Source organism: Leguminivora glycinivorella, chromosome 19 (genome assembly GCF_023078275.1).
Source record: "Leguminivora glycinivorella isolate SPB_JAAS2020 chromosome 19, LegGlyc_1.1, whole genome shotgun sequence".
Taxonomy (NCBI): domain Eukaryota; kingdom Metazoa; phylum Arthropoda; class Insecta; order Lepidoptera; family Tortricidae; genus Leguminivora; species Leguminivora glycinivorella.
The window spans coordinates 22,472-166,650 of record NC_062989.1 but is presented as its reverse complement, the minus strand read 5'-3'; the positions used below and the strand labels follow the sequence as shown (position 1 = coordinate 166,650).

General features: G+C 34.9%; 2 protein-coding genes across 2 annotated transcripts; both read left to right on the top strand.

Annotated features, from left to right (window-relative positions):
- Positions 1–9,289: 9,289 nt before the first annotated feature.
- On the top strand, positions 9,290–30,119 carry LOC125236715. Its single transcript, XM_048143633.1, has 3 exons — positions 9,290–9,439; positions 12,044–12,152; positions 29,353–30,119. The coding sequence occupies exons 1-3, from the start codon at positions 9,290–9,292 to the stop codon at positions 30,117–30,119; spliced, it is 1,026 nt and encodes a 341-aa protein (XP_047999590.1).
- Positions 30,120–33,406: 3,287 nt separating this feature from the next.
- On the top strand, positions 33,407–139,417 carry LOC125236403 (homeobox protein cut-like). The gene is made up of 4 exons (XM_048143193.1): positions 33,407–33,785; positions 55,671–55,856; positions 139,058–139,264; positions 139,364–139,417. The coding sequence occupies exons 2-4, from the start codon at positions 55,743–55,745 to the stop codon at positions 139,415–139,417; spliced, it is 375 nt and encodes a 124-aa protein (XP_047999150.1). The 5' UTR covers positions 33,407–33,785; positions 55,671–55,742.
- The last annotated feature ends 4,762 nt before the right edge of the window (positions 139,418–144,179 follow it).

Here is a 144,179-nt window from a genome sequence, read left to right as displayed (position 1 = left end):
TTCCGCACCCTTATACAATATAAATCCACACCTCAGTTATACCACACCTCGGACACTGGCGATCAAATATATGGAAGAGGCGCGTTCCTAGCACACAGTCTAAGCTCGTGTAGGTGAACGCGTACTATGCGTGTATGAATGAGATGATAGGTCGACTGTTCGCGTTTTTGACAGGCGGTAACTGTGAGGTAACCGAGAGGGGGTGGGCGGCACTTTCAGCGGGGAGCGGGAGTGGCCATACTGTACGATAGTACTGTTATACTTTGCTTATACTGTAGGTAGTGAGCTGCGAAATTGATAAATTGGCCATGCACTTTTGCAGGTCACTGCACGTCGTTTAAAAAACAGTTTTTTTTATAATCTCCTTCATGACCTATCAGAATATATTCAAAAGATTTTTTGCAGACAGTATTTATTAAGCTTTATCATCCAGATATTTAATAATACAATAATACAATAATAATACAATACATTTATTTTCCAAGTCTGCATTACATAAAGCCTAAGTTAATAATAGAAAAACAAACAATAGAAATATACAAGAGCTTCTTAGAACAAACAGTAGCCCTCACACTAGGTCTAGCCTGTATTGTGAGGACTGCAGCTTTGATCCTACGATTTACCAATTGTATTAGAAAATAAGAAAATATTTAATCGATTTGATGACAAATTCAGACAGACAGACATGATGAAATTACAGGGGTTCATGCAGAACTCTAAAAATACCAATAAATAGTAAAAACCGATCATTAAATCATTATAATGAGTATTGAGCAACAATAGACACCTAGTAGCAACCAAATGGTCCGTGAACAGAACAAAGAGGTCTGGGCTCTAGCCAAGATTACAATCCTTGACGCTAATGTACAAGTTTCTAATGGGGTGGCAACGCGCATGTGACACTCTTTGAGTTGCAGGCGTCCATAGGTTACGGTGACCGCTTTCCATCAGGCGGGCCGTACGCTTGTTTGCCACCGACGTAGTAGGTATAAAAAAAAACATCATCATGTTTCTTGCGTAAAAAAAAATTGAACTGTTTATTTCTTTATAAAAATTAATCAGTACATGCTTATATTTTAGCCTAATCTATATTTATTCTAGATTGTTATCCTAGCATTTGCCACGTCTCGTGTCAAGTCGTCGATACATTATTTATTCAAATGGGCTTACAATAAGACCTTAATATTAATAAGCATGGGAGCAACCCAGCCCGGGTTCCGCTTTGGCAGACAACTAATCCCAAGATTGGGCGTAGGCACAAATTTTACGAATGCAACTGCCATCTGACCTTCCAACCCGAAGGGTAACTAGGCCTCATTGGGATTCGTCCGGTTTCCTCACGATGTTTTCCTTCATCGAAAAGCGACTAGCAATATCAAATGACATTTCGCACAAAATTCCGAAAATCTCATTGGTACGAGCCGTGGTTGAAATTACGTGGCGAACGAAATGCAGTCTGACTCTGTCGCGAAACTAGAAAAGCGTGAGAGCTATAGATCTACAACTACAGTGGCGTAAGAGAATGCACTGTTGGCTAGAGGTCTGATATATTGATGGCTACTGTTTTTGCTGTTGTAAAGGAATAATTACATACTTAACTAGACATGGTATAATTACCTATATTTTACAAATAAAGCATATCTAGTTTTATATTAAAATACGGGCAAACAAATAACGTATTTTGTATTTTTTTTGTATGAATATTTATAAAGTAAACAATGATTATAATATCTAAGCAAGTAATTTAATAAAAAGATTATGTAAACAGAAGATTAAAATACATTATAATCTTATATCCTAGATGATCAGAACAATAAATAAGTTACTTTTTCCAATCGGAATTGTTAATAACTAAATAAGACCAATTATGTGTTTTCTCGTAGTTAAAACTGTAATGTATCATTTACGATTTTAAACATCTTTAAAAGTTATTAAAAACAACAACGAAATCAAAAAATAACCAGAAAAAAACGGTTAAAAAAAAGAAAGAAACTTGTTTTAAGCGACACCCGGGACATTCAATGGTCAAAATTGTTAAAAAAAAACACGTTTCGAATCACGATTCCAATTTCACTCCGTAAGTATACCTACATATTAAACTAAATTTTATTAAAACGTTTTTTTGTTTAGCTCGTTGGTTCAGTAGTCCAAAGATAAGGGGCCAGTTGCATCAACCACATTTGACAGACAAATCATCGTCACGCAGCAGACGACTATGGAACTTCCCATATAATAAAATTTAACGAACGCTTTAACGGTGACGTCGGTGACAGACGGTTTGATGCAACCGGCCCTAAGTCCGTCATTTTTAATTTTGTACATTTTTTGTTGTATTTTGTGCAATAAACTTTAGATAGGTAAGCAATTATTCTATTCTATTCTATTCTATTCAATTATCTGACTGTTTATAGTATTACAGGAGGCTAGCCAAGATGACAATTTAAAAAAAAGTCGGACTTTTGTTTTACGATTTTCCATAATACATATTATACTATACAATTTTATTGTTACGTTACGTCGACTAGGCCCCAAGGTTCTTAAAATAATAAAATCGTCAAAAACCGTTACCGCAATTAAAAAGCAATCCAACATCGATACATCGACCGCAATCGATAACAATCGATTCGTTAAAAAACCGACTTTCCTAATTAAACACATGTCATTCCAAACAAAAGTTATACATGAGTAACTAATTACTACGAGGGACAAGGATAGAAGATATGGTAAATGCTTGGGTGAGAAAGAGAGGGAGAAGGCAGATCGGAAGCAGATTGGCATGCACCACTGCGTACTGGCCGAATGTGTTTTTTTTTTTAATTAAAAATGCAGGCGGTAACATTAGTTACTTCGACAAAATCCTATCTCATTTCATACCTTCTTTTGGATTTCAGTCTTGTTTTATTCAAAATAAGGTTGTTTTTCATTTGTTTTAAAACGGTTAGATAAGAAGTTTAGAACATTGAGTAGGTAGTGTTTGTTACTTTAAAAATCTCTTAACGACGTCAGAACTTTATTCAAATGTAAACTTTGTATTTTTATATTTTAGATTGTTTTTATATGAACTTTATAATAGATATCTGTAGAATTTTGATATAGTTATTAATTATTATAGTATCTTGGTCGATAGTTTAAAACTGTGGAGGTCAGTGGGCACATATTATGTGGTGACGTCATCATGATTAACTTAGAGTTATTTTGATTAAAACTTGAGTTTGGTTGATTTTATTACTTAGTAGGATTTTTACTAACAAGAAGCTTCGTTATATTTAAATTATTGTCCTATAAAAGGATAGGTAGGTAATTTGTATTTATTTTTCAAAAACAATATACCCTAATTGTATTAAGGAAATGAAAAGGCAGACTTAATGCCAAATAAATTAGCAGATTATTAAGTATAACCAGTTTCATTCTCCCATTCCATTTTTGCTTCAAAAATACTATCTATGTCAAATTTAGTTATTTTTAATGAATAAAAAAATGTAACATTTAAGAACGATAATAATCAAGTACCTATAGGTATAGTGTAGTAAATCAACCGACCCCAAATAAGCTTAAACCGTGTGAAAAGCACTTAAAATTCGCCTCATCCAATACAGGCACAATAATCTCCAAACCATAAAATCCAAAACAAATCCAAATATAACCTCTAAATCACAATCATGCAAATAACCCTTCAAACGTCACGACTCAAATGGGACCCATAAAATAGATCTACTATATCTTAAATGTATTCTATACAACAAAACCTATGGCACTCTGGCTTGCCCATAATGAGCTATTGAAAAATGATACGAAAAATTATTCCGGAAAAAAATTTGCATAACGCATTTTAAGGGTTATCTGTCACAATATCCAAACCCCCAAGCAAAAGTACACTTCATTGATTTAAAAATAGAACTCATTTTAGAACGCGAGCGTTTTCAATCGAAAATCAAATGAGCATCGCGAAATTGGAATCATCTTTTCTCGAATCATTCTTCTCATTCAAAATTAAACCTTAAGTTTTTACACTAAAGTCGAAATTCCTTTATTATGAAATTGAAAGTAATCGTATGATAATATTTTTTAACCCCTTAAATGGCGTATGCAAATTTTGTCAAAGCGCGTGTAAGGATTTGGCTGATATCTAAAGGGATATTGAATATGCGATGACAGATGCACGGTTCAAACATCGTATCGGGTTACTTTACTCGTATAGAGTAAAGTCAGACAGGCGGAAACCTTTATTAATAGATTTTTCCCACATTTGCTTGAAATAACGTGATGATAAATCAAGGCACTATATTCTGAAATACTCCTTTCTGATGGCTCAATTCTATACATTTTGTAATCTTTGTATATCGAGATAAACTAGTGGACTTAGAATATGCATGTTTCATATTCTGTTTATTTATTTTAACTCTTAGCCTAGACTTATTATAATATGATTATAAAAGTAAAATACAAAACCACTTAGAAAACAATACAAAATATGTAAACACGTCTCATATATTATTAATTACCTTATTGTGGTTTGTTTACATTTTGTTACTGAGATAATAAAAATTATTCAAAATTATTACTTCCTAATAATATTATTATTTATTTCGACATGTTCCATCAGATACTTGACACTGACTTTAATGTTGTCCTTATGGTTATCTTACACTTACTCGAATTTAAAAAAAATGTATATCTAGTAGCTTCTATTAATTAACCTCAATAATTGTCGAAATTAACGAAAACAAAAAAGACTACGTAGTCATTTTTAAACATCGATTTGATATGTAGCCATAACTTTAAATTTAAGCAATTCGAAAAAGTTTAATTTTAAACCGCTTTAAAAAACCTGAATCCTGTCTCGGTCGAGTGCCCAAGAAAGCACAATATAAGTCAAAATAGTCTGTCCATGCAAATTTGGCCCCTCAGGCGATCGGATCGATCGACTAATGATCGGGTGTGATGTAATTGTTAACGGACTACTTTCTTTGACGGGCGTCCGTTAGTATGGATACCACTTTTTTTAAGCGAATACTTTTAGGAAACAAACGAGCAAATGAATTTCCTGGTGACATGGTGGTTAAGGTTATGTCCGTCATTTGTATGGTTCTGTTTTATATAAATAAATAAAACAAGTTTTTTTTAAGCTTCGCCTATGGACATCTACAACACTAAGTACTTATATTGTTTTGCAAATACGCTGCCAGCCTATGATAAAGCATTTTTCTTAAAGTTTTGACGATTGGGGTTCCAAAAATACGGCACTGACTTGAAAATTGTTTGCAATTCAGTTATTACACGCCAAAACCGTAGGCGCTCATGGCGTTCAGCTGACTTGGTATCGCCAAGGACAGTTCGCTGTCAAAATATCCTTCAAATAAAATTTGATCTTGATAATACTTTTTCAAAATTGATTTCAAAATATTAGTTTAAAAATACTAAATGTTACGACATCTTCACGTTTCTAAATTATCACATCCTGTCACGAATAACAGGACCATAAAGACACATAATTATTTAGAAAAGCCCTTTCCACACCGTTTGAACTATCGCCTCAAGATCGCAGGTGCCGTTCCTCTCCATCGACTCCATTGTCCCGCGACCACATGTTTGTGTGGCCGAGCCCTTACTAGCTTACCTCATAATTATACACATTAGTTAAAGACGTTGGTAGACCATTTCATTTAAACTTTGGTTATTTTTACCGAATTTTTTGAGGAAGATAATGTCTGAAAATTGTCCTCCTTTTTAGACCCGTAAAAAAAGTGCATAAAAATGTCGAATTATTTTAAAAAATGATACAAAAGTTATTCGATGACAAATTAATCTTTGACACATACGCTTTGCGTGTCAAAATTCGTTACAATTCAAATATCGAATTCTTCTGTCGCCAATTCAATAAAATCTAACTCTTTCGATTTCAAATTTCGAACGCTTGTTCCAAATTCAACTTAAAATATTACGAATTACATTCTAAATTTAATATTACTGTGATGTGAGCTTTCGAAAGTTACTGGCGATTCGTAACAGTTTTTTTTTTTTAGTCCACTAATGATGTTGCCAGTGCGAAACAAATCGATAGATTCATCAATACGAATTACATGGCACAGTTGGCGTCATTGTATGGACATTAAGGATGTGAAATATGGAAGTTTAACCAGGTGTTAGTGTAGTAGAAATCGTGTCTGTGAAAATGTGTCTTTCAAGGTCACTACTTATTGTGTATTGTCTTAGAGTGTATTTTTAATATTACCTCATATTTAAAGGTTTATTAGTATTAAGCCCTACGGAACATGTTTTCATATGATTTAATAAAACCTACTTTTATTTTTTCTTACAAAATAATTCAGCACTCAATGAACGCTATTTTTACTACGAACTGTCAATTAGTTCCGCGTCTTCGAAATGTCAATTACTTCGATGCACGAAATACATTGCTGCTCAATTTTTTTTTATTAATTACGCTCTGGCAGTTAGGACCAAACTTATAATAAAATTACTAGTTGTAGGTATGTATTCTTAGCACTAAAACCTTGGTCGGGTTAAAGTTTGAGGTAATATCGAAAATACACCTCTACCATACTAAAATAATAGTATTTCCAAGAAGTAAGAAGACGTGAAGTAAATAAGCAATTGAAGCAATATTAGTGGAACTAAAATTTCGATGAATTGTTGTCAATGAAGTTATAATTAATGAAAAATTTGTCGGCAAAACAAGGAGATACCCTTTTTTATCCATAAAAGTGGAACACTGGCGATCAAATATATGAAAGAGACGCGTTCCTAGCACACATTCTAAGCTCGTGTAGCTGAACGCGTACCATGCTTGTATGAGTGAGACAGGTCGACTGTTCGCGTTTTTGACAGGCGGAAACTGTGAGGTAACTGAAAGCGGGTGGGTGTCACTTTCAGCGTTAAGCGGAAGTGGCCATACTGTACGATAGTACTCTTTATTATAAGGTACAGCGGGGCAAATCCTGATTGGGGGACAAATGTAACTGATCCATTTTTTTCCATGTTTTACAATGTTTGCATTATTAAATATAGTGTCCACCGGTAATACATGGTAGGCATACATGTAGAACTCAACATCGTAGTGTAATAATGAAAAAAAAATGGATTAGTTACAATTACCCCCCCAGTCGAGATTTGCCCGCTGTACCATACTGCTCCCGAACTCCCTAGTCTTTAGTATTTAGTCTTTCAAGGCCAAAAACCTGTGATACCTCCCGACAGTGATCGGACAGCGGGTATTACGGAAGGCTTTCAAGCCGGAGATTCGATTAGGTCCCCTTTGTCTCTTTGTGAGTCTGTGAAAGTTGGTGGTCGACTCTGACTTCACGATTTGGAACGATTTTGAGCTAGTTTTGATATTAACTTGATTTTCTTGGTGATGGCTCGTATGTTTTGTCTGGCCTTCACATTTGGCTTGTTTAAACAATCAGTGTTTATTGAGAGTTCATACGTTTAACACTAAATGGCAGATGAGGCAATGCCTTTGTGCATGCTGAATGTATGAAATTAGAAAAAAAAGCGATCATATGTCAGTGTCACTGAGGTGTCATTGGTGATTTTATGAAAATATATTATTTACCTATCTGGACTTCCGGTTCGAGCGCCATCTTAGCGGTCTATCGTGAATAATTTATTTTTTCTTTTGCTCATTATTTTTGTTTAAAGTGTAATATCGATAGCTTATTATGCAGTAAACTAATGTTGTAGTGAGAAGCTGATAGATAATTAATCTTGAAACGCGTTAAGCCTCTTTTTTGTCGTCAACGACCGGTAGTCCACGTGCCAACAAGAGTACAATCTAGCTATCAATTTACAAGTGCTATCGCACCGTACATACTTACCGTGCCAAAATCACTAAATAATATTAGCAAAATAGTCTCAATAATGGACTGAAGCCATTTAATTAAAAAAAAAAAACTAACTATTTACCTATCTTCAAAAAACTCTACTTACCCAGTTGACTTAACTCGACTACTTTCGTCAATGAGATATCCTTACATTATAACTAGATACTCATTCCGCCGTTCCTCATAAATATCAAAGTGACTGGCAATATTCTCCCAATTTAAAAATAAAACATTCGAATTTCGAAATTGTAACCGTCCGAACGCCGCATCCGACCGATGCTTCCGATCCATTCGAATATTTGAATTTCAAATTTGGAACCCATTAGTGCTCGTCATTTTAATGTGACACCGTATTGAGTTACTCTAATTGATGGGTGCTCGATTTGATGGATTCTGTATTGTTGGTATTTCAATTGTGTTTTTTAAATAAATCACGCGTATTTAGATAGTGATGGTATGTGTCATGGCACTACGTGTCAGCTTTGTTTTTATAATTCGTAAAATTGTTGATATACTTACATAGAAAATTTTGTAAATAAGCATGCCAAGATTCAGGTAGTCAACTACCTACTCATTTAGTTTCAAAACGAGTGCCTATTTGCCTAAGTGTGACTATTAACAAGAGTCTTTCTAAACAGAACATAAACGTCAAATTTTTGCCACATTTGGAATACTTAGACTCGTCTATATCCCAAATTTATCAATCTACTCTGACCTAGGCTAGCGACGATAGACACCGCACGCTTTGACCAAGTCGCGTGACGACACCCGCTAGTAATTGCCGACTACGTAATCACTAGTTATTAGTGCTACTACACCCATTAGTGTTTTTGCGCAGCGAGAGGGTTAAGATTTCTAAACATGGTGGGATTTACATAAACATGTGTTTTTCTAATTAATGGTGATAGTGGTAAATGATTTCATTAAAATATACGTGCTTGGATTATGTAAGTTTCAATTTAAAAAGGTAAAAGGGAAAATATACAAAATTAGTAATATTTTATTTTATGACTCTGGAGGCCTGTCCAAACCATAGTGAGTCAGCTAAACTGCCAAAGGTTTCTGAATATACTTATTTAATAATCAAAAATAAAATGTGTCTTTATTTTATCATTAATCATCTCAATTATCATCTCAGCGGGGTCCCCTTAAAGCGTGTCCACCGATTTAAGTACCTAGGTCATGTGCTAACTGACGACCTAAAAGACGATGATGATATAGAACGGGAGCGGAGAGCGTTGTCAGTTCGAGCCAACATGATAGCCCGCAGGTTTGCTCGTTGCTCTTTCAATGTAAAAATAACACTGTTCCGTGCATACTGTACTACTTTTTACACGAGCAGCCTGTGGGTTAAATACACACAGAAGGCATACAACGCTCTCCGTGTTCAATATAATAATGCTCTAAGGGCGCTGCTGCACTTGCCCCGGTTTTGTAGCGCCTCTGGTATGTTCGCGGAGGCGCGTGTGGATTGTTTTTACGCCACCATGCGCAAGAGAGCGACCTCCGCAGTGCGCCGCGTGCGCGCCAGCAGCAACGCCCTGCTGGCAGTCATCGCTGAGAGGATTGACGGTCCATTTATGGGACACTGGTTGTCAGTACATGCACCGGTCTCCCATATATGGGCCAAATAGCATAAAGTTTTCATTTTTCTACTGATTTAATTTAATTTCAAATCTAATTTAATTTAATTTTAGTAGTTTAATTTGTGTTATGTGTTGTATTTTAATATGGGCTCAAGGTCTGAAATAAATGATATTTTATTATTATTTTATTATTTATTATTAAGTACCTAAATAATGAATTAAGAGGATTATTTTGTGACAACTCTTTTTTTTTTATTTTAGGTGTCGTTTTTTAGAGAACCATACCAGGCACAATGACCTTCCTCTCAACAGAAAATTACGTACAGTATCTAATACACATTTTTGTCTCAAATTAGAAATTCTATCCAAAGAAACTATCTAAGCCAACCAGATTTCACCAAAAATAACCAAAAATATCGCCAAAAAATCTCACAATCGAGTTAACTACTTTTATAATAAATGTGCTTTGTATTTGTTTCCAGTATTAACCTCATTACCATACTTTATTCCCGTAAGCCGAGTGTCAAGTCAATCCTTTACCATTAGAGTGACCAATGATGCGCGGACGGCGGTCGGTAATGATCGGAGCTAATCGGGTGATATCGCTATTTATCGCGAATTACTATCTGTGATACGTAAATCTACGTATTTAAATCTCATTGCCAACAGAATTAAAATTTTGAAAAAACCCCATAGCTAGAGACCTCTAAGTGAATTAGACCTCATTAAGTGAGTTTTCTTTTCGCCGGCACTCTTTGTGACAAAGCGGAAAACACAGCAGTTACAGTAGTTACTACAGTATGAGGGTTCTTCAAAAAAGGAGTGTACATGTACAAGTTTCTAATGGGTCAGCAACGCGAATGTGACATACCCTTGAGTTGCAGGAGACCATAGGTTACGGTGACCGCTTTCCATCAGGCGGGCCGTATACCCGTTTGCAACCGACGTGGTATAAAAAAGTTACTCTCACAGCTTCAATCCTAAAGGATTAAATCATTAGAGTGACAAATGATGCACAGACGGCGGTCGGTAATGATCGGCGCTAATCGGGTGATATCGCTATCTATCGCTAGACATCGCTATCGTGAACAGAAATACAACTGAACAATAGACATCAAGTAAAACTATGGAAACAGATTATATCGCGTATAATGAATTTACAACCACCCGTTGACCACGAACGCTGTAAAGTGTTCGAAACGTCGGGATGAATTGTAAATTTGTAAGCGATTTAATTCGCTTCCATAGTTTTATTTCATGAGTAACTATCGCGGTAACCGAAGACTATATTAATAGACATCAAAATTAAATTTTCAATAATTAAGAGTTGCATTACATTGAGAATTGCATTACATTATTTATATTTAAATAGTACATTATGATACAAGTGCGTAAGAAAGGAAGTTCGAAACGAGTGGCGTTAAATTAAAACACGACCGAAGGGAGTATTTTAAGTCGACACGAGTTACGAAGTTCCTTTTCACACGTGTATCGTACGACGTTTTTCAGTACATATGGCCCTTCGGTTGTGTTCTAATTTATCGCCACTCGTTTCGAACTTCTTTTTTTCGCACTTTTATCGTACTTTTAATTGTTGATGACATTTCGCTGGCTGAAAGAAATACTTTACGAAACAAAAATGGCAATGGAAACGAAACAGGCATGTAATATATTCTGTCAAACAAGTCTGTCAGTAAATAAGAACTAAGAAAACTATAGGTAACCTTTTCTCTAGCACCCTAAAGAAAAGGATGCATATAGTTTTCTTTGTTCTTATTTACTGACAGACTTGGTTGACAGAGTATAGTTTCAGATATCTGACCTTAAATGATAAAATAATAACCTGCCCTACGTAATTTCTGATTACGAGTAGTATTTTACAGTTCATTCATTAGCACAAATTAATAGAATTTAAATATTGCTTTAAAAATACTAAATCAAGCTTTACTATCAGAAATTAAAATAATAACATACCTATTTTATCCCAATAATTTATTAACAAATTTATAAAATTTGATATAATGTAACCATTCACATCAAAATCTATAAAGTGTAGCAACAAATCTGTATCACCTGGTAATGATCTTGATGTGTGTGAAAGAGACAGGTATATGCGCGTGCGCAGGATGAGGGGGACAAACGACGTGTGTTCGCCGGAAACCAAAGACTAGGAGATGATATAAACGTATTCCATCCTACTTGCGTTATCCCGGCATTTGCCACGGCTCATGAGAGCCTGGGGTCCGCCTTGACAATCAATCCTAAGATTTGGCGTAGAAACTAGTTTTTATGAAAGCGACTGCCATCTGACCTTTCAATCCGAAGGCCTAGTTAAGGCCTTATTGGAATTAGTCCGGTTTTCTCACAATGTTTTCCTTCAATGTTAAAAATTTAAAATCAAGTCATTGTTTATTTGTTATAGGTTTTCTAGTACAATTTTCATGTTAGGGCTCCGTATCAAAAACGTACAAAATGAACCCTTAGGTACAACTCTATCCGTCTGTCTGTCACATTGCTAATACATATCTCGAAAACGTCATGCTGTCGATTTGAAATTTGGGATAGTTATGAACAAAACTAACTTAAGTTTCAGATTGAAAGTTTTATTTCTTTCAGCTGTTATGGAACATGAAGACTTCAGAGGAAACATGTTCATGGACTGACATTAAGAGCGCATACTTTGGGAATGTATATTCACAACTCACATATGGTCTCACCGTGTGGGGTAAGTCTGTTGTAATTTTGGCTACAAAAAAGTTGCTTATTAATTAGATTGACCGTCATTGGTAAACTGTTGATTCTTAATTGTACTATTGTCAACATCTTTATAAAAAGATGATTAAAAAAAATGCGTGGAGTCTGTCCGAACGGAAGAAGTGAAACTTCGTAATGTGGACATGTAAATATAAATAAATAAATAAATAAATATTATAGAACATTCTTACACAAATTGACTGAGGCCCAAGGTAAGCTCAAGAAGGCTTGTGCTGTGGGTACTCAGACAACGATATATATAATATATAAATACTTATATACATAGAAAACATCCATGACTCAGGAACAAATATCTGTGCTCATCACACAAATAAATGCCCTTACCGGGATTCGAACCCGATTGCGCCAGACCGGTCGTAATAGGAAAGGCTATTTCAAAATTTTAAATGCAACGTTTTACGCTGTCAGTTTCGAAGTCGTATTAGAAGATTCACTTCAAAAATTGTGCCTCAAAATGGTCTGAAATGTTTGGTGACAACCAGTGCAAGATCCTTGAAAAATCCTTTGTTTAGGCTATTGTGCAGTCTATATTTTAACTAATCTCTGCCGGAAACGGATAATATATGGTGCATTGTTAGTAACGAGTGGCCCTGCGTGGGTGTCTGCCCTTAAATAGGGCTCGGTGTAAAAATTACTCTTTTTGCATACGATGCCTGAATTAAAGTGGTTTCAAACTTCAATCGGGTTTTAGGGTTACTGAGGCAAATTTTGCCATCTCCAGAGGATAGATTTTGCGCGAATAATCCTTTAAAATATGATATTTATATTATTTATCTTGGTCTGGTAGTAGTCTTCTATAAATATGCTTTTTTAGGTGTCTTAGGTGGCTCGGTGTAAAAATTAATTAAAGCTTAGAATTATATGTATTTTATAATTATTTTTCGCTACGAGTATGATAATACAGTGTGTACTTACTTTGACTTCTGAGAACAATTATCACTGGCATCTTGAACATCTTAAAAGCACCCTAGTTTATCAAAACCCTTTACAATTCCGATCCCATTTTATAGATCATCACATAAAAGGTACAGGCATAATGTCCTATTGACTTTGCCTCGCTGCTTTTATAAAAAAAAAAACAACCATAGAGCATAAAACTAAATCAAACAATATTCTAAAGTCCTGTTCATATGCAAAATAGTTATTTTTGACGTAACCATAAAAGATGGATCACATTCGAAAAAGGAATTCAAATATTTAAACAATGAACGTTGCTATTGGAACATGCGTTCGATTTTTGAATTCGGAAAGAATCGGTGTTTGTTTAGCTTGTCATAATAAATGACGGTTATAAAAGACGGAAAATGGAATGCCAATTCTGCTTTATTTTAAAATAAACACATCGTTATACAAAATAGTAAAAATATCTATTCATATGAAAAACTAAAATTTATTTGTAATTCTAAAACGTAAATAGCTAAAATTTATTTGTAATTCTGTAAAACACTTAAATCATAAACAGTTTAAACACCAACATTGAAATGGTTTGTAACAAGGGAAATAGAAAGATACAATTGAACACCCCAAATACTGAGAACTTATTACAAAAATAAAATTACAAAATTATAGGTACACAATAACCACATTTTATAAAATAAATTCATCAAAATGTCATAATTACTTAATTACATTACATTTTTGCCTCAATATGTGACAATTAGGTAAATAGATATAATTATTTTTACATTTTTATGCGTATTAAAAATCAGCAACATTTTTCTTTATCATAAAATAACTGATTGATCAAACAAAATGCATATTAGTAACCGCTGTAGAATTAAATAATACAAAATCCATCAAATCCATAAGTACAGTCGAGCGCAAAATCTCCAAAATCAGAGGTCAAGCGTAAACCTTCGTAATAAATCTACACAATTCAATGACAGTTCGAACATTGGTACACCCATCGACAAAAGCGTTAGTCATTACCGAATTTAAATAATAAAAAACTGTAAGGGGAGATAGCGCGCTGTTGCATAAGTAATTATAACAATTATTTTTTGATAGATAATAAATTATTTTTGACGGGGCTTTGGGTTTCGATTTGAATGCTATTTTGAATATGATAAGCTGGGTACTTTCGTTTTTGTAAATGGATCATTTTTATGCTTTGTCGGTAAAAAAATTACAAAGTTGTAAGTTGTGTGTGTAGTCTTAAGTTTAAAAAAAATCGTATGATTATATTCACTATCATAAAATCAAGAACTTTTAAATTTCTGTACGTTAGTCAAGTAGAAAATATTTTTGAATCTTCAAAATAACTATATTGTTATTATATTTATCATAGGTACGTGACAAAGGTAGATATTTTGTTTTGTATTTTTTAAAACGTTACATAAGAAAAAGATAATACCATACCATGTTCTTAACGATTCTTGAACATTCACATTGACAATACAAAACGTAATTAAGTTGCCACATTTAGTTCAACCACCTTTAATATTATAAACATTTATGTCACATGCACGTTTTCTTTATCAAAACCTATCAATCTCACAAAAAAGCGGCCAGGAACAAATAATAACGCGCACACACTTTCGATTTCAAAAAAAAGTGAATAAGAAATTCAAATTTCGAAGCTGCGTTCCAAAATGGCGGACATTTTCGACGGTTGGTGGGAGTTACGACCTTTTGCCATTAATGTGGGGCAAGGTGTGCAAGCGCGTATGATAATGTGAACAAGGGGCCTGCACTTTCGTTTTTAACCCTTTTAATTGTTGTCAATGGATTGCATTTTTTAAGGGTTAACTGGAGATGCCTGAGATTAGTTAGATCAGTTTTAATACAGTGGATCTTATCTAAGATTTGTTGAAAGTGTTAGAAATGTTATTCCACTCTTTTTGATCTTCTAACTAAAAAAAAACCTACATTTCTTCTCGATCGTCGATATTGGAGAAAACCCTTTCTTTATTTTTTTTATTTAAATAAAACTAACGGAATAAAAAACTTGTCACTGCCATATTAATAATTATTCCAAACAAAGAAGCCGCATTAAAACTAATTTTGAATCCAAAACTTCATCACAATGGTCTCTATCAGAGTGACGTAACAAAAAATGTGTCATCTCACTTAGATCTCTACATTCCCATAGCTTGTAACATCTTAAGACAAATATTATATTGTTGGACCAAGCTTACTTTACATAGCATTTGTACACCGCTATACTTTGTTGTAATAAAATATGTGCAGAGTTAACTTGGACATAATCCAAAAATTGTTATTATACCGACATTTTTTAGCCATTTAATGTCATTTGTACTAGACAATTTTTAATATGAACCTAATTTCGAAAAGATGAAAGATTTTGCCTTTTCATACATTTTCCACCTATCAAATGTTGGCCATTTTGCCAATGATTCTACAAAATAAATCTTAAAGGTCTTATTGTTCATTGTAGTTATTCCTTAAATTCTACAAAAATTGAGTTAAAAAAAGTAATAGATGAAAATTAATGACTAAAAGTTGAAAAACCTTAACGTTATAGAGACCATTTAAAACTGGGTGTAGACATCTTGCTTGTTACTCGTAACAATATTGTGTGGATCGGTAGTGATAACAAAGAGGTGTCACAAAAAACATGATCTAAATATAATAAGGTGTGATTTGAATGCGACATCTGGCGAGGAAGTGAGACAATGCGGTTAAATATGGCCGCCGGTAGCGATTGGGTTGGATGACACTTTTCTTCTTCATTGTATTAAAAATATGTCGGCGAGTTGAAAAAAAACGTAGATGATAAAAGTAAGCCGTGAAATAAACTATTGCCATATTTTTGATAAATGAAAACATAACCCTTTCCGACCGGTTTGATATAATCCTGCAAATTATTTAAAAAAAATCTTGACAGAAAGTAAATTGTATTTTCGGGCTCAAACCTATACCGATCGAATCTGCAGACACTAGCAACACGTAATAATAGTAAATACCTTAGGTTGGCCGGGTCAGTCGGTCGCAGGACATGTTTGAAGATGGCGCGGTATTTTGGTGAGAGTAGTGACCCACGTAAGTTCATAATTTCGTATATTTTTGGTGACAAACCTTTTATTTAATGCATGATTTTTACTGTTAAAGAGCTAGTGGTTTTATTAATTATGAATTAAAACTAAAATTAAGTGATTTCGTGTTATTAATAAGATCGTAAAAAAGAAGTGCACGAATTTGTACGTTCGGTCGTAGCCCGTAATCCGTTTGCCATAAATATCTGCACGTTTATGTGTATTCGGCCTTTGGGCATAAAATGAATTTCGAACAAATAATCAAATATTTTCGCGGTTTATTACAAATTTCGGTTTGTAATTCAATATTTATATTCTATAGGGCGTCCATTAAGTGATGAACAAATCCTTGAAATTTTGTGCAATGGTGAAATTTAATATCAGATGCTGAAAATTTTGACGAGGGCCTTGAAGAATTAACTTAGTACCTTTTTGAATGGCGTGACAACGAAAGTTTGGAGGTTGACCAGCTGTTTTTTGAACCTTCGTCTTCAAATACTTTAACTGATTTAAAAATACACGATCCGTCAATTGTTTCTGAGACGCAATGATAATAATTTAGCTTTGGTGAATGCATGGAGGGCATACGTACAAAATTGTTTGCGACGCCATGGGCCTCCCTAGACGCAAAGTACTTTTACTAGATTTCCGCTTGGAAATCTTTGCAATGCTCATTAAAGCACCAAAAAAACGGCGTAATGAATAGAGAAGCATGTTCGAATGACGTTTCACATGGTAAAACACCTGTGAGGCCCAGAAAGAGTCAGAGCTCGCCAGCACCTTGCATCTATCATATTTGATAGTTATTAATCATTTGCCTAAATTTGACGATATGAAATCCCCCAAAACCTGCATTCCCCATTGGAATCCTGATCCACTCGAACTAATACACGTTGCATCAACGTTTCAACAACGTGTACCTTTGCATTACACGTAAAAAGAAATGTTTGAAAGATTTACATACGAAGTAAGTGATAGTTGGAATGAGATTTTTTTCGTCAATTGTTTTTTTTATAGTTTTTTAATCGTTGTATTATGTAAAAACGAATAATAGATGATTATAAAAAAAAGTTTTATTATCTAAAATAAGATATTTAGTCACTTTTTACGTGTCCTTCCGAATTTGCACTTTTGTGCATTTACATATAGGTCCTGAACGTCACTTTCCTGCATGCGATTTTTTTATTGATTAAAGGCAATAAAATTTTTTATATTATTTTTTACGAGTATTTGACGACCATTGAAAACTGTTCACATGCATTTTTTATGAGATTTTAGAAAATAATTTTCTCGGTCGTAAAGGGTTAAATAAAATTTTAAAAAATAAATAATAATAATTTATTTCAGACTCAAGGTCCATAAATGGTTAGTAGAACATGAAATGTGTTATTAAGACATTATTTTACCTAATGAAAACTTAAAAAACTAAAACAATTCAAAATATACACGTTAAACTTTCGTGAGACATATTCAAATAATATTATAACATGTCGCAGCAATAGCGATATAATAAGGTGAGTACAACCGTAGATTCATTAATTAATTCAAAATATAGCTATAGTTTATTAAATACTTGATACTATCTACTATAAAAAACGACTTTGATAGAGCATACAGTGCAAGGGTTCTGTTATTTATGCACATTTATAGTCATGATTTAGTGGAATAGTAGGTTATTAACGTGCAGCCTCATCTTAGGTTTTACCAATGACTGTACTTTTCCTGTAGCTTATTCAGGACAGGACAGTCTTCATCATCAGATCAGCTTGATGGCATCATAATGCATTAAACAAATAATAATCCACGCCAAATTCCTCGAGACCTTCTTATGTTTTAATTTCTTACACTTATTCAAAAATAAGACAAGTAAAGGAAATATTATGTAAGAATAGTTAAGATGTTCTTCGTGCTTCCACAAAAAATACATCTTTAAAAATAATTTCAACAGCAACTACAAAAATTAGTAGTAACCATTATTTTGTTATTTGCTTAAAACCGTTTAAAGGTACTTTTAAATCTGGATCGCTCATAATTATTTCCAAATTCAACCCATATCCTTACCCGATTCTTAAAACAATAGCCATTTGAATAAAAATCAAACGACATTGTTTGAAATGTTTTATCGAGTGCATCTTGCAAGTTGCGAGTGCATCGACAGAGGGCCCGCATCATCACGCGTTAATTGTTGCATTTCTGTATGTAGCTATAGTAAAAACGTAGACCCTCGCGGGGAATGCAGGCAGTAAATATTATTACATATTTAGTGACTGAAAATGAGACAATCTGGTATATTCTAATAATTACTAGCTTTTTCTCGCTGCTTCAGAAATTGCGGAATGCGTATAAAGTGGGGGGTCAGATAGAGACAAAAAGTAGCCTATGTCACTCTCCATCCTTTCAACTATCTCCACTTAAAAAAGCATGTCAATTCGACGCTCTGTTTTGCCGTGAAAGACAAACAGACAGACACACACACTTTCCCATTTATTATATTAGTATGGATTATTTCACAAATGGACTATTTCACCATAGTGACATTGACACTTGACACTTGACACTGACAATTCCCTATTTAATTTTCTTAGTAGCTAAGTAACATTGTTACTCAGCGCCAATATTCCTTGTTGAACAGGCAATGAACTGCGAATTGTCACTGTCGGGCGACAATTGTCACTATTGTGAAATGAGGCACAGGGGGCAACTTTTGAATCTCGCATACGGGATTTTGTCACTAAAATACCAGTTGAAAATGGTGACTTGCTTATTATTTTAAGTGACAATTTTCTGAATTCGGACGCGTGAGACTCAAAAATCGGCCCCCAGAACCGATAGTACTTTCCAAAGTTCGAAAGGGTATAGGTACTGATCTCGTTTTGAGCGTCGGCACAGAATATATATTATAATAGGATATAAAAGTGCAGAAGGCTCACTCCTTTGGTGTTCACAAAATGCCGCCATTCTAAATACTTACCTACATTAACAAACGGACCGCCCGCGAGCACCCGACATTGAATTCTAATGCGCCGCTCGAAGGTAGTCACCGCGAACTCGCGGCCGCCGGCATGTACCTGTAGTAGTACGGCTATAGAATCGCGGAGTGAGCCGCCCCTGGCGTCGGCTATACGCACTTGCATTTTCTGTCTCTTTTGTTGCTGGTGCTTGTCATAAAGAAAATCGGCTACTCATTTGCCTCTTTTATCACAAATCACTATAATACATAATAATTATATTTAAAAAATTATCCTGCCGCCTCTGTTTTTACGTAGTTCTAAAATTTAATTTCACATTAAACCTCATTGAGGGCATTTTTTTGAAGAATATAATGACGTTGATTAACTAATGACTAAAACAATGAGTCAGCTATGAGGGCGTTTTGATCACTTTTATAGGCTTGATAATTTATTCATATTTATATTGTGTTTATTTCTTCGAAACTAAAAGTAACTTATTTAAACTTTCACGATTTTTACACATATTTAAAATTGCAAACGGGACTTAATCGCGTATTAGGTGTTCTTAACCCCCGACGTAAAAACGACGGGGTGTTATAAGTTTGACGTGTCTGTCTGTCTGTTTGTCTGTTTGTCTGTCTGTCTGTCTACCTGTCTGTCTGTCAGTCTGTCTGTCTGTCTGTCCGTCTGTCTGTATGTCTGTCTGTCTGTCTGTCTATCTGTCTGTCTGTCTGTCTGCTGTCTGTTTGTCTGTCTGTCTGGGTGTGTGTTTGCCTGTGGCATCGTAGCTCCCGAACGGATGAACCGATTTAGATTTCGTTTTTTTTTTGTCTGAAAGCTGAGTTAGTCGGGAGTGTTCTTAGCCATGTTTCATGAAAATCGGTCTATGTCGCGGTCGGGGGTTTTTTCAAAATTTTAATTTTGTGGTTAGGTAATACATATTTGTATACGTTTTCCCTAAGTTGAACACAAAAACAACTCATTTGCGTTATTCACCCAAAGTATCGAAACGTCTTACAAAAATTGAAGTCCCAATAACAATAATCCCCTAAATCCATACAAAACCATACAATACTACAAATGTACAAAAGTACAATTTCGGTAATGCAAATAGCTATGGCATCATAAATATCTAACCGCAACTTTATGAATACACTCCATTTTTCTAATTTCAAGCTTATGGTAAAGAGTTAGGGGTGCGAGTGCTGCAGAGTTAGCGTGGACGGCTTAGAATGTTCAACCCTTACGAAACCGCGATGTGCATTTCGATAATAGGTGGCAGAGTAGAGAGGCACAGAGGCGGGCGGGGTGTTAAACAATAGGTTACTAGACTCATATCTAATATGGCACAATAAATGATTGTCTTCTGCAATATTTGACATAACTCATAAGAAACCAAGATTTAATGATTTTGGTTATTAAATGTGTACGATGACTACGTATCTTTAATTCAAAAAAATTTTTTTTTTATTTTGGCCAACGAAAACGCTGTCGGCCGTGTAGTGACGTCATAGAATTCATGTCAAATCAATCACTGACATAATGACCTTTATGCCTTTTACTTAAAGTGTCAGAAAGTGTTGTTTTCGCACTGAATGACTTCATTCACAGACAATCTATAGATGACATGGCTGATGTTGTTTTTCTTTAAAAATATTTTTTGCGGTTATAAATCATAATAAAATATAGTGATTTTTTTTTCGGTTAATTGGACAGTAAGTAATAATATAAGACAAACTTTAAAAAAGGGTCAAGTAGCCTATTATAAAAAGGACATCAAATTTTTTTGTACGGTTAGCCAAGAAAGTGGTGTACCATTATATCTCTCTACTCTAATTTTGAACACATCAGATCGAAAGTGGTAAACCATTGTCTGACTGTACAGTCAAGTGCAAAAATACGTATCGATTTTATCCGCTCAAAAATATGTACCGTATTCCGCCGACATAAAGTGCTATGGGACATATTTTTGATAAGTTGTACGCACCCATATTTTTACACCTGACTGTACTACGATTTAGGATTCATTCACAAGAACCTAATCTTTGCCATACAATGTATTACGTTGTTAATCGAAACGACATTTTCATATTTTATGAAAATTGACATGAGAATTAGTAAACTAGCTTTTGCCCGCGGCTTCGCTCACGTTATATTCGAAAATTACAGAATGCTCCCTGCAACCTTCTTATAAAAATACCAAAGTCACTACAGATTTAAGGAGTTCCAATCTGATCTTCATCAGCAGATCCACTGCACCAAACGTCACTGTTCTGGACGTAAATATGCATGCCGTTCCTGAAAAACACACAAAAATCATCATATGTTTCCCTTTCAGATTTGATGAGTTCCCTCAATTCCTCTAGGATCCCATTCTCAGTTCTAAGAAAAATGGGACCAATCTGTATGCATAATTATACATTCAACCAAAAAAAAATTTCAAAATCGGTCCAGCAACGACGGAGATATCGTGGAACTAACATTAAAAAAAAAAACATACAGACGAATTGAAAACCACCTTCCTTCAGAGATTTGAGGCGGCGGATAAAAAATATCTTTATTTACATGAACATATTTACATAATTATTAATTATATAAGAAACTAAGGCCCTTGAGGCATTGTTCCAAGGATGCTGGCGACATTTCCTCGCCGTATCGCGTTGTGTGAGGAAGTCGCCAGGTCTTCGGTTATCAACAGTTACGTCATAGTTGTATGTACCCTGTAGTCTCCGTCTTGCCTACTCTGCGCGTTATCACGAATATCAAAGATTCAAGATGTTGCCGCCATGGATTATTGAACCACGCTCTTTGCGTTTTTAGGGTCCCGTCATAACCGTCGAACACTTGTACTTACCAACAATCCATTAAAATACATATTATCTACAGAAACTATGTGCAAGACAAAGTTTCAAAGGTATACAACGTGTTTTTAATGATTTCCGTTAACTTTAAGATTCTTTATTGTTAACTTTAAGATTGTTTATTGTTCTGATTCAAGTTATTCCAAAAATAAATTTAATGGATCAATACCTGTGACCTTCACAATTTCCTATAGGTAAGTATTATTTTATTACGACATTTTCCGCCAGTTACTTGACAGCTTGACACTAACTTTAATGCAGTTTATATAAATTATTAAATATATTTTTTTCAAATTTAAAACCAAAAAGAGGTATAGTGGTTCCTGTTAATGAGTCTATGGATCGGCAAACAACAATATTGTATAAAAATTTTAGGAATAATAAAAAAAACATATTGAAAATTGACAATATTAATTCCTAAACATAAACGTGAGAAGTTTCTATGTTTGTAACACGATTTTGGATTTTTCGGATTCTTGTATCAATGTCAATGGGATATACCTACCAACGGTTATACCTAGATGGTTTTTGAATTTACCACCTGCCATAAACGTAATTGTGTCGCTTAACTTCAAACCTTTTTTTTTATTGCTTTAAGGTTGAATATATAAAAAATATAATAAAGTGATCTGAAAGATAATCAACCTTATAGCAGAATTGATTAACCCAATTGACAACGTTTCAAAATTTTCAACGTCCCTAAATCGAAAACCATTTCGAGATATACGCTTGTAGATCACATAAATATTTTTTTAAATTTTTTTTTTCCGTATTTTTAGTATAAAAAATCTTAAAAATAGTTTAAAGGGGAAGTGACGTCAAATAGCTGATTTAGAGCTGCCACTATAACAAAAAAATCTTCCAGTTGGGATGTCACTTGAGTTTGACAGTGACACTTATCACAGTTCGTAGCAAAGATATTAAAAATTTCATGGCTTAGTCTATGGTTCGTAGTCATTCACTATTGGTTGACAGTGACACTTGACAGTCAGATATACCGTTTGAGCCGACTGTTTGAGCTGACTGTTAAAACTTTTTTTTTAGAAATGATTTTGTCGTTTTCTTAGGTATATGAAACAACACATGTGACGTCACGAAGCTGCGTCTTGACGTTTGTAACTTACGCTATTTCTGCTCGAAGTAGTAATAGAAAGGGATTTTCTCACTAAAATAGCAGTTTTTGGAAAAATAAAAAAATACGTGTATCTTTTAGTATTGAGTTCTTTCAAACCAAACAATAAAAAGTAGTACTCAAAAATTATGAAATGTTGTCAATTATGAAGCTAAGCGACACAATTTACACATAAACTGATATATGAAAATGTCTGTCCAATTCTTAGGCATCTGGTCCTGTTTAAATTCTTTTAAACATCACCCAATAGTAACAACCTATTAAACATTAACTAATACTTAACCCTCAAAAGTAACCTTTAACGAGCACAAAGACGTCTTTAGCCATCACCCTTCAGTCGTAAAGGGAATAATGACTACAATGGTTTGGGAGACACGTGCGAACAGACAGAAGGGTCACGTTCAGGAAGTAGAAAGGGTTAAGTTTTGATTATTCGAGGTCTTGAGTTCAAAAATATTGGGTTCTCTTTAATCGCTATATTTTTGAAACCGTGGTCATATTTATTTCGATAATATTTGGTGGATAAATAGAATTTGACAATGAACAGTAGTGACCCTGCCTGCTAAGCCGCGCTCCGGTAAGGGCACATACTCGTATTTGTGTGATGAGCACAGATATTTGTTCCTGAGTCATGGATGTTTTCTATGTATATACCTAAATAAGTAAGGATAGGACTTTCGATCCGGAGGTCGCGGGTTCGAACCCCGGCTCGCACCAATTAGTTTTTCGGAATTTATGTGCGAAATGTCATTTGATATTTGCCAGTCGCTTTTCGGTGAAGGAAAACATCGTGAGGAAACCGGACTAATTCCAATAAGGTCTAGTTTTACCCTTCTGGTTGGAAGGTCAGATGGCAGTCGCTTTCGTAAAAACTAGTGCCTACGCCAAATCTTGGGATTAGTTGTCAAAGCGGACACGGAGCAGGTCGCCATGCCGGGATAACGCAAGGAGGATGATTATACCTAAGGATATCTTCGCCTAGCACCTAAGTACAAGCTTTGCTTAGTTTGAGGCTAGGTTGATTTCTGTAAGCTCATGAATGAATCTTAAAGTTTTTTTTCTACTCCCGAACTATTATTCGTCATTTACTGGGTCGTGCACAGATCTTTAAAACCCTACATAAAGGTCTATTCCCCAAAGCCAGCGTCCGCCGGCTTTCCGCGCATGCGCGCAGTATCGAAAAAACTGAAAACGCATTGTTTGGCTCTGTAACCATGGCAACGCCTTATAACGACACTGCGGGCGTGCGCGGGAAGGCTTTATGGGCAGCCGTGCTGACAGTGCAAACCTTTGAGTCAAAATACAGGAAACAGTGTGAATTTCCCGAAAGTTATTCAAGAAAACTATTAAAAACTAAGTGCATGGTCGTAGAAAAAGTATTGTATGCAACGGTGTTTAACTGAGTCAAAAAATACTCGTGGCGTATCAATAACAATTTTCGGCTTTGCCTCAAATTGTTACCCACGCCACTCGTCTTTTTTGACCTCCTTTAAACGCCTGTTGCATAAAATACTATTTTCTCAATATTTTTTTTTATATTTACTTATGATATCAATTTTAAAGTGATACTTTCTCTGAATTCGAAAAAAACCGTCCAAAAAATTGTAATATGACTTAAAAAACAATTAGCTTTTCAATAAAAAATAACTTCCCAGAATTCAAAATCTCCTAACGAATTCTATTGAAAAAACCCTTCCAATGAATACGTTTAATTAACTTTTTTCGCGGAAAGATTATTAATTAATCAAACAATTAATAATGAATCGGCAACACTCGGCGTGTCGGATCGGGGATAAATATTCGAGAGATTTGCATAAGAAACCGTTTTTTTTTTCACGTTGTACCTATTTACTTTCGATTTTTAATGACAGTGTAGTGTGGATAAGACTACATTTTTTTGGAGTGGCATAATACGTTCACTGAGACGGTCATGCTTATGTTGTTGCAACTATGGGGCAAATGCACTAATAATGTTGATTAATAATTGTAATTCTGTGTTACGCCGGTCATTACTTTAAGTATTATGATGTTTATTTTAACTAACACTGTATTTAGTAATACTTATAATTTAAGACCTATATTGTTGTAGGAATTTCTTAGTATTTAAGTTTAAGGGTCCACTGAAAATCAGCTTTGTGGCACCAAGTGCTTCGACACATGCTGAGTGGAATCCTTTTTGGAACAATTTATTAATTGTCATAACTGCAATAATTGTACAAAGTATGCTGTTGTTTCAAATAAATAATTTTCATTTCATTTCATTTCATTTCATTTCAAAAAAATTGACTAGGTAACTATTAAAAAAAAAAATCTACCTACCTACCAGTTCGCCCTTATTTTTGTTCAGTCATTTTACTTGAGAGCTTGAGAAATAAATATGCATAGGTACATCTAAATAGAAGCGCTGGTAGCCTAGCGGTAAGTACGTGCGACTTTCGTTCCAGAGGACGCGGGTTCGAACCCCGGCTCGCACCAATGACTTTTTCGGAATTTATGTGCGAAACGTCATTTGATATTTGCCAGTAGTTTTTCGGTGAAAACATAATGAGGAAACCGGACCAATAAGGTCTAGTTTACCCTTCGGGTTGGAAGGTCAGATTGCAGTCGCTTTCGTAAGAACTGCCTACGCCAAATCTTGGGATAAGTTGTCAAAGCGGACCCCAGGCTCCCATGAGCCGTGGCAAATGCCGGGATAACGTAAGGAGGATTATGAGGTACATCTAACTAGGTACTTAAAAGACAAGGTCTTTAACATTGGGGCATATTTTTATTTTTTTGTCTGTTTTGCTTTTTCTACTCAGAATCATGAGCTCTTTCGATTCCGCAGAAGAAAAAAAATGTCTCAAAATTTTTTTTCCACTGAGTTACAATTTCTCATACAACTTGTTTGATCGTAACTCAGAGGACGACAAAAAATTGTATGGAAATTTTGGGACCTTTTTTGTCTCCTAGTAGAATCGAAAGAGCTCATAAATGATGCTGAGTAGAAAAAGTGCAAAAATTTCCAGAAATAAAAAACAAGTGAAATCGACAACAAAAAAAAATAATGCCCATTAGGTAGTAATTCTCCGGTTATTAGGTAGTTATTCTCCTTACAAAAATTTAAAGGCGTATCCACACAGTCCTCTCGATAACCCTTCCATTGCGTGGGAGACATCGGAGGGATAGAACAGATGTTTTTAATATTCAAGAAAAAGACGCCCCTGCACTAATGTTTGCATTCGACTTTGGTCCCTTCCTGCGATGACTCATCAGCCTTTATAGCTGTGATTTGAAAAGTAATAAATACAATACAATCAGTTCAAAATAACATCGAGCACAATAGAAAAATCTGACTATAATCTTGTGCCTTTCGCCATAATATCTGATCTGAGACTTTACAAGCGCTGGTAGCCTAGCGGTATGTACCTGTGACTTTCCTTCCGGAGGTCGCGGGTTCGATCCCCGGCTCGCACCAATGAGTTTTTCGGAATTTATGTGCGAAATGTCATTTGATATTTGCCAGTCGCTTTTCGGTGAAGGAAAACATCGTGAGGAAACCGGACTAATTCCAATAAGGTCTAGTTTACCCTTCGGGTTGAAAGGTCAGGTGGCAGTCGCTTTCGTAAAAACTAGTGCCTACGCCAAATCTAGGGATTAGTTGTCACAGCGGACCCCAGGCTCCCATAAGCCGTGGCAAATGCCGGGATAACGAAAGGGGGATGTTGATCTGATCTGAGAATTTCTTTCTTTACGAGGCGAAGTGTGTATGTCGCAGGGAAATGGCCAAAACCACAGAACTAGATTTAGATAGAAGAAACAAGTTCATCTATTTGTATAGGGGCCGAGCGTGTCAAATTTTGTACTGAAGTTGTTTCTTGCCTGTAATTTTAAATATGTCTCAGGCTCTTGATTGTTCATAATTTTTGTGTTGTTATAATTGAATATCACGTAACGAGGCATTTTTTATGTTTTGATTGACTTCAACTTACAAAAATTGACGCCCGAAAGCTGCAAGCTGCGATTAAAGACGGACAACTCAGTGGATTTCACTGAGTTCATTTGACACGCTAAGTAGATACGTTTGCTTGATCTATGGTATATATGACATCTGTGGCCAAAACAGAGATTTGATCAAATCTCTAAGGAATATGATCAAATCACGCAGGATGTCAAAATGGCGAATCCATTTCATCATTTCTCCAGAAAATTTCAGTCATTTGACTAAATCCCTGACTCTCTTTAGTGAAATCACAAAATCGGCCAATAGACACGCCACGTTTTGTCATTTCACTAGATTTGTTTAGCGATTTGATAAAATCCCTGAACCACAACAGTAAGTTGACGCATTTCTGTGATTCGAAATTACCCCAATGTACCACCCCACACAGAAAACATCCATATGATTCAGGAACAATCTGTGCTCATCAGACAAATGCCCTTCGGGATTTAAACTCAGGACCATCGCCTTAGCAGGCAGGGTCACTACCAACTAGACCATACCGGCCGCAAGATAGTCGTCGCATAAGCGATTCTCGATATCAACTAACGTATTTTAAATTCATCATCACCATCATCATCATCATTATCATCATCATCGTCATCATCATATCAGCCCTTTATCGCCCACTGCTGAGCATAGGCCTCTCTTCTAGTACGCCACTTGTCCCAGTCCTAGCTAGTCTCATCCAGTTGTGACCCGCAATTTGCCGGATGTCGTCCACCCAACGAGCTAACGGGTGCCAAGCGTTTCTTACATCTGTGAGCGGCCACCATTCTGTTAACATTTTAGTCCATCTGCCATCACTCTGCCTAGAAACATGTCCCGCCAAACTTCATTTTAGTTTGGTAATGACGAAACCCACGTCTAGCACCTTGGTGCGACGACGGATCTTGTCATTCCTCACCCGATCTTGAATCTTGATACCGAGCATGGCGCGCTCCATGGCTCTCTGTGCAACTCGGATCTTATGCACAGACTTTTTAGTGAGCAGTCATGGTGGGCAGGACACATTGATTAAATTCATAGTAGATACCTACTACAAATCTGGGTGACTAAACGGCTCAGCCACGACATTGGGCTAAGCGCGGCAGCGGTGAGCGGCGGCCATACATAGGAGCGAGACACAGCGATGGGACTTTTCATTCGCACGTATGGCTGCCGCTCACCGCTGTCGCGCTTAGACCAATGTCGTGGCTGGACTATAACATCTTTTGTTACAGACATAATTACCGATTCGTTGAGAAACTAAAGAAAACTGCGATTATCTCGCCTTGCCCAACCACGATTGCTATTCAAATATTAAAATTTGCCAACAGACTATAGGGCAATTATGACGCGGTGCAAGTTATGAACTTAACGCAGTAAAGGCTACCCCGTAACTGCTGACATGACTGGCCCCGTAGCCGAATGGCATTTCTCCGACGCCAAACGAAAGCGATACGCCGCTGGCTCTGTCGCGCCAATACGCAAGCGCGATAGAGATAGATATCTACTAGCCCTTCGTTTCGTGAGCGTTTCGTGAGCGATTGTGCCATTCGGCTAGCCACCCTGGTATCAGTAAGGTCTCGCGATCAACGCTTGAAGTCTTCTTCTCTGTAAGAATAGACAGTCGTAATCAAAGGAAAGAAGACAAAAAATGCAAAATATATTTTTCATCACACCCGCACTTTAAATGTGCTATTGCACGCAGGCGGAGCGTGAGTTATAGAAAAATCGTTCTCCCAAGGGAATAATGAAATTTCTTGTACCGTACTTAACTTTTTTACATCTATTTATATACTTTTTACATTGCGAGTGCGATGAAAAACATTGTGTGTAACTCGGGGAGTATGAATGTTACTAACTCGAGTCTTTAAATCGCTCCGGCCGTCGCGATTTAACTTACTCTCGTTAGTAATATTCAACTTCCTCCCCTTGTTGCACAATTTACTAATGTTTTACACTGAGACAGAGATTAGAAAATTTTATTTGCATGTGGATATTATAATCTCAAAAAAAAATTGGTACTTTTCTGGAACTACTGCTGATCAAAGTGACAAAATGCTTACGCTACGACAACGAAACTCACTATGCCTCTCTAGCAGTTTTCCATATCAGCGCGAAAGGGCGACAGTGACAGTTGCGTTTCGTTCGTGACGTCACGGAATGGCGCAGCGTACCTACTCAATAATTGACTCATAGACATTTTCGACAAACATCACGACATTCAAAGGACATTTATTTACGCAGACGATGTAGCCATCTGCACAACATCCCGAGAAGAGTTAGAGGATGCTCTCGGTGATTGGAAACGTCAGTTAGAAGCGGGTGGGCTAATGCTAAGTATTTCCAAGTCCCAATACATGGTGTGTAACAAACCCAACCAACTTGAAGACCCTCTCGTTATCGATGGACAACAAGTCACTAGATGTGACGAATACAAATACTTGGGTACCATGTTACATGCTTCAGGAAATTTGGAAGGGAACTTGCAGCACCGTATCGCCGCTGCCTGGCTAAAGTGGCGTGAAGTGACGGGTGTTACCTGCGACCGGAGGATGCCTGTGAAGCTTAAAGGCCTTGTCTATAAAAGCATAGTAAGACCAGTTCTAACTTATGGGAGTGAAACGTGGGCTATGAAGCAGGAACATGTCCGGTCTGTCCAAGTCACAGAAATGAAGATGCTTCGGTGGATGTGCGGAGTAACGAGGCTCGACAGGATACGCAATGAACATGTTCGCGGTAGCCTCGGAGTACGTGATATCGCCGATAAACTACAAGAAAGTCGACTGAGATGGTATGGACACGTGAAAAGAAGGCCTCCTGAGTACATAGGAAACGTTGCTATGGATCTGAGCATTGCTGGGTCCCAAGGAAGAGGAAGACCGAAGATGAGATGGGCAGATACCATAGCAAAAGACATGAGAGCCTGCGACGTTTCAGTCGACGACACGTCCGATCGTGCGAAGTGGAAGGAAAGGACAGGAAAAGCAGACCCCAAAATCAGATGGGAATAATAATGCTGAGGAGAGAGAGATCACGACATTCAAAACAGAAAATGCATGAAGGTGCTACCGCTTGTGACATGAAATACATTCGATATCTGTGCAATAACTGATTGATAGACATTTCGACAAAAATCGCGCCCCTTCCTAAAGAAAATGCATAAAATTGCTACCGCTCATGGCTTAATCTACGTCCGTGACGTCACGGCGTTGCGTGCGCAATAATTGCCCTACGATCGACTCCCGCGCATAATGGCGACTTTCGCCGTTGTTTTGAGACCAAATTATTGCGATTAAAGTTACTGTTGTCTATGCTACTGTGCTTTGATGTGCTTGTTTGATTTAAAAACGAATGATGAAGAATGAATGAAGTAGTTTTTTTTTTTTTTTACCTATGTCTTAACCTTGCGGAGCCTGGTAATGTCACCAGGCTCCGGTAATGGCATCTTTTTCAGAAAGGTAAAAAAAAAAAAATTAAAATTTAATCTGTTTATTTCTAAGAAACGTACATGCATTTATGCATGCAGGATCTGCTCCCCTTGAGTTTGGGCTTGTATTTTTTATGGATTGTAAGCATCACAATGAATAACATTCTGTATATATAGCCTTATACTGATCGTAGCTCATCTGTGCATGGGCTTAACGAATGTCAACGGTAAACGTCAGATTTGGCGGCACTTCACTTTTTAGGTTATAAGAGTTTTTGTACGGATTGTAACTACTGATAGTAGATGATTAATGATTTGATTAATGTTATATTCCTGATTATTATTTGACACTGTAATTGAAGCAATCAATGTAATAAAGCAAATGTAGCTGATGGAAGCAGTGGTTTAAATGATAAACCCCCATACCGGAGCTCGAGGGCCACGGACATGCCCTCACATGAAACTGGAAGCAATAGATTAAATGATGGAACCCCGTGACTGAGCTCTTGAGCCTTGGCTTGGCTCACAGGATGTTGTGGCTCTACATTGAGCACTCTAAACCTACTCGTCTTTATGTTTAAACTAGCTTTTGCCCGCGGCTTCGCTCGCGTTAGAAAGAGACAAAATGTAGTCTATGTCAGTCTCCATCCTTTCATATGTTATTTGATGTCTGAATTTTATGTTTATTTTAAATATTTTTTGACGATTTTTAATGTTTAAATTCTGTGCTTTTATGTTTATTGTAATGTATAGGTAATCATATCTATGGGTCATTTGCCTGAAATAAAGTTATTGAATTGAATTGAATTAAAATCTGAGCCGACCGGTAGGGTGTCCAGAAGTCTAGCAGCATTGCCGCGCTGAACGGCAATGGCAATGCCGATGCGCTGGGCAAGCTTTGCCCCAGCCCTCTGGTCACCCGACGCGTCTATAAGACCTTTAGCAAACTCCTTAAAAATGCCGTCTGCGCCCTGACCCCACGGCCCAAGCGTCTCCACGCCAAACGGCTCAAACATGTAGCCGACGTTTATAATTGAATATTACCTATAAAAAAATTAAAGTAGGTAACAAAATTATAAAAGATTTTTTTACAGGTGTGAAACAGCAAGGCATGGCTTACATGGCTAAGATAAACGGCTGTCTATCTTTTGTCACCGGTTTTCAAACGTACGAAAGTGACGCATGATATGACAAGTGTCAAAAACACGACCATGATACGGCCACAGTACTTTATTTCACAAAATTAGTGATATAGGTGGATTTTTAATTGCTATACTTATAATATTGTAAAGTACTACTGTACATAGGGGACCAAAAGTTATCAACTTCATACCTATTATTATCCTAATGTATTTTTTAGATTTTAAATTATACACATACCTACAAGATTTTCTCCTCTGCAAGGCACTCGCGATTCACACCTACAACCCCCAGTCGCTACTCGCACTCAGAAATGAACCCGCCCCTCCTACTCGAACCCGAGTAGCGGCCAACGCTGGAAAACGGCGGAAAATCGAGAAAAGCGACACGCAGCGCCATCTGTTGCGGAGCGGCGGGAAACGGGCATTTTCAGGGGAGGAAACTTTAAATACAGGGTTTGTTTTGTTTTGTTCAATGTAGTATTATTATGATTTTAAATTGTACCTAATCATTGAGATAGGTAGTTGTCTGTACGATAGCTGCTAATTGTTTTCGGGTTTCAAAAACTAAATATTTAGAGCATATTACGACTTTATTTAAGCCGATGAGGTAAAAGAATTGGAGTTTTGATGTAGGTACCTATAAATCTTGTTTTTTTTTTTTGTTTTTAAGAGTTCGGCATAGATAGGTAGGTATTATTAGGCACAAGTCTGTACATTTTCTTGAGCAAATTGTCATTTTTGTTCCACCCCGAATGAAACTCTGAAAAAGTTAAAAAAAGGTTACCTTTAGCAAAAAAAGATGTTATTATCATACGAAAAAATCAACAACGGAATGAAATCGGAATATCAATAGCAAAACCCTCAGAAGATTCAAATAGGTTTCGATAAATAGCTTTAAACTTAGCGTTGAAAATTACATCGAAACGAAAATATTTTTTGACATTATAAAATATAATTAAACCAACATTTATCTCAAATTAACGGACAGATAAAAAAATTATAATATTAAATTAAACAAAAAATACAACCATACAAACCCACCCAATCACTAAAACCTAAGTTTCAATAAGGTAAGACACCTGATAATGGACCCTAGCCAGAGATCGCGAACCCTAGTAACCGAATTTCGGATCGACGCGAGCGAAACAAAAACTGACCTACATCGCGCCCTCCGTTCAGCCACCCTGCCGTCTTACCCCTGCATTTCCCTTTCAAGGTGAATATTGCATCTACTATCTAATCAATACTTATACAATGCATTCGAAAAGGCTAAGTAGAATGGAGTAAAAATATTTTTTTTTTAATTTTTAGGTTAGGAAATTTTATCCGCGTGTTTTTATAACATAAAAAGTAAGCGGTTAGCGTTCCCAACGTCCCATTTACGAGCTAAGTGGATGTAAACATCCCGATACAATGTAAATAGTGGCCGTCCAAGGAGTCGATCGCGCCGCAAAAAAAGCGCATCCTATTATCGACTACAACAAAAGGACTTGCAGCGATACCTAAGTACACATCTCGATTCATCGTCTCGACTCGAATCGGCGAACCGATGCCATTGGCGCGCCCCTCTGTCGCCGCGCGGGAGCGGGATGGAGGTAGGGTTTTGGAGGAAGGGGGACAAGGAGGTTGATAGTCATCTTAGCTGCCGAGTGGCGTCCCACTGGGCGGGGCCGCGTCAAGGAGTGAGCCTCAGATGCGCACAGTTGGAGGGGCTTCGCTCGGCCGAAGGATCGCACTGCAGTCGAGCCCCGCGCCGACCGCGAGCGCACGTCCAGCGCCGTGCCCGCGACTTACGTAACAACTAATCGGATCGAACCTTCCGATTAATCAATCGTGATCGTCAACTATCGATAATTTGTGCACCGATTATTTTTTTATCATTTTTCGCGCGCCGAAACAAGTGAACTTGATTGTGTACTTTGTGTTGTTTTTGTTTTCACGCTTTATTTTTGGGCGTATATGAACAGTGTTTTGAATCAGACTAAGTGTGGGAACAACTGTTTTTCGGACTCTATATTGTCCTGTGATTTTATTGACATAAAACATGGTGATATGTGGACATATGGTGGTGTTTTCTAAGTGATAACAACACCTGACTTGACACTAATGTAAGTGTTAGTTTGTAGATTGTTGGTGATGTCTTGTGAAGTGTAGGAAATCTGTGATATTTTTCCAAATGGATCAAGCCAAATAATTAACAATAAAAATTTCAACTCGGATTCGGAAAATTGTGCTAAGTGTTTAGGTCTTAAGTACTTATAGGTAATAGACACCTATAAAAATCTGATTGCAGAATTTCATCAAACTCGATTTTGCAACAGTCTAATAAGACAGAAACAATATTCTAGTTGGAACTCTACAAAACATATTTTCAAATTGATTGTACAAAAAAAAATCTTTACAGATTTGTAGGTGATTGAACTAAATATTTAAGTAGGTTATGAATATAAAAATTGAAAAAAAAAACAAGAAAATATAAAAAATGTACTTAGACTAAATTACCATAAAGATCTTTAGGTACTTGTAATATTTACCAGCAAAGGAACCAAAATAGTGTATCACTTATTATGATTATTATCAAGCCGGAAAAATCTAATTTTACTTTAATCCGAATTCTGCTATTTCCAAATAACCGGAAAAATAGTAAAATCTCTCTCAAACCAATCATAAGTACACCACTAACAAAATCAATCGTTTAAATCATTCCAAATAATTTAGCTCAATTACCGCATTTTTGCCAAGCGGCGGCGGCTCGGCGGAGCGGGCCGTGATTGATCGGTGTCGAACCGCTTACCGGTGCGTTTACCCTAATCCACCGGCATTTTTGGTATTCCACAGATATTCGCACTCAATTGAACAATGTGCCAATCCGTTATTGCACTTGAAATGCTTGAATGTAGAAGTAGAAAAAAGAGAAATACAATGTAGAAGTTATCATTAAATACCTATATCAGGTAGATGGTTGGAAATCTATGTATACCTTCATGGAAAGAAATGTTTGATTACGGAAATGTATGTTTATTAGAATATATACTCGTACATATTGCACTTGAAATACTATAATGTAGAAATAGAAAAAAATATATATATAATAATGTAAATGTAATAATTATACACATAGTTGCACATCTATATATGGAAAGATATGTCTGATTTGTAAATATTTTGTTGCTACTTAGACAAATGGGGCTTCGTAACTACTATGTGTTTGTATTTGTAACCTTAAAAAAATAATTTTAGAATGTTGAACAAAACTCGGTATTTATCTCATTGTTTTAAGAATCATTTGATACACAATGAACGAGTACCTAAAGGTAATAAAATAATATAAAATAAATCAATACAATAGCGGTATTATGTAGAAAAATATTCGTAAGTTGTCTTATAGTAAGTAGGTCAATCATGTAAGAATAATTTTATAAAACTCTCAGGTGTGTCATCGATTTAAATAAATTAAAATAGAAATATAAAGTAAAATTCAATTTGTGATTGCAAAACGCAAGTTGTAAACAAAAAAGAATTACATAAATCAATGCTAGCCGGGTAAAATACTACTTATATTTTCAAATAAGACCGCTTATTACTTAGATACCTTGAAATAAAATGTACACCGGCACCGTTTACTGTGACTCACAAAATATACTCAAAACTGTTTTGTTTATTTTTTTATTGAGTCCGCGTTTGTTTGGGTTCACGTTCTGCGTTCCACACTTGTATAACATAAATAAATCAGAAGCTGGGATGATCAACATAGTTCCGACTCAAGAATTCTTGTGTTTTTATGCAATTTTAATTTATCTTCTCGTAGTTACCAAAGGTATCATAATTTTCTAAGTAGGTCAAAGTTTTATTGTATTTTATTTAAATAATTAAACTACACACCTATTATTTTACAAATAAAAACTTATTTTATTCTAAGACGTAAATAGTACCTACCTAGCTCGTCGTAGCAAACACTTTGAATAAATATGGGTACAGTGGGTATAAATGGCGTGTAAAGAAAAGCAAAAACAATTATTGTCTAGGTCACAATTTTTCAGTCATAAAATCGATATCATATCAGATTTCTGTACAAAAAACTTTTCCTGATAAGTACAAAAAAAAAACAAGAAAATTATCACAGGTAACAGTCATAATTCCAAAAAGAATTATTATAGGTCACAAAAAATTATTCACTCATAAAATCGATATCTCTCAGACATGTAAAAAAAAAGTCATAAAAAAAGGAAAAACAAGAAAAATATCACAGATAACACTTACAATTCCAAAGCACGCAGTCCCTTGTACTTAGTGTAATGGGCCCCGCACAGGTGGCGCTGGGGAGACTTGACCTCAACTTCGGGAACTAGCGAACTTCTCAAGTGCTTTGGACATATTAGGACAACTGATAATCCTTTTGTTTTTTGGCTTGTAATTTGTAGTGAGACATTTATTTTTATTATTTTTAGTAATAGGAATCGTAGTAATTGTAGTTAAATGTTAGCCTATAGAGGTACATTTATTTTGTTTGTTTTTCGTCTTTGTTGTTTCTTGGCGGAAAAACACCTGGCCTATTGGTATGCACGTTTGTTTTTTAATCAAAAAATGGCGAAATAAAACAAAAGTACTTATCTCATTTAAAAAAATATTTTAAATGAGATAAGTACTTATGTTTTTTTTCGCCATTTTTTTTTGCATATGCCATTTACGAAAATCTTATCAATTATCATTGTAATTCTTAAAATAGTGGGTTCGATTCCTCTTTCCACTATCGTTGTCTCGCACCTTAATTAACATCTATTAAATTCGCATAAATACTCCGCTTCAATTAACGTGTATTTATAACGATAAAAACTGCGATAAAAAATTCAACACAATTTTTCACCCTTTGCGTCTGTCGATTATAAAAAGTTTGATCGTGACATAAATTTGCGTGACGATAAAAAAAGTGTATAATTAATTTAATTTGCAATTAATCGTCTATTGAGTTCAACCGGTTCTTATGGCCGATAATTATTTTTAATGTACATAAATATCGTATTTTTAGTTTACAAAAATATGAAAAGTGAGAACAAACAATTAAGCCAAGTACCTATGCATGTACTTTTTTTTTTCAATGAAAACAAAAGCTTTTGGACAAGTTCTTAAATTAGATTAGATATAAAAACAATTTGTTTTATACTCATGTACTTATCTACAACGAAATATCCCAATAACGAACAGGTTATTTGGTTTAACAATAGTTTCAAGAATAAAGTCGATATTTTGCCAGGTTCCTATAATTTCTTTTTTTTTCTCCTTTTTATAAAACAAAAAAAGAAGAAATGTCCGCTAAAGGTGCATTTACCCTACATTTAATCTGCTACAGAGATCGATAACGTTCCTAATAGTCTTTAATACCGTGCGACTTGTATTGTTGCATGTTTTACTACTACTAATACGGAGTGTATGCATGTCTGTTCTATTAATAGCCTGAACTGAACGCTGAGGTTTATTTTAAAACAGTTTAAATGCAGTTTGTTTATTAAATGGCTTGAAATATGAATTTGATTGAGTTTGTAGAAGGCAAGAAATATTTAGAAATATATTTATTTATTGTTGTTAGTAGTTAGTACCTAGTAGTAGGTGGTAGTAGTAGAATGTAGCTAATATGAACAGGCATCTTCTGGACGAGCTCACTCCATCTTAGGCCACGTCTTTGCCTTAGGCTAGTCTGTGGTCAAGAGTAAGCCCATTTATAATTAAGAAAAAAATATATATATGTAGGTTTGTATATCTATACGTACTTATAGCTGTATACTTCAAATAAATACAAATCATTACTATCATAACAAAACTATAAAATATTATTATAATTTTAATGTTTGTATAAATCCGTTTCTATTTTACAAGTAACTTACACAATTTGGCATTTTACTTTTCAATAATTATTTTATCCTTTCAACTTTTTTTATTTTGCCATAAATAAAAAACTATAACGTAGTATTTGCCAAAAATAAAAATAAAAACTATGTAGTATATTTTCTATAATGTAAGCACGTTACATTATTGAGTAATTTAAGTAGTGTTGCTTCAGAAAGATTATTAATATTTTATACAAAACAAAAATAGCTTAGTAAATTCAATCTCTGAGTAAACCCGCGGGCAAATGCTAGTTACGTAAGTACGACCAATACGGTAATATTCTATTGTTAAGTAGTCGATGACTGAGAGAGAATGCGTGACACGTACAAACCGATAGTTTTCAGAATAATGCGATTAGCATTATTAGCCTAATCATACAATGGTTAATTATTTGAGTATGTGCCGCAAAAAGTGTTCGCACGACGCGCGATGTGTGATCTTCGGAACTTTTTATCTGAGGCAAATAAGTGTAGTTAGTAAGATGTTAATGTAGGCTATGTTACATGCTAACGTTGATTTTTTACATAAATAAACAAATATGACTGTACTTAAATTTCATAAGAACCTATTTAGTCTTTTTCGATATTTTAATTACGAGAGAATAAGGAGGAAATATAAATTGAACCTTAATTAATAAATCACAAATTAATATTAAAATTATATTTAATAAAATTCGTTGAAACTGAAAAAAATTAACACTACATCACCTACATAATATCTACAAAACACAATGAAAGATCCAGTTTTTGCCTTTGAGAGTAACATTAATAAAAAAATTGCATAAAATAAGTCACCATACCTAGTGAAAAAATATAGGTGATGGCTTTCTTTTCTTAAAATATTAAAAACGTGTAGATAGACTGCTAAGTAAAAAAAAGTGATCGGGTTCGATACCCGGCCTAAATCTTTTTTTGCTAATATTTTACAGCATACAATAAATAATGGAACTACTGGACTGAAACGGACTTGATCGTTTTTACACAAATACGTTTTACAGCGACCATATTTCAATTTAACGATCATAGACGTTGTTAATAGAAAACACAGACTCAGACAACGGTCGTACATGATAATAATTTTAATTATTTTATTTAAGGTTCACCAACAGGTTCCAAAGTAACAACCATTTCAGAAAAAAGCTAATGAATAAGTGGTTCTAATAATTAATCAATAAATTGCACAAGTTTTAAAGTTATACAACAATAAATAAAATGATCACATCATAAATTTAAAAAAATAAACTCCTATGAAAAGCTAATAAAATCAAATACATTATGTTGCAAAAAAAAAATTAACAAAAATTAGAAAGTTAAAATTTCAGAAGTGTCAAAACATGAAAAATAGAAATTAGAAACTTTTTTAGTTATTTGTGAGTGCCTCTGCCGTTTTGATATATCTGATAGGTACTGATTATAGAAACTTAAACTCAAACTATGATACAAACCTAGATATCAATGCGTTCATAATATCTGCTTTATAATCTTTATCTCATTATTATTAGTCATAGTATGCCGGTGTATATCGGTCAGATTCGCATATAATATAAGATAAGAATTACGTCAACATCCGGCGGGTCAGGTTTAGAGGAAGATGGAACGCACTTTAGTTATAACTGTATTATATTACTAATATCTGGGCGACGGTTCTATTTTATTGTATCACGTCTTTAGATAAAAAAAAACTCTTATAAATACAAAAAAAATACTTAATTTCCAGCCGGGATACGAAACCCTGACACCTGCGATCGGTCTGCGAACATTAGACCGACCTCGTACGACTGAGCTACGCGGAGCCGACGCGTGGTCGGCGAAATTAACGATCATATTTTACGTTTACTAACGCGAAAGATAAACGCATGAAAACTCGAAAATTCGTGTTTTCCGGGATCTAAGGCCACGCTAGATCAATTTTTTCACCCCCGAAAACCGCACATAACAAATTTCAGCGAAATTGTTAGAGCGGTTTCCGAGATAGTCGGTATATATATACAAATATAAATAAATAAATAAAGGTATAAGATATACTTTCAAGTACGGCACAGATATAAGTAGATAGGCTACTACTAAACTCTTTATTGATATTGCAACGTAAAAATAGAGTTACATATTTTTTAAGGAAAATTATAATAAAAAGTAAATACGTCGGTTACTGTTACATGTTCAATGTTCATATATTTTTTTTTATTCTTTATCTTATTTTCTGAAATCATATACTTAAACGTAATTAAGACATTTAAAAGTAACCAAGTTAATGACTTCAAATCTCTTTGCAATATTTTTTTCTAAAAAACCTATTAAAAAAAAAAAATAATAATTATGTTCTTTCTAATCTACATTCAGAAATTCACCCTAAATTAACATATATTATGTATAATGGTCGATTATCGATGCTTAGTATCAACAACACAAGCCTTAAAAGTATTCCATAATATGTATTTATTCAGGTATCTTATAGCTTGACAACAACTATAATAATTAACGCGTTTCTGCATTTTTAATATTACGTCACATGTGCACTTATGTGATTTATCATTACGTCACTCTATTCCGTATCATTATAATAATGTAATTGACCTAATAATATATTACATCATTTATATTTTTCCAGGTTTTTATGTCAAGTTTACTATAAAACCTCATCGGAGCCCCACATTCCAAACTCATTTATAAATTGGACACTTGTATTGATGAAAATCAAATATCGCGGTTTGGTTACATTATTATGTAATATTTTGTAGTTATAACTATAAATGATTAATTTATACCTATACCTAATCAATAGTAGATGACAAGCAATAATAAAAAAACACAAAGTCAACACTTTCAAGTCATAACAAGTGCAGATTATATAAGTAATAAGTACTTATAGAGGTATACCTCATATCGTCACTACTTTTAAAAAAAACTTGTATCTTCGTCTGTCAATGAAAAGAAAATTGTAGTAAGTATGTATGGAATGCATATAGACTTACTGCGTTTTAACTTTGAGGAACAGCGTGAGATACGAGATTTTTTTAAAGTAGTGACGATATGCTTAACAGATAGATACGTACAAAAAGACAGATAACAGTTTTTTTTGGATATCTACTGCAGCTGCATTACAGTTGCAGCATATGATCATCCTCCTTGAATTATCCTGTCATGAATGACAGGCTCAGCGAAGCCTGGTATCCGCTTTGACAACTAATCCCAAGATTTGACTTAGGCAATAGTTTTACAAAATCGACTGCCATTTAACCTTCCAACCTGAAGAGTAACTTGGATTCATTGGGATTAGTCCGATTTCTCCACAATCTTTTCCTTCACCGAAAAGCGACTGGCAAATGACATTTCCCACATAATTTCCGAAAAACTATTTGTTTTTACTGTTATAGCATAATTGTAATACATATTGTTATTATATTCCCTGTAATTATTTAATCAATTTGAGAAAAATAAAAAGATTTTATTTTAATTTGAGAAAACTAAAAAAATATACTTTTTGCTTAATAATAAAAAAGTATATTTTAAGTTTTCTGTTAACCCCTTAATTTGACAAGAGTGACACTAAAACTTACAGTTTCATGTGCTCTGCCTACCCTACCCATGTGTGTATGATTACCCATGTGTGTGTTATGTGTGTATAATTTCAGAATTGCTTGAATAAATTACCTAAATTTTGTTAACGATTCGACTTTTCGTGATATGGCTTATAATTAATATGATATAAGATGCAAACAAATCCCCTAACCGTAAGCAATTACTATCACAAATGGACCCCTTTAACCTAAGGGGTTGAAAATTCGTTGCTGATCTTAAGATTGTAATGCACTCTTTTCATAAACATATGAAGGTTGAACCCGTCCCATCGGAAATACCATTGACAGTTAATATTTATCTCAAAGGAAGTCGAACCATAATTACCGCCTTGTTTATGCCTACAATTTCCAAGAAAATATTAAAAACACTATCAAGCGAAAAAACCGTCTCAAGTTACTATCCTTATCGGCTAAAATGAGTCTTTGGCATATTTTCTCACGGTAGGCGTACTGGATTTTGAACTGTATGTATTTGTAGTAAGGTGTAGAGTTGAGATGGTTGGGAATAATAGTTCGTTTTTTGGTGCAATTGATAAGATGCAGCGGGAAAGTCGAACGTCAGCAAGTGGGACCCCTTTCTTTCCCATAAACTTTTTGGTCAGAATTTCGTTAGTCATAAGTTGTTATTCATATATTTTGTGGTCATAAACATCACTAGTCATAATTTTTGTTACGAATAATGCTTAATGGTACTAACATTAACAACCCATAATATTGGATGCCATAACCTTAAAAGTCATAAAGTTGATGAGTATAAAATTGAAAGGCATAACAATAATTATCCAGAAATATTACTAGGCATATTTTTTGAAGCCCTACTGATTGTTCTGCATACAGTTTTAAGGCATAAACCTCATAAGTCATAATCTTTGTTAATATTATAGAATACTATAGAATACTATAATCTTAGAATCAAGAAAGTTGATGAATATAACATTTAAAACGGATCCCTTTGTTAGCCAGATTATCATTAGTCATAATTCTGAAACGGTTTCATTAGGGTCACCTATAGATAGGTTAGGTTAGGTTTGTTTTATGGCAATCCAGAAAAGTTACGCGTTTTTGAGAAAAACCAAATTATGACTAACGAAAATGTGGACAATCGATACATTATACCTTATGACTTTATTGCACATTATTGGTAGTCCGCATTTACCTCGCGTCCATTAGAACGGAAATAGGACCCCTGCCCCCTTCTACTCGTTGACGAAGCCGAATACTACAAAAATCAGCATGCAAAGGAAGAAATGGCGGGAAAATCAGTGAGCTCATTGAGTATTTTAATCCTCATTTCTCAGCTAGATTCGCTAGTTACCTTGTGTCATTCAGAGCAAAAATAGGAGCCCCGCATAGCGAGGCTCCGTCGAATCGCTGGCGGGGCCTAATACTTTTAAAAGCAACATGAAAAAATAAAACACATAACATGTAAAAGACGAAATGGCGGGAAAATCAGTGAGCCCAACGAGAAAATTTTCATTTCTCGGGTAGGTTCGTTAGTTACCTTGTGTCATTCAGAGCAAAAATAGGAGACCCGCATAGCGGGGCTCCGTCGAATCGCTGGCGGGGCCTAATATTCTTAAAAGCGACATGAAAAAATTAAACACATAACATGTAAAAGACGAAATGGCGGGAAAATCAGTGAGCCCAACGAGAAAATTTTCATTTCTCGGGTAGGTTCGTTAGTTACCTTGTGTGTACCAGACAGACAGACAGTTGACTACGGAACCCCAAAAAAGTATCTTCTGTGAAAAACTAAATTATGACTAACGATAGTGAACACGAACAAACATTATGACTTCAAACTTAATGAAAAATAATATAGATCCCATTGAATGTTATGATTAAAGTTAATGTGGACAGTAATCATTATTACTTGCGAAAATATACTTTACGACAATTATGACAAACATGTTTATTGCTTTCAACATTATGTCCATAATACAAAATGCAATTTGATTATTATGCCAAACAATGTTTATGACTAACAATAATGATGACTTGCAAAAATCTGACCTCCAATTTCTGACATTCAACTTTATGACTAATGATAATATGACTATTAAAAATTATGACTAACAACGTTATGGATTGTAAAAATCGGACTAAAAAAATTATGGGAACCAATAGAGACCCTCAGCAAGTATTACGAGAAATTCCTAATTTTCGCACTAAACGTTGGAATTGCTACAATACATATAAGGTGCATTAGGGTAATTCCGAATGACAGAAATGCTCTGGTAATTCCGAAAGGGGAGTCTTGATATGATGGAAATAATGGTGATTTTTATGTACGACTTTCGTAATTAGACGACTTTCGGAATTACCCTAATGCACCTTAGCGATAATTTTCCGCACTCGTACGGCAAAGAACACTTTCCGTATCTGTAGGACCAGCCTTTATGTACCTACTGTGAAATATTGTATGATGTATGATACATTATTGCAAATAAGTCATTTGAAGCTAATGACGATTAATTCAAATTCAAGCACGACCGAATGTGTTTTCTCTTCGTCGCTCTTGTATTGTAATATAGGTACTATAACAATGGGGTGAGTTTAAACCCGTATGTATATATAAAAAAAAATCGATAAACGAGTGGCGATAAATAAGAGCAAAGTGTACGGTGTATCGTACATCTTTTACATATGGCTCCTTGAAGTTTCAACCAGACAAGAGATGTACTGCTTTGCGAACTAACGTGGAAATAACCTAAGCACAAAATTAAAATTTTGAAGAAACCCCCGACATAGTGGACCGATTTTCATGAAACATGGCTAAGAACACTCCCGACTAACTCAGCTTTAAAACAAAAAAAAACCGGCCAAGAGCGTGTCGGGCCACGCTCAGTGTAGGGTTCCGTAGTTTTCCGTATTTTTCTAAAAAACTACTAAACCTATCAAGTTCAAAACAATTTTCCTAGAAAGTATTTATAAAGTTCTACTTTTGTGATTTTTTTCATATTTTTTAAACATATGGTTCAAAAGTTAGAAGGGGGGGGACGCACTTTTTTTTCCTTTACGAGAGATTATTTCCGAAAATATTAATATTACCAAAAAACGATCTTAGTAAACCCTTATTCATTTTTAAATACCTATCCAACAATATATCACACGTTGGGATTGGATTGAAAAAAAATATCAGCCCCCACTTTACATGTAGGGGGGGTACCCTAATAAAACATTTTTTTCCATTTTTTATTTTTGCACTTTGTTGGCGTGATTGATTTACATATTGGTACCAAATTTCAGCTTTCTAGTGCTAACGGTTACTGAGATTATCCGCGGACGGACGGACGGACGGACGGACGGACGGACAGACAGACATGGCGAAACTATAAGGGTTCCTAGTTGACTACGGAACCCTAAAAACTAAATATAAATCAGTTCATCCGTTCGGGAGCTACTATGCCACAGACAGACACACACAGACAGACAGTCACGTCAAACTTATAACACCCCTTCGTTTTTGCGTCGGGGGTTAAAAAACACCATCTGTACAGAAAACTATTTTTTCCCCGCCCACGCTTATGCCTTAAACCACACGGTGTAGTATATCAAAGTATTGCTAACATAAACAATTCATAACGGCCAATCAATTGATGGTGTCGCTTACTCAATGGACTCACGTGACCGAGTGTGCTGATACTGCTGATCTACTATAGTGTTTTGTAGATCTTTCGAGAATGTGGAGATATTAAATAGTTTTTTTAGCATAAAGCTTTAAAAAAGCTTCATGGTTTAAGTACTTAAGTTTGCACGAAAAATACTGAAAAGTTGCAAAGTTATATTTTAAAGTAATATACATTTGCACCCGTGTCTAACACAAAACATTTCCTCACACACAAAAAAGCAAGTATAACGCAAAAAAAGTACAGCGTAAAACTGGTAAATCATCTTCATTCCTAGATTCACCCACTTTTATCAATTTCGAAGCAGAAAATTTTACTTTCTATATTTTATGCAAGGTCAAATTACTTTATCCGCTAGTGGATAAAGGATAAAACACGTGTTTCCGTGCTAGTGAAGGAGAAAGTGTCTTTACTGGATGTGTAGGTTCTAAGACTCGTCTGGTTGGCCCGACATTAATTGTAAATAATATATGTTTGTGTCATTTGACGCCATAATGTATACCTAATTGTTTGACCAAACATTCCGTTTTAAAGATACCTACATGATTTCAGAATTTTCTTCATTAGGTATTCATATAGATTTTTTTTGTAACTTTTCTCAGTCATTCAAATACCTTTTCGGCACCAAACCGTTCATTAATACTTAATAATTTCATTAAAAACTTCATCAAAATCATTCCCACATGGCCATAATCGAAACAAATCGATTCCAGCTACCGATCACTCGATACCAAAACGACTCGACCTCTCACACCCAACCGATTCCACCAAATCTGAGCTCAAGAACTGCTTTAAAAAAAATAAAAGATCCTCCAGGCGCCATCGGATATATCTAAACGGCCGAGGCGCGCAATATATGTAGACAAGCCTTTACAATAGAAGCGTGTTAGATATTTCTGAACACCTTGTCCGCTCCGATATATCTGACTGGCGACTGTCGATTAACATTCGGGTCGCACATGTTTCGATAGAATGAGATAGCTGTATAAATAGAAAGAGATCGATTGTTTTTTTTTGCCACATGTGTTCAAATAAGCCGAATTGGATTTTGTGTCGTTTTTTGGGTAAAGGGTTTGTTTGCCACTGTTTATTGTTTCTATTGAATTTTTAGTCGAGTCACATCGGCTTTTTAACGTTGGTCAACAACCGTTCAATGGTAAACAAATAATGAAGCTTAAGGATGCTGGTGACTTTAGAGGGAAAAAATATCAAACTAATGAAATTACTCGAAAGCAAATTAACAAAATTATATTATTTTTTGAATATTGATAATTTGACAATACGATACCTATGTATACTCTGTCAACCAAGTCTGTCAGTAAATAAGAACAAAGAAAACTATATGTATCCTTTTCTTTTGGGGTGCTAGAGAAAAGGTTACCTATAGTTTTCTTAGTTCTTATTTACTGACAAACTTGTTTGACAGAATATAGTTAAATATTCAATGACAGTGATTGAAAGTAAAAGCCAATCTTTACCGAGAGGTAATTCTTTTTATTAATTTTTTTTTCATTATAGTAAATTAAGGTGAATTAGGGTAATTCCGAATGACAGAAATGCTTCGAAAGGGGAATTTTGATATGATGGAAATGGTGACTTTTATGCGACTTTCGAGATTAGACGACTTTGAGAATAACCCTAATGCACCTTAATTAATTTATCAAAATATAGGTACAATCAACAACTGTGAATACAGACAAAGTACCGAAAATATGTATACACACTTTAATATACAAGCAATTAAGTTCTGTTTCTGTATACGTATTTTTAGCACTTTGTCTACACAGCCGTGTTGTTGACAGTACTTATTCTTGATTTCCAGTCTATTTTCTGATATTTTATTTCATGGCCGCTACAAAATTTAGTTTATCTATACGCAAATTAGTACACAATTTCATTTCTGTACAAATTACACATTTGATATCTAAATAATAATTTGACATTACATCACACATCTGGACTCGCGATATACAAGCAATTTCAATAAATGTCAACATTTATACTTGCACAGTAACATCAAAATTAACTGACTATAGATATACCTTATTATTATTAACGTAAAGCTTAATATAAATCAGTTAAATAATCAGACTATAGTATTATGAAGCATTTTGGCAACGTATCAAAATGTATGAGGCATTGGCAGTTGTAATTTTAACAACGTCATATGTCACAAACACCATCGTTTGAAATATAAAGTATACCGCCTTAGGAATAAAGTTGAATTTTCAATAGTTTAAAGTGGTCGTTACGATACATGTTTGAAAATTTATTGTTTATTATTACTAGACGTGTGTATGTGTTTGTGTAAGAGAACTTCTGTCAGTTTTCAGTCAGTTCAGATTATGTTTACAGTTTAATTGACAAGTATTGTTCAATTCGTTCATTCTATTCACTTTGAAACCTCACCCGACGACCGGTCTGGCTCAGTCGGTAGTGACCCTGCCTGCTAAGCCGCGGTCCTGGGTTCGAATCCCGGTAAGGGCATTTATTTGTGTGATGAGCACAGATATTTGTTCCTGAGTCATGGATGTTTTCTATGTATATAAGTATACGTATTTACGTATTTATGTATGTGTGTATGTCGTTGTCTGAGTACCCACAACACAAGCCTTCTTGAGCTTACCGTGGGCCTCAGTCAATCTGTGTAAGAATGTCCTATAATATTTATTTATTTATTTAATATTTATTCGTTCATTCCATTCACATTGAAACCTATCAGTAGCGGCGCTTTTCTAGAACTCGGTTCCTACAAATATTGTACAATAGGTTAGTTTCCTACTAGTCAAATCAGCTTCTTTTGAAGAACTGTCAAAACGATTTGCTAATATGGAATTATATTCTGTCAAACAAGTTTGTCAGTAAATAAGAACTAAGAAAACTATAGGTAACCTTTTCCCTAGCACCCTAAAGAAAAGGATGCATATAGTTTTATTTGTTCTTATTTACTGACAGAGTTGGTTGACAGAGTATAGTATGAAATACTGAGGAGTGACGTCACGGTCAATTCATTTACTTTATATCTTTCTCTTTAACTTATTAAATATAAATTATGTTTAAAAATAACCACTGTCCATATTATAGTATTAATAGTAATAACGAACCGAAAGCCTTAAATAAAATAAAAATGTCTAAATCCATACTAATATTATAAATGTAAAAGTGCGTGTGTCTGTTTGTTTGTCCGTCTTTCACGGTAAAACGGAGCGACGAATTGACGTGATTTTTTAAGTGGAGATAGTTGAAGGGTTAGAAAGTGACATAGACTACTTTTTGTCTCTTTCTAACGCGAGCGAAGCCGCTGGCAAAAGCTAGTACATATATTCCAGTTAATCACCACTAGCCCTAGCGATAGAGTGTCATTTTCATAATGTATTAGTACGAATCGTGTCACAGACTAATTATAGCCCCGCGAGTCACCTGCCGCTCTGTCACTGCGTTTTGATCTATATAGGACTATTTCTATACTGTGACATTATTGATTATCTTTGAAGAACGGAATTTCATCGCTTTGAAGCCAGATTAAGTAGAAACGATTTTTTATGGAACGTCATAGTCTACCAAGGTTTCTTAATATGTAAACATAGTTAAATTACGGCTACTCGCATGTGATACCTATAAGTTTTTTTTATTTTATTTGGTACGCTTGTTAGCGATTACTAAGTTTAATTACAAGTAGCGAGACGTAACCAAAATGCATTAATGCATTTTTCGACTCGTATCGATTCCCATCGATCTGTTTTAATTTATGGCCACTCGTTTCGAACTTCCTCTTTTCCGCACATGTATCGTAATGCACTATTTTTTAATTAAAATTTAAATAAAATTGCTATAAAAATACGACGTTTATATTGACACTGTTTTACTCAAATTATAAGTCATACAAAGCTAGAAGGATTAAACCTACTCAGAATCATTAATCACTTAGGCCCACTTGCACCTACCACTTAACTCAGGGTTAGTTAGGCTGTCAACTCATATTCCATATAAAATGGTGGATTTAACCCGAGGTTAACCCTCCATTTTCGGCGGTGCAAGTGACCCTAAAAAGTTTGATTAAAACAACGCTAAGTACTGTATTTTTCAAAAGTCATTCTAATTTTGAATTACAAATGTGTGTCTTAATTTAAAATCCGTTACTCATTAGAATCGACATGTGCGCCGAAACGAAGGGGAATATTCGATTTTATCTCAAGCATTTGAAAAAAGAACGTCTTTTTTATTTAAAAATGGAACGACGTTTGTGGCGTAATTACTAGTGATGGGGCAGTGTAATTAGAATACATGTATCGATCATTTTGATAATTATCATTCTGCAAAATATATTTTTATATTCGGTATTTTGTAACAACGTAAATAGGTACGTATGAAGTAAATATTAATGTCATATTAAAAGTGTGCCTGATTCTTTCAAAGTTTCTATTTCTACCAGTTTTGACGCTGTTTGTATGAACTTATCCATTAAACAGTCGTACACTTTTAATTAAATTCTACGTCAATACAATATTGGTACTTTCTGTACATGAACAAATATGTTTTTATTCTCATTAATTTCAACCATGTCCCCAAATCAAAGCGCCACAAAAACTTCCCCATCGGACGTCATATTTCGTTCCGCCTCCATCGGAAATGCCGAAAGTGTCATACGTCTTGTCTCATAAGGGGAGACGTCTTTATGCGTCGAATATAGGGTTAATGGAATTCGGATATTCAATAATGTTTGGCAACCATTCTTTTACAAAAAGAGAAAGATAATTTAAACACGTGAAAAAAAATAACTAAAAAAGTTGGGCAGGTTTAAATTTAGAACATTTTCGTGTATGAACATAATATCGAAAGCTAAGACGCTAACGAAAGGTAGGTACTGTAGTTTCTGAATGATACAATGTAAGAAAATTAATACCTATTTATTGGTTTATATGGACAATCGATTGCCTATAAAAATTGAAGCTTCTCAAATTGGGACATTTAAGCTATCTACACCAATATAACTAGGTACCTACTGTACCTAGTCATAGTTTTGGCTGTTAGAATATCAAATTGAAATCTTCTTGTCTAGTTTTCTCAGCTGTAAGTTTACGAGTATTATAAAATAAAATAAAGCAATCACAAGTTCAAATACAAAGTCAACATCAGTTTGTAAACCAAACAAAAAGTACAACAAAAACTAAACGTGTAAACGTCGAAGCCGAAATATGGTTCATTAAAAAAACGGGTGCGAATTCTCCCCACGACCACAAGCTGTGTTCCCGATGTGTAACCTGTGTGCTAATGAGTCGGTATAATAAACTAGAAGACGTTAGTAGAGTTCCATATTTGTTTTCCTAAATTTGGTTATTTTTATATATTTTTAAACAATTTTATTTGTTTCGGTCCCGGGAATCCTACTTAATGCTATTGGTATTACTTGCCTATAACAACACAAAAAATATAGTACTGTTCTATTTTTTGCTATAAACGGTGGCTATATTCTCGAAAGACTATTAGAAACATTTAAAATCATCTATAACCACCTCACCCCACATTCTTCGCCGGCTACCGATCATAAACAAACTTTTTTCTCTCCCTCTTAAAGACATAATTATGTCATCTCACTGTTTTAAGCCCAGGATGATTATAAATCCTCTAATTATTATCCCCAAGAGTGTATCCTGATGTATTTATGTTCATATTAAGCATGTGTCAAAGCTTCTGTATATTTCATTACGTCACACTATGAGAAAGCACTCAAGTTTGAAAAAAGAACGAGGTTGAAATACGAACAATAACAGTTGACACTTATTTCGCACTAGGTGGCGCTAGCAACTGATAAAAGACAAACTTTTCTTGCATGCAACTAAGTAGAACATCGAAACTAATCGAGGAAGTAATAAACAAACAAAACGCAACCATACACTTATTACTTTAGAATCGTAGTCGATTTTCAGTAGCAGCAAAACGAAGTTTACACGCGTATAAAAACTATGGCTTAACGCCGGCCACCTGCCTTTTAATAAAGTAAAAACAAACACGCGACGTATCGAATTGTATCGATAATCGCTCGTAATCGGTTAGTGTCGTGATGCCCGCACGTTAAAAGTGTCATTCGATTGTTATTCGAAAATTGAAATCGTCAATTCAGTTAAGCTGACGTTTATAGCGATCGGGGTTGCGTAAGTGAAAAGGTCAACGGTTGTGTTTGAGTTATGGGAGTAAGAGCCTCCTACGCGGTTTTGGACGTTACGACTTTGACAGATCGTAATTAGTTAGGTATACTTATCAAATTTTAATAAATTACCTTTACCTATACCAACTTTTATCTAGGCGACTTCTGTAATAAGGTAGATCAATCAATATATAGTCAGAATACGACACAACTTTGGTAACGTCCCAATCATATTTTATATATTTAAGAAACGTGCTTCGTTTAGCTTCAAACTTGTTTTGATCATCACATAACTTGCTGCTAATGAGTTTACTTATGATAAGTTTGTGCTAACTTCAGGAAACATTAATGTCCTCCAGTCCGCACAATAACAGAAAGTAAAAAAAACCGAACAAAAACTCGAATGACGTGTGACTTCGTTTGCAAATCAATAGCCTGTTCGACAAAGCACTTAGCACACGTCGAAAAACCACTCGCACCAAAACAAAGCAACAACGAAAATCCATCAATTAAAGAACTGCTACGCTCAAAGGGCACAAACGAAGAACCACAACGAAAATCACGAATACGAAAAAACGAAACCGAATATGACTAATATCGAGCTCAAAGTGCAAAGTCGTCGATAACGCCTCTATGGCAACAAAAGGAGGGAGTTTCGAAAAAGGAACACCGCATTCAAATTTCCGCTTGGAATTCCGTGGAACATTTTAGCGATCTTGATTGTGTATAAATAATTAGTTCTGAAGCCATAAAAAGAACTAAAAGGCATCGATTGGGAGGAAACTAGCGAAGTTTCTGTCACGAAGGTTCCTTCGATGCACAATAGATTTTACTACGTTCGGTATTGACTGTATTGCCATATTTAAAATCGAATTCGGTTTTCGAATCGTGTTTGAATTTGGCCGTTATTCTGTTCACGTTAGGTATATGAATAGCTCTTATCGATTGTAAAGTTATGTTTGTTTTCACGTTTCTTCGGTGTGTTTAAAAAGTTTCGCCCGTGTGAGGGTTCAGGTCGGTTATATTTATGATGGTTATAAAATTGTTTGCGGCATGTTCCTTTCGGTTATTGTCGAGCACCTGTCTTTAAATTTTACTGTCCGAAAATGTTTATCGATATAACGATTACATAAATCTAGATCGTCTAATCAGTAGTGAAATCGAAAATCGATTGTAATAAAGTTGTTTAGAGAATTTAAATTATCGTTTATAGACTCGTTTATTGGGACACATACTATTTATAATATGTCTGAAGCATAAAATAACACTAATTCAACCAAAATAAGCTATAGAGGGAAATATAGTAGGTACACATAATAAATTAACATAATTGGTAAGTTCTCTTTATTAAACTATTCAGTATCCATTTCTTTACTAACCAGAATTTCAGTTTTGAAGATTTTAATAAAAATTCATCAAAGTATTTAGAAAAGGTTAATTTTAGTACTAATTATATTGGTTGTAAAGTGATACGCAAATCGAAAATTGAAATATTAAAAGTACAATAATGTTTTCTGCCAGTTCACAATTATACAATTCTCAATTGTGGCGTAGCCAAGGCAGTCGTTAGCTAAATCTACCATCATTAGCTAGTTGCAAAACAATAACAGTTATGAATACTTAAAATTAATAGAAACGATCCTAAGTGAACCACTCGACACGACAAATTTACAATTCTAATACACTTGTAATTTCGAACGATTTATTTTTGACCGAATTTCGTTTCGACGAAAAATAAAGTTGTTAAGCCCCCTGTCGCGTAATAGGGGTTACACGCGACCGAACTACAAACTTAACTAGAATAAAAAGGAAGCCAAAATAAACTTTATTTTATATGGTGGAAAGTTTTTTACCACGCACAAATAAGTTGGTCGTAGATGTATCGATAAGAAATTCGTATTGACTATGACATCCTTAAAACTATTGTCGTTGAGTTTAAATTTCGAATGTTGTCCGTTCGAATTTTGAACGGCTACTTTGAATTTTTTGCCATTTACAAAAACGTATTAAACTTTCTTGAGACATTAATTTTGTCCATTTATATTTTAGGTGCATGCAAGCATTGGCTTTTTTGTGATATTTATCTGATAAAATATCATTTATACAATCAGCTTCTGTAAACGTCAAATAATTATAACACTCAAGCAAAATTCTCTCAATATTTTTTTATTAAAACAATTTCACTTATTTTTACCTGTCATAATTCACAACAGTAGCACTTCTTATCTTAATGAATTAGTAAATAAATCTTAGTCAAACCATATCGCTTTAAAAACAAATTTTCTTAATAGGACCATAACAGTCACCATAATTTTCACCATATTGTAATATTAAGTTCATTAAATTAAAATCCGAAAAAATGTTACGTTCAGTCATATCACGTTAAAAATGTCATAAATTTCAAATTTCTTAATAGAATTAAAACGGACAGTGTCAATGCTCCCCTTATCAGGGCTAATGAATATTAACTAATAAACTGTGGGTGTTTCTGTCTGTGACTCACTTTAGGGGACTATGTGTGGGGGATAGGTAGATAAAGAAATTTAAAATAATTGAGCTGTTTTTTTTCTTGGAGACTACACATACAACGACATAAAATATAACTGGTAAAAACAAACCTCTTTAATGCATACATGTTATTTATGTTTACTAAATAAGTTTTTAAACGTAATGTACTGAAGCACATCGGCCAAGTGAAAATATTTCAAAATTAAAATATAGTACCGTCAGAAATGTTAAGTTTATGTAGGTACTAAAACTTTTGTCAGCAAATCCTAAAAACATACATATGAATAAAAAAAAATAACGAAAATATTATCTAAACTAAATCTGTGTTCTAAATGTTCTTCTAAGGGCTGGTTTTTCAATCTCCAGATAAATAATATCTGTCAGATAAATGTTAGCTGTCATTGTCATTCATACGTGTGATGAAAAGGATAGTGATAACTTTATCTGGTAGATATATTTATCTGGCGACTGGAAGAAGAACAAAGTGTTCTGATAAGGTACTTACTAACATACCAAATTGAAAAAAAAGACACATAACGAACTGGCCAGTGATGTTCCAACGACATATTATGTAGTCACTGTATGAACTGGCCAGTTAGAATATTTCAACCAAAAAAAAACATCAATGACACTAATAAACTGGCCAGTGATGTGCCAACTACAAAAACTGGCCAGTAAAAGGTAATTAAAAAACCAAAATCGATAGATCGATGGTTCGTGCGGCGTGTAATCCTGTTTGCATATCGCCGCACGAAGCCGCACTTATCATGTTTATTGATTGACACGCCAGTAATTCACCGGTTCAACCCTAGCGGACGATCGTGGGCCGAGGAGTGAGAGGGTAGCGATTCTCCTTGAGAAGAAAAGCAGTGTAAAAAAAAATATGTTCACATATAAAAGTAAATCTTGTTTTTTACTTCAGAATCCTTCATAGAGACACCGTGAAAATCTTAGTCTTTTATAAATATTTTTGGAAATCTTATTTCTCGTTGTCTGCTACGTGCTATAAATTTATTCAAAATATAGGTCTGAACACAACCAACCTCCTTATTTATCACATTATTCATTGTAATATCACAATTTCATGTTCTTTTCACCCCTTTAATGCTAAAAGTGGTCCTGAATCTTGAGTAGATTCATGTGTTCTGTCTTTTGGGTACGCATTTTGGGAACGTATGTTATACGTGAGTGATGCAATTTTAAACTGTTGCCCCCATTATCTTTTCTAATCATTGAAGTCCGCTCTCGCTTCCGCTCACCTTCCGCGCACCTTCCGCGCCGCCCTAAAAACGCAAGTCGCGTTTTACGGCTTTGTTCAGGTGGCAATAACTTAGTTTTTAGGTGTTTCGGCAACATGCGACTGCGAATTATCATTTGTACCAGCCCTGATCGTATCGCGTCTTGACCCCAGTTAGAATTGTACGAATAGTTCGTTTATCAGTGATCGATTTGAATATGCTAGTGGGGGTGGGTAAACTGGGGTGGGTAATATATTGTTGTAATTATGAGGTCTATCGTTCAGGCGGCACGCAATGGTTACTGACACTGAGGTGATTTGATATAAGAATAATGGTAATTTTTTTCAATTTTACGTCAAGAATAATTGTGAAAATGAATTGAAGTGCTTGACAATGTTCAGTATTAACATAATTATACGACAACATGTATATCTTTATTGTTTTCAACGACAACACGCGAAGGAATATCAAAATTGAAGTAAAGTAATAGTATTTCAATACTTGACACGCAGATCAGTTAGTTTTGCTTTTGTTTCTGGCAAAATACCGGCTTCTAACGTTCATGGTGACCTGACATAGAGCGACTGACTATCAAAAAATGACTAGTTCAGACAACGCAAAAACGACAAAGACCGTTCAAAACCCAACATGCAAATCGATACAAACTCAAATTACTGTTTCTTTCAAAACTTGACACGCGAATCAATCGATACGAACCAAATTAGTCTTTCTTTCTTTGCAGCACAATAGCGAACGACCGTTCACACGCAAGGTCCTCTGCCAGTTGTATTTCCTTTCAGGCTGTAAAATGCCCCCAGAACCCTAAAGTACCGAGAGTTACTTGACTTATAGAATTTCAATTACAGAACATAACTAGCACGCCTAAAGCAAAAGCAAAATTCTTTCTTCGCTTCGCACAAATCCAAAAGTCCTTTACCAGTTTAATGACGTGCCGTTTGGACTGCCAAATGCCCCTGCAGCTCTAATACGAATGAGCCTTTCTTTCTTTGCAGGGCACAATAACGAACAAACCTTAGTCCTGCCAGTACATTGGCCAGTGGCCGTGAAATGCGCCTGCAGCCCTGATGCACCCGACGGGGGCTAGCCTGGCACCGGAGGCCGAGGTGCAAGCTATGCACTCGATGGACTGGTTGTTCAAGAAGGAAAGGATATATCTGCTGGCGCAGTTTTGGCAACAGGTAACTTAGTGAAGACTTTTAATAAAGTGGGGTTGAGAAAAAACACATATTTCCGCTTTGTTACAATCTGCTGCTATTTTTTTAAATATAAAATCGATAATTAAAGTAGTAGGACAATTATTGGTTAATAAGTTGATCTTGATGCGCGTGTCTCTCGCTCTACGCCATTTATACCTATCCTAGATAGTCTCATCCAGAAATTCATGCAATCTTCCGAATATCATCCACCCTTGAGGCCTTGATGCACTCTTTTCATCCAAAAAAGGTCACCCAATACTTAAAAATGCCGTTTGTATTGTCTATTTCTATAGTACTTAATGCAGATTTTTCAAAAATATTGCATTAAATTTGACAAAACATTCCCAACACCAGTAAAACTGTAATCAAAACTACAACACTATCGAGGATACGAAATCAATTTACAGGCCCGCAATTAACCTGAGGGACCCTTGGAATTACCGAACGATTCGCCGATACCACCTCAATTATATCTATTGTTTAACTAACTATTGTTCGTATGCTAATATCTGATCGACGTCACACATACACGGTGGAATCGCCTTTTGGTTTAATTTTAGAATTTGCGACGTAGGGATGGGACTGATTTGGTTTTATCGAGTTTTTGCCGAATGATAAGTAAGTAATAGAGATATGATTTCGGAATATAATTTTTTTCATTTTTGTTTTATTCATCTTTGGTTTTTTTTTTTATTTTAACAATGGCAAGACTGAGATGATAAACTATGAACTCACACGAGTCACACGCATACACATACGAAATATTGAGAATGAAGGAACACATATTGGCCCTAATTTAAAAGACAATACAATACGCTTGATAAAACTAAAAAAAATATTTATTTAAATCAACCCATTGCCCAACATTGAGATAGCCTAATAAAATGTCAACCATATAATTAGCATTATGTCATATCATGGCTGTTACAGGAGTGTGTAGGTGTGTCTGTCTCTTCGTCTATTTGTTCTATCTTGCGACTCTACCCGACTATTGTTCCGTATGTTAATATCAGATCACTAATCGTTCTGTTACGACATTATTCAATTCAGATCTGTATCTATTTAATGCAGAATTATCTGTGGATGCAGCAGGAAATTACAAAATACAAAGGAAGTACGTATTTAAACATTGATTTGAATGGAACAATTAAAAAAACTTTAATCGTTAAAGATGGCTGTAGTATCATTACATTATCTTTTCTTATCACAATAGACAAAAATGTCGATAATTATTTCGATAAAATATACGTCAATCAAATCATCTTTATTAATATTATAAATAAATAATATACTACATGAATCTATTTATTGTTATGCTTGAACAAAAAGTACTAAAACTGCAAGTTTTACTAACAATGAAAACATTATTATTATAATTACATCTACCTCTATAAAACGTCAAATTAAACTCTCTATCAATATTTACTTTCACAATTTGACAGCAGCAGTGATGTACCGCGTATGTAAATCATCGATGTAATTCTCAATGCTAATCGATACGAAGATTGAATTCGCGCCCATTACGTCTGTCAAGTATAATTAACATGGCTGACACCGTGACAGCACTGCAATCAGAGTGCCACAGATCAAGAACCATTAGTATAGTGTCACCTATTGTATCTATTATTACTATTATGACTATGTGTGAGTAAAAACATGTTTATGCGGTTGTGTACACTACAATATAGAGTACAGTTTTTTTTAATAGCAGTCTAAATATATAAAAGAAGAAGCTGACTGACTGACTGACTGACTGACTGACATATCAACGCACAGCCGAAACCGCTGGTCCTATAGATTTCAAATTTGGCACGTAGGTTCCCTATATAGTATAGAGGAGCACTAAGAAAGGATTTTCCAAAATTCACCTCCTAAGGGGGTCAAATGGGGGTTCAAAGTTTGTATGGGGAAACAATATTAGTTTGACTAATTTATTCGAAACTTCACAGGAAGATTCCTTAAGACATATGACTGAATACGTGTTTCAGGTTTTTTGAAAATTTAACCCCTAAAAGGGTGAAAAGGGGGTGATAAAGTCAAAAAATCAATATGGGTATCGTTTTTATGGTTTATCGGGTCGCTGATCACGATAAATACAACGTTTTTAAAATCTAACGAGGCGGAAGTGAAATACCTTCTCCCCTGTTGTGGTGCAATGGGGTTTAAATATCAAAAAAATATATAAAAGAGGATATTGACTGACTGACCGACATATCAACGCACAGCCGAAACCGCTGGTCCTAGAGACGTCAAATTTGTCAAGTAGGTTTCTTATATAGTGTAGAGGAGCACTAAGAAATAATTTTCCAAAATTCACATCCTAAGGGGGTCAAATGGGGGTTCAAAGTTTGTATGGGGAAACAAGATTAGTTTGACTATTTTATTCGAAACTTCACAGGAAGATTCCTTAAGACATATGACTGACTACGTGTTTCAGGTTTTTTGAAAATTTAACCCCTAAAAGGGTGAAAAGGGGGTAATAAAGTCAAAAAATCAATATGGGTATCGTTTTTATGGTTTATCGGGTCGCTGATCACGATAAACACAACGTTTTTAAAATCTAACGAGGCGGAAGTGAAATACCTTCTCCCCTGTTGTGGTGCAATGGGGTTTAAATATATAAAAGAAGATATTGACTGACTGATTGACATATCAACACACAGCCGAAACTGTTGGTCCGAAATTTGGCACATAGGTTCCTTATATGGCGTAGAGGAGCACTAAGAAAGGATTTTTCAAAATTCTCCTCTTAAAAGGGTGAAATGGGGGTTCAAAGTTTGTATGGGGAAACAAGATTAGTTTGACTATTTTATTCGAAACTTCACAGGAGGATTTCTAAAGAAATTTGACCCCTAAAGGGGTGCAAAGGGGGTAAAGTCAAAAGCACAATATGAGTATCGTTTTTATGGTTTATCGGGTCGCTGATCACGATAAATACAACGATTTTAAAATTTAATGAGGTGGAAAAGAAATTTTCTCCCCTGTTGTTGTGCAATGAGGTTAAAATATCCAAAATAGCCATAAGTATAGCTTTAGTTTTTATCTTTACTTCTGGTTCAAGAGATTTTTTGGAAATTAACACGGAAGTTCCTTAGAGGAGCACTAAGAAAGGATTTTTTATAGTTCACCTCCTAGCATGATAATTTGACAGGGGCAAGGACAGGGACAGGAACGGGACGGGGACGGGGACGGGGACGGGGACGGGGACGGGGACGGGGACGGGGACGGGGACGGGGACGGGGACGGGGACGGGGACGGGGACGGGGACGGGGACGGGGACGGGGACGGGGACGGGGACGGGGACGGGGACGGGGACGGGGACGGGGACGGGGACGGGGACAGGGACGGGGACGGGGACAGGGACAGGGACAGGGACGGAACGGGATAGGGTTAGGGATAGGGATGGGGATAGGGATAGAAATAGGGGACGGGGACGGGGATAAAATGCAGGTGGCTCAGTGGGAAGGTATTAGTAAGTAGGCATCGGCGAGTATCCTGCATCCGTAATAACTATTACATTCAATGTGCTGTAAGAAGATCGTTGTTTGCTTGCCTTTTATATGTTTACGTTTGCAATAAGTATAAGCAAAATGGAAAAAATTGTAAGCGATAATGCAAGGAAGTACTTTCTACCCTACCGACCATAGCGTCGAGATACTGGCTATGTGGGTTGTATGAAGTTTCCCCAGTATAAATATTTAAATAGGTAAAATACATACATATTCGTACCTACTACCTACGCTGTGGTCGCTTTGTAACAATTCTACAATCATTGCAAGAATTTATTTTAAAGCAATAGTAATATGTGTAAGGTACAGTCAGCCAAAACCGGACCGTACAGCAAATAGATCAGTTACAATGGCCCTCCAGTCGAGATATGCCCCGCTTTACCTTAATCGAAATAATCGCGGACATCTGTACCGACAAAGGAACCTACGGATCCAAATGAAAATCTTATTTTTTGTAAACGTTTCAATAAGAATACTTTTATTACGCGGGCGAAGCCGCGGGTAAAAGCTAGTATTGTATATGAAATAAAACTATGGAAACGGATTAAATCGCGTATAATGAATTTAAAATTCATCCCGACGTTTCGAACTCTTTACAGCGTTCGTGGTCAACGGGTGACTGAGGAAAAATTACAATGTGCAAAAGCTACCCACATACATGAAATATTAACGAACCATGACCACAAATAATATAGATTTTTAAGGCAGGTTCACACACTATTAATAAAGCTAGTTATACAATATTCAAAAAATTTACCATTACTATGTTAAAAAATAATTAATCAATTAATCTACACAAAATTGACAAAAACAAACTGCAAATGTCCAACACCATACAACACAAATGCCTCACAGCCTTCGTCGTGCTTGTTCCATTATCAGATGTACTACTGGATCCCAAGCCGGTGGTAAAGTAAAGCCATCTTCTCTATTAAAGTTTGGATATTTCTTGATCTCAATGGCCTCGCGCAACATTCTGGGTATATATCGCTTCTCCTTAGCAAGAACCAGAGGCTTGTCAAACTTTATAGCATGCGAGGCCATTGAGATCAAGAAATATCCAAACTTTAATATAGAAGATGGCTTTACTTTACCACCGGCTTGGGATCCAGTAGTACATCTGATAATGGAACAAGCACGACGAAGGCTGTGAGGCATTTGTGTTGTATGGTGTTGGACATTTGCAGTTTGTTTTTGTCAATTTTGTGTAGATTAATTGGTTAATTATTTTTTAACATAGTAATGGTAAATTTTTTGAATATTGTATAACTAGCTTTATTAATAGTGTGTGAACCTGCCTTAAAAATCTATATTATTTGTGGTCATGGTTCGTTAATATTTCATGTATGTGGGTAGCTTTTGCACATTGTTATTTTTCCTCAGTCACCCGTTGACCACGAACGCTGTAAAGAGTTCGAAACGTCGGGATGAATTTTAAATTCATTATACGCGATTTAATCCGTTTCCATAGTTTTATTTCATGAGTAACTATCGGGGTAACCGAAGACAATATTAAGCAGTATTGTATAGTTACACAACTGCAATATATTGGTTTTTGTATGAAGATAAGTTACTTCTAGACATACAGAAATATACCCAACTTCTCACTGGAAAGAGAAGCAAAATTCAAATTTTCTTCTGAAGTCAGTTATTAGCGCTAAACTTGGAGATTTTTGGGACAGATTTAGAACAGCGCGCCAAGCGAAACGTTTTAGAAATACATCTTATAGGTATAAATAAATAACGTTAAAATGAAATTGAAACTAAGAGCCCAACACTAGCTTCTCAATAGTAAACAAAACACAACCGCATTCAAATTATTCGAAATTCAAACCGCCAACGTCAAATTCCAAATTCAAAACGATTCCGATATTGCCCGAGTAAAATATGAACAATAGGGATTAAAAGCGGAATAAATATTCATTCAGGCGAGATGCGCGCGCAGATAGTTCGTTTGAATGGCTGAAGATAGTATTGTACTGGCCACTAAGAAAATAGAGAAACAATTTTCCGAAACTCTATATTAATCCACCAATTCGAACAAATTTAAACTGTATCGTCAATGAACAAATTTTAAATTAAGAATGCTCTATACTGGCAGGTAAGAGGATTTGAAAATAATCGATTCGAATGTTGATTAAAAACATTCCGTTTTTGAATTTACATATACCGTGCCACGAATTTGCTATCAATACGAATTGTATGGTCGGTTTTATTTATAAATTAATAATTATTAAAATTATGTAGACGACTGCATTTATTGTTTTCCTTTGTACATTGCCGTGCTTGAAATCGACGTTTTTACTACCGGATATAAATATAATTGTTTTAATAAAATAAATGACATGAATAAACTGAATGAGTAAAATAAAATTAATTGAAATGATTGAACGGTTGATTACTTTTACTACTTGAAAATTACTAGTTGCAATGCAGCTCATTTTCTTACAGTTCCATGTACTTTATTTCATAGTATCAAGAACTATAAAAGCACATTTTTATATATTAAAGAACAGTTTAATTTACAATTAAAACATTTCTATTACAACTAAATAATACAGTTTTACAAGTTCTGTGAAATTTAGAATCCTTAATAATAAAACTTTATATAGGTTTATTCCAAAACCAATAGTCATAAATGGACCTCAAGCCACCCATCTCGAACTTTAAAACCCTATTTAACAGCCTCCTTTAAATAAACTAGTAAAAAAAAGACGTATTTTAATATTAAAATTATCTCACTTAAGTCCTTTATAAAATAAATGAGCCGAGCTTATAAAACTAACAATTACAGCCTATAAAACGACTCGATTGAAATCGCGAACATTTATTTCTTATAATCGATGCAATCGGCAGGTGATTTTGATTTTAGAATGTAATTCAAATAATAGCCGTTAATACGTTCCGATTTTAAAGCTTCGCGAATTTCTTCTTCTTCGGTTGTATTTTAATTATGAAATAATATTTACAAAATTATTCACAATAGACATACGTAAAACATACACAGGTAAGTTTTATTTGATTCTAGGAATGGACAAATGGAATCTATCCGCCATCTTAAAAAACCAAGCGTATCATCCCACGGGCCCCACGGCTAGGAATGATTCATGAAATGATTGCAGAAGTCGCTACGATATAAAATAATCGATATATAATCAACACGCTAGATTGAGTCGATTCCCACCACCGTAACAACCGTCGATGATCGTCCGATTGTGAAAAATATCATTAAAATAACATTAGCGGCATTCAAATGGCCGGTCCATGACCACAATCGATTCATTTTAAAATTAAAACAAATTATCGAGTCGGCTTAAAGCTACTCGCGATACGCGATTCGAAATTTGAATTTGTTTAACGATCCGGCTAGACGATCGATAGATACACGCCTACCGTCCGGTGGGAGGGGCGCAAATCGAATTAGTGAGCATCGATTATCGTTCGACAAAAAACCCGATTAGCCCCGAAAATCGACAGCCGAAAAAAGCTAATGGCGGTTTTTGTTCCAAATTCAAATCTTCGAATTCGTAATTTCGACCGCAAGGCGTTCAAATCATTTGTCAGTGACAATTTTTTGGCTGCAATCGATTTTTAAATACAGGCTACGTTTTTGCTTGGCGTCTGGTAAATTCTTCGTTTGAAGTGAAGGCGGCTTTTTGCATTCGAAGATAATTGCTTACCGATTCTTCTAGAATCAGTATTTTTGGTTTATTTCCATCCTACCTACAGGCCGACTGTTTACTGTATACTATTTTTTGTTTTTACGTTTTCAAAAAGGTCTTTTCGTCGTACTGTTTACTACAAAACAACAAGACCATGCTTTCTTTATTTTACTTACCTACCACAAATCTTAAATAATAGATGAAAAAAATTTCATAGCGCAATGCAAAGTAGTTTAGCGCCATCTAGTCCATCTACCAGCTATTATTAAGAACTACACCATCAAAAATTCGTCCTTGCGTCTATCCGACCTGACACCGGCCTGGGAAAGCACGCGACTTTTTGCCAAAAATGGGACACATTCTTTTGTATAAAAGCTATGGGAACTTTTAAAAACTGAAGATGAACTTAGTAAAACCAAAATAGCTAAGTCTATACACTTATAGTAACTGTGTGGTGTTAGGGATCTCAATTATTTTGGTCAAATATGCGTTTTTATTTCGTTATAGCGTTTGAAATAATACGTAACCAAGGCTATGGGAACCGATCACATTCCGGGACTTAGAGAAATTTGGTTACTTTCGCAGACTCTTATCTGCCACCATAATGTTATTGGAAATCCTACCTTCAAATTAATATATTATGTTTACATTACAATAACAGTTGTAGTAAGATTTGTTTTTAAAACATCGAATGAATATCGGGCAGCGGTATATCGCGATTGATTTTTAATTTTCTGAATAGTTTGCAATTAACGCTCTATTCTATTTTTAAATGTAAATCTTTGAAACTCCTCAATACTTTAAGTCGAATACTTTTAATAACCTTTTAATACCTTTTAGACGGACAGGGTCATACTTAAGGGTTTTTTTTTTACTTTTTTGGTACGCAACCCCAAAAGTCATTATTGTACATCGACAAAAGAGGATCAAAACAATATGTCGCGATACCAGTAACAACGAATAGTGATGATTCTGATGATTTCATAACAATGTTGGTCATTTCCTCTAGACCTAAAGCCCTATGAAGAAACACCTCAAAATAGATCTATGAATGTGTGCCTCTAAAGTGCTAAACACATTTCCTCAAAAATAAATCAATACTCCTTCCAGAACAATCGTGACCAACTAATGTTCTACAAGGCTCGACATTAAGTTCAAATAAAATTCCAAATTCAAAACGCCTTAACCGACCATCACCTTTTGGCGGTTACGACATTTCAAAAAGAGAACGAACTGAAGCGTGTCGTTACGGCTTAACGCAATCGACGCTTAACGATAATCGACGAAACAATCGATTAAAGCCTTTACGAGTTGTGGTTTTTTGAGTCGATATGTTAAATCGATTTTTAAGCTCTTTTATAATTATATTAATGCGCTTTATGGTGTATTGACCCTCATTAGGGTGCACTTTTAATATGTTAGGCAATACTCTATAAGTTTTAGCATGAAAATCATATTAAGCACGCAGAACTAGCTTATAAAAAGTTAACATTCGAAATTTAAACTTCTTTTTACACATACAAACTTAAATAGTCCAACTAGCATCTCTTATAGGAATTTTTAATATTCCACTCAGCTCATGTAAGAAAATGAGCTTCTTCGTGTTAATGAGTAATTTCACAGTTCTTAAGTGACGCTAATAATGTAAAATGTTCTATTAGACTTAGCTGATTCGCTGAGCTTTTCTAGGTTTAAAAAGGCGTTCGTTTTAAGTAATTTTAAACTTACAACGTTCGAGTTTGTTGATCAACCTTAGGCATAACATAACAGACGATATTAAAGATAAACATTTACTATATAGTTTTTAATTTGCGTATTTTTAACAGCCAATTGATGTTAATTAGGTATACATCATTTTCTATACAGAATATGTACATATATAATATACTTATATATTTATATTTATTTATTACATATTTCCAAACTGATGATGAATGATGTGAAACGTACACCGTATTAAAAATAACATTTATACTTTTTTAAAGTAATCTATTCTATACCTCCGGCGTAACGTTTAAAAATAGAACTCGATGTTTTTCCAGTCACGCAAACTATCGATACTAAAGTTAATGATGATCGATGACTGCACTATCGAATGGTCTTACTTTTATATAAGTGTCTTAAAAGGTCGCATTTATTATCTATAAGACTAAGAAGCACGCTATTTTATTATAAATATACAAAGGTTATTAACCATTTAATATAAAATATTAATTAAATCAAAATCAGATCAATCAACTGCAATGGTTGCAATACATATATTGTATGCGTAAAATACACAAAAAATTACACAATAAACGAAGACAAAATTAAACGTGTAGGGTTAAACCAAATTAAACATAATGAAAAATATAACTGTCAAATGCGGACAGTGAACATACAAACACATTTAATCTAATATAACTCATACCTATTGTGAGAAGAGTTGCAACACGACGAGGAAAATTTTCACAAGAAAGAAATGTGATAAAAATTGTACCTACAATGGAATCGAGTTGTAAAATTAGACCAATAGGCTTGTGTCGTTCACGAACTATGAACTGTTAGGAATAAAATCCCATCAATGACCGAAATGAACTGAATCTTTCCGTGGTCTGTGAATCGGTCTTTGCTCATTTAGTTCAGTATAGGATCGGCGAGCGCGAGCGGTTTGGATCGAGAACGAATGTGTGACTGCGCCGACCGAGAGCGAGAGCTACTTAGCAGAGCAACAAAAAAGTCAAGTTTTCATATTTAACTTCGGTTACTTACAACCTTTCGGCCCGGAAAGTTTCTATCTGTAGACTATTCGTATCATTTTGACACTATTCGGTCCCATTCGTTCTGATCTTTCTGACCACAGTGGTCGCTGGTCTGGCTGAACTAAATGAGCAAAAGACCTAAAAGAGCGAACTAGTTCGTGGGAGCGATTGAACGAGATCGGAGCGCTCCGATCAACGAACGAAACGGCACAAGCCTTAGACCAAGCAACTTTGCATTGACAAGAGTGTCAATGTTTTATAACTGCCACGAAAGTCAGAATATGTAATAGATGGACGAATATTAAAATCAGATTCAACCATCTTTTTAAAAGAAAAACGTTCTAAATTCGAAAAATGAATCACAATTAAATTAAAATTCCAAGTTTGAATTCAAATATCGAAGAAACAGATAAGAGCGCCGCAATTTCTCAAATTCGAATTTGGTATGCTTATGCGACGCGACGCAACAGAAGTAACCGATTAATCGATTGACGTTTATTAATAATCGATACGCGACGATTAATCGATTGATGACGGTAATGGCGACTGAGATTTACGATAATTTTACGTTAATGTTAGTTCAGAATTGATGGTAGGTGTTAGGTTTAAAATAACTTGCTTGAATTTATGTCGAACGCGTTGGACGTTCGGTCTTCTTGCTTTTAGATATCAAGTTTGATACTCTTTTTAATGAGTTAAAATAAATAAATAAAATAAAAATATTTTTTATAGATTTGCAGTATACCTATTCTTGACGGAAATAAGTAAAATTGATATCTTGCTAATTACCTGAAATTTCCGTGACTTTTTCCAATATCCTTTCCTGAAATTTTGCACTTTGAACAACACATAATAATTATGTACCATTATAATTTTCTAAATAATTATTTTCTATCAAACATACATGTCTGCACACAGGTTGTTTCACCTGTTGAACTCAAATTGACCCACAGGCCCTTATTCCCAAAGCGCTCGACATCCACATTAGTGGCGATGCGTATCTCGCTAACAATGGCGCTCCCACAGTTGCTGAAAGCGATCAGTGTTGCCACTTGTTGGTAGATTGCTTTGCAATATTGCATTTTTTTTTTATTCGAATCGGTTTTCAAAATCGGTTCACCTATGGGATTCGGATACGTAAATAAGAAATACAAATGCCAAGCTCAATTTAAATGCATAAGTACAGATTTTTTATTCTATATTGATTAATTAATGGTAGACAACAGGCGGTCTTATCAATAGAGAGCAATCTCTTCCAGACAATCTAAAAACAATCCTTTGTAAATTCGAACCAAGAATCGCTAGGTCAAATTTCTAAACGATAATGATGTCGTTTATATGACAGTCCTCAATTTGTTCTCTGCAAATAAGCGAATGTTAACTTAGACACTAAATATAAATAAAAATAATAAAATACCAAAGAAATATCTTCAATGTAAAAAGTTTTCACGTAAATCTGAGATGACCGTGACACGTGTTTGATATTAGGAAAACGTCTCTCATAATAATAGACTTGCAAATTTTCATGTTCACATTTTGACGGCTTCATAAAATTGTACAGTTTATAAATAAACGCATTCTTTTCAAAATAACTCGCTATTTCGAATCCGATCGTTTTCTACACTGGCGCCATTTTATGTATTTTTCGCGCACTTTATTTGAAATTGGGGTAAATAAACGAACTATGACGCCAATCTTTCAAATTTCGAGTATTACCGCTTTCTTAGTGTTTTATTCTCATTTTAAGCGCAGAATTTTATAGTTTCATATAATTTTATCACATAAATAACGATAATATAAGCCCATATCATACACATATAAGCCCATATCTAAATACTAACAAACTTTTAAACATGAATAGTCGACGTACACTACATTTTGCTACGCTCCTCTTTGGTATATGCAATAGTAAAAAACCGGTGTATTTATTCGAGAAATTGAACATTAACATACATATTAGACGTGGTATCAGACTGTTATGCCCAAGGCACAGAACCGCAGCATTTCGTGGTAGCTTTCGTTACGCTGCCACAAAGTGCTGGAATAATCTTCCACCACCAATTCGAGAGAGTAAAACTATTGGTTCCTTTAAATCAAAACTGAAAGCGTTCCTAATGGACCAACAAAAGTTTGCTGCATGAAATTTTAAACGTAGTAAAAGCCTTCTGCTCTGTATTGTTTTTCCGGACTCAATTCACGCATTGCCTATTATGTATTCTTGTATTTTGTAGTTATTTACTAACCAAATAAGACATAGTATATATTTATAATATTATTTATTTACGTCGTCAGTGCCGTTCAGTGTGCTGTCCCGCAAACCCCGCTGGCTCCACAGAAAACCAGCGCCGTTGACCACGCTAGCCGTGTCATCTGCAATGCTGAGTGGAGACCATTTTAGGCCTCACATCGTTATTACTACTTTTTACCTTGTGCAACTTTTTGTCCTATTTTATCTATTGATGTTTGATGTGTTTTCTCCTACTTTATTAATTGATTTGTACTTACTGATGTGTTGCCTGAATAAATGAGTTCTATTCTATTCTATTCTATTCTATTCTATTCTATAATATGTATCTTCAAAACACAAATACTGTTGATTGAGCTCTGTCGAGGTTTCACCCAGTGTCTACGGCTTGGCAAAAAAAAAGTAGAAATGAATGTATTTATTGCAACACTTTTGTCATACAAAAGTGACTTGAGTTGCCCTATGCAAAACGGTTTACATGGACGGTGCCGCCCTTATTATTTTCTACTGGTGGCAAATAGTTATACGGTCCGCCTGATGGAAAGCGGTCACCGTAACCTATGGACGCCTGCAACTCAAGGGGTGTCACATGCGCGTTGTCGACTACTCCTTTTTTGAAGAACCCCATACTGTAGTTTATATGGAATACCTCGGCAGGGAGCTCATTCCACAGCCGGAGCGTCCGTGGTAGGAAATTCCTCTGAAACCGCACGGTGCGCGACCAATTAGGTTGCAAGGTAGGTAGGTAGTATTTAGGACCATTTAGGTATTGATAAAAAACCCGAAAAATTCTTCCAAAAAAGGTGTGTCCATAGTCTACAGATTTTATACCATCCATATGCTTACTTACCTTCGTATAAAAATTGCAATCATAAATAACTGACTCAGTCACGAATTCGCCAACCCTATGCATCGATAGAGATCACTCAAACATGTTGAATGACATTTTCCTTATAGAATTGCCACCGACATTTGCCAACTTTAATTTACCGTCATTTACAAACCCTTTTGCTTTTATTACAAGGGCTTAAGTTTGAATTTCGAAGGAGTTTTAATTTGTCAAAGGTTTAGTAGTTTGGTGTTTAGTACAATGTTTAGATCGCTCTCACAGTTCGGAAACATGCATGTTCTTTGCATTATTCTGAACAATGATTCAAGAGGCCAGTCTTAACTTCTTAGAAACCAATATAAATGTTTCTGGCTTGAAACCAATTTGCTGTCTTTACTAAGTATGGCTAAAGTGTCAAAACATATTTTTCAATAGCACCATCCACTTTTTGCGCACTTTGCGCACTCTACAGTGCGGACTGTAGAGTGCGCAAAGTGATTCATTCCTTGTCAGGTTGAAAGCCCATTTATAATAATAATTAAAAAAAAAAGTGTCGAAACTTCAGAGGGCCATCTGTACTGAAAAACACGGTACGATACACGTGCGAAAATCAAATTCGTAACTTGTGTCGATTTAAAACTAAAACACTCCTTGCGATTTGAACTTCCTCTTTTCCGCACTTGTATCGTAATGTGCCAAATTTTCTGTCATTTTTGAGGGAAAAAAAACCGATAAAGATACTTCGATGTACATTGTTCTGGTAGACAATCTGATCACGTGTAGTGTAGTCGTTACAGATGTTTTAGTGGCGAGTAGTCGACTCGTAGTGCCATTCGGAACACATCTGAACTTTGTCATCGTTTTGAAAATACACCCCACGGGACTTTCGCAAGGAATACGTCATTCGAGCTCGTGACGCAGATATTAGCACAATTACGTATGCATTGTCTGAAACGCTGGGAAATTACGAATTATCTTGGTATTTCGAGCTTTAGGTCAACGGTGAAACGTACGTCGACATATAATTTAAGTAGGTTCAGTCTCCATCAAATATGTTGTATCCCAATCAATGGAGGTGTGCTGGCAACACTCAGTTGCTGTCAACATGGCACCAAGCGAATGAGGTCGGATAATGCCGTACGGAGAAATAGTGGTTTTATTTATTACTAGCTTTTGCCCGCGGCTTCGCTCGCGTTAGAATGAGACAAAAAGTAGCATATGTCACTCCCTATCCCTTCAACTATCTCCACTTAAAAAATCACGACAATTCGTTACTCCGTTTTGCCGTGAAGGACGGACAAACAAACAGACACACACTTTCCCATTTATAATATTAGTATGGATATGGAAAAATGAGTAGTAGGCATAGCTCTGCCGTCCTATCACTAGAACCCCTCTAAGCTGCATATTACCAGTTTTCATTTGGATAAATATTCTTAAATAGGAAAGAATTCCCCATCGACTGGTCTTGGAATCATATTTTTATCATTTTTAGTTACCGAGATACAGAGTCGACATACCTCGCTATGTGCACTATTTTATAACCCTTTTCAATAGTATAAAACCGCAAACCCACATTTGTCTTCTATAACTTATATTAAAGCGCTTAGCAGTTGTTTATCTTCATAGTTTTATCACACGATACATAACTATAACAACGTTACTTGACATAAGCTTCATAAATTCCCATTAAAGCCGTTTAATTGCGTTATTACATTTTATAACATTTACTTTTTTAAATAAAATACTACGCTTAAACACGGCTAAAGTCCTTTAACCGTGTATTTAAAGACTTTCATTGTAATTTCGGTTACAAATACATCACTAAAACCTAGTTACTGCGCTTTACGGTGAATTTATTACTAAAAAATATTCATAATGCCACACTGAAACAGGACAAACCAGCAAAGCTACGCTAAAACCCCGCTAGTTGTAAAAGTATACCTTCCAAAGTTATTGCGCCAGTCCGACAGTCGGCCGAGCGGCTCGCGCGCAGAAGGTTGTGCGAAGGCTGTAGTGACCGGTGAATGAACATTTTCTCCTTAAAATGTTAAGAAACCGAAGACCAGGTAAGTGTTAAATATCTTTCTTTTAAGGTTTTTTCAAGCACAACTTGCGTTTTGCTAACGTATTATCACACGTTTGCCGCGACAAGTAAATACCTAACTCATAAGTTATTCGATCAAGAGCCCAGTTAAAACTATTGTGTACAAATAAAGCGTAAACAAAAAAGTCAAGAAATTACATTGTACCATCCTATTGCTATGTAGGCATTGCCATAGCCACATACATTTTGTAAGCATTTATTTACCTTACAATGTTTTAGTACCTATGTAGGTATGGATTACTTGCGCAACATTATATTACCGTCAAGCTGATTTAATAATGCAGTCAAAAATCAAATTAATTAATGTTATTTCTTTTAGGCTTGTTACGAACTTCAGGATACAAACGATAACAGAGATCTGCGAATAAAATGAATACCGAAAAACCGACCACAAGTCATCACACCAGCAGTAAGTTTAATAAATGTAGAACAGAAGGGGATTGCTCAACTCGATCTTTACCAAGGAACATTCTATCGTTGTGTATTGTTTCAAGAAGTTTTGAGATTGATACCTCAGAATTCTTTGCCTAACTTAGCCACGTCGAACGTTTCTGCTTTAATTTTCAATGCTGACGAAAATACATCAATTTAAAACTCCCTTTTACTGGTCCAAGCTAAAACCGTTGCTGACGATCATCGAATTTGGGTTTATCCTTCGTTGTAACAAAATCGAACAACGTTTACTTCTTTAATCATTCGTAAAATGCTTCTCATCTTGATATAAGGAAAGAAGGTTTTTGACTATTCCGTCGCAGACGCATTGAAACTACAAGTGATGACTCGAAAGAAGAAGAACTCTATACCTAGCATGTAAATATTGTAAAATGACAACATATGTATCATCCAAAATGAAGCTTTATCTTGATTTATCCGCTCCAATTCATACAAACAACAGAGAAACAGACTTAAATTTAACCTAGTTAATACAATTTTAAGCAATGATGCACCTGATTTTACCAGAAATTGTTAACAAAGATCTCTATATTGATTCTAGTTTAAAGAAAAAAAAAGATGTATGATATATAAGTATTCTGCTGTACCAATTCATTCAGACCCTTCAAATCCAGAAGTTTTACATACAGAAAAGGAGGACAGACCTACACATAAGTACATATAACCATTTATCGATGTAGAACCACCGTCGATATAGAGCACTACACTCGTAATATTAATATTAATAATACAACTGTCGAAAACCAAACGCACAAAAAAAGAAAAATAAATTTTAAGAAGAACGGAATCAAGCGGAAAGAGAGAAAATTATTATGTCAAACAATCCTAAATGTATTTTGAATTTTTGAAGTCTATAAAATAAATAAAGATTGCTATTTTCACTTGCTTGGCGAATAATAAATGAAATCCGTGTTTCTTTTTGTAAGAACTGCCAATGTCAACCGTTTTTAACCTTATATAACTCGGTAATAAAAACATTATTTTAATAGTGTATTATAGTAATAATACGAATAACTTTGGATATCCAAGAGCGACACCTTTCGCCGTGTCGTTATAGCAAATTGATTTGTTGCAATGTTGAAAGCGAATTTTATTGTTTCATATTAATGTTATGTTAGTTTTCACTAATGTTAGAATATTATATTAAGTTTAAAATATGTTAATTTGTAACATAACTTATAACGAGGTTTTTTATGCATGCAAATAAATGGTTACAATATCATACAGTTGTCTTTTATTCATTTAACAAATTGAATTGCTCCTGAAACTTAGTGCAGGTACTGCAGGTAAACGGGACATTGCTAAAATGATAAACTCCTTTTAAAAAGAATGACAATGCTAAAACCTAGTAATCGTCGCTGGTTTGTCATATAGCGGGCTTTTAGATTAGGAATGCATACAAATTATTTCGATGTTAGTAGTCATTGCATAGCTTAAAAACGGTTACAGCATTTTTTTAGAGCATATACGATAGTATAAAATTGTTTAGTGTCTTTGCGGTTATTAAGCTATGTTTTTAGATTATTATGCAATGCTCAGTTACGATTACTATAAACACGTAAATATTTACTTTGCCGTTATTAAGCCATGTTTTATGTATTATTCAATCCTAAAAAACGGCTAAAGTATACTTAACCGTGTTTTAACAGTAAAATCATACATATTTTAGGAATTATTTGCATAACTTAAACACAAAATGGCGAATTTCTAATAAATTAAACAATATTTAATTAAATTGATTTTAAATAATGTTAGCGTGAATTTAGTTTTAATTTAAGAATAAAAGAAATCTGGACTAAATCGACACATTTCCTAGAGATATGGGTTTTTATGTTTTTTGCCCATATCTCAAAACTATCATTTGTGGGTTAGATGGGTTTTAGTGATAGGACGGCAGAGCTTTGTAGGAGGTAGGGCATAGCGAATGATATTCCGCTTTGTGTGGTAGGGTACAGCATAGCGGATATCATCTCGCTCGAATCTAGAGCAGAGCCCAACTGGGGTAGTACCTCCGCCTTACAGAAGACCGCAGCCAAATAACACTAGACCCTACTCATTAGTGTTGTGTTCCTGCCGGTGAGTAAGGCTACCAGAGCTCAACGAGGGTGCGGTGTGCTGATGACGGGAGGACTTACGGAACTGACTTATTCCGTCTATTCTCCTTTGAGTCGTCGGCAACCCGAACCCTCCTTGGAACTTGTGCACTCCTTTTTACTGTGTATTTAACACAGCAAAGGGGAATGTACAAGTTTCTACTGGGGTGGCAACGCGCATGTCTCTTTGAGTTGCAGGCGTCCATAGGTTACGGTGACCTCTTTCCATCAGGCGGGCCGTACGCTTGTTTGCCACCGACGTAGTATAAAAAAAAGTGAGGATACCGTTTGCGCAGTCACAGCGTTGGCATCTTGTCTACGCCAACGATTGGCACCTTGTCTACGCAACCAGATGTCCTTAAGCTACAGGATTGAAGAGATTGTAGTACAATAATTTCCTTTGATGAACTAATTCTCTTGATGAGTTAATGCCCCCTCGATGTGACGCGTCAGGATTTGTACCCGCGACCCGTCGGTCAGTTTGATAAACTATTACTTAATTGTGATTATTTATAGCTACATATTATTCCATTTATATATTCTTTTACTAGACTGTATTTAGTAGCTTAATATTTATTTGCAATAGAAGTACCTAGATTACAAAATACTACTTATCTAAATACTATTTGTGATCTTAAATGTGCAATATTCAAGAAATCGGTCTTTTTCTTCATTATTTCCTAGTACCAATGGTCACGGTTTTGGTATCACTAGTTGGCATCAGTTGACCTAAAGCTCAATTTCTTTTGGATTTCCTTAAGTTTATTAAATTAAATAATTCGTACGTGACTTTTTCAGATATTTGAAGCATCTTTTTCATAGAAAATTGACTCAATATGCTATAGATTACTTTTTGATAGCTTCCACGCATTGCCACTATGAGACACCCACATCTTTTATATGGCACATTGCGATTGCCTCATAGTCTCCACGGAATCCGAAGATAAAAGAAATTGTCTATGGTCGTCCGCCATTTTCCAATTTCTCAACCGAAATCATTAACTGACAAACATCGTAAAGCGAACGGAATGGTCGCATTCTTCTAAATTTAAAACTTCGATATTGTTATAATCGCTTTAAAAATGCAGGCGACTCAAATTCAAATAAAGAACTAATTTAATAATCGTCTATTATTATATATATTCATAATATATCAAGAGATCATAGTTATGCTGGTTTTCTTTTAGTATTAAAGATACCAAAGCTCGGTGGGCGATGAGAATGAAAACAACAGGCGACATATTTTTAAAGTTCGAACGGTGACACTTAAACTAATCGCTGTTTTCGATTCTAGCCGTGTAGTTCTGAAGACGTTCTAAATTTGAAATGTTTTCGATTTTCGAACGGCTGCCGTTGCGCGTCAATGCTGATGAAATCGGCTTATTAAACGGTTTTAAAAATGGAATGTCGATTTGTAAACATTAAACAATGTGGGAGTAGTATAGTCAAAATATAAGAACATTAATTGAGTAGGTACTAAATCCTAAGATAAGAATTGCGTGACAGAAGAATCGAAATCAGAAACGTGAGCTTTCGTTGTATTTTGCATAGCACGACATCTTACCATACAGATCAGATCACTAGTTACCTACCCCATCACATTTATCGCTCCTGTAGATATGACCAATAATCTTAAATATGCTTTTAAACTGTATATTTTTAGCGATAGACTATTTGACTTTGTAAACAAGTAAACACTTAAACACGTCCCCATTCTTCTCAAATCTGTGTCAAAAGTTGAAAAATTCGATGACAGGAAAAAAGAAGCAAACAGAACAGAATGCAACAGAAAAAGCGGGCCGTTGCAATAAATAGCCACCGTGTGTCTATCAACGAGTGAAATAAAATCGTATCAAAACATTCGAAAATTTAAAATAGAACAATTGGAATGTGTTCCAATCGGATCGTGTTCGAATTTTGAAATGCAAGTTTTTTAATAATGCCACTTTTATTTAGACTCGAGTAGAGATGTGCGTTGAGATGTTTTTAAATTTTGAAGTTATCGAATATTTTGGGAAACTTTACAAGAAACATAAGTCACATTAGTTCTGGACCAAAACTATCAGTATCAGGACGTACATTTTATTTCCATCTACAGTCTACGCAGTAACATCTTAAAATGAAACTTGCGTTCATTTATGAAAAAAATACATAAAAGACATTCCAATTGATCTATAAGTAGACCATTGAGACCAATATGCGTTATTTTTGTAAATTATGTAAAATTGTATGTATATAAAATTGTATGTACAAGAAAAGCTAGATAAAACATATCGAACACTTCAATCGGCAGCAAAGTATATTATGTAAAGCCCATAAAACTCTACTGAAGCATAAAACAATTGGATTTCAGAATTTCAAACGAAATAGCCATTTTTTTTACGTTCTACATGTCACATAATTAATTTGAGAACGAAAATACGTTGTTCCATTGACACTCACCCACTTGGCACGAGTCGGGCGGAAACCGTAGTAAACGAGTGTTGAAAACTGGGGAAATTGCCTAAACAATACCTCATTTTTTCTAAGATCTCTCTCGCTTTCTCTCTCACACAAACTCAACTCCAAGTTTTGCTTTCCTTCTGGCCATTGGTACAGGAACTCTTTTGTGACGTCTTTTCCACTTCATAAGGTGTTTGGCGTCCTGTTTTGAAAACAAGATCCGGAAACACTCAAGTGCGTATTTTAATAAATATTGCTTCATTTTATGTAGGTTCCTATTCGTATATGAACGGTCCCAAATTTCTAAAAACTCTGGCATGCAGCAGGCACACCAACATTCCATTTTTAAACAGCATAAAAGCAGTGACGTTTTCGAATCAATCGCATTCGATTTTCAAAGTTCACAAACCTTTGATCACCCCTTTATAGAAAGACTGCTGACAAAAAGACAAAACGCATAAATTAAAAACAATATCACGCACTGAAACCGTTCCAATTTTAAAATCTCAGCGATCCCCTCGTTCGATGTTCGATTTCGTTCGAAGTTCGAAAATAACCGCGACAGCTGAGCGACATCGGACCGTCTTTTATTACCTCCTTCGTGTTTATGAGCACTTTATGAGTTTTTATAGATTTTTTTTTCTCGGTTCTAACGAATGTCACTCGTTCTGATCGCTTTCCTATTTATACGCATCCGCACATTTCGTTTGATTTAACGGCGGTTTGTGCGATATATCGTTTTCTGCATTCCGATATGAGTATTTCAGCTTTATTGGTTCTGTTTCGTTTTTATTGCGACACATTTTCCTTTCGGTTTCCCCTCTAAATGAGAACTATACTAGTACATACTTTGTAAATTAAAATAATCATAGGTTCGTAATTGATTGCGTCTTTGTTAAATTGAGTTTTACGTACATTTTGCTGGCACAATACCAAAGTAACGTAAAATAACATTTTTAATACGCTGTACTCTTAAAAAAATGATATATATTATGAAATATAATGTTTATTTTATTGATTTCCTTGCACCTGATTAAAATATTGCTAACAACTCACACAAGTATATCACTTATTTTACGAGGCACTAAACATTAAAGATAGTTTTGTCAATACAATCATTAATAACGATAATAATAGTATAGCACTAAAATACACGATTTATGCTCCCTTCAGAATTTTCAGAATTAATTGATTAGGAAATGTTATCCGTTATTTTATAATTAGTGGACTTCAATATTTATAATCAGAATTGCATATTCTACGAATCATTAAGACTGAACATATGAGAAAAGAAAAGAATTTTCCAACATTGAAACTGAAAAAAAAAATACCTTGGAACCTGAGAAACTAAGAAACAATATGGGTAAGTGTTTGTCAGTAGCCTCCGCAGATATTATAAGATACATATATTAGGAACTAAAGAATGGTCAGATCACATTCAGATAATAATAAGTATTTTCTCGATGTATGTCAATTTGATTTAAATACCTACCAATGTAGATTTTAAAAGTTGCGTGTTGACTCTTAGAACAAATTAATTTATCGTCATAGAAAATAATGGCGGGGGGCGCCATAAGCCTTCGGTAATTGTGTCATATACTTAGAAAATTTCGACCCTTGCCACCGTGTCCGAATGGCCGAGGGGTTAGGCGTCCGACGCGATAACGGAGGACGCTGGTTCGAATCCAGCTTTGAACACTTGGAGACCTTGGTCACTTTTTTGTATATGACATTTATTTCAGTTTGCGTATTGACGTTTGTGAAACGTCGTCTTCAGTATTCATTGGAAATATATTCCTATAAATCTGATGACACTTATTATTGGATTTATTGGATTTAATAATTTTCCATCGGACCCAACAATGCGGGTGACATTAAACTTAATGCACCATTAATTTTACTTTACGGCATTTCAATTATTTTATATATCGTAAATGCACAATTGGATGAAGGTTACTTCATTAAATGCAGTTATTTTTATGATAAAAGTGAACATGCTCGTTCGTTTCTCATACCTTTCAGATTTCGAAGTAAAGATAGTAAAATAATTTGATTTATTTCTTGTCTGTAAAAGAAAACTGTATAGATTATTTTTCTGGAAAGTTCTTGTTATGATAATTAATCAAAAAAATGTTATCAAGTAGCTTTATTTGTTTATTTGTCTACAGTTTCATATTCCCTTTAGAATCTATTCAAAACGGTATTTTAATAACATATCGAGGTTTTAGTTTAGTAATGAAACTTTAAATATATCGATTTACCTAACAAGTAATAAAAAATAGTTTATGAGCACCCTTAGAAAATACATAAAAATATGACCAAAACTGACCACAATCCTTACGAACCGATGACATTCATAAAAAGATTTTATTCCTTAATAAATAACAATAAAAACTACATAAAATAGTTCCACTGATCAATAGCACTATCAACCTTTTTATAACCATTTTACGATTACCTAATGGGATACCAAAAAGCTTAATTTAACTTCATTAAGTGCCCAAAAAACAATAAAATTATATTTTATCGGTTTTCGTTTGAAACACCCGTGAGATAACCTTAATACTACATCAGGATCACGACAATCATTTCTCATTATTTTTTTACATTAAATCTCAGCCTTTTATTTTCATGAACAATAATCACAAATTTAACAAAACGGCTAAAAATGGCGTTGCTGTCATAATAAATCTATGTAAATCGTATGCAAAAATGTTTAGTTCCACTTTTTGCCGCACGTACGAATAAGTTTGTCCTTCATTCAAATCGATCCTTTCACACTTCGAACAAATGCGAGGGACGGTTGATTTCCGTTCTTAAATCAAAAAGTTTTCTTTTTCTTTTTTTTTTTCAAAGTTTGAATAGTGAGCGCGTAATGTGAAACCGAATCGTCGATAGATTCATTCGATAAGTGATCGTTTGGAATCGATATCGCTCATTTATTGATTTATTCAATCGCTTATTTAGAATTTTATAACCCAATTTTAGAACTCCAATTAACGATATCGAATTTAAATATCATAAATATTTGATAATACGTGTGACTGCTGGTTTTTCTACTACCTGCTAAACTGGTTACGAAAAATAAAATACTACGGTACCTACTGTAGAGTAATTGGGAGAAACATTTTTTTCAACAAACATTTTTCTTTTTGTTGTTTGTAGTCCAGCGAGCTTTTCAGCTTTTCACCTGACTTCCTAACATGAAAGCATCAATAGCCAAACAATTTGTTTTCTTTTTTCAAAATCAAAATGACAATCGGCATCGGGGCTAAAAAATCTAAAAGTTCGACAACACGGAGACAACTTTTTAAATTTCGAATTCAGAACAAAACATCGAACGAACTCGACGTAGAAATTAATTATTAATTTCAATACGTAACTATGCGAACCGCGTATCAAGAGTAGTCAACCATTCAACCTTAAGTATGGAGGTTTAAGGTAGAATACTGGCTGGTGATTTTAGTGAGATAGGAGTTTTTCAAGGTTGCCTGTCGGCTTGTTTCCATCGCTTCCCTTCAAACGCGCGCTTTTTTGTTTCCAGTCCGATGATGGCAAAGGCAATTTGTATCAATTGCACATTTTTCTCATTTATAATTTTACCGTCTGCTGCGAACGGGTGCATGGCGTGTTTTATCTTCGTCTTAACTTTTGCTTGTTTTAGTGATAACGATTTTTTTTAAATAAAATAAAGAAAAAAAATTCAGTCAGCTTTTGACACAATTGAGTAATCAGTAATTTGTACCAAATTACCAATTGTCTAACTACATCTATCATTAGAGTGAGCTCTGATCTATAAATCGGTAAATCATCAAAAAATGGTTTTACAAATTATATCTTACTACATTTAACTTAAAATTAATTAGAAAATAAATAGCAAATACATTACATAATTTTTTTTACAGCGTTGCTTTGGACGCGAGTCCTTTTAAGCCATCCCAAAAACAATACCATTAGGCGTTTTTCCGAAACACACGTGACGTCATAAAATGACAGGAGGAAGCGAAAACACTCCATTTAGATCGGTGTTTCAACTTCAAAAGAATCGGATAATAGTGTGAAAGGGAAACCAACGGTTTTTATTGACTCTGCGTGTGGTGCTACAGGGTGTTCAGAATACGTAACTGAAACATTAAGAATTTTAATTTGAGTACATAAAGGGATCTAATGATGTATTTAATTAATGTTAATTTGAGAAAGTGGCATTGGGCTTTATTTTTGCTAAATACACCCAATCTTGAATCTAATTAAGTACCAAACCACAAACTTAACCCCCTATGGAACCATAGAAGGCATTTTTAAATAAAACATGTTATATGTATAATTTAATCGTTTATTTATTAATTGGCTGCACGAGTAACCTATAAATTAAGGTGCTTTCCATATTAAGACATGAGATCCGTTTCCGTTTATACTAAAATTGCAATAAAATGACAATGACTAATAAATTGCTAAGATATACTTCTCAATCCTGCAATAACGCAAAGATATACTACTTATTTAAACTAAACCATTAAAACATAAATATCTCATTCTGAGTCGATATAACTAAGACACTTTGAAACCCAGACATTCCTCACCCATCAACTCGAACTTCCAAATTCCAAAATCGAAATTAATTGAATCAACCCTTTACAAAAAGCTTTTACTCGCCAACTTAGCACATCCTGTATCGGGGAGAGCGGGGAGCATTGTAAAATTTATTACCACCGACGGGTGTCAAAACTTGTCAATATATCGAGCACCCCACCCTCCCCTGCAATAAAGTAACGTGTCTTTGATCATCCGATAACTGACGAAAACTGAATTCAATTTCGAATTTGGAATCTTTTTCTTGACGGCCAGTGATTTTGTTTTTTGATAATAGAATTCGACGCATTGGCGATAACTTATTTGAATCTGAAACGTCTTTCTTAATCAATAGTGATCTAACTTAAATTTTTGCGATTTTAGTTTATATTTGTTACTTATATTTTTTTTTAGTTTCTTAATCACGCGATATTAAAATAAATTAGAAAGGATAGAGCACTATTAGTGAGTTATAAAGCAATAAAGCTTTGAACAATTAAAATATTCTTAATTTACTTTTAATTTGACATTCAAATGAGGATAGACAATAAGATAGTGGCAATTGCTTGCATAACACTAATTTATAATGTCTGACTAACTTATATTATCTGAATTATCAATGTGAAAAGAACTTTATACTTTCCTGAGATAGACTGAACCGATTCTTATGTAATCTAATCACGGAAAAAGAATATAATTGTCTCTGAAGATCATTAATAACGTTTTAAACAAGAGCCAAATCTTCAGTCTTAAATAAGCTAAACTTGTCTTAAAAGAGTTTTAAAAATGTCAAAACAATTTGATACTGAACTGTTAAAAATATATTTAAAAAAAGATATTTCTTATATGAAGTTGTAGTCAAATCTTTACAATTGGACGGTGTTATGGAATAGCGAACTAAGCGCCAAAATCCGAAAAAAAAGTTATGAATGCAGTTCGGATATAAATGTGATAATCTATAGTATAGACTCTTTCTTTGTTGAAAAATCATGCTTACAGCCCTATTTTAAGGGGTAGAATCAAGCGACACGTTAAAATTTGTATGGCCCTGTGTACTAAGTCGTTACGTAAAAACGAATTGAACGCCAAATTTACTTTTACAAATTATAATAAGCGTATATTCTAAATCGCAAAATCGAGTTAAACGCCATAAAGATGTTATTAATTCGTTTTGGTTTAAAGTTTTGATGATTTATAAACGCAATATCGATTTAACCGCCCTAATGGTGTCGTTTAATTCGTTGTTACATATTTGAAATTGCAGGATATTTCGCTTAATGAGAACTAAGTATCAAGCGGTTTTGTTATATCATAATAGCTTATGTGTGTAATCCTGGCTAGTACTAATGAATTATTATTAGTTACAATACAATGGCAATTTTGCCATATATGCTGATTTTTTTGACATTTATTAAAAAAAGTTGATTGCACAACAAAACTAAATTCTTAGACGGATTAGTCCTAATCATTGTGGAGGAAAACATTGTTGAGATTTATTTATAATAGCACTATTTACTCAAATATATGGAATTTTATTTTATTCCAGTATTCACTTTACCTCTAACAATTTGCATTAAAGAATCAAGCGACAAAATATGTCTCATAGTACGCTACGGCGAAATAAATTAACCTCATCACAGTATTAGTTCAATAAAGAATCAAGCGGAAAAACGTTAATAACTTCGAAACTAGAATAGGTATGGTGTTATTTTTTTTTTCTATTTAAATTATGAACACTTTTATAGGTTCAATGTCAAAATTAACTTTTTTGCTTTATAAATGAACTTACAACAACTGATTCAAATTTCAAATCTTTCTAGCTCATTTTCTCGATTTCAACTAACTGTCGCTTGATCGCTTATTCCATAACACTGTCCAATTATACATAATATTTGCATGTAGTGATGCATTTGCTACTTCTTGTCTTACATTGTTGTGTTTTAATGTTTCTTCAATTAAAATACGCATAATTCGATCACGGTGGTCCCGATAAAGCAATCAATTTAATTAAATTTATCTTTCAGCATAGTTTGTACATTAACTAGAAGCAATAAAAAGGTGACATTTCGAGAATCGATAACAAGTGCCGCACTCCGCCATTTTGTTTTAATAGTCATAAAAATGTTTACTTTGTTTCTGGGGTAACTGTAATAAGCCTCGTCTTAAACCAATATTTAACTGCCATAATCGGCAGAACGTTTAATCTTCTCAAAGAATTTGACATTTAACAAAAGTGAGCGCTTATCACTTTCAAAAATTTCACTCCAAAATTCAAAAAACGGATTCTTAATGCCGAAATTCCAAAAACGGTCAGTTTTGTTCGAGTCACGCGAAAAAACGGAAAAATTAAGGCATTTTAATACTGCCATTAAAGTCGGCGTTTTAAGCGGACTCCCGTTTTGATATTAATTACTTGAACATTATAACTTGCGTCTTGATAAATATCATTCAAATTAAACGCAATTGCGACAGCAAAAACTCGACATTTTTAACAACACTCCCAATTTCACAACCCTAATTGCTAACATCACTATCGAAATAAAAAATCGAACTTCAGAAACATCACTAAAAGTAAAGAGCGTTCCATTTTCAAATCAAAATCGAATGAGCACTCAAACGTTCGAAATTCAAACCACAGAGAAGAAATCAGGGGAACAAAAAAAAAGTCGAAGCGTGTTTACAACTCACCCCACCTGTAAGAGGTGCTTTAGAAGTATTTTTTTGCAAACCGATCACGTCCGTCCCATCCTTAAGTGAGACATCTCCCCTGCGATTTCCTATTTTTATTTTCCTTATTGATTCTTACCGCGTAAAAAGGGTAATTGAAGTAGGTCAGCCAATTGGAAAATTGACGTGTTTTAATTTTGGAAATATTTGTTGTCTGAGTTTGACAGAAGAGTCAAGGACGTCTCAGGTTTTAACTCGTTTCAAATATGCTACTATACTACTTCTGATAGGAATAAATGAAATTATTATCTACATGTAATTTTACTTACCATGACTTATTTATTGAATTTGGAAGATTAAACTTCTTTGCGTTGCGATAGTCATTATTTTATTAAGACTGATGAGTATCAGTCCTTTAGTTTACCAAATTGATATAAACGTTTGATTTAGCCCTTCCACTTACATTTCTGAATATGACTCGGCATTCATACATTAACTGAGACGACTCGTAACTAAATCGAGTTCAATTGACTAACGATCGATTATTCAATCGAAACAGATTGATCGGCATTATCTGGTAATAGGCGAACAATTGGATCAACAGGAGGTTCATTCGAAAGTACATTTTGATATCTGAATACGATTTCGTTACCATGCCTTTACTTATATCAGCACAAGAGACATGAACAGGAAATGTGCTCATTTTGACATCAAAATTAATATTCAAATAGGCATCATGAACTCGTATTATTCGTATGAGACATGATATATTAGTTTTGTTCAAAGAATAAAACAGTAAAAAGTGTAAAAAAATATTTCATACCATACAAAACTGAGTGAAAGCTACATTTATATAATAACAGTAAAACATCTTTGTTTGTCACTTACCTTACAAAACTTACAGTAGATACGATTAAAATACCAAAATGACGTATACGGCACTACTAATTAATGAAACTTACGACATCTGACTACAAACATGTCGGAAATAGTAACAAAATGTCTTAAATAGAGCAGAGTATAATGTTACTTACGACTTTTTTCTTTGAAACTTAAGTAGCAAAGTTACGTAACCTATTTTTTACTTTATTTCAGCACTACTGAAAATTCAGAAACGCCGAGTTTCGCTTTAAACTTGGCGATAGTTTACTTTGAAACAAACGGTTCAATTATATCAGTTACTACAAAGTATGTTTTATAGATGGCTCACAGCATAATTATTTAAATAATTAACATTTTTTATGTTCAATTTTCTTGAAATCGTCTTAGTATAATCTTGGTTGACAATATCTATGGTTTATAAAATACATTGCCTGTGTGGTGACGGGTTAAGAATTTCACCACCCCCTTTCTTCCCGTGGGTGTCGTAGAAGGCGACTGTGGGATATAGGTTAAATTGTGGCGTAGGCGAGAGGCTGGCAACCTGTCACTGCAATGTCACAGTTTCGTTTTCTTTCAACCCCTTATTTGCCAAGAGTGGCACTGAAACTTGAGTAGTTTCATGTGCTCTGTCTACCCCTTCATGGGATACAGGCGTGATTGTATGTATGTATGTATGTATAAAATACATTACTTTCTTTTCTTATTCAGTTGGATAATATGTTTATGGTCGTAACAAGATCGTACCAACTGTCCAATTTTAAGATACTTATTATTTTAGAGGAAAGGTCTATTTTTGTCTGTTTTATGACATTTATAACGGTTTTTCCATAAGGTTTAATTAGGAGCCATAAAAACATATCGAGTTCTTTAAGATCGATTTAACAAAATAGAGTCGCCGATGTGCTCCTAAAATTAACGAGCTATAAACGAGTGACTTATGCTAATTAATAAACGAGCTATAAACGAGTGACTTATGCTACTGCTGTATGTAAAATGACGTAACGGCCATTAAAAATGATAGAGTTACGCTATTTTAGTTCAGTGCGGTAAGCCACTTGGCACATATACTAAAATTCAAACATTAAAGTTTCGATATTACGACTTATAGATCTAATTTTACGACCCAACGACAACTTTAATCTAAATACTGGCTGGAAAGAGAAATTAAAAATTAAACGCTACATAAAAAAGTTAAACGTTCGAAAATCAAACCGGTTAAAGAGCGTTCTGTATTTGAAATTCCAGCCAAGGACAGAGCGACAATGCGCGCGATGCGCAGCTTTTTAATTGTCAAAATTACGCTGCGTCTTTGATCGCGCCGCGCGAATTCTTGTTTCGATTTTCCGATCAATCGGTACAATTACGATTAATCGGTTGCGCCGACTGTTTATAGTGACGTTCCGGTTACGAATGATGTTGCAGTTTTTTATTAAATTAGCTTTTTTTTTCATTGAACGAAGCACAGCTTGGCTTCGTAATTACAATTAGTTCGTTTGGAATTTATGCAATTTTATTCATTTACGCTAATGATTAACTTGAAAAATCTGTTGACATTATAATTATTTTTGCTCTAGGTTGCCGCTGTTATATTGTGCAAGGGGAGAGAGTCATTAAATCGCGTACATGATAATTTAAATCTTAATATTTCTCGTAGATATTTTTACTTCTGTTTTGGTCATAAAAGATTGTTATCATGACTGATCTGATTGTAAAGGCCACCCATATTGACCTTGATATAAGATATTTGAATCAGAGTAACCCATATCTATACATTTGCATCAATAAGTGCACAAGCTGCAATTGCGTTCGGCCCTGACCCGCCGGGACGGAAGCGGGGATCGAACGCGGACTAAACGAGTCCAATCACAACCGATTCTCGATCCGAGTTGTTAACTCGATATTGAAGTCAATTAAAGTTTCGTTCTAGATACGTTTTCCGATTTATTTCAATCATAGACAATAATTAATGTTACAAAGTCATAGTATTTTTTTTTATATAAATTGCAGGTCTTGCCTTATTTTGGGGCACTGAGCCAACAGAATAATAATTATACATTTAGTAGGTGGTTCAGCGTTCCATCTTGCATCCTGTTCCTTTGAAAGTAGATATAGGTTCAAATGTAAAAATTAACCTAAAGATCAACATGGCAATATCGACTTTTTTACATTAACCTATTAAAGATAAACAACTTATTAATATATTTAATCGCTTGCCCTTAACTAAATAAGACAATTAGTGATGTGCAAAAACTATATCGAAACCAGTTGTCGACAATGTACTAAATAAAATTTTACTGCCGACATTTTCTTTATTTTGTTCCAATATGGACCACTTCATTCTCCTGGTAGTAAGAACTATTTATAAAAGTTTAATATGGTACTACGCGTACTACGGCAGCGGTAAAAACTTAAGGGCGTTGAAACTGGTTTAGGGACCTTGGCTTTACCGGGAATAAATAAAGGAATCATTATATTATGAGATTGTGTGTGTGTGGAGGTATGTTAAGTGAAAGTACGTCACATTGCGGGGTAAATGTACAAAAAGTACGTAAACACTGAGTTGAGGTGGCGGCATGCTCTTAAGAGGCTTTTTTCTGACATTTTTCTATGTAGGAAGTAGACAGTATTATAGAGTAGAGATAGATTTATATACATTCGCGACATTCAATTATTTTAACTACGTACTACTTGTAAGAGATTCCATACGAATCACAAGTGCATCCGCATTAAATCTAGCCGATGGATCCAATAATTATCATCAATTAAACAACTTTCAGTCAATAACTTAAGAGCTAAATTCAAAACCGATTCAAAAATCAATAAAAAAGACGACGTAGTTGCATACGACAGTGTTACCGCTTACGACCTTTTTCTTTTACCACAAAAACGGGGCTATTAAACAGATAACCTTGCGCGGGAGCAATTCCTCTACTTCGTCAAATCCCAAAAAGGCGTATACGCCTTGGATCAGACAATATTGATGAGACCTTATAGTTGCGCTTCAAATTGCGCTTCGAAGGCTTAAAATCAACTGTCAATCACATCAGACGCGGTCAATTTAACACAGGGTTGTACTTACATTTACAACATACATTTTTATTTAGCATGGTTATTCCCTTCACCTTAAAACAATTACCTAGAGTATTCCATTTCAAAATCACCTCGAGTAAAGTAACTCGTGCTTTTTTAGTATCATGTACCTATTCGCCGCTTTCAGATTTAGTAGAAATGATGGAAAGAAGTTGACAAGTCATACATTACATCGGCTCTTGCCAAAGTCACCATATAAAATAGAATAGAATATTTTTTATTTAACATCAGTTTGGACAAAAATAACAAAGATAAATACAACACAATCTAGATGTTAAATTGGGAGCCACGGCATGCCAAAGCGCTGATTTTCAGTGGGTCCCGGACTAAATAAACTAAGCTAAGAGCTAAACTAAAATAAGTGACAGAATTCACATTAAATGAGCCATCATTGAACCGGCCCTAGTTCTACCTACGTCGTAGTCATTTTACAATTTTACAAAGCATTCTGCTAAAATTTTCAATCAAATACTATAAAATCAATCACCACCATTTTTTTATAAACCATATTTAATTCACCCTCGGGCCAGCCCTAGTACATAGTAGTCGTTTTAATCTGTTCACAAGGCATTCGGTTTTTGCCCGAATACCGATAATCGTACGTGACGTTCCCACACTGGCCGGATTCCGAGACCGAATTAGCGAATCACCTGTCTAATTAAAAGCTGCGATTTTTCGAATTTGGAATCCGATTCGGGATTCGAACTCGTTTAACGGTTTTAGAAAATAGGTAAGTTATTGCATGATAAGTTATTGCTGCTGCTTATTGCTGCATATTTTATCTAAGTACATATATTATTACCTACATGATTATGACTAATAATAACATTAAATGTTTTCTTGTTCAAAAATGTATTATTATACTGTTATAGAAATAAAACAAATTTCGTACGAATCAATATTGCAATTTTTGGATTAAGTATGAATACTACATTCATATTTTTTCTATTACAAATTTTCTTTCTCAAGTCAGAGATTTAAAGAACAATGAATAAATCGAACATATTAGAAGGCAACAGTAAGAGTACCTACTTATGCTAATGACATTTCACGATAGAAAACCAAAAAAGGGCAACCCTCTTCAAAACGTCAAAGTCGGTATCGACAATGGCCAATCTCCCAAATCGGATAACCATAGCGTTTTCTTAAACATTCATTACCATAACAAAACCGATGCAGTACAATGCAAATTTGTCTATGGTGTTCCAAATTCGAATTTCTTTTTTTCCCGGAGTGAGACTTCCGCCTATTTTCCCGATCAGCGCTTCCGTTCTTATTCTAAACACTTGCATAATCAGAAAAAAACATTTAAAAATCCAGCATATGCACGGTCTTGTATAACACCTACTTGTAACGTGCCTACAGTTCAGCTTACGTTGGTTTTAGGACTCGATTGGTTGCGTTCGGAAAATGGGTGCCGGTGATACGTCTATTTTCGAACCCTCGTCGTTGGTTCGAAATTCGAATTTTATTTCGTTTGTTATTTTATTGCGGTATTGTTGGCGAATGTGTTTTGTTTCTGATTTTTGCGATTTATGCCATATCTGTAGAGCAATAAAATGCATGTTCGACTCAGATGGTTTAAATATAGTATTTTATGAAAGTCTATAACAAAGTTATTTTAATCATGTTTTAAGAATAGAATACACCCATTTAAACACAAATTACCTTCCTGCTTAGTAATTATATCGTCAACTACCTATATTTGCAAATATATCTATAAGCTAACCTATAAACATAGTACTAATTCACAATAGGTACAACAACAGATTAATTTACAACTTGCGACACATCCCGAATTCAAACTGTACAGCAAACATCAAACCGACCGATCAAACCGTTGCCCGACCGCACGGATTCGAACCCGCGACGACCGCAGACCTATTGTCAGATGCCATCGATGGGCGTTAGCTTAATCTATGGTTTAACGACTAATCGGTTAACGGTTGCATGGTAAAGTGATGTAAGTGTAATTTTATGAAATTTCGCTCACAGTTTTTAAAGTGTAAATTTTATTTTATTTAGCTAATAAGAAAATTACGGTTATCGCCGCATGGTATAGTGATGTAAGTCTGTTTTACTGATTTTTGCACACTTTTTGGACTATAAATTTTCTTTATCTAATTACCTACTTATTAGCTTCAGGGTGAAGATGTTTGACTTTTTAGCTTCTTGTAAACACAAAAAATCCGCAATTTAATTTACTTACTTAGCAACTTGACACGCAATAGTTAGCATGGTTGATGGATAATAAATAAAAACTCTTGACAACACTTCATACGTTTTATTAGTTGTTAAAACGTGTTATTTCATTAATAAATACGTTGAGATATAATCTATAACTTTACTAACCACTAAAAAAACAGATTAATTTGAAAGCAATTACTGGTAATCCCAGAAATACCGTTATTTAGATGAAAAAAGTAGTAAGTCTATGAGACTAGTATGATTTCACAGTCTTTTTGTAAAACAGAAATAGAAGCAGATGCGATCCGTAACTGTCGTAGGTTTGATTCCCGGCACCTGCCGTTCGACCCATTAGTGGGTTATTCGATATCGAGTATTATGAAAATACTAAAATTGCTGAAACAAAATGACTGGTTCCGTCCCAAAACTAAAGGCGGTTAAGACTTTTTGTTTGATGTAGAAAATCCTTCAATATATAGTGTGAGGTGTTTTTCACTTAAAAAAGAGATCAGGGACAATATGAAAGTGTTATTTCGTGTATTTTTATATGCTGAACTTGTGTAAAATATAGTTGACGAGGTGCGTTATATACCAAAACATTATCAACTAGACTTATAAAGTAGAGAAAGTCAATGCACTTTATTAATTGACTTAATTAGGAATCGAACTCTCGACCAATGAAATGCTAATCGACCACCAGTTAACTTGATTAATCTGTAATTAATATCAATCAACTCTATTTGTAATCTGATAATATTAAGAAATCCAGCAATTGTTGAAAATTTGTTGGACATGTTATATGTATTTTACGTAGTAACTTTTTATGACAAGGTTAAGCGTAGTTTTAGGCTTCAGTTATTTTTTTGCTGTTTATTAACACATATTTATCTATTTTTGTTACACATTTTTCATCAGACAATTTAACATAGGTACACCTTCCTATAGCTTAACTACTGTACAACCAATAGTCAAGTACCTAATCAAATAGGTACTAAACTCCTAATTAATTATGAATACAAACAGACCAACATAAGTCCGACACCAATAAAACCCAAGAAACAAAGGGCGCATATCAAAAGGGTGTAACTAAACAATAAAATACTTTAGGTCGACCGCGGCTCAATAAATACTTCATAGTATCGGGGGCTGACCGGCCTGACCCTCGAGGGTTTGAATATATTTTACCCCATTTGTGTTCCTATTTGGATAACGGTAGACGGATTTTGTGCAATTTTATGATCAAGTCCAGTTTAAGTAAAAATTTTTTTTTATTTTTTACTTTTTAACTAGGTACATATTTTATGACCAGACCAAGCGTGACCACCATGTGTGTGTGTTTTTATTAGAGATTTTTGGTATAGTGTGTCGAAACGACAACAAAAAACCGGCCAAGAGCGTGTCGGGCCACGCCCAGTGTAGGGTTCCGTAGTTTTCCATATTTTTCTCAAAAACTACTAAACCTATCAAGTTCAAAATAATTTTCCTAGAAAGTCGTCATAAAGTTCTACTTTTGTGATTTTTTTCATATTTTTAAAACTTATGGTTCAAAAGTTAGAGGGGGGGGGGACGCACTTTTTTTTCCTTTAGGAGCGATTATTTCCGAAAATATTAATATTATCAAAAAACGATTTTAGTAAACCCTTATTCATTTTTAAATACCTATCCAACAATATATCACACGTTGGGGTTGGAATGAAAAAAAATGTCAGCCCCCACTTTACATGTAGGGGGGGTACCCTAATAAAACATTTTTTTCGATTTTTTATTTTTGCACTTTGTTGGCGTGATTGATGTATATATTGGTACCAAATTTCAGCTTTCTAGTGCTAACGGTTACTGAGATTATCCGCGGACGGACGGACGGACGGACGGACGGACAGACAGACATGGCGAAACTATAAGGGTTCCTAGTTGACTACGGAACCCTAAAAAATGTGTTAAAAACGGATTTAAAAATTTATGTAATTTATTGCATGCAAAATTTAAAGAACAAAACACGTTATAATAAACTTTCAAGTTTTCAACAATAAAAACACCCAATACAGAAAGTTTTTACTTCCCGATTGTTATTTTTGCGTCTGGACACGAACTTTTTAAACAACTCAAGCAAAGACAACGGAAGAAACTTCACAGACAGGCAACACAACGGAAAATAAACAAAGCTAAGTTGTGAAATACTTTATTAAATCTTGTCTAATAGACTGATAGACAAGGGATCACTGGTTGAAAGCGGTTCGGGATGATTTTCGCCGCTGTGTTGTTCGATTGTTTGCTTTTGTTTACATTTCTATGTATTTTAATATTTGTTTATGTCAAAAAACTAGTAACAATATTTATTATAAATGAATTGAGCTTCAAAGTCATTGAATAGACTAAACTAAATCATTTTTGTCTCAGATCCACAAGTTTTTTTTTGACATCGAGTCATTCAAGTTATTATTTTATCTTTGACTAGACTTTACACTTTTCTCATCGATATCTAATATAAAGACGTGCAAGAACATGATTTTGGGGCACTTCAACCATGACAAGTTATAAAGACATCCACGCAGGCAAGTATGGTCGCGTGATAAGTGATAAAACATCTGTACTATTTGTAAGTGCGATAAGGACGGCCTGATGTTTTATCATTTATCGCACGACAATGCTTGCCTGCCAGCATCCCAAATTGCTATTGATTAAATGTCCATTACTGTGTCTTCGGTGTCAAAATCGCCAGTTTAAGCTCGTCTCAAACTGTAATCCACAAGTGCCGGTCAAGAGGTGTTTTATCGGGATAATCCGGGATTACTACACGCTCTATCGCTAACGAGGGTCAATAGTTCGCAGTTTATGTTAACTGTTGGTTAGTTTGACCACTCGGGCTATTGGTTTGGCCTTTTTGTCTTTGAAGGGTTACAGGAGGGTGAGGTAATTGTCGAGGGAAGATGAACTATGGTAATTTTCATCTGTTTTCATGAACTTCCAACAATATAGCTTCCAGAACTTTATAACAATAAAAAAATACATATTCCTACTTTTGTTTACGCATCTCGATTACATTAAAGTCGTAAAACACACGTCTTTGCCTTTGGCTAGTCTGTGGCCAAGAATAAGCCCATTTATAATAATAATTCCAATCAACAGCTAATGACAAATTAACGAAATATCAAGACCTGGCCATAGAACTCAGACGACAATGGCATGCGAATACGGTACATATAGTACCCATAATAATTTCTACAACAGGGGTAGTCCCCAAAATCTTAAACAATAGCCTAAACATTCTTCATATCCCCACTCACGGTTATAGGAACCCTGCAAAAAGCAACCATTTTAAATACGTCATGCCGCATAACCAGGAAATTTTTGACCTCTTCTACTATATCTGACACACAATAATACTTACGAATGTTTTATTATACTTGTCCATGGCCCGTATAATAAACAACCGCCCCCCTTGAAAAAGGAGAAATGAAAAACAAAAAATAATAATAATAATAAAACATTTTATTCTAAAGATGCACATAGCTTCTTTACTTCTCATCAAAGGACGTTTATTTAGTTGACAAAACAAACAAATAAGAAAAAACATACCTTACTAAAAGTAGCCCTACATTATTAACCCAATTCAAACGCCAATACAAAATCCTAATAATCCTTCAGATAAATTCTAAAGCAGCTATTGATTTCATTCATCGATCCAACTAGGACCGGACTATCAAAACATCATAAACACCGTCACGAATATCACCCTTATTCACTAAATAATAAGGTGGATATTCGCTTGAGGTTTATTTAACACGTGTGGACTGTATGAAAGGTTAACGGATATGGCTTATTAATGTTATGGCTGAACAGACTATTGGCAATAAAGATGATTGAAGCTGTGCTGCGTGATATAATCGGGTTGGCCTTTGCCCAGCGGTGGGCTGAGAGAATAACTGGGAATTATTCTGCAATTTAGTTGACCAGTTCCAAATTAAATTGATCGGGAAAATATCTAATACGTAATTTATTATGCGAGATACAATTTGATAAGAAGCTTTCCTAGTATATATTTCAAACAATTGTTTACTTTCGATAACAATGATTGACGGGAAACGGTAGGTCTATCAGAATGCAGTATGCACCAAGAGACAAAAACCATCAAAAGTTTTCTTTAGATAAAGCGAGTATCAAAAGTAATAATATCTGAACAGGTAGTTATAAAGCGTCATAAAACGATTTCTTTCTTTTTTTATGTGACTTAAAATTCAAAGCCGGTAGTAACCTAACCCTTTTTGGAAATACAGTCAACGGATTCTAACGTAAATATATTACAGCACCAGATTTTATTCACAAACAAACTGTTAATACCGAATAACTAATTACCGTCGAGATATATCCATATAATCATAACATAAATAAATCTCCATACAAAAATCAAACAAAACTCACGATTGAGACGCCACATGTATCATATTTATGTTTTGAGAAGTTATTTCTAACTGCACAGGAATAACACGCTAACGCAACACAAATATTCCAGTGAATAAGAAAACATAATAAAAATCATAACTTACAGACATCGAAAAACTTATTTTTAGACTTATGCCGCTCTAGCTACGCACCTGTTTAGGAATCGGACTTGACGTTCCAAATTTGAAAATGTTACATTGATATTTGGCGTTCGAATTTCAAAATTGGAACATTCGATTCGGTCTTTGACCTTTCACAAGCACTTAAATTGAAATAGACTTACTTCTTTGTTTTTAGATTGCAATTTTGCATGCTCGCGTAGCGATGCAATAAAACTTGCAAAACAAAGAAAATCTGCAATTTATTACACATGTTACACGACACGAAAGACATTTTATAAGATATCATCAACTTGATAAGAAATGCGCAGACATTTCGAACAAAGAATCGCCTTGTACATCTCCGAGCGGGCTGCGCCGGTGAGCGGGACGCGCATACGGGAAAAACTCGGGAAAGAACGGGACGAAACCATCTCCGATAACACGTCAATACATTCCTTACGGCGCACACATGTGTAACTGAGCCTTCAGCGTTGAATTTAGAGTCGATATTCGCTTGGGAGGGCTAATGGAAAACCGATACCACATCAATATGTTTTACGGCGCCGCATCGCAAGCAAATGTAGACTTTAGATATTCATTTTAAGGCCGTTTTTGGTGATCGGTGGAGCGTTAAGAAGGCGTTCGGCGACTTGCAAGATAGTGAGGCGTTCGGAACCGATCGAAAACCGATAAATGTTATTGGAAAAAGGTCTCTATTCTTTAGAGTGAAGGCTGCTCGTGGCGAGGCGTGCCCAGGCGGGACACGCCCCGTCTTATGTGGAAAAATAAGCTTTTCATTGCCATTTTCTTCAAGACTCTAGAAAAGATTCGATAGCATATTTGCGACGTATGATTTTTCATCTCGCTTTAATTCTGCCCTTTTCTTTCAGGTACGTTAACGAGAATTGAAGATGCTGTGTCTTTTCGAGGTAATTCCTATTTTATTTTATTTATTAAAATAATTCGAGTCATTCCAATCATCCTGTCACATCACTATTGCATAGCTACCAACAATGCGAAAAAAAAACAAAGCGTTCTAATTTTAAAATATGCACAAAGACTTGACGTCCGACACGTTTACGAAATCCGTTAATTCGTATTGAATTACCGTCAGAAAAAAGAATGGAGGATTCAAAAATCGAATTGCATTCAATTCCAGTTGGAACTACAATCGAATTAAAAAAAAGCGGGACGAATGAAGTGAAAGAGCGATTAACGATTTTTGAAAAAGGAACGTTCATTATACGTTAAAACAATACTTCATTCACTGGTTTGAATACTTTGAATATGGAGTGACGGGCGGCTTTTAACAGTTTATTTTGGTTTTGGACCTTTCCGAAGGGGAATTGGAACAAGTGTCACGTTTGACAGTTGCGAGGGAACGGTTACCTCCAGGTATCTGACGTCTGCCATGTTTGATGCTGGGATGTACATTTGATTTATGTATTTTTTTTTATTAATTTTCCTGTCGCGTACAACTAAACAACGAAATAAATACGTCCTTCGAGAAAACAGCCTGTATTCTTATCTTAAAGGCCAATAAGGTGTTTTTAAATTATCTAGTACTGCAGTTGTACCTACTAAGTAAGTCTACCAATTGTACCATCATGCGAATGATGGTTTCAATCCAAATCAGAAAAATAAGATATTCCTCATACATAATATCTCCTATATTCTCACCTGAAGAGCATCGACATAAGAATCTGTCCTAATTATACACTTACTCTAATGACCAAATGACCTATCCAAAGCAAATCATAACAAATTCGACTTTTTTCCAAATTACTCCAAATATCGGGTCCAAATCGACAAAAACCGTGACCGAGGCCGGTTCCTTTGTCTCACCTAATGAGTTTTTAAGTCGATTACCATTTTTCATAGAAAACCGCGTTAAGTGATGTATCGCGCGGATCAATCATGGCGGACGTTTCGATCTTCGAAACTCGAATCTTGGATTCGAAATTCGAATGTTATTAGTCAGCGGAAGTGAGCTAAATGGCACGTTGATTTACTTTTTCTTTGATGTTATTGAAAATATCTTATATTACATTGAGTTGAAAAAGTTAATATTCTTATTTAACAAGTATACATGTATTATAATTGCAAAATATTTCGAGTATAATAACAATTATTCCGAAGGATGAACAATGAACATGTTGTTATCACAAATTTAAGTAAATGAAGGGTTATTTGGTAGATGGCTTCATGGCTTGGCAATGATCTCAAAGATAATACCTTTAAGGCTATTACAACATGGGACGCTCTATAAGTATGTCCTATTCCTGATACCATAATGTAAGTAGTCAGGATAAACAAGTATTGAACATCTATTTTTAAATAAAAATCTTTGCTCCATCAAATCGTCTATCCTGTACCCCTCATACAGATAATAATAACACAATAATTCAAACACATGTCATTCATTAACGCTGACAGCAGGAAGTAAGGACAATATATTGAATTAATACGATTCGTTAAAAAAGTTCATTTGAATATGGTGTTGTATTAGCCTATGATTTTGGAACAGATTGGATGTAGAATCTTTGTATTTTTTTTTTTAATATTGGGAGTTTTGATGATTCGTGCAAACTTTTCAGTAAGGACATTCTAACTACAAAGTTATTTTACATAGGTTGACTAGACTCTAGGGCTCCTTTTTTAAATATCTGTCAAAATATATCAGAGATATGGTCTTGCATTTCTAGATAGAAGAAATGTAAGCGGCGTTTACATTCCGTTAAAAATCAACGCTTTCGATTTTCGAACTGTCACCATTCAAATTAACCGACACGAATATGGTCCGTATTTGAATAAGTGTTGCATTAATATTCTTTCGAGATAATTTCGAATTCGGAACGCCCACGCTCCATTGTGTCACGAGTTATTGGCTCATTAGCCAACGCTTTGTCTCAGGACGATTTGAATTTTTGATTCTCGAATCGAACATATTGATTTGTTGCTGGCACACAACTTCCATAGACCCGATCACAAATTAAAAAGAAAGAAAAAAATATGCAGGTAAAACAAGTAAGCATCGAGAAAGTTCAAATTACTCAGAGGCGTTCCAACAAAATACCAAGTCGAATTCGAAATGAGCATCTTTATCAACAAGAATGGAGGTCCCCCTTCTGAACGACAATAATATCTATAAACACGATCTGCAACTTCCGTATTACTCATAATTCTCATAAACTTACAATAAATATTTGAACAATACTCGCCCACGGCAGATGTGCTCACAAATTACGTATGGTAATATGTCGTGTAATCCTTCCGTCGGACCTCCCTGTGTCTTCGTATAATCGATCGATTATGAATGCGTTCGAACGATGTCGCAGCACTAGTTGTACTTTTTATGCGTTCTTAATTTGAATGCGCCTTGGGGACTATTCTGATCATTTGTGACATTTTATCAGTCACGTTACAAAAAGTCGCGGCGATCTATTTTTTTATATCGCAATAAATTAAAAATGCTTGGAATTTCATTGCTACAAACTCAATAAAATCAGCGACATTCGTTAAGCTCACGAAAAAACCTATAATAAGCTAATAATAATAAAAAGCCGGTAACACACCGCCAATAAGTACGCACAATTTAACTTTTTAACGTGTCGCCGATGGGGGCGTATTCTGGAACTCATAAAGCATGATTATATAATGTCGCTCGTATTGGGGCGCTAATAAAAGAAGATCATATTGCGATTGCTTTCGTGTTTGTCGGGTTTTTTGCGATCGTGGCGATATTAGAAAATGAGAGTATTTGAACGTATGTGGAGGGAAGCATTTTCATTTCAGTGTCAGTCGTAAAGAAAATTGATTCGTTTGAGGCAATGCTTCACAAAAATGAGTTTTGTAGTTATTTGTTTGCTGCTTATAGGTAAGCAGCAATACAATTTCGTCATATTTATGTCATACTTCATTTTAAAAATTAGTCTTAAAATCACTTAAAACCGTTAAAGTTCCTGTGACATTGAAAATGGACGTCTAATCAGTTAATTGGTGACTCTAGTTGGATTTTTAAATATTCTGTAGTTATTCCTTACCAAGAGCTCATTTTATGACATTTTCATTATGAAATTAAATATTGATAAATGGATGTTTCATTGTCAGGATCGTAGTAAATGGAAATCCGTGATCGCCGCCTACCCCTCTGGGAAACAGGCGTGATTGTTTGTATGTATGCATGTTTTATATTTCTTTAGAAAACTACTAACCTACACACTAACCTACTAAATGAAACTTCAATGGAAAATTATAAATTCTAATTAGACACTAGACCTACCGGGCAAAAATCTTCATTGTTCAATGACAAAAATACTACTTTGCTCACTAGGCCGTCATCAGTTTAACCTAAACATGTCATTATCTGTTATGCTTTCTGTATGATTACAGTGTCCTATTATACACTATCGCTAATTTCCTGTCAATACAATGTCGACACGAATTTTATCAATAGAAACGTTGCGATATTTCGTTTGAATTTAGAATCAGCGCTGTTTCCGCTTCCGTTACGATATTCGATGTTCGAATTAAGAACGTTGAGAACAGTGTTCGATTTTTAAATTTAAATAATATTGAGTTGATGTTGGAAACTTATATGCCTCAGTCACAACATTTTTTTTGTGTTTTTTTTTTATTATATTGCTCATACGATTATTGACCAAAGTTCCGATTTAAAAGCTTTAAATGGTTACAAACATGAAATATCGTGAGTCAAAGATCCTTAATATAATGTTTAAAAATATCAATATTGTAAATGTGTCTGTTTTATTGTACATAAAAAACTAAAATAATGAAATTCAAAATTAGGATCTAATTTCAAAATTTCGTTCCACAGACACCTGAGCTATTTTTTTAAAGACAGGGAGGCAATAACCATTAAGGCGCGTTCAGAAAGTTTCCTTTTCAATAACGCGTCTGATATTCAAATTAAGGCGGAATTCGTGGCGATATATCATCTGGGCTAATCAGATTTTTCCGTACATTTCCTAAATGTTTTTGGAGATTAAATACGTTGGGGGGATAATTTAGTGGATATTGCTATCTGTTTTTAATATTTAATGACAAGCACTTAAGGGACAACTTTTTTGCAATTCGATTATTTTACAGTTGAGCGCAACTTTTTCATGTTATTGTAGTTTGGCAAAACATTTTATCGATATTAAACCTCTTTAAAAATTAGGTACCTACCTAAGAGTAGGTAATCTTAGAATCAATATCATTTCGCTTAAGACGATACGGTAGGGATCAATTCTCCATACAAACGCTCTCGACTATTTCCTCCCTGGTTTTTGAAGATAGAGCAATGATTTTTTCAACACAGATTGTTATTATTTTTATCTGTGTCGGACCGTTTTGATTTTTTTGATATTCTGCTTTTTAAAGACTAGAGCCAATCAAAAACTTCCAAAAACGGCCTTTTTCATTGTGGCGCAAAAGAAGGTGTGATACTCTAGATTGGTAACAATTAACCAATAAAGCTAAACGGTCCGACATAGATTATTTCATTGTTATTCAGATTCTCAAATTTCGTTCAGATTGATTAAGTTTTGAAGGAGGAAAGAGTCGAGAGCGGAACCTCGATTTTAATGATTTTTTTGAAATATCTTTTGACTGAGTTGTTCTTAATGGACAATTTTTTTTCGATAAATCTAGTTAATAACACTTGTATATTTAACTAAAATTCCCAAGTTGAAAGGGGGGCTCCTTTCCATTTTAGCATTTTCGCTACCGTATCCTCTTAATTTTAATATTTCTTACAACAATAAACTTTTTTCCCATTAGAATGAAGGTTATAAACTTTCAAAAAGCATCACCTCTTACCCCTTCGTCTAAAGACCGTTAAAAAAAAGTAAAATCCATCAACCCGCAAGACATTCCAATTTCAAATTTTCAAATTTGTAACTTCATTCAAAATTTACGAAGTCAATATATCCGGGGGGTTATTCCGGGGTCTCAATACTCTCGAAGGCGTCGTAAAAAATAATTCGAATCGCTCTTACGATACCGGCATTTGCATAGTAAAGTAATGCGAAAATCTATGCGACGCATTTTGGGGCGTTCGCGTTGTCGTCCGGTACGGGAGAGGGTGAAAGTTGATATAAAATGTGTTGACTAATGTAGGTAACTTTAAATTGAGTAAGGGAAGTATAATGGTGACAAAAATGAAATGAACTATAGTTAAGTAAGTGCTTTAGTATAACATTTTTCGATGCCGTACCTAAACATAACATTCACTTATAAGTCTTATAATACATAGGTTAAACCCGTGCAAAAATTTGAAACATTATCTCAATAGGTACATTCGGAAACCAATAGGTATATTCAATTTTAACAACCATTAAGTAAAATAACTACTTGATAATGTCGAATTGTGGCAATCTTTAGGGGAAGCCCATGTCCAGCAGTTGACGTCTTTCGTCTGATATGATCATGATGATAATGATGAATGTTGAATTAACCTAATAACTTACATTGTACACGTAAAAATTAGGTACCACATCGAAAGCAGTTCTAAAAAAGTCATCCGTCAAAAATCCCGTACCCGTCATCCTCCCACCCCGTTCATTTAACCGTTAACGGAAACGCGCACTAATATTAGAACCCCGCGCAAGAAATTTTATGTCTTATTTTTTTTTCTTGTTTTGAAATATGCGCGCCTTTAGCTTATTTATGGGCTCCATAGACGTTATATAAAACCTGTGTGGAGGTTATATTTTGTAGTAATGAGGTTTCGTTCGCAATTTAGATGTGACGGGGTGCATCGGTTGAAGCTTTTAAAGGCGATTAAGACACTTTTCAATTGTAAATGACGCAGAAATAATTTTAATGCCTTTTTGTTTTGTGGTAATAGAAATACTGTGGTTAATGTGCTTTTAATCGAACTGTAATACAACATTGTTGTAAAGTAAATATCGTCCCCTTACTGCAAATACCGACTATGTGCAAAAAAGTGATTTTGAGATAATGCGATTTTAATATTTGAAGGTATGATTTCATATGATAACATGAAAAAAATTACTATTTGTATACAGCATTCTACAGCCGTATATTCTTGTTTAATACTTAATCGTAAAAAATATCCAGGCTGTATTTGATTGCCGATAAAACTACGACTTAAAAAAAATAGTAGCAAACTTAGTTGGTTTTTCCTGTAGAAATAAAAATATGTATATTTCTCTTATTAATACATATAAACCAGTGTTTCCCTTTGATTAAGCTTCGATTTTCATATACTTTACTTATGATTTGCAAACAAAGAAAAAATATACAAAAGTTTTGAACTTATTTCAAAATATATTAAATATTCTCAATGACATAGGCGGTTTTAGCTGCAGAAAATATAGCTGCTGTAATTTTATGTTACAAAACTTCACTTATCATTGTTAATTAAAGTGGTACATTTGCAATAAAAAGTTTTTTAACATTACTAACCATTAATAATACTTTATTTGAGGTTTTGAAGGGTTATTTTAAAAAAAAAGTTTTTGAAAAAAATCCTCTTTCACCGGTTTTAAGAGATTTTTCACAAAATACTTTAACCGATTTCAGTAAAATTTAACAAGAAGTAACGCAATAGTATTCGCTTGAAATCACAAAAAGAATTTTACAAATCGGTTAATGCGTTTTTGAGTAATAGCATAATATGCATAGGTACTTACTACATACTAGTTCACTGTCTCAGTAATCCGAAGTCCGCCATAATTTATGTTCAAAATTTCACTATCTACACTGTTACATTTAATATAGGTAAATAGTTTTTGTATGCTCAATAACCTGAAGTAATAGTTTATTTAAAGTTTTGTAGTAATCATTTACGCCAAAGTCACATCCGTCACATCCGATACAAACACATCCGTAACACGGTTGACAATGCTAGACTAACTAGGTATTAAGTGATTGGAAGCACTCATGGTACTATTTAGTTATGATACCTTTGTCAAAAAGTCTGCGTAAGTCCATTTTCTTGAACGCAGAGATATCTAGTCCTTTATCGAGCTTTAGACCGAGATAGAAATATGGTATGATACGTTAAGAGGTTTGAGGTGGTTCTACTGAACTGGAGTTCAATTTGTGGCGTTGATTTCCTTACCTTGTGCTACATCCAGATCTCGACATGAACTTAAGCCTGGTGCCCACTAAGCTCGCCGAGTTGAATCTCATTATTTCGCCTTCTGCATTTCTTATGAAACTACGTCCATTAGCGACGCGTCGAATCGGATTGATCGTTCATTGTAAATGTACGCAGGGCTCGATACGACGCGGCTCGACTCCACCTAAGTATCCTCAAGGCTTTATGCAGCCTTTGTGATATAGATTTCATACCTAAAGAGTACCATGGGTGGTTTCAATCACTTAATACTGCAGTTGGTGAAGTGGTACACAATTGTGACATCTGAAGTCTACTCGTACCGCTAGGTATGCTAGTAATTAAAGTAAAGTAAAGTTTATTCATTGTTAACTGTGTACTAAGATGGTATGATATACAGGAAATACAGTATCAACAGTTGCCCATTTCGAGCGTGCAATATTCTTAAAAACTACTGACTATATTAGCTTACTGGCTAACTTATAATTATTACCCAGGCTATTTCAGAAAAAACTCATTTAGGTTGTAGAAAACATTTTCTATTTACCAATTTTTTAACTTAAGCTTATATCTATTACCCTCCTCAACTGGTAAGGCGTTCAAAATACGAGTAGATGCTAGATGTCGCTGTATGGGAATCAGCATCGATGAAGATGACGTTTAATAACTTTATCACTATTTTATTAATAAGAATATCATCTACCTACGTCTACAATACAGTGACTTTGGCGCAGTGAATTTAGTTTCGTAGGCCAATTCCACTTCGAGTTGTTAAAACAATGATACCTGTTATGCGATTACTCACAGACGTCTGAACCGATTTGTATTATTTATCGTAATTCAAAGGTTAATTTAAGGTTATTTGCCAACCAGCTTAGGTTACCAAATTATAATTAGTATGAAATAACTTTGCACTAATGCAATCCACAAGATTTTGTGGACAAAATGTAACTCTCTCGTCCGTTTTCGAAGAACTAAGAGAGCCCTTACCAGTCGGTGAAGTGGCAAAAAAGATTTGATTTAAATGTAACACTGTAATTAGTAACGGTCATCGAAGTTATGAAACATAAAATTACACTAAATTCGATTCCTGTAGCGTAAACCGTTTGTGTTATTGTATTTTAAACCGATTTAAAAAAAAAGGAAGAGGTTCTCAACGCACGCTAATCACGAGAACATCATATGAAAAACTAAGCTTAATTTAAGACAAACAATGGGTTATGTATAAAGAAGAGAAATATGCAAACATTTATTTCTACAGGAAAAAGCAACTAAGTAGGTATTCGACTGTTTTATTAAATCGTATTTGATGGTCAACTAAATACATTCTGAATATATATACGACAAAGTAGTAAACAAAAAAATATAGGTTTTAAAATGCCATACACATAACGTACATTTCTTCATGTTTTCATATAAAACGTGCCTTCAAACTTTAAAATCGCATTATCTCAAAATCGCCTATTTACACATAGTCGGTATTTGCAGTAATAGACCGTTATCCTTTCCTTCGTCACATTACATGCAAAACGAATTATAGTCCCTATACAACTTTTTTGTAGAATGACATTGCTGATGTTTGTAAACAAACATCTTCTGGAAAAACATCTTAAAGACATTTGGTGTATTTAGCCTGGCTTAAAATAAAGAATTTTGTTAATAGTTTTATTTGCAAAAATCAATTATGTACACATTAAACTTTCTTGTAGAACATAAAATGGCTACTTTAACAAAATGTTTAAATGCAAAAAAACACTATACACCATTAAAAGGTTCTACTTGGCGGATAAAGCATAAAAGTTTATATTAAATATTCATATCACATTCTGGCAGGTTTATAATGCAACAAATTGACCATTAAGTAACTTTATGCATGGGAAAGCTATCTTTTTGAATGCAGCGTCGTATCAATACGATATGGGTTTTAACATATTGTAGCCCTTGAAAACCTTATTCTATAAGTGCTAAAACTCGATTTCGTCAAAAAGTCACTTAGTCGGTATTTGCATTAATGGGACGAAATGGTTACAATAGAAATAACTTCAATAAAAATACGCTTAACTATGTAGTTCATAAAATGACCAATTCCTGATTAAACCGCTCAAGCAGATCGAAATTGAAATAGAGATAGGTAGTGATAGCCTATTTCATAATAACATAGACAATTTGTCGCCTAACAGTGACACTTTGTCATTCATTGCCTGTCCAACAAGGAAATTTTGGCGCTGAGTATTATGATACTTTTTTTTTCTTCATGGCTTTTACTGCTCGCTAATTTAAGCAAGGTGGATTCTGCCAATGTCGAGGTGAAGAATTTTGACTTTTTTAAACGAGAGTGTTCGGTTATTATTACTTATTATGTTACTTATCAACCCACAAATAGGCACAGAATTTGTCAGTGTCAAGTGTCAATGTCACTGCGAAATAGGCCACTGAAAATAACAGGGTTTTATATCAAATTATTGTCAAAAAACTTTGTAAGTCTGTAATGAAAATATATGGCATTTTCTGGGTAAAAGGACCTGATTTTCGATGGCGCTTACGGCGTTATGAACGATGTTCGTATACAAATACGACGCCGCGGGACGTAAGCGCCACCTACAATATGGTCCCTTTACCCAGATAACGGCACATATGTACTACAATTTTATGTGATTGTCATATTTGTTTTCCTTTTTTTTATTATTATAAATGGGCTTACTCTTGGCCACAGACTAGCCAAAGGCAAAGACATGGCCTACGATGGAGTGAGCTCGCCCAGAAGATGCCTGTTCACTCTTGATTTGAAGGTTGTCGTTATTAACAGATTAATATAATAATTATAGTCCCAGAGAATGGAAACAGTAGCTACAAATATATACGTATTAATCTGATTAAAAAAATCTAAGTACTTATACAGCTACGTGATATCTATAAAAGCGTCAAAAATAACGCAATCAGCAATTAACAAAAACTCATACGGACGTTGTTTTATTATAATTCGGTAATCAAAAGCGCAATTATCATAAAGCGGTATAAACAAGATTAATATGAAAACATCGTATCTCCATACAAACAAGAGGACCGATACGTCCTTTTGAAATTAACACAAAATAAACTAAGTAACTATAAAAAAGGCATAACTCAATATGAAGGTAATGGCACATACGACGTTTCAATAGTAACGTATTTTGTTCACACGATAACAGAATCATTGACTTTTTAAAAATTTGGAGTTTGGACAATGAACATAATATTTTTAAAATATTATAATTGTTAGTCAGAGTTAGGATTTAAGGTGATATTTACTTTACGGGTAGCATTTTAAGGTTGAAAGTTTTTTTTTGTAATAAGATTTAGATTAATAATTTTGAATTTGGAAATCACACATTAACGGCCGGTTGCACCATACCGTCTGTCACCGTCAAAGCATTCGTTAAATTGTATTGTATGGGAAGTTCCATAGACCTCTGCTGCGTGACGATGATGTGTCTGTCAAATGTGGTTGACGCAACTGACCCTTAGTTTTAGAATTTGAATGTATGTGTATTTAGTGAAAGGTGAGAACAGTGAATTTTAATATTATCGCAACGTGGAGATATTATCAGAGGGCGGAATTGCTCATGGCAAAAATCAAACGTCAATAGAGTTGGAATGTTAAATTTTATCGACATATTCAGCTATCGATAAATTCAGTCACCTTTTATATTTCTGACTTTAACATTAACCTCTTTGATTAGATTAAAAGTAAATTGAATGACATTTAATTACCATTTCTGTCACTAGTCCTTTTGCAACTAATTCACGTTTGAAAAAAATGGTTAATCCAAAACGAAAAACAGTCAACAAATGGATAAAGAAGTATCCTTGTCTTACTTACGTCGAAAACAACTTAACAATATACTGATAATTTCAGTGTAATCGATAGTCGATAAAATTTTACGTTCCAACTCTATTGACGTTTGATTTTTGCCATGAGTAATTCCGCCCTCTGGATATTATTATTAAGTATGTACCTACTTACTTAAATAATGTTATTATTTAATGTCATTCTATACAATGTAGTCGGGACATAAACTATACTTTTTTAAATAAATCTGTATTAAAAACTGATATTTTGGGGAGATAAACTATATAAACAATAAAAAAAGATATCCTTTAAATCACAATCAATTATATCAATCTGACTTAGATTGAACATAAAATATGTATAAAGGTAATTTCTATTTAGTTTTAACATAGATTGATTAATTCACATAATACCATGTGATTATATCAACGCCAGCCATGACGGTATCATATCACCTCGCTCAAAACTCATGTTACCAACAATAATCCCAAATTTTAATTATCTTCAGCTGCATTCTATCAAAACGGGACCGTCCGTTGAACCGGTCACGGTACACTTAGCCGCGTATTTAATTAATATAAATAAATTACGAATAAAGCATTTTTATAACAACTCATTATCAGATTTGAAATCTAGCGGTCGAAACTATATTGCCTGGACTAACTTGCACTACAACCGAAAATGAACTTTATTCGTACAAGTTTAAGGTTGAAAATTATTTCTAGTTTTTAAGGCATGGTGACCAAATTGTATAAGAGTTAGTCCGGTAAATTCGGTGTTTTATCTACCGTGTCCATTATTTTTGAGCGATATTTTCCACGGTCCAAGTATCGCGTTTTCGGTGATAGGGACTGTAATTGTAGATGTGTAATCAATTAACCAGCGTCCGGTTTCGGTAATTATATGTTTATGTGATTTGGAGAGATTGAGATTTCGCGTCGTCGTGTAGAAATGTAGAAATTTTGTGGTATAGATGAACTTTACCTCCATCTAGGATTAAAAGCTGTTCTATAGCCAAATTTGGTTATGGCTCAGTATTTTCTTAGCAGAAATAAGTTGTGGCAACGTTCTTAAGAATTCTAGTTCAGACGAACTTAAAAATAAAGGAAAATTCCCATTATTGTTTCTTGGATTGGATTATTTTAATAAATAGAGTTATAAGTGCCCTCGTAAGCTTTTTAAAAAAAATCGGCTGCCCTTTAAAGACATGTAAAATAAATGACAAGTTACATTTCCTATCCCACCAGTAACTTCTGTACACTTTCTAATTTCCATACTGACATCTACAAGTCTCCAGCTGCCACAATATCGTCCCAAGACGCAATAGAAACCACATTAAGACCCAATCACCCATGAAACATAAATCTGACATCCGACCCCGTTCTCATCGGCCAGTCACCTAATTTATGCAAAAACACCATCAATCCATCGGAACCCACCCCTAAATAGCCCAATAAATTAAAAAGAAAAAATGGAACGCATTTAAAATAAACCAGTTTCGTCCCGATATTCGAACTTCGAACCCTTCAATTGTTCTATGATTTATTCCCGAATCTGCATATGGTAATGGTGACGTTATAAATATGTTTTTTTAATAATTATTAACATTATTTCGTACCGGTTCGGTACTTAATATGCGAATAATAATTAGTTTCCTTATTTCTTGGGGGCATTCTCACGGCAAGGGTTGATTGATCGGACTGTATCGTAATTAAGTATTCCATTTTCGAATATTTAAGGAATTTTCTACCAAGTTCTACCTAAAAACTTAAGCTACCATACGCTATTTCGTATTCATGAATATTTTCGTAATACTATAATACCATCATATTTAATAATACTCTTTAGAATCCTTTAAGAATCATTCAAAGGATAATTTATCATACATACTTTGCAGCACAAATGCAACAATAACAAACTGCGACATTAATGCACGCACATGTTTCTAAACAGATCTTAAAAAATCTATTTCTGAACTCAAATCAATACGCCGTTGACATCTGCCCTGCAACCCTAATCCTATCTTAAAGAAAACCAAAAGTTAAAACTCAAAAACGCCCAAGATCACATTAGCTACAACTTTTTTTTTAAACCATAGAGTTAAAAAGATAAGGTTCGTTTTGCGTCGTGTAGCAAGGGCGTTTCCTCTCATTTTTTAACCGACGCCCTTCAATCGAATCCTTTAAATTCGGAACACAATGGCGCATCGCATTTACGTAACCTGTTTCACGAATTGATAGCCGATTTTAAATATCGACTATTCTCAGATGCATATTTGCATACGCTTTCTTGGGATGCAAATGAGTGGGATAGAGGATATGGGAACTGTGCGTAGAATCACACTGTATGGTAATGAAGAGATAAGCAGGCGAGATGTTAGTTATCTGTGCCGGTTAGTTGGGCGCGCGCTTTTGACGAGTCAACGTCACGCGCGCGAATTAAAAAAAAGTAAAAAGTGCGTTCGAAATTCGAACGCTTCAACTGTTTTTCTTTTTTAATTAAGACTTAGGTTAGTGAAGTGACTTTTTATAGTTTTAATGGACGTTTTCGTAACGAAATTAGTGTTTTACGCTGATATTATGAAAATCAGGAATTATTACATGGAGGTGAGTTTGTATTGTGCCGTTTCGTAGCATCGCTACAGAGTGCTACGGTGCTACGTGTTTTTATTTTCTTTTTATGTAAGTTTGTTAGATTTTTTTTATGAAGTTTTTTTCAGATATTTTTTTTATCGGAACGGAAAACGTTAAAGCTCTCTCGTTACCGGCCGCTCCCCACATCCTAATTACGTCCCAAATTAACAGCTTCTGTGACCCGATCTGAATCATCTTTATGAAGAATTTAAAGTTGTACACTTTTTATAATGTTATGGGAACATTGACTCGGATACACAAAGTAGACTTATTCAATGGCTATAATTATGTCGCATTAATAATTTAATTAATGGCTACTTACTTAAATGAATTTATTTACCCGAAATACTTAGGCGTATAAAATACATGTATGTATTTATTTTAATCGCACGAAAAATAAAGCGATTTTTTTATTATAAAATTATTTATAATAATTATATTATACTATGAATCAGTTATGTTACATATTGCAAATACGAGTATAATATAGAGAACACTTCAAATTTTTACTTTTTTAAATCAGAAATAACACACAAGAGCTATTGAATAAATAAAATGTGTGTGTTTAATTGCACAACATTTTCTCTAAAATTTTCTCAACATTCATTAAAATAGTTCTCCCTTTAAAATTATCATTGATAACACTTAAAAGTAGTGAAATCAATAACATTTGCATGTGATGTGGGACGTTGAATGATACAACAGACTTGGAGTATAGGTCTATAATGTGTAGAATAACATAAGTGACATCTTATATAGTAGACGAATACACGTGTGTGGGTAAGGTGTAGTACACACACTACACCTCCCTTCTTGATGAAAAAAAAAATGATTAAAATAAGTTTTCAAAAGTTAATCATTTTTTTTTGGTAAAATAATTATACTTTGATACCTTTGTTATAAGAGTATAATTGGATCCAAAGATAACTACGATATAAAAATAGTGTTTAACAAAGTATAGTAAAATATTCTATAATATAAAGAATCTGTTCAATATAAACCAAAAATACACCAACACAAAAAGAAAAACCAGTTTTTTTTTTTTTTAGAGAAAAAAAAAATCATTTAGTTTCAGATCCAGTTTAAAAAAAATACAATTATATAAAAGACTGTTTTTTTTTTGAAGAAATAAAACAAAAAAATAATAATATAGCTACAGTCATAAAGTTGAAACAATAATAATATAGCTACAGTTATAAAGTTGAAACAAAGGATTTTTATATAGCTATTCGTACACATATTTATTCGTGTAAAAATAATATATGTAATTTACACAACCGTAATTAGAAAAACAAACAATTTCAACTTACAAGTTAACACGATAAGACAAATTTATTTACTACATAACTAAATGTATACTCTCTAATTAGTAATAATCACATTTTTAAATGCCGTAGTGCATTCGTCAATACACTACGAGTCGCATATCAAGTATGTATTACAATACATGTTTTTGTCCTTGGTACCATTTATTATATTTGATATTAATAAGTTTATTTGTAACTTGCATTCATTGTTTTACATTTGTATTTTAGTATGACGCGTCTATAGTTAAGAGTACATGTATCATATTAATTTTATTCAACATTAAATATCGTCATAAAGTGGCATCTTCAATGCTTCACTTAAATCAAGGGTCAAGGGTACGCAACGCTTGCATTCGTGGTCGGCCGACCTATCAATAACAATATATTTATATGCTCAGGTACAAGGATATTTTTTTAAGCGCGCACACATACAATATATTTCTCATACAGGCAGTTCTTTTAACACTTCCTTACATAATAACCTTCCATGTGTCCAAGGAGTCTTCACGATTGGTACTCGACCGAATCATGATCAGATCTCCAAGGATTCCCTAGCCTGCCTTGTACCCTGGCGTACCCTTGTTAACCTAGTCGCACAACACCGCCTCTCGGGTCATTGTTGTTGCGATAGGTATATTTTATTTTACGCAATTTCTTTCACATTTCATTCTTACAAAATCAAAACGTTCAAACCCCAATCACGCAATTACACACCGCGAAAACATCAACATATAAGATTTTCCGCAACTCCTAGTTGATCAGGCCAGGGTCCTTAGAAAAACTTAAATGTTTTTGTTTTCCATTCCATTTTAAGACCAAACGAATCATTATTTCACTTTACAAACCTTTCAAAATCATTCATTTAAAACCAACGTTAACTCTTTAGCACTTACCTGTACTTCTCACAAAAAATTCCGACCTTTACAATATCTCGCTGTTATATAAAAGTGTTGTCAAGTCATGTCAATAAGCTCAATATTTATTCATATATTTTTTTTTTTTATATTTTGTCAGAACCGTGTAAAAAAAAAAGTCTAGTCCGATACAAAAACAAATTGCTCATTCGTAAAAAACACGTAAAAATAACATTAACTTATTTATTTTAAGTAACTTTATTATTTTGACCTACTTCAATATGTTTAAATCTGAAATGTACCTATCGATTACTTTAACATTTAATTGTATTACTAATATACTTTAACCAATCTATGACCTGACAACTATGTAATGTGAGCTGAAATAACAGACGGCGCCTACCGATCCATAAAAGGAGTACACGCGCCGCCGTCATGCGCCATAAATGCATAAAGAATGAAAGTATGTCTCTATAATTGTTCTTGTATATCAAATCAACAAATTGAAAAAGTTTTTTTTTTTTTAACACACACATTACATTAATTTCGTTATAAAACGGAATTTTATATGGGTCACTTAAAAAAAAAATCTGAATCCGTTGCCTAATTCGTACATTTTTTGTAACTATTCTTGATTATATCACTTACCTAACAAAACCTTAGTACTTAAAACAAACACAAAATATTAGACATAATTCGATGTCCTTTACATATAAGACACAAATTGTTCACTATTTTACTTTTATTACACACTTTTCCACATTAACGTTGTATTGTCCTCGCTACTCGCCTGCCCAGGACCTGAGATAAGGCCATGAGCAATCCATCCTGTGCTGGCAATGCCGGAATATACTGGCTGTGCCAGCATCTGCGTCCAGCGACATCACGACACCAACAACCCCCTGCTGCATACCATCCTTTTATCCCTTATTTCACTGTGTTTAAATCGAGCCAGTTTATATCACTTACGTTCACATTCGTATGATAAGTTCGTACTTATCATCAAAAAAGTTTTGTTAACATCACCTCTTAACGAAGTCTACGAACTTTATTTCTCGTCCGGAATTGAACACTGAATTTACACTGTAGGTAATGCGTCCGAAGTCACCGATTTTTATAACTTTTTTTTTTTTTAATGAGAAAGTTTCACCAACCAAATTCACCGAAAATATAAATTTCAATAGTCCACACTGAAGTATTATAATAATCCATAAAGTGTCCTTCAATATTTTTTTTAAATTATAATATCCTTGGCCTTGGTTGCAATGGCGCGGCGCGGCGCGCCGCCAGTGCAGCACAAGGCCGCACTGGCAGGATCGCCATGTGATGTGGGACGTTGAATGATACAACAGACTTGGAGTATAGGTCTATAATGTGTAGAATAACATAAGTGACATCTTATATAGTAGACGAATACACGTGTGTGGGTAAGGTGTAGTACACACACTACATATAGTAGACGAATACACGTGTGTGGGTAAGGTGTAGTACACACACTACATTGGATAATATTTTATAAAAAAAAAATTACTTTGCAGGCCTAGGCCTAAAAAATAATATGAAATCCCTTTACAGTCCTCTCGAGTTGTTGCGCCCAAAATGCGATACTTCCCAGCCCATTTTAAGGAACGTAAAGACAATATTTCATTGCATGTTTGAGAAAAAGTAATAATTACAGCCACTACCACAAATTGAGTCGTGTTCGATTTTCAAAACGAATACTGGCCGCGTAAAGACGCGTTCTAAAATAAAACCCACAATTAAAACCGGCCAGTGACTACACATTAAAATTGATCAACATAACGTCGTTATCGTACCCTTCTCAGCGGTCATGCCAGCTTTTTACATCAATGTTTTTCTATAGACCCCCCTCCACAAGTATACGGATAAGTGAATGATGGGGGGTATCAAAACATCCCTTATCAGACCCCAAGTTTTTGGAAGGTTTAGCCGATACATGACTGAGGCATTTTGCGTGACGTAAGGGTGCCTAATGCCTATTGAGGCATTGTTTTCGGTTTTTTGTTTACTTTTTACGATATTAATATTCATTTTAAGGGTGATTTTATACATCGGACAGTTTTTAATTAGGCGGTATTATTTATGTGTCATGGTTTACCTAGGTTTGTGTAACCTAAGGGTCTTTTTCGTGAATTTTGTTTAGTTCATCACGTTTTGATTTTCCATCTAAGGAACGCTAAGCTACGATTTTTACCAAAAGTTTAGAGACCAGTGACCTAATTTTACAGTATTATATTCCAAATTCAAATATAATTAACGATCCGGCATTGAACTCCTCAGCCCAATCCAAACATTAAATACCTAATTAAAACACAAAAACAATTCTATTTAATTCAGAACTCGAAACTTTTTTCGCTCATATTAATTCCCTCATATTGACGCACCCTCCCACAGGGCGTAAAGGGTAAGGGGGGGCAAGGGGAGATAACGGGAGACATAAAACGTAGATCGCTAATTCATCATAAGTTAAAGGGGTTTTTATGTACGGACTTGGGGAATACACGTCATGGAACGCTCTATACGCGCGTCCTCAATGACGTTTATAGGACGTTTTTCAACCGCCAACCGGACTTGACTGAGGCGTTTTAAAAGGTCTTAAAAACGTACGTGTTTGCGTTCGATATGACATTTAGTGTGCAAAAATGCTCACAAAGGCTAAAGGAGATATTAGAATGTGATATTAATTAACGTTCATCGCGTTTGCTGTAAAAGCTTTAGTATAAGGTATCGGGTCCGGTGAAATCTAGGAACCCTTTGAAGTTTATTTTTTAGGGCTACTTTAAGCGAACTTAACTCGAGATATTGGAGATTGAAGTGAAATTTCCCATTTTTTTAAATCCTTTTTTTTAATCAAAAGCTCCTGATATTACACCGTTATTTATGCTTACTTTAATATGAACAGAAATTTAAATAGATATATGTCACTATCTAAATACTATGCAAAGTTTGATCGCCTTTTTATTTCATCCTGTACTTTTGTGAGGCTCATCCACTTTTCCTGCTTTCCTATAGGACGTATGTGTAGATACGTCCGTATGAGTGCATACGTCCCCCTACGTCCCCCTAAGACGTAATTAACAAAGACAGCGAATTAGGGCGTTTGGTCACGTGATTAAAAAGGGTAAAAACTTTACCCTTCGATCCCAAATTGGTTTAGACGGGTCGTGGCCTTTTACGTAAAAGTATTGTCCACAGGCTCTTAATTATTTGAAAAAGGAACGTTGTTAATTGAGTAATACTTAATTTAAACGGTTAAAAGTAACAGGAATACAGTTGCCTTTTATTGTGAGTTTGATTTAGATATGTTTTTTTTTGTTTTCTTGAGTTTTTTTTTATAGTCTGATACAGAGAAAACTTTATCTCTTTACCATAAGGTAGTTAATATGTGTGTAGTTTATTACATACATACATACATACAAACATACATACAATCACGCCTGTTTCCCAGAGGGGTAGGCAGAGATCACGGATTTCCATTTACTACGATCCTGACAAACCACTTTCGCTTCACACACTTTCATAACATTTCTCATACACGCTCGTCGGTTTCGAGTACTTCTGACCTGGCCTCTTTGCAATATTTCCCCGATTTGATCAAGAAAAGTTCGCCTAGGTCTTCCACTACCAACTGACCCTTCCACTCCTTTTTCATATACTTTCTTCGTTAATCTCCTCTCATCCATCCTCTCTACACCCAAACCACCTTAACATACCCATCTCAATCTTTGTCACCACATCTACATCCACTCCACACTTCTCTCTTATCACGCTATTTCTGATCCTATCACTCAACTTTACACCAGCCATGCTTCTTAACGCTCTCATTTCTACGGCATTCACTTGACTTTGAAGTCTTTTCTCCCACACCCAACTTTCACTACCATACATAAGTGTAGGCACCAAAACTCCTCTATGCACCGCCAGACGTGCTTTTTGCGACACTTTCTGGCTGCCCATAAAAGCGTTTAGTGCTCCATTCACTCTATTCCCAGCATTCACTCTCCTTTCAATATCTTTTCCATGTTTACCGTCCCTTGTAAACAACGTTCCCAAATACACAAACTCTTTCACTTGTTCCAAACTTTCATTATCGATCTCAATTTCGCAATCTGTCATAATCTCATCTCTTTCAAATACCATTACTTTCGTCTTACTGACATTCATTCTCATTCCTTTCCTCTCGAAGGATGCATGCACTCTTGTTACCATCAGTTGTAACTCCTCGGCCGACGACGCAAGTAATACTAGGTCATCGGCATATAGGAGACATTTGACCAGTAACCCTTCCATTCTCAACCCACAATCATAATCTTTCAGATCTTGCAAACAACTATCCATGAATAAATTAAACAGCCACGGCGACGCTACACATCCCTGTCTAACACCCTTTTCGATGCTAAACCACTCAGTGTATGACCCGTTTATTCTCACGCAAGCACTGGAATCCTCATAAAGAGATTTCAGTGCTTGAACGAGTTGACTGCCTACTCCATACATGGACACTACCGACCACAATTCATTCCTCATCACTCTATCATACGCCTTTTCCAAGTCCACGAAAGCGCAATAGACCTTTTGACCTTTGGCCAAAAACTTTTCGGCTATGCATCGTAAGGAAAAGACTTGATCCGAACATCCCATACCCTTTCTAAATCCCGCCTGTGCATCCCATACTTTCTCGTCGGTTATTATTGTCATTATATATTATTTGCTACAATGCGAATATGTTTCATTTTCAGTTATCTATTTTTTTTAAACCTGTACCCACTACTCTTTCTATTTAGCCTGTTGCTTGAATGGTAGATAATGTCTTTAGGCATTAAGTCCGTCATTTGTTATATTGTTGAAAAAAGTAAATAAATAAATATTATTATGCAAGCATGCCTGTATATACAATTTGTGTTGCTTTTACAATACCTACTACATACTAATATGCAAAGTTTAGGCGATGATCAGTACATATGTAATAAATTTGCTTCTACCTTTTCAGACGAAATAAAAGACATTAAACACCTGTGTAACGAAACCTGGCTCGAAAGAGATTCATATGTAAAAAATGCAGACATGTGTATGAGATGGCAGCCCGTAAAAAGTCATCAAGTGAGAAAAATAATTAATAACTGTAATGTAAATAAGTCACCTGGTAGCGACCTCATACGCATGTCTGACATAAAACTTGTTGCTAACAAAATAAGCCCAATCATTGCCAAATTAGTAAATTTATCAGTCAAACATTATATTTTCCCCCATAAACTTAAAGAAGCAATAGTTCGGCCCATATACAAAAAACCGGCCAAGAGCGTGTCGGGCCACGCTCAGTGTAGGGTTCCGTAGTTTTCCGTATTTTTCTCAAAAACTACTGAACCTATCAAATTCAAAACAATTTTCCTAGAAAGTCTTTGTAAAGTTCTACTTTTGTAATTTTTTTCATATTTTTTAAACATATGGTTCAAAAGTTAGAGGGGGGGGGACGCACTTTTTTTTCCTTTAGGAGCGATTATTTCCGAAAATATTAATATTATCAAAAAACGATCTTAGTAAACCCTTATTGATTTTTAAATACCTATCCAACAATATATCACACGTTGGGGTTCATATGAAAAAAAATATCAGCCCCCACTTTACATGTAGGGGGGGTACCCTAATAAAACATTTTTTTCCAATTTTTATTTTTGCACTTTGTTGGCGTGATTGATATACATATTGGTACCAAATTTCAGCTTTCTAGTGCTTACGGTTACTGAGATTATCCGCGGACGGACGGACGGACGGACGGACGGACGGACGGACGGACGGACGGACAGACAGACATGGCGAAACTATAAGGGTTCCTAGTTGACTACGGAACCCTAAAAAGGTAGTCGCAAATCTTTCTCCAATTATAGACCAATCGCCATATTATCTAGTATCGACAAAAATCATGGAAAAATGTGTAATAGACCAACTTAGCACCTACCTCAGTAAAAATAATATCTTAAATCCTTGCCAACATGGCTTTCAAAAGGGAAAAAGCACCACGACCTTACTTTCTAAATTTACAGACGATGTCAATAACTACCTAAATGATAAAAAATTTGTACTGGCCGTATTCTTTGACTTTAAAAAGGCGTTTGACACACTGGAACAGAACACCCTTTTGAATGCCATGTCCGAGTGTGGAGTGAGAGAGCCGCTGAACTCGTGGTTCCGCGACTACCTCACTTCGCGCACCTACAAAGTCAGGGTTGGGAACACCTTCAGTCACGAGTGTGCAGTCGAGTGTGGGGTTCCGCAGGGCTCAGGGTGTGGTCCAGTCTGCTACCTGATGCACGTCAACAGCTTGTGCGGGGTGCTGCAGTATTGCTCGGCATACATGTTTGCGGACGACCTCTGTGCTCTGCGCGCCGGCACTGATATTGAGGACACCATTCGACTTGTACAGCAAGACATAGACTCAGTCGTTAAGTGGTCCCATGACAATGGCATAGTTCTCAATGCTGACAAAACCAAACTACTACTTATACACTCTCCGTATCTACCTATCAACAATATTCCATTATGTTTATATGCCCACAGTTATCCTTGTTTTCACCAAAATATTATTAACTGTACATGTAGACCTATAGAACAAGTTAAATGTGTCACATACCTTGGAATGCAAATTGATGAACATTTATCCTGGTCGCTACATGTAAACTTTATTTATGATAAGCTCAGAGTTTTACTAGGTAAATTTTTTCATTTAAAATTCAGAGTGCCAACAGGCACTTTGCGGTGTCTTTACATGTCACTTGTAGATTCAATATTAAGTTATGCACTAGATAGCTACGGATTAACCACCAAGACCAACATAGATAAACTAGAAAACATTCAACTTAGATTTTTAAAACTATTAGTTAACAACAAAACCAAAGCCAAATGTAAAGGCAACTATAGATTACTTTTTAAAATATGCAAAATATTACCAGTCAGCCTTAAACATAAATACCTGCTTGCAGTCAATAACCATGGCTGTCTAGTGCAAAACGCTTCTAATATATCAGTAGATCCCATAGGCCATAGCTACTATACTAAAGCGGTGGCTACAGGTAAGCTATCCGTGCCCAGAATACATAACTACTTTGGAGACAGATCGCTAAAAATAAAGCGCATCCCATATCTGCTCAATAGCTTACCTGAAGCCATCCGAAGTGAAAAGCACCCTAATAAATTCAAAAACCAGTTAAAAAAGCACTACCTGAATACATTACCTTAATATAATTTGTTCTATTTTTGTTAAACTGTTATAATATGTGTCATACTGTAAAAATGTTTATAAAGTAAATTATTAAGATTAAGTATTATAGATATGAGAGACTGCTGTTCCTGCAGTCAAACTCTTTCCAGAGTTTTGCGGGGCAATATTGTAATTATAAGGTTACAGCTGTATTTAATAATAAATAATAATAATAAATAACCAATAATGCATTTTTGTTTCATGAAAACACTTCACAAAAAGTTAATACACAATTTCATCATCATCTAAATCGATTTCAAACTAATTCAATCGAAAGTTTCCTAATACTTGAAAAACAATAGAACCGTTAACTAGATCAATATAATGACATCAAAAGCTCAAACAGGGGATGTGGATTAGGGTTGCCACCTTTTTGCACTTCAAATAAAGTATTTTTGACGGACGGTACAAAAACAAAAGTTAGGCACCGCCGCACTTGCTTTCAAACCATACTATTCTAAAGTAAACTATAAAGTACATATAGCTAAAATAAGGAAAATATTTTATAATAAAGTACAGGTGGCAACCCTAGATGCGATTAAAAGGGCCTTGATGAAATGGATTAAGGAGTTTCGATAAATACTTCGATTGCTAACTTCCGATAACTTTCTGAGATCGACTGACAAAATTTGGCAGTAAATTGGCAAATTGTGCACAATTATAGTATGAAAGTATGTAGGGCTGGCACAAAAATGCGTGGAAATATATTTGTCAGGATTTTATTTTACATATTTGGCATGATAAACAATATAAATTTTATATTTCGCACCAAAGTCATAGTCAAAGTATTTTAAGTCATATGTAAAATAAACGTGTAAATACGTTCATAACTTTTTAAAAAAGTTTTTTTTTTATTATTATTATTATAAATGGGCTTACTCTTGGCCACAGACTAGCCAAAGGCAAAGACGAGGCCTACGATGGAGTGAGCTCGCCAAGAAGATGCCTGTCTAGTATAAAAATATTTGTTAGGCATATTTAATGAGGGATTGTGAGTTACATTTTAGTGTCTAATTTTATTTTCATGATATTATTACACAGTATTAACAGAATAACCATAACATTCCTCAATGGCCACACTCAATCAAACCATAGCAAACCAATAAGACTAATCCCAATCAGAGTCAGTACTTGTATTAAAACCAATTTCACCCGACACCTCGCTTCTTATACAACTCTTATAGGACCAGTTCTTCATAAATTGGTCCTAAAAGCGCTAGTGTTTATACGACCAGTTTGAATTGACCCCTGACTTCTTATACAACTCTTATACGACTAGTCCTCTGTAAACTGGTCGTATAATTTTAAGCACTAACCAGAATGAGTTGACCGAGCGATGTTCTATTGTCAATATTGTCTATTGACTTTTTCTGATTCTTATTGCAAAGGTTTTAAAGTCGGGAACTGGTCAGAACAGTGTTACTATCGTCAAAACATTGACTGACTTTTCATGGGCCTTATTGTAACAAACTAGCGACTATTTTTGGTCACAAACTAATTATATTAGTAGTGCTCATATTGAAGGTTCAGTTTAAACTAGTATTTTCTCATTCGATACCAATTACTGTTAGCTAAATGAAGTGAGAACCGATGACAGGATCTCTTAGCTAATTTTAAAAAGGTCTTAAGTTCATAGGTGTTTAAATAGACATACGTCTAACAGATCTTAGTAAAGTCTTTGATCTTAGTGATATGTGGTAGGATGGCTAATAAGTCTTTTTTTCTTGAGAACAAAGGATTATTCGGTTTAATTCGTTTTAAATTAATTAAATGTATTACACATGCAATTTAAATATCACACTAGCATTCAATTCTAAATTAACTAATGTCAACGACTAACCATAAATTAAACTTAATATTAGTCTATAGGATACGACGTTCGTAATCTTATGTTGTTTTAAAGTTTACATGTTTTAGTGTGTCAAGCTCTTATAATGCCAATAATAATCTTAATCTAAAAGAATCGTAACAGAGATACTAAATCACGTGAAAACCTCGAAAATATTTACTCAAGATACTAAACTGATGTATATGTCGTCTCCTCGAGACAGAAAACACAAGTATAGATAATAACCAATTAACAGTAATTATAAATTAACAGGACGAACTAAAAGTCGGGGCAAATATTTCCGAAGCGGGGACAAGTTGGGAACTTCGTAAAAGTCCGTAAAACTTCGGGCGAACTTCGGCAAAACTCGATGAGCTACAAATAGGCATCGGAATTAAGTTCGGTTTACAGTTCGCCTTTTAATTATTTCGCCAGGTATCGCCCCTGCTCTTCTGATTTTCGAAATGCGAATTTCGAAGAGAGTAATTACGTTATCGGGTTGCTATAATGCGCAATGGAGGTATTTGGTAAGTGGAAACGCTATTGCTATTTTTATGATCTTAGAAAAAATATGACGTAGGTACTCTTGGGATTTTTTTTTTTGGAGATAATATCGGTCCAGAAATATTGTAGGCCAACCGGGCTTTTATATTTAAAATAATTTTGTGATAACAAAACTTCTACATCTCTATTTATATTTAACAAGTTTAATAATAACACAAAAACAACATTTCAGCTGAAAAAGATCCACGTGGAAAAACAAAATGCGACGAATACGAAACTAAATAACCACTCATCGAAACTCGATCACTTCTCAACGTTCGAAATTTGAACACAAAGATGGCAACGTTCCAAAATGTCTGACCGCGTATTTCCATTTGATGCACAGGCACATGTGTTATTTTTTTCCGTTGTCCTAAACCAAAATATAGAGACCTCGAGAACAATTAAAAACTCCAAACAAACAGAGATTGTACTTATACTGGTTTTCACTACACTTCGGACTCAATCAAAATAGGTATGCAATTAGAATGACAGCTGACAGCGAATGAATGAAACGTCCATTCACTCACTCGCGAATGAACGGAGTCAAACGTTCAATCAGTCGCGGTGCGCATCATTTGACGCATCTGCCTTGATGACTATCGGATAGGAGTCATATGTCAGTGTTGTTCTAATTATAAGATCGCAATTACAAAAAGACCATTAGGGCTAGTACACACGGTTCTAGAATAACTAAGGTTGTTACACACTATACAGATCAAGTTTTTTTTTTATTAGTAATTTAATATCAATGTAGCATGTAGCGTAGTTTCAAGCTATTTATTAATTACACTTAGCATTTCCTCGGCAACTAGGTCGCAACTTAAAGTTTTGTTAACAGAACAGAAGCTACTTTGTAATAGCTTTACAGTCTTCACACATTTATGTAGCGGGGAATGAGATTACTCAGCACTTAAGGAATATTGGCAACTACCGATGCTTTTATCTCTAAAGGTATACTATATCACTCGTGGTACCTTAAAATAGAATTTTGGCGTCGACAATTGTGGCTCTTTTAGTTACAATAGGGAATTCGATTAGAAGTTACTTTCCGTTATATCAATCCAGTATCCAAGTAGGTATCCGATCCGATATCGGATGTAGGAGCGATATATTAAAAAGGGGCCATCTTTGACAACCTTCCTACAACGGTCATCGGATCGGATGATGTGAAAACGCACCTTGACACATTTCGGTCTCGCCCCATGGTTGAGTGGTAGAGAATGCCTAAAGGCATTAAGTCCGCCAATTGTACTTTTTTTGTATTCAATAAAGCTTAAACAAAAATAAATAAATAAAATGCACTGATATGTGAATAATAAATAGTTATTTGTTATACAAGGGGGCAAAGTTGTATTTTAACGCCGAGTGTGGAATTGAAAAACGAGCAAGTGAAAGGATTCTATAGTTGAACCACGAGCGAAGCGAGTGGTTCGAGAATAGAATCCTGAACTTGCGAGTTTTTTAACACACGAGAAGTAAAATACATTTGCACCCGAGTGTAACACAAAACTTTTCCCCTCACTATAGCGAGGAAACTACAACGCAAAAAATGCGTTTATCACTGCTTCCAGTAGGTAGTTCCACAGGTGGTAAATCATCTTTATTACTAGATTCACCTACTTTTATCAATTTTAAAACAGTTAATTTGACTTTATTCAAGGTCAAATTACTTTACCCACTAGTGGATAAAATGCGTTTTTACCCGCTGGTATTAAAGGACAAAACACGTGTTTCCGAGCTAGTGAGGGGAAAAAGAAATATTTTCCTATATTATTTTGAACACAAAACTAGTGAATATACTATCAATTGTGTTGTATAATTATTTATCGTTTTACTTCCTTTACTACACAAACAGCCATACTCACGATGCTAAGGAAGAATGACAGTGATAAGACATTTGAAAAGGTGCTGTCCTGACATTTAGACGAATGGTGTTAGCCTCAATTTACACCTTTCGTTCGAATTGACAGACAGTGTACATTGAGCTGCAAAAGTGCATGGCGAATTTATCAATGAATTCATAATTTCTTTATGCAATTTCGCAGTTGACTGTACCTAGCCGTCACAATACGTTTCAGCGAAACCTTCAAATCAAGGGTGAAATTCCTTGCCGGCGGCTATATTTCCGAGCTCATATAACCCGGCAACCTTCAAATCAAGAGTGAACAGGCATCTTCTGGGCGAGCTCACTCCATCGTAGGCCACGTCTTTGCATTTGGCTAGTCTGTGGCCAAGAGTAAGCCCATTTATAATAAAAAAAACCGGCCAAGTGCGAGTCGGACTCGCGCACCGAGGGTTCCGTACAAACCTGCAAGGTTTACAATTATTAAAAAAAAATATAATTCGATACCTTTGGGTTCAATTGGCGTAAAGGACAAAATGCAGGTTTTCAGGAGAAGCAAAAAACAACTTTTTTTTTAGAAAAATGTTTATATCTTTTTTGTTTTTTGACCTATATTTGTGACGTATATAGAAAAATATGTAGATTTTTAGTATCCTTAACCTAGTGTAGCAACCGTAGTGATAAACTAAACGGTTTAGAAGTTAGATGGTTGTAAAGGACACGTCAAAATGCTATGGACGTCCTTTACACCCACGATTTTTTTGAACAATTAGAGTTGATAGGGTCGTAAATGACGGTCTTAGATGATTTTTATACAAATTCGGGGCGTAAATGTAACCGGAATGGTACAAATGGCAACTGTTTTTAGCTTAGTTTACAATTGAGAAACTTGAAAAATGTATCAAAACATAGTTAATATGGCATAGAATAGCCACATTAGTGTTACAGTGTATATTTATCTAAATATTTAGCAAAGACAAAGAACAAGACTATTTTATATCCAGCTTTGCAATAAAGAAACAACATTTGCTTAAAAACTATCTAATATTTTGGAAAGTTATTATTTTAGTACTCGCCACTGTCTCAATAAGTTACGCATTCAGTATTTAATTCTAGCAGGGAAACGCTTTCGTAGTTTAAGTAAATATAAAAACACTAATGGTAATCACGTAAACTTTAATCAGCAACTGTGAACAGTAGACTATATTAATTCGACAGTCATTTTAAGTCTAAAGTAGAAAGAAGTTCTAAGAATAACTAAGAGTTAAGTATTTATTTATAAACGCAAGTTAGGACGGGTATACAAACTGTATTAGTCAAGACTACCTACTATGTTGATTCATATTTTTGATAATTTTAAAACAGAAGATTGTTATTTAGTCTTAAACCTGTTAAATAAGAATAATCTTAATTATGAGTTCAATCCTAGAAATATTATAGTCAATGCTTTAAGTACCTGGGTACATAGCCAAGTCACCAAACGCTAACGCTCATTCGCTAGCGAAACGCACCTGTTATTGTCGCACTAAATGTTAGTATAGTCTACTGTTAAAGTTTACTGCCGGCGTAGCTGAATGGCAATCGTCGACGCCAGACGCCGACAAAAATGCAGTCTGGTGCAATACGCAAGAGCGATAAAGATATATAGCTACGAAATAGATATTATCGTGAGCGTTTGTGCATTTGAATACCCTGATTACCATAGTGTTTTTTTTAATTACCTACATCTCGCCGCAGTATAATAATACTACGAAAGCGTTTCCCTGCTAGAATCAAAGACTGAATGCGTAATGTACTGACTATTCAGACAGCGGCGAATACTAAAAAAATAACTTTGAATTTGTTGCCAAAATATTAGATAGTTTTTAAGCAAATATTGTTTCTTTATTACAAAACTGCATATAAAATATTAGTCTTATTCTTTTTTGTTGCTAAGATAGCTTAGATAAATAATACACTGCATTAAACTAATGCAGCTATTCTATGCCATATTAAGTACGTTTTGATACATTTTTCCAGTTTTTAATTGTAAACTTAGCACAACATTTGTACCATTTCGGTTACAATTACGCCCCGACTTTGTATAAAAATCATCTAAGACCGTCATTTACGACCCTATCAAATCATGGGTGTAAAGGACGTTAATAGCATTTGACGTGTCCTTTACAACCATCTATAGTCTAAATCATTTAGTTTATCACTACGGTTGCTACACTAGGTTAAAGATACTCGTAATCTGCATATTTTTCTTATACACGTCACAAATATAGGTCAAGAAAACAAAAAAAGTGGGTTTATCTTTCTCTTGGAAACCTGCATTATATGTCCTTTACGACAATAGATACCCAAAGATATCGATTACAGTTGCGGATAAAATATTTTTAGTGCTGGTCGTAAAGGACGAAGAACAAAAAAACTTGTCCTTTACGCCCAACTTTATCAACCACTATAGAAAGTGATCCTTAGAAAGTAAGGGCTTAAAGGGCAACAATATATATCAAGGTGACTTACGACTATATTTTTATTTGTAGATTTCCTTTACGACACAAATAATAATTTATAATTAATGACTTGATATTTACGCCCCTTCAGAAAAGATATTTTTGCAAGTCCATAGTAGAAAATCTTGGTCGTAAAGGCACCTTTTTAAGAGATATCGAAATTTTAACTATACAGATCGATAGCGCTTGAAATTCTGAACAAAACTGTACATATAACTCATTTTCGCCAAAATGTCCTTTACGCCAATTGAACCCAAAGGTATCGATATTATGTGATGTAACTAAAAATTTATGGTTTTCGTAATTTTTCCTTTATCTATGCTATAAGACGTTGCTTCGTACCAAATTTCAAGATTCTGAGTTCACGGGAAGCACCCTGTAGGTTTTGATTCCCTTGCAAGTGTCGAAAATTTGCGGCATAAACGGCTGTATCTTTTGATTGCGTTGGCTTAGAAGTTTGATTTTTTCACAGCTTCAAGGGACAGTAGACCTGAGTAATTGATATAAATTTCAGCTTCATACCTCCACGCGTTCCTGAGAAAAAGGGTCTTGACAGACGGACGGACGGACGGACGGACGGACAGACGGACAACAAAGTGATCCTATAAGGGTTCCGTTTTTTCCTTTTGAGGTACGGAACCCTAAAAATATTAAAAAGAACTGACTGCGTCTCGATTGCTACGTAGCGTCAACGATTGTCTCTTTTTTTAGGCGCGTAATACAGTCAGCAGCAGAAGTCCCGTAACGGGCAAGGTGGTCACAATGATCCTAACACGCTCTTATTGTCTTAAAAATAAGATCGTGTCAAGTTCATTTAGAACAACATTCAACAACTTCTGCTGCTGACTGTACTACAAAGTATTAAAACTTTTTTTTTTCTCTAATTAATTAATTTTCATTCAATCCTGTGAGAGCTCAATTACGCATTAATAAGAAACACTAACATTTGCCTTTAATAAGTACCATATTAACGGTATTTTTCAAACAACAGTAATAAAGCCAAATATTTAAACAACTGTTATTATGACTAATGCTCAAGCATTGTGAGCTGCAAATGTTGGTTTGTTTTAACAATATTCTAATGTCTTTCCTCTAATTTATGAGCATGGGAAGCTAGAAGAAAGGTGTGAAGATATAATCACGATTTGATCTTATAACGACTAGTTTCCGCCTTTGACTTCGCCTGCGTAAAACGTAAGTACAAACTAGGTGTCTACTTAAAACTTCTTAGCAGAACGAAATGTTATAGGTGAAAAACTTAAGAAAGTCTCCTGTTGTATGTGTGAGTGACGTGTTCGAATAGAGAACACGTATTTAAAATTAGTAACACAAACAAAACAAACGCCTATTCGAACACGTCACTCACACATACAACAGGTGACTTTCTTATGTTTTTCACCTATAATATCTTTCATTATTCATTATTTCCATAATTGAACAGGAACCTAACGGCCGATTGAATATTTTGAAAATCGAACTTACATTGAAACGCAAGTTCGATTCGATAACCTCGAATTTTTTCACCTATAATATCTTTCATTATTCATTATTTCCATAATTGAACAGGAACCTAACGGCCGATTGAATATTTTGAAAATCGAATTTACATTGAAACGCAAGTTCGATTCGAGGTTAAGTTCGATTTTCAAAATGAAACATTTCAGTGAAGGTGTCTACAGAGTGATTCCCGTTTTCAAAAAACATTGTTTATAAAGGGCGTAGAAGTTAAACTTACAGCTAAAAAGTTGTTTAGACAGATAGTAAAGATTATGAATCTAATTTTGGTCAAATAAGACTTATAAAAAAATCAAATTAGAACGATTCGCTCCAAAAAATTAGCATTTCCTTTTAGTTAACAAAACCTATGATTACGAGTTAAGCTTCGTTTAGACAATATTTAACCGGTACATTCAGATGGCTATCTCTTCTCAGCCATTGTTCCGAGTTACAGTTAGATGTCAGATGGAACTAGAGTAAGGTGTAAAGTAATTTGACTTGAAAATGCTCAATTCATTTAGCAAGGGCCGGACATTTTGTATTTTTTATGATTTTACATTAGTTTACTATTATGTACTTTTGAAATGAAATTAGAAATTCACTCATTAATTCATTCATCCATTCATTCAAATCAGTCCATCATTCTTTCATTCGGACACTTTACACTCAGTCATAGCACTACGGACTTCCATCTCGTTCTCGGTTTGCCCTTTCCCAAATAGGCAGAATTACCCAAGTATGGTTTATTTAAAATTTGAAAACAGAACAAATGAGTAACAAAGTTACAGCAAACGCTACACGAGCGCTAAACTCGCGTCAAACATTCGAATTTCGAACGCGATCGAACAAAGCGTTGTGATTCCAAATTCGAATTTGAATTCGGAAAGTTCGTAACGAGCTCAAGTTCGATCGCTAGTGTCTGAACTTTGACTGGGGACGCTCCAAAATGTAAACAAAATAACTTACAATACGACGCTACTGCAATTTGAACCGTATGTAATATTTAAAGAGTTAAAATTGCTTGACAATTTTAGTTCTAGTTTGGATCTTTGGTTGACATATTAGATGACAAAACAGAATAGCATACATGTTTCAAAATGCGCTTTTATCAGAAATTGAATAATTTGTCATTTCTGAAAATTGGTACTATTTTCAGAAATGACAAATTATTCAAATTAACTTTTTAAAATCAATTATTCATATGTACTTCTAAATTCATATGTAACTAAACCAAAATAAACTAAGCATACGAGGCTTTTCCCCTTCAATGTCACCCATAGACAATTTTCACAATCGAACTAAGTGCTAGCTTAATCATACTTGGTTGAACACCCTTTTAATTTTATAAAACGAACACAGAAGATTACACTTTAGAATTTAAAACAAACATATTTAATAAATTAATCTAATTAGGTAAGCAATCATTCATTAATGATTATAAAAGTATTGAAAACATTTTGTTTTAAAGCACCTAAGTTATATCTCTCATACCTTTAACAATTCAAAGCCAACAATATCAATATAAGGCAATAACTTTCGGAACGCACCCTCTCACTGAGATATAATCCATTCTTAATATCCTGTAACTCTCTGTTAAGCACTGCAGGTGCTAACGGTTTTATTGCCTCACAGTTTCTAACTCAATATTTGCTTATTAATGCACTACGACATATGGGGCCCGATTCACCAACTTTCCCTGCCTTTTCCTGTCCCCTCCACACTTTATAGTGCCAACTTTACGAAAACTAATTCGAAATTTCAAACCCAAGTTTCCGAACGCGTCACTTAACATGCAAATAACTAGGCCACATCGAAAACCGTTATTTAAAAGGATTCGTTCGAAACCAATTTCGAAAATGGAACGTCACTACAGTCAAACCGCACGCGAGAATTAACGAAAACACACGAATATTCAAATGTAGAACGCCCGAATCACCAATCGGATTATCGCTCTACATGTATAAAAGACGAAAATTCGCGCGAGTTCTTACCCTTACCCCTTCCCACCCCAAAAGGGGGGAGCTAATGGCAACAGCACTTGGATTCATTAGTAAATTAGAAACCGGATGAGTCCAAAGTTAGGAAAATTCAATATCTAATAATGATTAGGTACCCCTGATACCTGTCTATCGGCAATAGGCAACTTTCACAATTCTCCATCCTATTTGAATTTGTCAATCCGAGTTTGAGTTCGTTCCGAATTATACTGAATTGAATTATTTAGTTTTCGATTGGATTCTGTTTGGATTCAGTACGGGTTTTGTTTGCGATCTACCTGTGGTTTGACGAATTTACGCTTCGGGAGACTTTTGTGTGGTATCGCCATCGTTTCAGATTTAGAAGTTCTAAATCTGCGCGTTCAACGCGGTGTTCCATTTTTGAATTGCGCGCGATTCCGTTGACATAGTTCATCCGTCAGGAGTACCGGGTCCGATTTTTCAAATATTTTGTGAGATTAACTTTTTTCTGGCTGTCGAAACGCGTTTCCTTCGCCTACGAGCAGGCTTCGTAAATAAAACTCTTGGAAGGTAATTCGATGCCGGCAGCAAATTAAAACTGACATTGAGAGATTAAGCGCGCACCTTGAGTCCGTATTGACTGGAGAGCAAACATTATTTTTAACGTGTAAATTTGAATTAGGAGACTAATGAAAAATCTACGAATTTATTAAATTAAAACATCATTCGATGTTGAAAACCAGCCGGCGTATCATGCAAAATTGGCATTTTATCACTTATCCACGTGGATAAAGCATCCGTCACGCTTTAGCAAGTATGTCAGTGTGAGAGTGACAGATGTCTTATCCACGTGGATAAGTGATAAAATTAGAAGCATGATACGCCGGCTGAACGATAGCCGACTGTCTTTTGTTTATATTACTTTTCTTGGCAAAAGAATCACGTCATTCGAATTTGGAACATCTTTTCTTAGTTTCGTTTTTTTTTCGGTTAACTTGTAGAGTATTCTAGAAACGTCAATCTGACTTATGATGTAAAAAATAAACTTAAATTAGATCTATAGTCTTGTATTTTTCTAATACTTAATTGGTATTACAAGAATACTACGTGTATAAAATGTAGACAAATATATAGGATAAGTAGGCAAGTATTGATTGTATTTAGGTCTAAGCAGATTATATTTTTGAAAGGGCGAGACAATGGTCAGACAAGGGTGGAGGGTTTGATACAGATGTGTAAAGGGTGGAAGGTGACAATTTTGATACTTGCAAATTGGAAAATTATGGTAACATGTATTGTAAAATATTGTTAAATGTCATAAAAAATCTAAAAACATAATGATGTAGCTACTTTAAGAGTCATGAATTAATAAAACAAAAATTCGAAATTAACTAGTGTTTCCTAACGTACCGCTAGTAATTGTCATAAGGAACTAATTTCCTATATTACATGACATATAGTAGAATAAAAAAAGTTGATAATAGTAGTGAAAGAAATACAAATCGCTCAAAATCGAAGATCAATTAAAGAAGGCCCTATACCAAAAAATTAAATAGGTATTTTATCGTCTCACCAGTACCTTATCAACTCCAAAAGTCTTGATAGGTATTTTATCATGTCACCTTACTCCATGTGATAGAATTAAAATAAAGTTACTTCCCCGCGTGACGGCCACATAAAAAACCCTCCAAAAAAACTCCTTTAAATTTTCCAAATCTCGACCCTTCGGTCATATTTATTTTATTTGGGAGGGAATTAATCCTTTTCCATTAATTAGTGCGGGTTCTTGAGGGGTCACTGCTTCTGACGGGGTTTTAAAATCATTGGGAGTTCTGTGTTTTTGCTCAGTTGTAACATATGGTCAGTTTCTGAGATGACGTGGCGATAGCTGAAGGTTTTTGGTCAGGGGTTTTTAGGGGACCGATTTCAGAATATAACACTTTAAATTATCGCAGTTTGTACACATACATATTTAAAGTCAATAACAGGTCGAACGCGAATATATATTATTAAATATCGTTAGTTTACAAACCTTTTTTCGACGTTTCGGCTATGTTGCACTGTCACGCAGACACTTGATTGGATTTTGAAAATTTCTAAAGAAAAAATGGATTAACCAGGGTAAGTAGCTCTGCTACAGTCTACTGCAGCATAAAATGGGTAGATAATTTTTATGATAATCTTATTAGGCAGACGAGCAGACAAATCGCTAAATTATTTTGACACTAACACCACATATCGGACACTGGCGATCAAATATATGAAAGAGGCGCGTTCCTAGCACACATTCTAAGCTCGTGTAGATGAACGCGTACCATGCTTGTATGAGTGATATGACAGGTTGACTGTTCGCATTTTTGACAGACGGTAACTGTGAGGTAACCGAGAGGGGGTGGGCGGCGCTTTCAACGGGGAGCGGAAGTGGCCATACTGTACGATAGTACTCTACTGTGCTAACACCACAAGAATTGCAAGTGCGCTGCAGTCTAACATGGGAGTAGGTGCCTACGCTCTTTTCTTGAAGTTCGAATGTCGTATCGCTCCGTATACCACGAACGACTGTTCGTTACAATGTTTAGTTGTAATAGCTAGTTCTAGTTACTATCACACAGTGTACTCAAGGATTCTAGCAAATTTAATAACTAAGAATAGGTACTCATAGAAATTAAACGATGATATTGAGTGGAAAAAAATCACTTTAAAACCTTCAGATGTCATATCTCCTGTCAGGGAAATAAAGGAGCACAGAAATTGGCACGTTTCCCGGCCTGTAGTACATTGTGCCGCCTGTCCGTCTTGATTAGTTTTTACGTATTTTTAGTGAATGTCACTCAAGAATACAGGTACTAATAGCGAAATTAGTGATCGGCGAAAAACGTGTGAAAACTTCGTGTAAAGTACAAACAGCTTGTTTTCATGGTACTTAATTGCATTTAGCCCTTTTTATATTCTGCAGGTTTTGTGAATAAGCGGAGAATACACTAGCCCCTACACGGAATATTTAGTGTGTTAATTGCCTAATACATAAATAACAGTCTCAGATTTCGTATTTTTAGCTTCAATTTGTAATTTTGAAGACTAATCCATTTTATTTACCTAAGTAGAATCTCTCTGATATGTCATAAAATAATAAAAAATAAGACCTTGAGTTTTTCGAACGTTTTTTTCCATACCTACATTTTGTTATCTTTATTGATACGTATTCTTTATCTTAATTCCATACAATACCTTTTAATTTCAGTGATTTGTTTCATCTGAACAATCTTGATAGTTTAAAATGAGTAAATATATTAAACCGCCATAATTTAGATACAGTTATGACAAACTTATCTATATGATAGTGAGATCAAAGCGAAAACACTATAAATAAATAAAAATACTTCATAATTATCTCTTATCACTGTAAACCTAACTATACCTATGAAATTATTTTTCTTGTCCTCCACCTAAATAAAATATTATTTACGATGTATTTTACATTAAAGTTTACACAATAAAACATTTTAATATACTTTTACAGTAAGAAAACCTAATAACACTACACTACAACGTTTTTGAAAGTAGAAATATATGACAATATTATAAGATATAAGGCTATTATACAATAAAAAGGAAAAATCAACCATTTTCCGTGGGTAAGTCCGAATCGTAAAAATATAAAACAGTAAAAAGTACAACGACCCAAAAATTATGTTCGAAATCTGATCTAATTAAGAAAAATGTGGCGTATTAATTATTATGATACCTACATTGTTCTGACTGATACAATGTTACACAGTTAAATATTCGTTTGTAATCGAGTACCTAATACTTACAATTTTACAGTTTCTGTAAGTTTCGTAAGTAATGAACAATAATTATTTTATGAAACTATATTTCGGAGAACATACTGATTTTGTGATATAGTCATCGTCATATGACAAAAACGTAATAATTTGAAACATGTTTTACATGACGACTGTAATGTTGTCAACTGAGCGCAAATTTGACAAGACGTTCTGACAACGTATCAAGAACTTTATTCTTCAAAGTTTCAATAAGAAAAATCCTATGATACAATCCTCTATTCCATATTCAACTTACATGCTATGATTTCAAAGATCAACTTTCTATAAGTAACTTTGAAGTGTCATTCGATTTTCAAACGCCCGTTTTATTTTTCCGAAATCAAAATGCGGCCAGTGTTGAGTTCCAAATTGAACGTTCGACTTCGAAAGAAAGGTTTCGAGCCGCATTCGATTAGGACACAATAGAGTTGTTTTGAACAATGAGCTTCAATCGGACCCTTCTTAATGCTGTCCTTTCATCGGGATTAATCAATCAATTGTTTTATTTAATAAATTCGGGATGTCCCGGGTTCGGGATTCAAATTGTTCGATTTATAGTTTTAAATGGTATCCGTTGACGTTCCAAATTTGAATTCGAATTGAATTACTGAGATTGAGATGCTCTTATTTCAAATCCTGTTCTTAGTTTATTGTTTTTGATTGCTTATAAACTGTAATACACAATAATTACTTACGAAATCCAATCTGTTTTTAAATAGCGTAGTTTACGAAAGGCATTTATTGCAACGGTGGCCACCGATTATTATTTTCGTGCCTAATTCTTGTTAGTGGTTACCAAAATCATCCGGAATAGTAATCGCTCATAGAATTACACCGTTAGTAATTGCCGGCGTGAGAGAGTCCAAATTGTAGGACCGACTTAAGAGAGAAAAGTCTTAAGTTTCTTAAGAATGTACGAATCTTGAATATTTTTACAACATTTTTAGTTAGGAATAGATAGTAACGCTCTAATATATTGCACAAACAACCGATGGTTCGAATAGATAATATTCTTTGTTTCCAAGTTAATGAATAAATCGACTAATGCTTTAATTGTTGCTTAATTTATAAATAATTCGTTGGCTTTCCGATTTGAATCAAATATTGCCAAGATTGATCTAGATAAAACTAAAATAACGGTAACATAGCTTTTTTACTTATTTTCTCACTCGTTAAAATGCGTAACACAAATTTAATTTTAAGTTACGCGATGATTTTTAATAGGCGTTCTATTTCTAGAATTGTCTCATTACTCCTTGTGAGTAGGACCAAGCTTACACTGCATTCCATTTTTAAATGACAGAATGTGTCAATGTCATTAATAATGCCAAATATACTTTTATAAATGCCTAATATCTGAAATAAGACTACGTACCTACCTAAGTATGCTTGGAATGTCAAAATGATTCAAAATATTTGCCCTAGATGGCGCTAGGAGTACAAGTGTATAATGAGAGGAAATGGCCAAGGGAACTAAGCAGCTTATTACTGCCCATGCCACAATTTTCCATAAAAACTCATGAATCAATGTCGCCATGATAATAATCGTGCTTTCCTTTGTCAATGCGCACATTCTCACGACTAATTATTACAATATTTAGGCTTCGGTCACTTTAATGATACATTTATACATACATTTTACTACGTTCACACAACTGTAATTGAATGGCATACTTTCGTGATTTTTAATGATGTTTTTAATGATTTTCGGCTTTCTAAGTTGATGGAAACGGTGAATTTGTGTAATTTAATTACTGTTTTAGATTTCTTGTATCCATGTGAATTGTAAAGAGGAAATAATAATCATAACTACCGTGTAGGGATAGTTACAACTTAGGAAAATAGTTCTCTACAATTATCTTATTAATTGAATTAAAGCAGGTACTTTTGACCTGATATAATTTGTGGCTATGTAGTATACGGTTTTCTAAAACAAATTGACATATACTCCAAGGTGAATTTTCTATGTACTATCAGCTACAAAAGTGCACGGAGAAATTATAAATCCGCCATGCACTTTTGCAGTTGATAGTACACAGACAAAGGTACAAAAGTGGCAATAAAGTGGTTATTGCTGACTTTATCTATGACTCATATGTCAATCATTACAACCAATTTCGGATTAAGTACAATCCCAATCAAATTGAAATCATTGCTCAAGACAATGACAGAGTATATTCAGTAGATCAATCTGCTCAATTGAGCAATCGTGATGTAACCGGGATGACAAATCTGGGCCCACGTACGAATTGTAGGTGGCGGCCATTTTTAAAAAGTTGTGAGAATGCGTTCGGGAATAGTGATGGGATAAAAGAGTTGGGTTAAGAGGTTAATTAAAATGAAATCTTTTATTGAATTTGAACTGTCCCGAGTGAAATTTAAATTCTCCATTTCAAGCACTAACTAGTTGTTTTTGGATGATACAATAAAGTGTTTTTAGGGTTCCGTAGTCAACTAGGAACCCTTATAGTTTCGCCATGTCTGTCTGTCTGTCCGTCCGTCCGTCCGTCCGTCCGCGGATAATCTCAGTAACCGTTAGCACTAGAAAGCTGAAATTTGGTACAAATATGTATATCAATCACGCTGACAAAGTGCAAAAATAAAAAATGGAAAAAAATGTTTTATTAGGGTACCCCCCGTACATGTAAAGTGGGGACTGATATTTTTTTTCATTTCAACCCCAACGTGTGATATATTGTTGGATAGGTATTTAAAAATGAACAAGGGTTTACTAAAATCGTTTTTTGATAATATTAATATTTTCGGAAATAATCGCTCCTACAGGAAAAAAAAGTGTGTCCCCCCCCTCTAACTTTTGAACCGTATGTCTAAAAAATATGAAAAAAATCACAAAAGTAGAACTTTATAAAGACTTTCTAGGAAAATTGTTTTGAACTTGATAGGTTCAGTAGTTTTTGAGAAAAATATAGAAAACTACGGAACCCTACACTGAGCGTGGCCCGACACGCTCTTGGCCGGTTTTTTTACTAAAATACGATTTTAAATAAACGTTACTTTATTCGTTTGATTTTTTTGCCTCTTATGATTTACTAGAGGCACATTTCATAGATTTCCATCAGCAATAGACAGGTGTTCTGTTGCAAACGCAACCAACAGACCGAAGCCCATTGATCCCCGAGCCAGCCAAGCGACAAAAGATAAGATATGAAGATACCCGAAAATATCTTCTAAAAATGTTAGGTATAGCAACGTTACAAACTAAATTACTAATTAGTGGAAAGCGATACGCACGTGTATCCAAGCGTGCCGGCGCCAGCGCACACGGGCGGGGCGTGCGATTGTCACGCGACTAACGCACGGCTTCAAGGTTAGACATAGTCCATAGACGAATGATAGAAAAACGCTAAAATTTTAAATATAGAAGAATTGCAGCCTCATATGAATCAACACACATAATAGGCATCAAAGGGTGCAACTTTCAAAATGCTTTCTTAGAATATCAGTAATGAAAGTACGAGTAGTTTAAACTGGTATAAACCATTGTAACCTAAACTCAACACACAATAAAATATTTCATTTCATTTCAATGTATATAAGTATTTGTATATTATGTATATCGTTGTCTGAGTACCCATAACACAAGCCTTCTTGAGCCCGAGGGACAGTCAATCTGTGTAAGAATGTCCTATAATGTTTATATTTATTTATTTCATAAAGAAATGTTTGACAGACGTTAGCGAATATGTCCGTGTTGACAGTAACTCGTAGCAAAGCTTCCAATATATAATACCACCGTTAATATAGTCCCTCAGATTTAAAGATGGTATCATTCTGTAAGTAATTCCGCACACTTTTTGATTTGAACTGACAGTGGCCTGTTTCACAATAGTGAAAATTGTCTTATCAACCCAGAGATAGGCACAGAATTGTCAGTGTCAATGTCAATGTCACTATGGTAAAATAATCCACAGGCCGATATAGTCCGGTGATGACAATTGGTAGGTTCCTTTACAATACTGTAAGTGCGTTTTCACATTATCCGATCCCGTAGGACTGATATCCCATACATTTATTTTAATGCGCCATCTTTGATTTTAGCCTTTGAAATCCTTCCTACATCCACTATCGGATCGGATAATGTGAAAACGGTCTTAGACGTATCACAAAGAACATAAAACTATAATATAAGTAGGTAACTGTCAGGACTTGACGGTAAATTTTCGCACCCATTTGCATGTAATAAACGATTGTAAAACCGTATAATTTACTAATTAAAACGCTCCACAGTGTTTACACGTCCGTGTGAAAGGCGTATACTATCATTCTAATTTATTCATATTTGTTCTAGAAGTTACTATTTACTGCTGATGCTAGCTTTAGTATAGAATTGACTGGAATAGAAAATATTTATTTAGCATAAAGATACCTACATGATAAAAACTAGTACATCAAATAGGATTCTGATTGGTGGCGGTAGATTGCTCCAACGTTTCGTGGCAGCATATCGGAAGCTTTAAATAGTATGTTCGCAAAAGTTTTCAAAATATGTATGCAACTCCACAGCTCTATCAGTTTTGATATTACTAACCTACAAATATATCATATGCAAGTGACGAATGGACCAAATGTGTAGCTTGCTGGTAAAGAAGTTTTACTACTTAATTTTTATGAAAAAAATTGTTGTAGGATAATATGTTTTATTATCAAACTAGTCTGTTCTACGAAGCACACGTTATCCTAAATAATTGTATTTCAGCGATTTCTATACCCGTCATTATATAATTATATTAACATATGAACCGATCGTACAGATAATTTCTTTACTTACAATTGAATGTAACTAGATTTCCAAGTATGCATTTCTACAGTCCAATCGCTCGTGTGCGCATACCTTACGCGCGTACGCACATTTTATTGCAAGTTTCTCGATGAAAACCGCGATTGCCGGATTACTACAGTTAGAAATTAAACCTTATGCCTTCATTTGTTCAGTGGTCGGTATCAGATATATCTGAGCGGCCGGGGCGCGCAAATAGATCTAAACGCCTTTACAATAAATGTGTGTGTAGATATCTGTGAGCACTATGGCCGATTATATATATCTGATGGCGTCTGTACAGTGAGTATCGCTCATTGATCGGTTTTAGCTCTTATTACATGTAGATAAAGTGACTTTTTTAGAGACTGTATAGTAAAAGCAATTAATTGAGTAGATATAATTCTTATTGCTTCAAGATAAGGCATATTAATGGTAGTTAAGAATGCAGATGTAAATCTGGGCGTAGATGCGTAGTAAATAGCAATGGTGAAGGAAATTACTGATTAACATGATTCGTTGAGTTAGAAAATGTTTAGTCGGAGTAGTAAATAATGAAATTTTTCCTTAGGAAAGATATCATCTACTATAGCAACAGTACAGTATAATAAAGAGTACTATCGTACAGTATGGCCACTCCCCGCTGAAAGTGCCTCCTCTTACCTCACAGTTACCGCCTGTCAAAAACGCGAACAGTCGACCTGTCATATTTCACTTATACAAGCATGGTACGCGTTCACCTACACGAGCTTAGAATGTGTGCTAGGAACGCGCCTTTTTCATATATTTGATCGCCAGTGTCCGAGATGTGGCAACAGACAATTTTTACTATTTAGTTTAAAAGGAACTAATTACAATATAAATCGTGATTAAGAGAATACTGTCATTGAAAGCCAGTACTGCAATTGAAACCCCTCTAGTTTCACAAGTATCCATACACAATTACACAAAGTAATTGCTTATCATCCGGAAAATCATCGGCTCGTTTGTCTTTATCTACTTCTACACATACGATATATTATACATATTGATCTTTCACGTGCGTATTTTTAAGGTCATTGACCTAACCTAACCTAACCACAAGATTAAAATTTAGACAAACACCCCGACCGCGACATAGTAGACCGATTTTCATGAAACATGGCTAAGAACACTCCCGACTAACTCAGCTTTCAGACAAAAAAACGAAATCTAAATCGGTTCATCCGTTCGTGAGCTACGATGCCACAGACAGACAGACAGGCATACAGACAAACAGACAGACAGACAGACACGTCAAACTTATAAAACCCCGTCGTTTTTGCGTGGGGGTTAAAAATTGTGTCAACTTCAAACCTTAAAAAGGTTGAAAATTGAAATAGGGCTATATTCGCGTGAATCAGTAGGTACATCTCTCGGTTATAGGCTAAAATTTTGTCAACTCTTATTTCTTCGACAAATACACCAAGAAACAATATAATTTCTTCGGCCAGAGACTATTATTCTGTCATCTCCTTATAGTTCTTCGACAAGTATAGGTAATAAAACCATGACCAATTCGCAGCAACAGCACATCCGCCGAGATCGAACCGATTGCGTGAATGCAGCGGAAGCAGAACAAAACATGGAACTATGGGAACTGATAATTAGATTACAGACATACATACATACATATTGTTTCCGGCGGTGAATGGGTTAATTGTTAGGTTGTCATTGACTTTAATTAATAAGCTATGAAGATCTATTGATATTTGTTTTACTAGTACCTAGTTAATTATTTAATTGTTTTTGGTACCAAATATAATCTACATATTACTGAATGAAAAAATAATAACATTTTTATATTAAATATTCATTTATATAGTCATTAATCATTCATCGCAACATTTTTCATTTAGTTTTAAAATAATCCGTGCCAACTAAATATGTTATATAATATGTATCTGTACCGTACCAACCTATATTACATTAATTTCAATACATTTAATACCTATCTTTGAAAAAAGTTAACTGTAATCAGAAGCTAATCATATTATTTCACAATTCCACTCAAAATACGCTAAAGCTGCCTTTCCTCTTATGCAGATTTGAGAATAAACGATCAATATCTCCTATTCACTTGCTTTTTGTTCATAGTCCTTTAGTTCATTCCCTTCATCGTCACTCAAATCTGCACCATTGAAAACGCAGCCTAAAGATCTGTGGGCTATTTCACCATAGTGACATTGACACTCGACACTCACATGTCTGTGCTTATTTCTAGGTCGATACATTGTAACTCAGCCTCAATATTTCGGCAATGAACAGCGAAGTGTCACTGTCGTGCGACAATTGTCACTATCGTGACATAAGGTGTTTCCAATCTTCTGAACGTCATTTGTTTTTCTGACGTCACTCCTAAACTCTTTCTCCATTGTTCTAGCGAGCCACACTGGCCGAAAAAGAAGTGACAACCCTCAAGGAGCAACTAGCAACTCACCCCATACAGTCCAAGACCAATGGGTCGGTGGAGCGGCTAGAGTTCAGCCCGATCAAGGAGGAGGTGGAGGAGAAGATGGAGGCGAGGAGTGGCTCCGCGCGGAGCAGCCCGCAGGCGCTAGAGAGCGAGCTGGCTGCCAAGGAGAAAGAGGTAGGTTCTGGATATTTCTCACTTTCATAACCTGACAGAGTATATAATAGGAATAATGACTAAGGTCCAATATCTACTAAAATTATCACCATGTAACAGAGAGAACGAGTTGCTGCTCAAAAATACCTGAACACGCCTTTAAAGCCTTGGTAACAAGAGACAATTCCCTATTTTGTCTAAAATTACCTATTCGAGTGTCTTAAAATACCATTTGGGTTACGAAATGCACCAAGTACCAAAAAAAACCACTCATACAGTCCAAGAGGTAGATTCTGGATATTTCTCTTTTATAATAGGAATAGTGCCTTAGGTTCTATCTACTAAAATTATCACCATATAAAAAAGCGAACGAGTTGATGCTCAAAAATATCTGAACACACCTTTAAAGCCTCGGTAACGAGTGATAATAACCGTAGGAGACCCTAATTTGCCAAAAATGACCGATTCCAGTGTCTTAAAATACCATTTGGGTTCGAAATGCACCATGCACCAAAAGAAACCACTCATACAGTCTCAGACCAATGAGTCGGTGGAGCGGCTAGAGTTCAGCCCGATCAAGGAGGAGGTGGAGGAGAAGATGGAGGCGAGGAGTGGCTCCGCGAGGAGCAGCCCGCAGGCGCTGGAGAGCGAGCTGGCTGCCAAGGAGAAAGAGGTAGGCTCTGGATATTTCTGACAATCGTAACCTGTCAGAGCATAGGAATAGTGTCTTAGGTCCTATCTACTAAAATTATCACCATATAACAGAGCGAACGAGTTGATGCTCAAAAATATTTGAACACGCCTTTAAAGCCTTGGTAACGAGTGATAATGACTGTAGGAGACAGTTCCCTATTTTGTCTAAAATAACCTATTCGAGTGTCTTAAAATACCGTTTGGGTTACGAAATGCACCATATTAGTTTTAAAAAAAAAACCACTCATCCAAGGAATGCTTAGAAGAAAGAGGTAAGTTTAGTCCAACTATGTCACCCAAACCAACTACATATTTAAGTGTTTTTCAGTGGGAAACACGAGACTGCGTTTTCAGATTATCCGATCCGATATCGGATGTCGGCCCAATATCCCATACATTACAGGCGCCATCTTGGATTTATTCTATTGAAATCTTTCCGACATCCGATATCGGATCGGATAATGTGAAAACGGACTTACACTTTCGACATACGCACGGAAAGTGTTCTTTTCCGCACTAGTGTTAAATGTATACCTAGTTTTTAATAATAGTCATACATTTTGAGAAGTGAAGTGACCATATTTACAACACTATAAGCACTAACTTCTCCTTCCACTATCATTATTAATTTATTATCCTCCATCCCAATTTAAAGCCAATCCGCCATAACAATATCCCATTAGAAGAAGATTTAGTGTAAGGTCAGTGTGTTAACTGGTAAAGGATGCAAGTGGTATCGAATGTAACGTACGATCAATAAATCAATTACTTGCCCCTGCGCAACGGGAATTGGATTTGACAGTTGGCTAGATCTAGGGACGCGCGCGCGCATTTTTATAGAAAAACAGTTGAATATTGAGATCTTAAGCAGGAAATCGGAAAAAACAAAAGGTCACCACAAATTTGTGGCAAAATGATTGTAAATCCTACAGATTTTCATATTTAATTACTCGTTACTTTAAAACCATAGTTACATTTTTTTGCTAATTTTACTTGTTACATGTTCTTTATTTATTTATAAGTTTATAACTAGATATTTTATAATTAAAATTTATGTAATAGACTGGTATGAGTAATGACATGCAATGCAACTGTATACATATAAATGAAAATTACAAAAAAATACTTTTTTCTGTCTATCGAACCAAGTTCACCATAAATTATCAAGATTTTGGTTCAATGCCTATAATTCTGTAAACAAAAAAATTTCAAAATTATTTTAAAAAAATTTTTTTTTAATCACTATCTTCTAGGTCCATTCGATTGCTAGAGTGGCCAAAATTTTTAAATCACGAACGAACGAATGAATGAAAGTGTCGATAGTGGCGCCCCTAGCGAGGGAAACAGGATACGTTCAATGGGATGATTGATCGCCGACGGACGATAATCCTTGCACTGGATAAATATCGTACGTATCGGCTGTGACGTCAATCTTTACTTTAGGAAGGTGACAGGTTAGTCTAAGCTAACTCTGCATCGCTTCACAGAATATTTGGGAGATAATATTAGAAACGCAGTTAAATGTATGAAATTGTGACACTGCCATATCGTTGCCAATTGTAATCGAGTTATATTCTGATATAGCGAACTTGTCAACCGGCCAGCTATACTAGAAGCGAATACTTGGGGTTTATTAGAGCGGTTTCGCACTATTTCTGATCCGATCCGAATACGTGAAAATAAAATTCGTCATAGCCGTAGAACTATTTGTATGGTAATAAATTGAAATAGATATCATACACGAAAGAAAAAACGGCAAGGCCCACTGGTGGCCGAGCGGCTGGCTTGGGCGGGCGTGTGGTCTAGTGGTAAAGACGTTAGCCGCGTAAGCTGAAGACCCGGGTTCGATTCCCGACTCGGCCACCAGTAGGCCTTGCCGTTTTTTCTTTCGTGTATGATATCTATTTCAATTTATAATTTATATATAGTAGTGTGAGTACTTGAAAAAAAGAACAAATCAAAAAATATTCAATAAAATAATTTGATTTGTTCCCTAGTTGTATTTGTATGGTACTTTACCTTTACTACATCCAATCTCCGTCATCCGATTTTTTTCCGTCATTCTTTGGATCTAGTGCGTAAAACTACCATACAAATACGAGTAGTTCTACAGCTTTTTTAAAACCATTTCAAAGTTATCGGAGTAATGCACTTTAACAAAAATATTACAAAGAATGACGTTAAAACTGAGAAATATGTCTTTTTAATTAACGACCATTACGAGCTTACGAGCAAACTGTATCGAACCCATTCATCTTGCCACCATGCGATCGATCAATCAATCAATATTATCGACGCACACAATTAAAGCAAGTGGCAACACTGGTCGAACACCCTTTAAAAAGTATTATGTGAAAAGAGTAATTTCGACGGCGCGAGAACTTTCGAAAGTTATACTACATTGCGGCATTTGTTCAGTCGCTTCAATTATATAACGTAGATACTCCGCAATGTAACTTGAACAAGATTAGACTTCGCGCGATTGTTTATATGAGTCCGTCTTCAAAAGGAGCTTAAGTCCTTTCGAAATAAAGGTATGGCCGATGCCCACATATGTAAGTAATATTTATGAAGGTTACGGTGCACAAATCGAAGTGGATATAAATCTTTTCGGTCATTGGTCATTTGACAGTTATAAAAGGATACAATTTATGAGTTTAAAAACAATTCCTGTTGTCTATTTGTCGTGTTTCTCTTTATGTAAAGTATTTTCTTCTGGTAACACCTTATTCATCAGAAAGTACCTTAGTGTTCTATATATTTTTTCAACCTTTGACATACCTAAGTAACTATTTTGCAGCTTTTAGACCAAAACTCTGCTTCATCACTTCTTCATTCAATGTTTAGCCAAAAACCTTTTCATGCTCAAAGCTGCAATCCGAATGCAGACAAAAACTGCAGCAAACAAACTATGCACAAAGAACCGTCCATTTCGAGAGCCACTTCTGGGGTCTAGTCAAAAAGAGTTACACTCATTCAGGTAGTCATTAGGCATTGAAAACCCGAAATTGAAGAACGGCTATTCAATCTATGAAAGCACTGCTGATAATTTGGAAGGGTTTCAGTACTAATAAATGGTTAAAGTAGGCTGGAAAATTTGATTTTATTTTTCTGTAGATGCTGGTCGATTTGAAAGACTATATTGTAAACACAACTCGTTAACGCCTCTCCTGGTATCAAAAGAGAACTGAAATCTAACGCATATCTTTACAAGCGCCATATTTGTTTTCTGTATTTGAGAAAATAATAAGAAAATATTTAGGTATTTACATACATACGTGCGTCGGTCAATAAGAGCTGAGAGCTACGAAAGATGTTTTGTGAGAGATGTGTTTCTATAGCCAATAGAAGCGAGCAAATGAAGTGATACTATTGGTTCCTAAAAAATCCATCCAGACACCTCGTCGAACGAAACATACCCTAAAGTCGCCTTTCCTAAAACGCCTTTGGCTACACCAAAGGTGTTTCAGGGGCGTACGTTTTTAACAATATTTCAATGAAATCAGTCACGTTTCAAATGGCACGTGCATTATTGTTTCCAATTCAAAGCCGATCGCCCACACGTAAACTCCATAAAAAACCTGTTACTCAAAAACAAAACAAAAGAGCAAAAGTGAACTTTCCAAGTATTTCATCGGCTATCGACCGAAAGTCAAACTGAAGCCGGGGAAAACGCAGAAGTGGAAATTCGTAGCAAAATTGTATTTATAACTCTTCGGAATTATTTAAGATATAGAAGGGACTTTTTGTCGCTGTTTTTTCTGTATCTTACTAGATTTTAATTAAGTCGGAAAGGGGTAACTTCTGTTATTTCTTTTTGATGACATTCGATAAACGATTCGTGTCCGGAACTTTTTTGATTAGGCCTTTGAATCGCGGGATGATTGCGGTGCTGATTAGATTTTAACTTTTCTTTTAGATAATTTACTTACGTTACGTTTCGTTTTCTTTCAACCCCTTATTTGCCAAGAGTGGCACTGAAGCTTTAGTAGTTTCATGTGTTCTGCCTACCCCTTTATGGGATACAGGCGTGATTGTATGTATGTATGTAATTTACTTATAGTCCGACGTTTTCGAAGGGGGAGGTATAAGTCTGTGGGCCTAGTGAAAAAGGGTATAACTCAAATTGACTCGGTGAAAAAGGGCACTAGTTCCATTTCGGACTTCTCGGACTTGTGACCTTTTTCACCGAGTCAATTTGAGTTATACCCTTTTTCACTAGGCCCACAGAAGTATTACCTTC

Excerpts from the sequence above, each read along its gene's own strand:
- LOC125236403 (XM_048143193.1), top strand. The coding sequence starts at position 55,743 with ATGCACCCGACGGGGGCTAGCCTGGCACCGGAGGCCGAGGTGCAAGCT. Across the intron at positions 55,857-139,057 it reads TGGCGCAGTTTTGGCAACAG|CGAGCCACACTGGCCGAAAA; the intron begins GTAACTTAGTGA and ends CCATTGTTCTAG. Across the intron at positions 139,265-139,363 it reads TGGCTGCCAAGGAGAAAGAG|AGAGAACGAGTTGCTGCTCA; the intron begins GTAGGTTCTGGA and ends ACCATGTAACAG.
- LOC125236715 (XM_048143633.1), top strand. The coding sequence starts at position 9,290 with ATGTTCGCGGAGGCGCGTGTGGATTGTTTTTACGCCACCATGCGCAAG. Across the intron at positions 9,440-12,043 it reads TTATGGGACACTGGTTGTCA|CTGTTATGGAACATGAAGAC; the intron begins GTACATGCACCG and ends TATTTCTTTCAG. Across the intron at positions 12,153-29,352 it reads ATATGGTCTCACCGTGTGGG|ACGATGTAGCCATCTGCACA; the intron begins GTAAGTCTGTTG and ends TTATTTACGCAG.